Source organism: Cibotium barometz, chromosome 37, assembly GCF_041138505.1.
Source record: "Cibotium barometz isolate CiBa-2024 chromosome 37, ASM4113850v1, whole genome shotgun sequence".
Classification (NCBI taxonomy): domain Eukaryota; kingdom Viridiplantae; phylum Streptophyta; class Polypodiopsida; order Cyatheales; family Cibotiaceae; genus Cibotium; species Cibotium barometz.
The window spans coordinates 31212703-31334598 of NC_141082.1; the positions used below are offsets into that span (position 1 = coordinate 31212703).

Consider the following 121896-nt stretch of genomic DNA (forward strand, 5'->3'; position numbering starts at 1 on the left):
TAAGTTTGGGTGTTCGCAGAGTATTTTGGTTTTGTCATATCATTAAAACTTTTTGAGACGTGTCTGTTTTGGCATGAACTGGCCTCTGAGAAAATTTTAGTGGTCTCTTGGTATCCGTGAGATCAACATACACCTTTCGCTTACCCTTTTTGATGGTAATTTTGTTTCTGCCCTAGTCCTGCTTCACCTTACCATGTCTTAGCCAGGGTCTTCCTAGTAATTTTCTTTGGTGATCACCACTAGATTCACCTTGAATTCAACTTATTTGATTCTCATTGATACATTTTTTATAATTCACTTTGGCACCACTATTATGTTGTTAGCCATTCTTATGTTGAGCTAAATGGGTTCCCACTTGAGGCCTAAACACAATGCAGTTCCTTCTGTGACCACATTCACCCCAGATCCTCCATCTAGAACTGCATCATTAATGAGAACATTGTTGAGTTGAATTGTGACTTTAGCCACTTCGTCATCTCTGGATGTTGGCAGTTCTTTTGGTTGCATATTGCCACATTCTGGGGTCTCTTCCTCCACCATGTGCTTGAATTATTCTACCTCTGCTAATAAGATCTTGGCTTTGAACATTAGGCATAAGTCTAGTAGTTGCTTCAGGTAAACTTTTCTATCATCCAATAGCAAAATGACATTACATTTACATTTGATTGTTGCAACCAGTCAAGAGTCTCTCTGGTTCTCTTCCCGGCATTCCTTATTGAAGTGGTTTTTTGTATGCTTGCTTCTACTTGTTTCTAGAATATCTATAGGGATTTCTCTTGCGTTATCCTCCTTTTTCTTGCCTTGCCTTTTTTCTATTTCCTTTGTAGTTTGGATTCTCACTTTTTCATGTTGTTCCCAATCCACAACTGTCTTTTGGTGGCTTCTTGGTGATTCTTGACCATCAATCGGAGTTGTCACCACCCTAGATTCATATGCCTTAGCCCTTGTTACTTCTAGGATGTCGTGCACCTCCAATTGCTTGTCTCCTGCCTACATCATGTTGGCACTTGGCGGATTCTCCTTGACCTGCATCAGTTCTTCTTGTCTTTCTTCGTCATGCTTTTTCTTCATGGCACATTTTGCTTTGGTATATCCGGGTTGTTGGCAATAGTAGCATGTGAAGTTAGTGGTTCCTTCGGAACTTCCTTGGCTTCTTCTTGCGGAAAAACTTCCGTGACCTCTATTCCTAAACCTTCCCCTTCCAGGAGGTCATCTTTTTGCTCCTTCTATGTTATTCACCATGGGAGCTCTATTTTTTATGTTGTACCTACAATTCCATGTATTGTGGTTATACATGTTACAGATTGAACAAGTTGGAGGTACCGTGCATTCCTCTTTGAGGTGGCCTTCTTGTTTACATTGTGAGCATAACATATTTTTTCAGAAATTTGCTCCTTTACCTTTTTTCATTTCTTGTACTACCAGCTGCTTTACGTGCTACATAAATTCTTTGGAACTTGCCTATACCTTTCTAGATTTCTTCTTTTTGTCTTTCTTTTTTGCTACTGCCACTGGAGTGTCTTGTGAAGAGTCATTTGAATCATCCTCTTCGGTGGTGATGCTCTTCCTGGGCTTCCTTTTTGTTCTCCTTTCTTGACTTCTCTTTTCTGCCCTTTTGGCTAACTCCACCAATTCCTCAAATTCTTCTTCATTTTTCGCTTACTTTTTGTGTTGACCGCTGCATACTTAAGCCCTTGGACAAACCAGTTCACAACAACAATTTGCATCAAGGGTCAAGTCTGCTTTTCCACTCTCTATCGCGCAAGCTCAATAGCTTCGTTGCATAAGCTTCCACATCCATGTCTTCTTGATGAAGCTCTCTCATTTGATAGTAGAGTTGAATTCCGAATTTGATCTTGCGGAATCTTCCCAGAAAGGTAATCATGACTTCTTCATAGGTCTGGAAGTGATTGTCCTGATATCTTGACACCCACTCCATTGCTTTATCCTTGAAGGTATTCATGAAGGCATCTCTACAAATTTCACTTTGCTTTGGTTCTTCTAGATCCCGAGGTCTGGCCACTTTTTCCAGTATTTCTCAAACCTCCTCATAGCAGGTCTATATCTTTCCCTTTATCGCCTCTGAAAACATTGGAAAATTTCTGGCTAGTGACACCATGGCTCCCTTGAACCTTTTCCGGGGGTTTACTTGTGGTTGTTCTTGTTGGTTTGGTTGCTTCTCCCTTCCTGGGTTTTCCAAACCTGGTTGTGGTTGTTCTTATTGGTTTGGTTGCTTCTCCCTTTCTGGGTTTTCCAAACCTGGTTGTGGTTGTTCTTATTGGTTTGGTTGCTTCTCCCTTTCTGGGTTTTCCAAACAAGGAGTGTGTGCTGCCTCTCTTTCTTGGCACTCCTTTTCTTGGTCCAAATCGTATCTAAGTTCTGAATCTTCCTCTTGCTCATGTGGGTTAGGGGATATTTCCACACTGACTTCTTGACTATGTGAAGTACTCCCAGCTGCATGCTTCCTAGAGGGTCATTTTAGAGGCATTACTTTTCACCTCTTCTAGCTTCTTGTATATGAGAACATAATGCTTGAATGTGGCTGGGTTGATTTTCATGTTGAGTTTTCTAGAAGGTTTCCTCCATACTGTGATTTCACTTTATGTCTGCTTCAAATCCCTCTTACCCTTGCCCAATGGTGCATATTGCTACACCGAGAGGTTTGTTGTGAGTTCCCCACGGAATGCTTGAATGTGGCTGGGTTGTGCGATGAGCAGCTCTTCATGTTGAGTTTTCTAGAAGGTTCCCTCCATACTGTGATTTCACTATGTGTCTGCTTCAAAGCCCCTTTACCCTTACCCAATGGTGCATATTTCTACATTGAGAGGTTTGTTGTGAGTTCCTCAGTAGGATCGCCAGGTGTTTCTCACTAATCTCTCTATTAGCAGAATGGCAAGATAGCAGTTTAGGGTGGCAAACTAGTCAAGAAATTTTGTGGGAGACATGAGGACTCCTGCTAGAGGTTCAGGGTTCAAACACCAATTCTAAAGTGGTTGTTTGCTGGGAATGCTTTCGGACCTCTCTCTTGTGGGCAGGCTTGTGTGTAGTGCATCACTCTCTTCCTCACTTAGCTAACATGCACATATGAGCAGAACTACAACATAATCATTCACTACAGAGTAAAAGTTGACACAACAAGGATGAGTAATAAGTGTGCCCCTTGATCCATTCTAGAACTACAACATAATCATTCACTACAGAGTAAAAGTTGACACAACAAGGATGAGTAATAATAAGTGTGCCCCTTGATCCATTCTAGAAGTATTACAAGTGAGACATAAGATATTTGTAAGACTTTGACACATTACAAGCTCCATGACATGACAATCAATTAACATTGCAAGCTTACAAGGCTACACTGTAGCACATAGACCATAAGTCTACACACGACCACACCAGTATAGTATCCTCATCCATCTCTCTTTTCTGTAATAGTTGATCACTCTTTTAAGTCATGCCTTCTTGATCTTGGCATGACTCCGAGAGGTGGTTATATTTTGTCGCCTCTACACGTGTGATGTGAGATCCCTGTCCCCACCGCGTAATGAATTCAGGGATGCTAGCAGCAGCGAAAGAGCACTTCTTGCACGGGCCAGCGTCTCACACTCGGGGCCTCACTCCACATATATCTGGACAAGAGGTTAATCCATCGGTTCTTCCGAAACTGAACCCGGAAAAAACTTCCCTTGCCCGAAAAGCACAGGTGATTCCTCCAGGATAACTTTTCTGTAATGTAGTCAAAAGCCTTAACTAACTGAGCTGATCTGACCGAGCCCGTAAGTCCCATAGTCAGATCAAGAGGGAAAGATTGCACTTGAATCATAGAGACCAACGCTTTTTTCCTCATTGAGAGGCACAGCCGTTGATTCTTTTCCATAGAACAATTTTTATCTAGGATTTACTTCATCTATCGTACCAACAGAAATTTAGTCTCATTTTAGGGATCCATCAGTCCAGCCTAACCCCATCCAGTCCCATGGGTTACCCAACCACTCAACCATTGTAGTGATGGGGTCCAATTAGGAATTTGGTTAGGTTTTGTGCCGGTACCAGGGAAAAGAGTTCCCTGGCTCCCTAGCTGGATATTCATGCAAACTTAAAGCTAGTCACACTACTTACACACCCAATATGAAATTGACTTTTTCACAGAATCAGCTATCTTTCAAAACAATCATTTAATGAAACCATTGTGTCACTGATCATAATCCTCAAAATCTCCAGTTAAATCCTTTTTTCCAATCATTCCTTCATCGGTGTACCTATGGCATCATTGGCAACTAGAACGCTCACCACTTGTCCACACAGGGGCCTTTTCGATAGTTCCTAGCTCATAGTAACCGGCAATATATTCACATATCAAAATGGAATCTCCATTGAAGATCAGCAAGATCAACCAATGGATCCATATATAAGAGCCATGGACTCATCCGTTGAGGAGCAGCAAGGTCAATCAACTAGATCCATGCCCGAATTCAGAAAACAACTCTTACTCCTTGTTCCAATATCTTCCCGACGTACTTGTGGGTATCTTTGGTGACCCAGAGCCCGAGCACCGTATGGTTAGCACCCTCTAGGATCCTTTGCAGGTCACCTAGCGCTTCACTCATAGGCCACTTCCTTGGTCCCTCATCCACCGTATACCGGAAGCTCACCATTTAAATCGAACCGAGGCTGGTCAAGACCTCGGCCGACCTTGCTACGCGAGACGTCCCTCCATTGACTCTCTATCAGCTGCTGTTACAACTTTATCAGCTAGGTCTCCACGACCTCATTCACAAGATGGTCAAAATGCTTCCCTAGCATTCTTGACATAAAACAGTCATTTAAAAACAGTTCATAAATACAATTTCTATAACAAACTCTCGTCTTTCCACATCAATCTACATTACATATCCACATTAATTTCATATGCATTCCTATTCTCCTCCAATCACATTATTTTCCATCTCAACACTTCTTTCCTCAATTAACGTCATCAGATCTCATCCACTTGTATTTACCCATACATCTCACCACATCACATTCATTAACATCTATCCAGTTTACATCGCATCTTATCACATCCATTTCACATCACATCTCATTCATTCACATCCCGATTCACATCCATTCACATCCCATACCATTCATTCTCATCCCGATTCACATGCCATCACATTCATTCACATCCCGATTCACAGGCTATCACATTCATTCACATCCCTTATCATTTATTCACATCCTAATTTACATGCTATCACATTTATTCACATCCCATATCATTCATTCTCATCCCCATTCTCATGCCATCACATTCATTCACATCCCTTATCATTCATATCTATCCAATTTACATCACATCTCATCACCTTAATTCTCGTTCATATCCATCACATTCACATCCACATATATTCTTCCACATACATCCACATCCATACTTATCACATACACATCCACATCTATTCTTTCACATACATCCACATCCATCCTTTCACATACAAACATCTACATCCATTCTTTCACATACATCCACTTCCATTCTTCACATACATTCACATCCATTCTTCACATACATCCACATCCACATCCATTCTTTCACATACATCCACATCCATTTATCACATACACATCCACATCTATCCTTTCACATACATTCACATCCATCCTTTCATATACAAACATCTACATCTATTCTTTCACATACATCCACTTCCATTCTTCACATACATCCACATCCATTCTTCACATACATCCACATCCACATCCATTCTTTCACATACATCCACATCCACGTCCACATCCATTATTTCACATACATCCACATCCATTCTTCACATACATCCACATCCATCCATCCACTCATTCACATTTATCTGATTCACATCACATCTATCCATCCATTCATTCACATTTATCTGATTCACATCACATCTATCCATCCATTCATTCACATTTATCTGATTCACATCACATCTATCCATCCACTTATTCACATTTATCTGATTCACATCACATTTATCCATCCATTCATTCTTTTATAAAAATCAATTTCAGTGGAAATAACACTTTTATAAAAATCCTTTTATACATCTATTTATGCATAAATTAAATTTTAAGAAAAATAACACTTTCAAAATAAAAACAAATTCCTTTATGCATCTTTCTATGCATAAAATCAAAATTAATGAGAATAACTCTTTTGAAATAAAAACGAATTCCTTTATGCATCTTTCTATGCATAAAATGAAAATTAAAGAGAATAACTCTTTTGAAATAAAAATGAATTCCTTTATGTATCTTTCTATGCATAAAATCAAAATTAATGAGAATAACTCTTTTGAAATAAAAATGAATTCCTTTATACATCTTTCTATGCATAAAATCAAAATTAATGAGAATAACTCTTTTGAAATAAAAATGAATTCCTTTATGCATCTTTCTATGCATAAAATGAGAATAACTCTTTTGAAATAAAAACGAATTCCTTTATGCATCTTTCTATGCATAAAATCAAAATTAATGAGAATAATCTTTTGAAATAAAAATGAATTCCTTTATGCATCTTTCTATGCATAAAATGAGAATAACTCTTTTGAAATAAAAACGAATTCCTTTATGCATCTTTCTATGCATAAAATGAGAATAACTCTTTTGAAATAAAAACGAATTCCTTTATGCATCTTTCTATGCATAAAATGAGAATAACTCTTTTGAAATAAAAACGAATTCCTTTATGCATCTTTCTATGCATAAAATCAAAATTAATGAGAATAACTCTTTTGAAATAAAAATGAATTCCTTGATGCATCTTTCTATGCATAAAATCAAAATTAATGAGAATAACTCTTTTGAAATAAAAATGAATTCCTTTATGCATAAAATGAGAATAACTCTTTTGAAATAAAAATGGATTCCTTTCTATGCATAGAATTTAAATCTAATGAAAATCACACTTTTATAATAAAAAATATCCAATATGCATCTTTCTATGCATAGAATTTAAATCTAATGAAAATCACACTTTTATAATAAAAAAATATCCAATATGCATCTTTCTATGCATAGAATTTAAATCTGATGAAAATCACACTTTTATAATAAAAAATATCCAATATGCATCTTTTTGTGCATAGAATTTAAATCTAATGAAATCACACTTTTATAATAAAAATATCCAATATGCATCTTTCTATGCATAGAATTTAAATCTAATGAAAATCACACTTTTATAATAAAAAATATCCAATATGCATCTTTCTATGCATAGAATTTAAATCTAATGAAAATCACACTTTTATAATAAAAAAATATCCAATATGCATCTTTCTATGCATAGAATTTAAATCTGATGAAAATCACACTTTTATAATAAAAAATATCCAATATGCATCTTTTTGTGCATAGAATTTAAATCTAATGAAATCACACTTTTATAATAAAAATATCCAATATGCATCTTTCTATGCATATAATTTAAATCTAATGAAAATCACACTTTTATAATAAAAAATATCCAATATGCATCTTTCTATGCATAGAATTTGAATCTAATGAAAATTACACTTTTATAATAAAAAATATCCAATATGCATTTTTCTATGCATAGAATGAAAATAACACTTTTAGAATACATAAATGAAGGGGATTACTCTTTTTGAATAACATAAAGATAAAACTTATTTCTACAAAATTTAAGAAAATTTTGCCATAACCTCCTTTGTATGGCTGACCATTTTTCAATTTTTGCATTCTAATTCTACTTAGAATTCAACCCAAGATGAATTTAGCACTCTAATCTAATCAATTCTCATTTTTTTAAGAGCGAACAATACGAAAAGTTTAACTCTATTTAATTGATTACACATCTTGGATAAAGAAGGGCTGAATTCAATGAAGAGAAGGGGGAAGCCTTTCTATCAAGGCATAACATCCAATTTTAATTTAAAAGAAGCAAGAAATCATAAACCATAGAATAGAATTAGAAAAAAGTAGAATTTCTAACTTAGATGGAGTTTTGTGAGCTATCCTTTGGCTTGATAGATTGAGGGTTCTACTCTTGCTTGGATCAAGAGTGGCCACCAATTCTTTGTAGAGGAAATAGTCAAAAACAAGTGAATTATCAATGAATTCAATGTTTTTGGCTATAATAGTGCATAAAACACTATTAAACTTTTACAAAAGGAGAGGCTTCTATTTATAGGAAAAAGTGAGCCTCTAACCAAGCAAACTGATTCTAGAAATTTTCAGATCAGTTTGGTCACTTTTTGACCATTTTTAGGTTAGTTTAGCTTACTTTTTGGTTCTAGTTGAGAGAGGAGAGATGAAATATCTCATTATTTGAGAGTTTAAAACTCCACCACACATGTGAAATAGGCACCTCCTTCATGAGGGGAATTCCCCCACACTGAGGTGTCAAAAATGCATCATTTTCTCTAAATATCTCTTCTTTTTTAACTAATAACCTTGTGCTCAACTCTTCATCTTATGTGAGTATTTACTCATTTTTGGGAGAATTTTCTTTATTTCTTCAATTTATCTCCTCCCTACATTTGGATTAATCTAATTGGCCTCTTAGAACCTTAATCTAAAATTTTCAGAAAATCTGGACCCTTAGGCTAAGGCCTTTTGAACAGATTATAATTTATTTCTAATGCACCTTCTGAAATTCTTTTTGAACTTCTATTTTGGGAGAATTTATTTTAATAAGAAGAGATATTTTTCCATCCAAAAATATCTAAAAATTGAATAATCTCTCTCTAGAACATTTTCTCTCTCTAAGTCAAAATAGGTAGAAACAAGATCTGTTATTATTCTAAAAAGGGGGGTTAATTACAGGGGGAGAAATTGGACATGTTGAAGGGCTGGGGTGGGAATCTTACATGTGACATCGGGTGGTGCTCACATCATGCGTTGTGGGTCGACTGCTCTGCCAACTGCCACTAACCCTTCTGCTGGTATTGCACCGCCACAGGCGCAACATTTGGACACCCATTTTTGGACTCCCTACTATTATTTATTCTTCTACACTAGAAATATCCAAAAGTAAAAGGATGCTAGAGGCTTCTGGGATGAAAACAAACTCAAGTCAGTCTAGTTTTGAGGATGAAACCTATTAAGAGAAGAAGGGGGCATACTAATACATTTTGGAGATAAATTTTGTAATTCCCATCCTAGTATTTTGTAATAGCATAAGTTAAAGGCTTTTATCAAGAGTTTGTAATGACAATTTTTGGAGCTCATTTATAAAGGCTGTGGTTATAAAGCCAGGTTAATTTTTGGTACTTTTAAGAGGTGTATGGCCTAGAGTAAACTCATGGTGGCCAATTACTTTTGATTCATTGTATAGGAATTTTACACACAATGCAAAGAGAGAACTTGGCAAAGTCATGTGCAAGAGAGAGAGAGAGAGAGAGAGAGAGAGAGAGAGAGAGAGAGAGAGAGAGAGAGAGAGAGAGAGCACTCATCAATTATGCACATTGCAAAGTAAGAGTCCAACCTTCTCAACAAGGAGCCCATTATCAAAGCTTCTTCACCATGGAACCAAGTTCTAGATCCTCTTTGTTTGGAGGAGGAAAATGAAACATGGGGAAGGGCAAAGAGCCAATGGCAATGAGACTACCTAAATAAACCCAAGGGTTCCATAAGAATAATCACATAATGTATACTCATGACCAGCCATGCCACTGACATGGACTACCTCAAACCCAAGGGTTCCAAATGTATCCTCATATCGCCACACCACCTTGCAACCTCAAAGCCATGCAAGACAAGTGATGTTAAAAAGTACACAATCCAACCCCATCGTGCACAAGAGGGTTTTGTGCAACCATTCCCTTATGTTCCACCACCATGTGAATATGCCAAAGACATTGGTAAGGTGGTATTTGAAATGGAAAGGGGGGCTGCCATGACATAGCACCTAGAGGCTCAGAGTTGGAAAAACAAAGCCAATCCCCACATCTCAAGGATGATGACCGTATTTGATGGAACTAGAGATCCCATTCAGTACTACCTGAAGAAGTTTGATCAAGCTCATGAAGCCATGGGAAGGATTGATGATTCCACTAAGATCTATATATTTGGACTTTTCCAATGAAGGCAAAACATGCAGGTAGTTTAGGCACTAAACCCACTTGAAATGTATAGCTATGAGGTCTTGAGACACATTGGGGGATTATCACCCACCAGATCAAGATGGAGCCCCATCAAATAAATTATACAACCTTAACAAGAGGAAGAAGAGACCATGTGGTACATTACCAGAACCAAGTATCTTCATATGAATGAAACCACCATGAAAGACATTGGGGGATTCTCACCCACCAGATCAAGATGGAGATCCATCACATAAATTCTATAACCTTAACAAGAGGAAGAAGAGACCATCTGGTATGTTATTGGAACCAAGTATCTTCATATGAATAAAACCACCATGAAAGACTAGATAACTTATTGTGCTCATGGATTGGTTAATTGGTCTGAAGAGGAAGAGGCTTCATGACCATCTCTATAGGTGTACATGCTACATCTTTGATGAGTGTTGTAGTGGGACAATAGACCTAGTAGATAATCAGTAAGATAAATCTAGTAGATAATCTGTAGTAGTGAGATGATAAACCTAGTAGATAGTAGACCTAATAGACAATCTATAAGATAGGGATGTAGAAGTCGTCCACCCAAACCAAGAGACATTGGATGCATCATCCAATGTCTCAGTGGCTAAGGATTCCCACGAAGCCAGAAAGAGTCTTAGTTAAGGACATTAGCATGGACGCATTGGCAAAGAAACTACTAGACAAAATAGTCCTAGTAGCAAGCTGGACACCCACACTTATTTCCACAAAGAGATATGGTTTAGTGTGAAATCTATTACCAAAACCCTCCCAAAACCCTACAAGCATGGAGTGTCCTTTCTTGAGTCCTAGGCAGTAACAATTTTGTGAGGCCTAGACAATAATAGCTTTATGCTCATTTCTAGCACCATGGGAACCGTGATAAATCTTATTATTAGTACCAAGGAAAGCAAGGTGGACTTTAGCACCATCACAAGCAAGGTAGCTATTAGCCTTGCTAGCCCTAGGATTCACCCCTCAATAATTGACACTTGGTCCGAGTGTATGCCTACCAAAACCCCTTACCAAGAGGTATGTATAGACCCCCATAATTTCCATATTCACCTTTGGTATTATCATCTCAACTGATTCCTCCAAGAACCACTCTAGTATAATAGTACTCATAGGTGACTCTACCTATAGAAATAAAACCCAAGAACAAGAGATGTATGAGTGACTAGTATAATAGTACTCATCTCGGTGACTCTACCTATAGAAATAAAAACTCAAGAACAAGATATGTATGAGTGAATAATAAGAAAACCCACATAAGCTACAATATGATCCCTATGGGTATCGTGAACATGCTCCAACCATAGACAACCCACATGAGCATCAATATGATCCCTATGAGTATCATGAATAGGCTCTAGCCATAGACAACCCACACAAGCATCAATATGATCCTTATGGGTATCCTAACTAGGCTTCAGCTACCATCATAGACAACCCACATGAGTATCAATATAATCCCTATGGGAATCATGAACAGGATCTAGCCATAGACTATGCCTGTCTAGTTTAAAGCCATGGTGCAACAAATAGTGAGAGACTTCAGTAATATAGTTTGGAAGGCTACCAATGTTATGGGCTACCTCACCTCCCAAGAGAGAACTCTACCCATTCACAATCGGAAGAAGCAATAGACTATAACTATCATTGGGTACTTACCAATGCTTCAAGCTCACATTCCTTAAGGCTCTCCAAGCTCACTTTGGGAAGCCCCACTCCTCCAATCTCCACCTCCACACTGTCACCAACCATGGAGTCGCTCATGCCACAATGCAAGGCAATCTTCCTCTCACTCTCCAATACACATGCATAGAATAGGAACCTACATTAGAGTACATGCACACTCTCTCTCTATCACACAAGACAAAGCAAGATCTCTCATAGCACAAAGGGGGGATTGTGTTCTTACATTATGAGATATTTCCTTTTATACATCTGGCCCTTATTCACACTTGGGCGCCTAAAACTTACTAACTAAGGCCTTGGGTGGCCAATATCTCAAAATGTATAACTTTTATAGTGTGCCTTTACGTAAAAGTTATTAATGTCCTCAATTGGGGTAGCATCTTTGTTAATCCAAAATGGGATTAACATCCCCCTCTACTTGATGTAGGTTCTATCCTTAGAACCTTTTACGCTAAACTCATGTCTATAGTAGAAGTTTTGGTGGGATTGAAGCTTTTTAAGGGTTCTTCTAAATGCTGAGTGTGATGTCCATCGTACTCTGCAGCTGACAAAGACTCAATAACATGTGTATCAAAAAAAGCTTATATGTCATCTTGAGGGGGAAGACCATGTACCTCATCGAGCTGCCATGGGGGAGATAGAGTTGTTGCTGGAAACTCCTCGGGGGTGAGAGGGTTAGTGGGAATATGAACTAGGGTAGAAGAGTGGCGAGAGAAGATACAATTGGCCTCAATTTTGTTAGTAGGAGAAATACTAGGAAAGGGATTTAGTAGCTTACTGGAGATGGAAGCAAACATAGGGTAAGTAACATATGTTGAGAATCCTAGTGTTTCTTCTTGTCCTTCTCTTGAATTTGCAGTTGGGTGGGCTTGTTAGTTTTCATAAATTCTTGGAGGTCGAGGATTTCTTTGGTGGTTATATTGGGATATTCAATATGTTCTTTATCAAAATTATAAACCACAGTGGTGAGCTTTACCTCCAGGTGTTTATGGATGTTTCTATATAGTTTTATAATACCATATGGATGACATAATGTTGATTCAGAGATATTTAGATGTTGATGAGTATTATAAACTTCAATCCACCCTGGCTTACTACCTATTGGTAGCTATGTGCAACAACTTCGTAGTTGGACGGTGTGAATGGTATGTTATTTGGTAGAAACAAGTTGAGTTTATCAACACTATCATCCATGATGGTGGCCGATTGCTACAGCACCCGACACCAACTACGAAGGTTGAGCACTATTGGGGAAGAAGAAAAAGTCAGCTGGGTTAGTAAGTACTAGATCCCCTCTAAGGATTCCCATTACTAAGGTGGGATCTGTATCTCTTTTTGTATTCTGATGGATGTGTTAGGTCTCCTAAACTGAGGTCGTCAGTTAGGTTAATTTTGTATTAAAGAAAAGAGAGGGTTAGCATAGATAAAAACAAAGTGAAAGTTTGAGGAGGGGCCCGAGGAGTCACTGGCAACAAAACTATCTCCACCAAAGCTCGCTCAATGAGTTGCCGCAATTCATCGGGTTGCTGGAGTGCGAGCCTTTGTTCCAGTTCCTGTATCCTAGAGTCATTGTTTGTTAATTAGTAGTACTGAGATGGCATACGTCCCAAGCAGCTACTAGCTCTATATATCATCTTTCAGCTTCATCTTTGTCTATGCTAAGGGTTGTGGTTTGAGCTTGAGCCTCGTTAACCTACTTCAGGTGCTCTTGTGCCAAGACTTGGGGGTTGTGGAGTTGTTGGTTCACATGTTCAAGCACTTGTTGGTGGCTTACCAGCATTTGATCCATCTCTTGGGTTTTCTTGCTGATAACCTCATTGAGGTCTTTGAGCTTCTTTGCATGTGCCTTGTTCATCTATTCTCTTTCTACTTGTAGGCTAGCCCCCACCTTTTGCTGTGAGGCAACAAGTTCTTCCTTTAGCTCTTGGATATGATTGTACCCATCTTCTTTAGCCTAGAATGTGGCATGGGCTTCCCTTAACTGTTGTGTGTGTTGTACCCAATTCCCTTTGGAGTTGTTCCTTTGCTTGATCAACTTGAGCTTTAAGCTCATTGTTTTCTTTGGTTGTTCTTGACTATGGTCTAGCTCAATAGCCGATTGTGCCCTTCCAATGTTTGAAACCTTGCTTCCTATTCTTGAGGTGCCTTTAAACCCTTAATGATTACCTCCTTATGTGTGGCGTCAGTGTGGCAGCTAAATTGATCTTGAAGAGATTGCATCTATTCTATTTTGTCTCGGAGCTACTACCACAATTCTTCGTGTCTCTCATGTAGTAGATGAGTTATGAGAAGGTGACATTGCCACACTCTTTGTTACAATGACCAAATCAAGGAGCTCGAAGAGGCCGTGCCATCTGCTTCATGAAACTGGAGTTGGAGGAAACTCTCAAGACCCTCCATGGTTTCTTTGAGAAAGGTATGTGCATCCTTTTGGTATATGTAAACGATCTAGGAAGGAGCCTGTGCGTGGAGTGCCTTCGAAGTCCAATCTCCTTTGCTTGCTTGGGTTGGGGCTTTGCTCGGTCCTCTTGCATTTGTCAGCTTCTTGTTCCTCTTAAGCAGCCTTGGGATGTGCAGATGTGGTCTCTTCATTCTTGTTGCCCTCATCTGTTTGGCAATGGCTATTCCCCCTGAGCTTGTGTGGCACCTATCTCATTGTTGGAAATGGGAAGATCCTATAGTGGTGAGAGGATTTTGAACACAAGGGTGGCAGGGCTGGTAGGTGGTGTTTGTATTATTGACTCAATAACTATGGTTTCAGAGGGTAACTTTCCTGTTAAGCTCATGCTCTCCACTCTCAATTTTGTGGTTTTTACCTCTGATGTTTCTTGTTATTCCTCTGAAGAGCCTGCTCATGTAATCTCTTTGGTGATTTCTCCATGCAGGTACTTTGTCTCCTCTTCTACTTGGGGCTGCCCCTCATCTTTTTAGGCTTCCTTGTCTTCTTACCTTCTTTGACCCCCTTGGCAATGCCCTGTATAAGCTCCTTTATCTCTTTAAGGATAGCTTGTCCTTATTGCAGCTCTTCTGGTATGTTTGTTGTTGGCTCCTTTTCTCCTTTGTCTTGTGATATTTTTACTTCCTGAGTATCTTCGATATGGGGATGTTACCTGCATGGCTTAGAACTTTCATGAGGAGGTATATTTTGGACTGGTGAGACTGGAGAGATAGTTCTCCATTTCTCTGTGGATGTACCATGCCCAATCACAGGATTTCTCCTCATGTACTTTGGCAATTTTGTGGAGAGGAATGTTGTTGTACTATCACCACTGGTTTCACTTGCATGAGCATTGACATCACTCAATAGGCTCTTTCATGTGTTCCTCTCATATGTTCTCATACTCAGCCTCATTAGAATTAAAGGAGACGCTCTTGAGCATGTCCTCCCAACGGGCATTTGATCCAGTGAGTGCACATGTGACTGAACGGTTCAGTGATGAACCCGCTCTTGAGATCCATCTGGCTTTGTGATGGTCCCCCTTTTTGTATACTTGTTATAGGTCTTGATGTATTGTGCACATCATTATGGGTTGATTGTTCGGGGGAGTACCTCTGCCACCTTTCCTAGCCCCACCTTCTCCAGCTTATAGTGCACATGAGTGCCTTTGATAATCCATAGGCACTCCGAGTTGTTGTATTGGAAGATGATTGTACCTTGATTGGTCTGGATATCTGTCTAGAGCATTGTCCCTTGTAAATCATGTGTATATGACCCTAGATAAGTCAACTTTGTGCCCCTTTGCACCCACTTTCTTTTGACGGCTGGTGATCCTATTGCGCTGGCTTGGGTGACGGTCGGCGGGTTCCTTTCACACTCCGGGTTGGAGGCCTCAAAGAATGCCATCTATAACATTTGAAAAATAGCATTAGTCAATGATTACTGGTAGGAGCTCACGGCACATGTGTTGCCCCCCCCACTTTTGTGTGTGTGTGTGTGTGTGTGTGAGAGTGATTTTCTAAGTGATGGAGGATGATGGAAAGTGTGTTAGTGTGGTGAGCAATCAACAACAAGGGATGGATGGATGTTAGTGTGTTTTTCGTGAAACAACAAGGGATGTCCGTGAACCAGTAGTGCGTGAAGTGTTAGTTCGTGAAGTGGTAATGCATGAACTGGCTAAGTAGTGAGCTGTCAACACGTGAAGTAGCTTAACACATGAAGTGTTAACTCGTGAAGTGTTAGGCCATGAAATGGTAACCCGTGAAATGTTAACACATGAACTACTAACCGTGAAGGGATTAACCCGTGAAGGGCTTAACCCGTGAAGTGTTAGGCTGTGAATTGTTAGCATGTGAAGTGTTAACTCATGAAGTAGCAGTCCGTGAACTAACAGATTGGGGTTCACAGCTAGACATTTGTGATGTGTTTATTGATGTGCATAATTTTTTGAGTGGTTTATCATTAGTGGATAGAGGTAAGACATTTGTTTGTTTTTTGTGAAGTAGCAGGGGTGGATTTTACGTTATAGACCCCCAAGTTGTTTTTGTGAGAAGAGATTGGAGGAAATGATGCAATAGGAAGCTAAAAAGAAAAAAGGGAAAAGAAAAAGCAATTGATGCAAGCCCTAGGGCCAGTGATCATGTGCACATAACTACAATTGATGACCATGATTGATAAGCATGATTGAAGTAATCCATAGGCATGCTTAGAGCTCCTACCTGAGAATGGTTTGCATACAAGTAGACGACAAAGGTGGTGTGCAAGATAGATGGGGCGTCGACAATGCTTGCAAGCATTCAGGCGATGGCAAAGGAGAACTCTCAAAAAAAATAATGAAAGATGCACGAAAGAGGAAAGGTGAAGTATTTATGATCTAGTTGTTAACACCGGGAGCCATTTTGATTGGGTATGAAACATGCTGGAATGCGATACGCGGAGGCTTTTTGACCGTTTCACGGCATGAATTGGCACGAGTCAGTTCACGGCATGGACTAGCTTGAAGTGTTTCACAATGTGAAACAGCTCGGAGCGGTTCTCACATGACGTAAAACATCCCATAGTGATTCAAGATGTGAACTAGCCTCATTCCTCTTGCATGCAAATGGTGATACCCTATGGATTCCTATATGTTCAAACATTCCAAGGGCCCTCACAATGCATTCAAAAGAGTAGAACGCACACGTGAAATGTATGAACATGTTCCACAGTGTAAAATGCATACCCCTTTACCTTATACTTCTTTAGAGTTATTTCTTGGAGCTAGGTACTTCTGGTCACCCTCCTTTCTTTTATTGCCATGGAAACCAAGTTTGTACTTTGGAGCTTGTGGGTATGTGTTGTTATACCTGCTTTAGTTCTGAGTGAGAACTTTAAAGCTTTCCTTCCATCCAGTGGAGGAGTACGTCTACCGAATCTTGGTGAAGCTATTTTGTTTCATGTGCATGTGAGTGCGCATCTGCATTACCTTGTTTCGCAACCTTGGTTAGCTTGATCTATTGGGTGGGTGACATTGAAGATGTCACACTCTTTTGTTTACTTGGCTAAGCAGTTTTCTTCTTCCATACCAATTTTGGTGCTGCCTTGACAGCTGATTTAGCTGGGACTTGAGGTTTCCTTTGTTTATGGCTCTCTTCTATTCTTCTAGAGGTATACATATTGGGTTGGTTTTTGGTACCCATACCTTTGCATGATCTTGATAATAGCCCTATGCCGCTAAGTCTTTTTAGACCAACCGCTTGAATGTCAAGTGGTGTTTGGGCGTACTTGGGTTTCTGCTTCCTCTCCTTGGATTGTTTCCCTTGTCGCTTGTCTGTAGCTTTGCTTTCCTGCTTTGACACCCATGGGGTTTTTTCTTATCATAGTATCCTTGTGCTTGAAGTTGGGACTTGGGAACCCATTGTTTTCTAACCAAATACATTCACTGCCTTTGCTATGGTTCTCTTGACTGGGGATGATGTTTTGACGTGGATGCCTAACTTGTTGATTCGTCCACTTTGCTTGGCATTGGTGGCTCCATGTCGCATGTAACAACTTGTTTTCCCTTATTCAATGAACTCCATAATGGAAGGGTGATGGTTTCTTTTCCATCATTGAGTTGTAGCTCCCATTTTTCCCATCGGATGTGATAGTTGCCAGCACAAATCTAGGATCATCCAAGAATCATCTCCTCTTCCATGCTCTGCAGGCATAACAAATACCTTCCTGTGACCAAGGGTTGATTTCTAATTGAGATGTTCAAATTAAAAAATCCCATTGTTTGTGTAACAAATAGATGTTCAAATTAAAAAATCCCATTGTTTGTATAACAAATAGATGCACACTGCGAACCTATGGATTAGTTGTATCTAGGGGGGTTTGTTTTAGAGCTACCCATGTCTCATAGGAAATCAAGTTATGACTTGACCACGTATATCAATCGATGAGATGCTCGTCGTGTGACTACCCTTTGTAGAGACATTTACACTTAATTGTGCAGGTTCAATATCTAGATCATTCTTGTCAAGCAAGGTGAGTGAAGCCATGTTCACATGTAGTGTTTTCCCTTGGAGTCTTTATTTTACTTTGGCTTCTCACCTTGGCTTCCCCTTGAGCTTGTCTGATTTTTTTCTTGACTAACTCTTTCTTTTGTTTTAGAAGATTCTTTTGTGTGCGCATTTCTTGGGTCAGGGGTCCATAAATTTTTTAGTTTCCTTCCATTGATATATCCCTCTGTTTCTACCCCATCGATGGTTTGAATTCAAACTAAGCCTTGAGGGGTGATTTTAGACACTATAAAAGGACCTAACCCTCTGTATTTCAGTTTCTTTTTCTTGGTGTTCCCAACACCATACGTGAGGATGAGGTCCCCCATTTTCAATCATTTGTGTTTTCAGGTTATGGTTAAACCAATGTTTTCTCCATAGTTTTTCGACCATAAGCCCATGCGAAGAAATTATTTTCATCGAGTTTTTCTAAGTTAACCAACCTCTCGACTTAACGCATTCTTTGTAAGTCTTTCTTGTACTACAATATGTAGGTTTGGAACTAAAAATTCCATAGGCATTACTACATCAATCTAGACGAAAGGGAGTGTATCCTGTTGCTACCTTATACGATGTACGATAGGCCCATAGTGCTCCAGTCAGCTTGTGTTCCCAATCCGTGTGACTGGCTTCTAAAGTCTTAGTCAAGATAGCACACAAAATCTTATTTGTGCTCTCTGCTTGGCAATTTGTTGTGGGTTATAAGGTGATGATTTTCAATGGACTGCAAGGAATCCTATGAGTAACTGTGCAATCACCTCATTGATGAAATTTGATCCTTGGTCACTTACTAATTTCAGTGGTGGGCAGCCAAATCTAAAAATGATCTGTTCATATAAGAACTTGGTCGTAGTTTGAGCATCAGCTCTTTTAGATACTTGCGGCTCCGCCCACTTAGTGAAATAATCCATGGCCACAATCACATAACGGGCTTGTGATGGATGTGCTGCTAGACTAATAGGTCTAACAAAATCAATACCCCATTTCTCAAAGGGTTGTCTCACAAAATTACAGGGGTAAGTGGTATCATGTCCTTTTGAAAACCGCTGACATTCCTTGCATCTTTTCACAAATTCTATGGCATCTCTGAATAACATAGGCCACCATAGTCGTGCTTGAAGTACTTTTTTACGCGCTATAACTTCTCCAAGAAAATGTCCTCCGGCTATTCTTGAGTGTGCTTCTTCTAAAATCATGACGAACTCATTTTCTTGCACATATCTCCTGAGAGGATATTGTCTTTGCCTAGCTTATATAGTTCTCTCGTAAGTAATTGCTATGGTGCAGTCAGCTTAATAAGCCGACACATCTTATCTTTGTTCAAAGGTCGATCTTGTGGGAAACCATGAAGCAGGAATGCTTTATGAGAAAGGTCAAGATGACATCATGAGGAAATACATGCATGAAGATGACTTTGTTCACTGATCTTGAGCAAGGCCATTTTGTTAGGCAGAAGAGGACACTTTACCAGAGGCATGACAACCCGTAAGGTTCTCCAGGACGACGGACTATGCTGGCCTACACTCTTTGGAGACATAATTGAGTTTGTTAAACATTGCAATGAATGCTAAAGGTTCATGGTCCAAGAGAGGATCGTATGTCCCTAACCATTGTAATTTTGCAACAACCATTTGAAAAGTGGGGCTTATACTTCATGGGTCCCATTAGCCTAGGTGAACCAGTCACACTTTATAAGACCCATTTGAAAAATGGGGCTTATACTTCATGGGTCCCATTAGCCTAGTTGCACCAGTCACACTTTATCATAGTCACGCCTCCACAAAGCGGGCTTAGGACAAAGCTACATAGAAATCTAATGCAAGATCTTCCACCACATTCCTTTATAAGAATGTGATTACTTATTTTGTCTGCCCACTAGAAAAGAGATTTGGTAGTGTGCATTTTACATACAAAGTGGTGGACTTCTTTGCTGATATGCAAGGTCTACTGCCAAGTTCCTTGGTGAGAATGTGATTACTCATTTTGGCTACCCACTAGAAGAGAGTGAACATGCGACAAATTTTATAAATAAAGTGGTGGTGGACACAAGGGGTTCCCCCACATTCTCTAACAGTAGGTGATTGTGGGCCTCATTAGGCCACCCATCCCTCAAACCATTTGTAGCTACCCTTACCATGGTTTTCTCGATCCATGAGTGTCTTTAGTGTAGATGGCTAGCTAGGTCCCCTAACTTTGCCATCTCTCATCTAACCAGGTCAGTCGTGCCCCGATAGCCACCATGCCATTACCACCATCACCACATCTTATTGACTTTGACATTCCTATGCTCTCTGACTCCACCAATCCATGACATAACTATAGGTGCTCTTTGACTTCTCTAAACTCTACCCCCTCTAGTCCCATCATGTCATTCAAGAACTCTGACTTCACCGGGCCACCATCATTGCTGGTGCCCTCTGACTTCTCTAACACCTCTAGTCACACAACACCACTATCACCATTGGTGCCCTCTGACTTCTCCGACCATTGACTCCACTAATAGCCACAATATGATGGACGTTTGGTCTTTTACTGAGTATGTTGGAAGAAAGTGTAGACCGATGGTACAACTAGTCCCTTGCTAAGATTGGGCTAATGGTTCCTTGCTACCTTTCGACCAGGGAACTACTATAACCAACAGCTCAACTAACTTTCCACAAGGGGGGGAAATCAGTGATCTAATTCATCATGCATGCAAAGGTGCTTGTGGTAGCTTTATTAACCTCAAGATCTTGGGAACTACATGCTTCAATAGCGGGTCTCTCGTCGGCACAAATTGAGACCGATGGTACAACTAGTCCCTTGCTAAGATTGGGCTAATGGTTCCTTGCTACCTTTCGACCAGGGAACTACTATAACCAATAGCTCAACTAACTTTCCACAAGGGGGGGAAATCAGTGATCTAATTCATCATGCATGCAAAGGTGCTTGTGGTAGCTTTATTAACCTCAAGATCTTGGGAACTACATGCTTCAATAGCGGGTCTCTCGTCGGCACAAATTGAGAGGAAGTTGAGAGAGACCTTCCCTCTACATAACCTTGTAGGATTTTTTGGGCCGGGCCACTCAAATCTTAGCCCCCCATTATCATTCGTCCTCAACCTCGACTCCTCCCTAACCTTGATGGTAGCTTCTACATCCGCCTTCCAAGGCAAGTTTACTAAGCTCAAGAAGAAGCTAGAAGATTTCAAGAGGTCCCAACAAGAAAATGGAGACACTAAGGAAAGAGATTAAAGAGCTCAAAGCCAAAGATCCCAAGATCGGTCATCCGTAGCTCACAGCGTCATCTCCCTCCAAGAAGTATTGTTCTTTTTTCTCAAAGGGTGGCCATAAGAACAAGGATTTCTATTACTTTGGCTAATGCAATAACAACTTCACCAAGGGGCCAACCCTCTAAATCCTTTGTCGAATACTAGATGGTGGTTTCAATAGCTAGTGCACCACTTTCTATGGGGACTACTGGTCCTACTTACATAATGCCATAAAATTTGATGAGATGGCACCCTACCTGGCGCACCATCTATTAACAGTGGCGATACCTTCTACATCCCAAACCCTAGGCTTATGTTACTCTATCTACCACCTTCACCACTTATTTAGCTCCTCTATAACCCCTCACCCCTCTCCCTTGATTGCAGCTACTTATGCTCATGCTCCCCACCCTCTAGTGCACAAATGCACAAATAATGAAATACACACCACCCCCTCCAGTGCAAGTGCAATTGATGTACCAAGTTGGTACACTCCCAGCTTATCAGCAGCCATAGTTTTTGGCCATTCCAACCCCTTAATTGGCCCAAGTCTACCAAAACATATGCACCACTCCCTCTAGTGCAAGTGCACTTGATGTACCAAGCTTATTAGCCATATCTTATGGCCCCAACCCCTTAATTGGCCCAAGTCTACCAGAACATGTGAAGTTGCTAGGATAATCTTTATCTAAGAAATCATAGGGAGATGCCTCGAGTGAGTTTCTCTACCCAAATAAGAATAGCTTCTGCCTTAAATACATCTATGGTGGCCACACAATCACCTCTCTAAGGTATGCTAGATAACTCCAGGTTCCATGACATGGTCAAATACATCTATGGCTACATTGTCACCTCTCCAAGGCATGTTGGATAATACCAAGTTCCATGACATGGTCAAATACATCCATGGCCACATGGTTGCCTCTCCAAGACTTTCTAGAGATAATAGCAGGTTTTGGAAAACTTTTAGCATTATACAGTGGTTTGGTCATTGGATTCCGACAAGCCCTTGAAGGCATCACTTCCTTCTACAATACTGATGGTATCTTCGGCACCAATGCAGGTTGGTAAGTTCTCAGCCCCATGTCAAGCATCTTGTCTACTACTTTCCAATTGTTTGTGGGTTCGAAGTCATACAAAACCCTTGTCAACTCGAACGGGGGTGCCACAAAAGCTTCATGACCTTGATTCCGAACAACAAGATGAAAGGTGAATGTCAAAGGAAGCAAAATTCAGAGTTGAGAGAGCTCAAGTGTGAGAGAGAGATTGCACGACTTGAATGGTACTCATTTTGTGAGAATGAAGGACCCAAGTACATGCTTATATAGGCATGAAGGCCTTACCTTTTGACCTAGACCTAAATAAGGGGTGTTCACACCTAGAGGGTATTCACACCACAAAAGACACTAGACTAGACTCCAAAATAACTCTAAAATATCCAACAAACCCCCCTTCCAGAGTGATGGTGGAGTTGCATGCATTACCTTCAGTAGTCCCGTACACACCAACTCAAGTAAAGACATAAGATGTGTTCCCCACTTCAAACTTAGAGGCCACTAAGCATGGCTCAAAGGCCAATGAGCATGGCACAAAAGGCTCAGAGGATCAACAAGCATGGCTTAGAGGCTCAACAAGCATGGTCTTGGTGAAAGACTTAGGGTCAGGTCTTGCTTTCGGTGACAAAGACAGCCTACATCGGCATACCAAAACAACTCCCTGGCCTAAAGCAAGGGCAAAAAGGGTATGATAAACAGGGGCCTTTTATAGAAATAAGGCATTACAAAAACCAAAAGGATCCAAAAGATAATAAACTCAAATTTTGGGGGACTACCCGGGTAGAGAATGACGATGAAAATCCTTTTTTGGTGTCGTTTCCATGCTAATGAGACACCTGAGGTCCGAGCATGGTTCTTTCCAAGGTAGATGAGTTTGATGAAGAACTAATAATCGATGATGCACTTCTCATCGATGAAGAAGTTGTTGATGCAAAACACATATGCTTTGAAAGAAGCATCAAAGAAGACTTCTCAAGACCTCATGTAAGTACCACCATTAAAGAAGCATAGGATGTAGTGCCTTGGATCTCATTTGCCGTGTAGAAGGGCTCAACAGCCAGGCACATGAACACTAGCTTACGAGAGCGTAATTGTTAAAAAGAAAGAAAATACCTTCTCCACAAAATGTTGAAGCTACCCTTTTTCTATTTTATTGATGAAGATCACGTGGGGACCGCGTGGGGGCGTTTTGTTCTTCAGGAGCCCTGTGCGGGCCAGACGGCAGAGGTGGGCAAGAGCAGCCAGCAGGCGGGCGACGGTAGTGCATAAGCCCAGCCCGTGCAGCACGAGGTGGCGGCTCAGTCGGGCGGTGGCAGTGCTGCTAGAGTCTAGCCGGGGCAGCAGCGCCAAGAGGTGGCTCAACAAATGGGGGCGGACCACTGGCCACTACTGCTACCCAATCTGGTCGACAGGATGGTGGCAGCAACCCGATTGCATAGGCAGATGGCAACCGATGGCAGCAGTGCTATAAATATTGGGATAACACTAAGATCCCCTATATCATGCCTCTCTTCTCTCTCCACAATTGTATTGAAGACACTGGCCACTCAATTCACCCACACCCCAATTGTATTGAAGATTGAAGACACCAGCCACTTGATTCAGCCAGCAGACCCCAATTGTATTGAAGACAACACATGCACAAAATACTACAATATTGAAGTGATTTTAAAGGAAAATTTTTATTACAAAGACGGATTACAAAGATCCTCTATAGCATGCCTATGTGCATCCACAAGATTGAAGACACCAGCCACTTGATTCAGCCAGACCCCAATTGTATCGAAGATAGCACATGCACAGAACACTGCACATGCACAGAACACTACAATACTTGAGTGATTTTAAAGTAAAAAATTTTATTACAAAGACGGATTACGAGATCAAATTATTACAACAGAAAGGGATTCAGATAGTATCCTCCTCATCAGAGACTTCTATTTGTAAATGTCCAGTTTGGGTGATTTGCACCATATCACGTACATGCAATAAGATAAACCACTCATAGTAGTCAGTATGAAATGACAACACCACTGAGAACAAGAAACTAATACATATGACTTTTGTGATTTCAAGACCCAACACTAAGGATAAGATCATGATGCACACAAGGGAGCAAGTAGGGAATATCAATGACAACGATGATTTTGATTTGTGTACAACTTGGCGATTCTTCTTCTAGCAACACCATTGTGCACTAATTGCACAACCACTTTAGAGATCAATAAAATGAAAATCCAGTTCCTCCTTCGTACAATTTGTCACAAGCTTCAAATCTTCAAAGTATTTAAGAGTCTCTCAAAGATGAGAGAGAGAGATTCTTATCAACAACTTTGAGTTGGCCACACCCAGTAGTGCCTTCCTCACAAAAACACACACACACACACACACACACACACACACACACACACAAGAAACGTTCGCAGCCCACTAATCTGAAGCGGCCTCAAAAAAAAACACACACACACACGTGTGCCTGTGGGTGAGCACGTCGTGCCATCTCTTCTTCTCCACCCAACACTCTGCTTATTATTGCCATGCTATTGCCTCCCCTCCACTTCTTTTGACATCCTGTTATCTTTTCAATACCCACACAGTCCTAAGCCATCTTCTCCATCCCCCAACTTTCTACATGCGCTGGCTTCACCATCTGTCGGTCTCTATCTTCTTTTATCATTTGCTTTTTAAATCTTAAAGCCAAAGCTTAAAGCCTTTGAAAATAATGGCGAGTATTCACACAACCCATATAATTAGGTGCCTTAGTCCCCATCGTTAATATATGTAGAGAAAATGGTTATCAAAGGTCTGGCCATTTTGTCTTAATGATGTAAGTGCCTCTCACACGGGAGATTCTCAACACATTAGCTGCCACTAGTGTCCATTGGACTATTGCAAGCCTTTTATTACCTTGAGTATAATGATGAAGAGATCTAGAGCCATCCTGTGTTTTGCTTCATGCCCCTATTAATGCAGTCACACCATGCTATATGTACAAAGATAATGACATAAAAATGCATCCACACTAAGACCTTCACAATTGGTTGCCTATAAAAAAAACACATGACATTAACTATACTCTAAAACTATATACATTAAGTCATAGTATTATTTTATCCATTTTGGGTTCTCAAAAAATCCACTTAACATATTTTTCCCACCCCTTAGACTACGGACATTTATGTCCTGCAATCTTCAAATAGCTGATTTATTGAATCCATGGAATCATCCTCTTCTTGGTTGCCTTCACATGAATTTTCTCCACCCTTCTCCTTGTTTTCTTGACTGGTGGTGATCACCATCATCCTATCTAGAATATCATCAAAGAAAAGGCAAATGGTAATGGTTGCTTTTTGTAGCTGTATTCAATGGTTTGTAATCCACACACACTCGCCACCTTCCAACTTTCTTGGGTCTAATCACAACCGGGTTACCCCAATTTGAATTTTTAACTTGATAGATAAAGCCATCTTTTAGAAGCTTATGTACTTCTTCTTTGAGTACTTGAATCTATTCTTTTCCCAACCTTCTTAACTTTTTGGAACACTGATTTTGCACCCCCCTTCAATTCAATCTTGAGTGGTTCACCTGAAAAACCCCTTATCTCTTCATAAGAAGTGATAAAAAGATTAGGAAATTTGGCAAACATAGCAAGATACACTTTGCCTCTCCTTTGATGTAAGACTAGTACTTAGCATTTGCTCTACTAGCTCCTGTAGTTGAGGTGTGAAGGCCTTTGGTTGCATTAGGTTCTCCATGGTTTCAAACCTTTCCTCCTCTTCAGCTTCATACATGGCCATGAGTTGAACTTCTTGTGGATCTTCCTCTCCAAGTATGAAGGAAACCTGTCCATCTTCTACCTCAGAATCATCACTTCTCTTCTTCACTTTCACTTTTTGTCTCTTCCCCTTCAACACTCCCTTCCTCTTCTTCATTTAGTTCCATGTGACTAACCATGTCAAAGCTCATCCTTTTCCTAGTACCGGTATGCACAATATTACCCCCCTTCCCCAATTCTGAATAGCACCCACTTTTTGCAACCAGGGCCTCCCCAAGATGAGAGGGTAAGCTCCTAATCCTACTAGCATAACATGACAGTTGATTTTACAATTCACATTAAAAACCTCTACATCTAAGTTAGTCACAATGCCTAAACATTTCACTTTAGCATGATTTTCCAGTATGATCGTGAAACCAGATTGAGAGGCAATCTTCAAACCAAGTCTTTTCATACAAGATTGAGTAATTACACAAATTTGAGCTCCCCATCAATATAGGCTTCACCCAGGGCCCACACCTTGATGCCAAGCTTCAACAGATGGACATATATCAGGAAGTTCCTCATAGACATCACTCCCCTGAGTGGTTCTGAAGCAGCTTTTTTGTTGGGGTTCACTACCCATTTCCACTCTCTTCAATTTTGGGCACATACCCATCATTTGATCTGAACTAATATCACCTTTTCATTGAGCCAGGTCTTCCACTAGGTTGTATTCCTCCAGTTCCTTCCCCAAAGGCAGGTCTACTACCTTGAAATGTCTCCTTGGTTTCCTTGTTTTCTTCTTTTACTGTTCTGCCAGTTCTTGTTTCCCTTTCTTTGAGCTGAGTTCAGCCTCTCCATTGACAAAATCTCTGGTTCTTTTTGCTATAAGCATCACTTCTGGTTCTTCTTCCAGGCCGATAAGGTTCACTGCTTTACCCTTCTCCTTCTCATCAATAGTATCACCACTACTGCTAGGTTGAGAGGCATCTTTAATCTCTACACCAAAGTCATTTGCTCTATTATTCGGGAAACATGTCTCCTCCCATGCGGGTGAGGTTTGTCATAGTATGTACTATAATGGTCCCATTCACGACAATTAAATTAATCTTTATTCATTGGATATATTCCACGACCCCTTCCTCCTTGCCATGGAGCTTGCCCATTTTGACTAGATGGAGCTCCAACTCCTTCGCCACCAAATGGTCCCCTTCCTCGTCCTCTACCTGCACCACTAACCATATTAAGACTAATGTTTTTCATTAACTTAACAAGTTCATGTAATTCCTCTTTCAAGGAATCATCCTTCTCCTTTGACTGAGGAGGAGTTGGTTCTTCTTTGGGAATAGGATTGACTTCATTGATCATGTGCCTCTTATTTGGACTCTATTTGGATCCTCTTGGAACCCTAACTGCCCTAGTCTCTTCATTTTCCACTCCTTTTCTCGAGCAAATCCGATAGCTTCATCAAAATGAAGAGGATTCTGCAGCTCCACTTTCAGTCTGAGATCCGACCACAAACCTCTCCTTCTTGATTAACTTTGGTGGAACTTCAGGATGCAATAAAGCTCTCCAATTGTTCCACAATTAAACAAAGCAGATCAAATATTGATCTACTTCTTGATTAGGCGCTTGCTAATAGTTACAAAGCTCCCTCCAAATCCCATTGGGATCTCTTTCCATAGCATACTAAGCTAAAAAGGCAGCCTTCACCACCTTGTATTCAGGCTCACAAGGAGGAATATGAGCATTTTGAAAATTTTGAACAAATACCTGCATCCATGTCTTAGCCCAATAGGCCAAGATTTGCAACAAAACTTCTAGGGTGTCTCTGTCCTTCATTACAGCTGTAAATTCCAACTCCTCAACAAATCGGGATGCATCTTCATTTGGTAACCCAATAACTTTTGGGAAATCTTGAGCCATTTCTTGGCTACGACTTAAGTACCTTTCCCCAATCACCGGAAGCATCCTCAGTGGGGGCACCAAAATAGATGTTAAAAATTTTGGGATAACACTAAGATCCTCTATAGCATGCCTCTTCTCTCTCAAAAGTGCATCCACAAGATTGAAGACACTAGTCAATTGATTCAGCCAAACCCCAATTGTATTGAGACAACACATGCACAAAACACTCCCATTCACATGAGAAAAAGGGCCAACTCCATTTTATTAATCATTTTGTTAAATAATCTCCCAATTCATATGGAGTTTTATCCCCCCACTACAATTTCACTACAGAGCGAACATTGCAAGTTTCACTTTGTATGCATGGCCAATAAGTGGTTTTCACATGCAATTCACATGGGTCCTCTTCTTGGCTATGGCCAAAATGCAATATCGGCTTTGGTGGAAAAATCCGTGGATGTTGATCATTATTTTTTGAGACGGGTGCCCTGCCCTTGCATAGCGCAAAAAAAGGTTTGTAAAATCATCTCACCCCAGATTCATGAGGGTCCCTTGCCGAAGACCATGGGTGCTCGAAATGGATGTAACTGTGGTGTGCGTTGAGTTGTGCATGCATAAGCATCGCACTACATGGGTTGGTTCCAACCTGAACATCTATGTTCAAATTGGACTCAGTGGTTCCATTGTGAGCAAGTGGGCTCAAAAAGGACTTCGTGTCTAGGTTAGCTAGGCACATGCACACACACTTGTTGAACACTCTAATTTCGCATTGAGGGGGAGTGTTGAGAGATGCGTTGCATTTGGAAATGCTACATTGGTGTTATGGGTGATGGGTGAGTTGTGGAACACCTCGATTAAGAGGGGGTGTTGAGAGATGTAATCGCAGTGTTGTGTGTATGTGGGAGATATGCGACTGCTAATCCTCTACAATCCATCTGTGCTCTAGCAGTGCTAGCTACTTCCCACCAAACTTGGCTCTCTCCAGCTATGCCAAGTATGCTTGCCTTTGCATTCTAGACTTGCCTGCTAGTAGTAACTACTTCGACCTTATTATATGGAGTCACAGGAGATCTTTCTCAACAGCTCACCTACGATGATCTCAGAGCACTTTGTAACTCTCTCTCTCTACACCCAATTTTCTTTAAACCAAGGTTTGTTATCGCTTCTTCATATCCTTGCCAAACATGTGCTCTTGTGAGATCTTTGTCGTCTACCAACACTCTGCCATTCTGTGGATCATAGAACCTGGAAATGAGGGCAATTACTAAGCTCTTTCCTCAAGCATTGGTTTCGACCAACGCCAAGATTTGTCCTCTCCTTATCTTGTTGTTGAAGTCCTTCAAAATTTACATGTCAACTCTCGTCAGTTTTTTGGCTATAGTAAGCTTCTCATTGAGCTCAAAAAACTCCATGCTTCTCTCCCTTGCATGCACCACTCAAGGGTGCTTCTCCATTTTGATTTCTCTCAAGAAACCAAGGTGCAAACCAATGAGAAAACTCCAAAGGGTTCCACCAAAAATTTATCATCTTCCATGAGCAAAACCATGAGCATCACTCTTTCCAATGTGCTCAACCATGGACTTCTTTCAAGCCCATAACCGCTTGTCCCTTCTTAGACAAGCATTGCACCTTTTACACTCTTTGCCCAAATGCAAAGAACCATGGGAGGATTCATGATCCCATCACATAGCAACCCTTTCATAGAGCATTCTTCTATGCTCAAACACCAAAATATTGAGACAGTATAATACACAAACCAACCTTCAATGTTGCAATTGCAATTTTCACCTTCCTTGATGATGAGGCAGCTTCCAAGACTACATCTTTGCTGAAATCTCCATTTTTCGCTTCCATGGCAGCACCATAATCCTAGACTCTAGACTAACTCTAAAATATCCAACAAAGAGTTCCGAGAAATTTCAATATTGCTACTTGAAAATCCAGCCTCCTCTTAGTAAGATGGTGAAACACCTTATGGTACGATGGGCAGGCAAAACAATGTTAGCTGAAGTGGTTTAACAAGTAAAATCTCTTAACAATTTCAATACTACTACTAGAATATCCATCCTCTCAGTAAGAAAGCTATAAGAACCACCTTTTGGGAGGATCAAAGCCACTATTTCTCTCACCTTACAGTGGGACACGGATAGGCGAAACCATGTTAACTAAAGTGGTTAACAATTAGGAGGTCCTAGCAATCTCATTACTCTGCTACTAAAAATCTAGCCTCTCACTAAGCAAGCTATAAGAACCACCTTCTTGGAGGATCAAAGCCGTTATTGATCTCATCTAATGGTACTACTACATGAAAATCTGGCCTGACAATAAAATGGCGAACTAGGTGCTTATGGTGGTAGGATGGGTGAGCAAAACCACATCAACTGAATTGGTTAACAAGTAAGAGTTCCTAGCAATTAAAGTATTGCTATTGGAAAATCGAGCCTCTCGGTAAGATGAAGAAGCACCTTATGGGTGGGCAAAACCATGTTAACTGAAGTGGTTAGCATGAGGTCCTATCAATTTTAGTATTGCTATTGGAAAATCGAGCCTCTCGGTATAAGATGAAGAAACACCTTATGGGTGGGCGAAACCATGTTAACTGAAGTGGTTAGCATGAGGTCCTATCAATTTTAGTATTGCTACTAAAAAATCTAGCCTTTTAGTAAGAAAACTATAAGAAACAGCTTCCGGGAACATCAAAGCCACTATTGCTCTCATCAAATGGTATTGCTACTAGAAAATCCATCCTAAAGAACTACCTCCTGTAATGCTCCTTGCATTGTTATAAGTTTGAGGACTTGTAAGACTAGTACTTTGATTCTCCACCCAACCATATCCCAAATGGACTCTAAACTCATGGTTATATAGGCCTAAGTGATGCATGACCTTCCAACTTCAGCCCCTTGACCTCTTTCATTGTCTAACATTGCCTTTTCGTTAGTGTCTTTAGCTACCCGTAGAAGAGGGCTCCCTCTTCTGTGTCCCTTGGGCTTCCATCATGCACCATTTACTTCCCTTTTTACTTTAACTTTAATACCTATTAACCATTGCTTAGGTATTTCCTATTTGAAATCCCCTAAACCTTATTTATATGAAAACCTTTTACAAATAAATAATCTTTCCTACTCTTAACTTTTAGTGTTTCCTGTTAGTCTCATAACCTTTATTCCCCCTTGAAAGAAAAGTTGTCGTCCTAAAAAAAATTTTAGGAAAGCTTTTATTTAGTGTAGCCACTCTTTCCCAAGTTGATCCTTCTTCTGGTCTATCTTTCCACTTTACTAAACATTCTTTAAACGTAGAATGTCTAGTTTTCTTTTCTTGATAGTCGAGAATCTTTTCATACTCATGTGGAAGAATAGGTGGTTCTATAAAATCAACTATTACTTCTTTTTCAATGATGTCATTTATTCCCATCTTGTGTTTCACTCTACTAACATGAAACACAAGAGATGTACTTTAGATCTTTTAGGTAAAGCTACCTTGTAAGCTGCACTTCCAATTTTTTTCAGTATTGTATAAGGACCACAATACCTTGGACTTAACTTTGGAACTTTTCCACTTTTTAAAGTTTTTAACTTTTTAGAAACTTTTACATAAACTAAATCACCTTCCTCAAAATTAATTGGTCTTCTTTTACCTTTCTCATAACTAATAGAACGATATTGCGCTCTCTTAATGTTGCTTCTTGCAATGTTTATTAGCATGTCTTGCATGTCTTTTACAGTCTACAATTTGTCTTTTTGTAACCCAACTGCTATGGGTGCTCTAGGTTGAAATCCATACATTAGCATGAATGGACTAAAACTGGTAGCAGGATGTTTAGCACTATTATAAACAAATTCTAATAATGGAAGATACTCATCCCACCATATCCATCGCTTTGTGGACGTTCAAACGTACTCATACTAAGTTTGGTGTCCAACTTTTTGAACACTTCTTTCCAAAAAGGCCTTGTAATCTTTGTATCTTAGTCGCTTACTATATCTATTGGTAATCCATACAATCTGTATAAATGATGGATAATCATTCTAGTCAATTCTGGTGTTTTTACTTCTTTTTTTAGTTGGTATAAATTATACCAATTTGGTTAACCTATCCACTACTACCCACACTAAATCATGCCCTCTACTTATTCGAGGTAGTCTCACTATGAAATCCATAGAAATACTTTTCCACTTACTCTCAGGTATTTGTAGTGGTTGTAATATTCCACCTACTTTTGGGCGCTCAGCTTTATTGACTTGGCACTTTGGGCATTTTATAACATAATTGAACTTACCCTCATGTATTTGTAGTGGTTATAATATTCCACCTACTTTCAGGTGCTCAACTTTATTGACTTGGCACTTAAGGAATTTATAATATAATTTTGGACGTCCTTCTTTAAACCCATCCAAAAAAACTGTCTTTTAACAAGTGCACAGGTCTGAGAAATTCCTAGGTGCCCCGCACTTGGATTTTCATGACATTCTAGTAAAATATTCTCACGTATATTTTCTTCTTTAGGTTAACAAATGTGACCTTTATATAACAAATACCCATTATCGATGGAAAAAAATTTCCAACATTTTTTTTCACTCATTGACCCTTTTTAAGTGATTCCTTTGAACCAGGTGCATTTTAAGTGACACCCTTATAGCACTAGCAGGTGCATTTTAAGTGACACCCTTATAGCACTAGCAGGTGCATTTTCTTTACTCTCTATTTAAGAGTTACCTTTTTTAATCAAGTAATTCCAAACTACTTATAGCTAGGGTCATTAGCACATTTTCCTTTTAAGTGAGTGAGCAACTCACTTTCTAGTTGAGTAAAAATCAACTCATTTATCATGGGTGCACGACTTAAAGCATTTGCCACAACATTAAATTTTCCTTTTCTATATCTGATTCAAAAATCAAACTCTTGTAGGATTTCATCCCATCTAACCTTCCTACTTCTTCTGAACTCCTTTTGAGTATTTAACCATGTAAGACTTTCATGGTTAGACAATACTTCAAAATTGGCACCATACAAATAATGATGCCACTTTTTAAGAGCATGCACAATTACAAATAGTTCTTTTTCATAAGTTGAATAGTTACTTTAAGCTTTGTCTAACTTTTTACTTTCAAATGCAACTGGCCTTCCCTTCTGCAATAATACTGCTCCTATAGCAAAATTACTAGCATCCATTTCCAATACAAATGGTTCATTTAGATCTACTATTTGTAAAATAGGAGCAGTAGCTATTGCTACTTTTAATTTTTCAAAACTAGTTTGTTAATCATGAGTCCAACTAAATTGTTTTCCTTTTCCTTTAAGCTAGTTCGTTATTGAAACAGCTATCTTAGCATAATTTCTAATAAACTTTTGACAAAACCCTGTAAGTCCTACAAAGGTTTGTGGGATGGGGCCTTCTATCTCAATATAGCTTCAACGTTATTAGGATCCATACAAATCCCTTCCTCGGACACTATGTGTCCAAGATATTACGCTTCTTTTTGAAGAAGTCACATTTAGATTTTTTAGCAAATAATTTTTTTTCCTCAATAATTGAAATACTTTTCTAAGGTGATCAATATGTTCTTGTTCATTTTGACTAAAAACTAGTATATCATCAATAAAAACCACTATAATTTTTTAAGTATGAAGTATAGTGTTCATCATGGTCATAAAAGTAGCGGGAGCATTAGTTAGACCAAACAGCATAACTAAAAACTCATAGTGCCCAAAAGATATCCTAAATGTTATTTTTGACACATCATCAATTCTAATTCTTACTTGATGATATCTAGACCTTAAATCTATCTTACTAAAATATTTAGCACCTTTGAGTTGATTAAACAACTCATCTATCCTAGGAATAGAAAATTTATTTTTTATTATGATCACATTCAATCAGTGGGCGGATAATCTATACACAAGCGTATAGATCCATCTTTTTTCTTCACCAATAATATTGGTGAAGCCCAGGAAGACTTACTTGGCCTAATAAAGCCTTGTTCTAAATATTCGGCCAATTGTTTTTCTACTCCTTGTCTTTCACTCGAACTTACTCTATAAGGTGGCTTACTAATTGGCTTTAAATCCTTTAAAATTTCTATGGAATGATTTCTCTCTCTATCCAGAGGTAAACTTTTTGGCAATGTTTTTGGAAAAACATCTTTAGATTCTTCTAATAAATTATTCAAAGAAGAATTAACTACTTCATAAATACTTGAATCAAGCTTTTCACAATGGTTTTTAAATTGAGGCATTACATAACAGAAAAACATTTGTTCTATTTCATTATTTTGATGAAGCTTTTGGAACTCAATATTACATATCAAAGGATAAGATGGTACATTGTGATTTCCTTGCAATGTAATTAATTTTTCTTTATGCTCAAATGTTAGTGTATTATGTAAATACCTTCTTGAAAGTGTTTCCCCCAATGAAAAGTAATCATTCTCTCCCAAGAATTACATCTACGATCGACAAATGCATCACTTGAAAATTCAAAAAATGCTTCATACTCTTTAATCTTTATCCCAACTTGGTTTACCACAGTAACCCACTCATCTTTATCATAGCCATTGACTAATGATGCTATATACTTACGAGAACTTGGGACTTGAGGCAATCTAAGTTTCTTAACCAAGTTGTAATTCAAAAAATTATATATGGTCGTATCATCTATGAGGATTCTAACTTTTTTATCCTTAATATTTCCATGCACTTGAACCAAATCATGTGGTCCAAATGATGGTTCCCATATAGATTTTACCACCACACAACAATGCTTTTCATCAGAATAACAAACCTCAACCGATTTATATTTAGGATAATCCTTAAGTGTCAACACTTGAATAGTGTGCACTGATTTTCTTTTAGGTTTATCATTGCCATTCCCAGTAAGTTCTTATTCTTGGGACATAGGACAATGCTTTTTATCATGTCCCAACACAAGGCAAGAGAAACAAAGTTTTTCTTTAACCGCTCTCTCAAAATCTTACTAGGATTGGATTTTTACTTTTTTGAAGGTTCTTCCTTTTTAAAGAAAAAACCCTTTCTTTTTTTAGAGCCAAAATTTTCTCCATGAGATTTATATGAAAAGAAATTATATTTTTCTTTACGATTACCATTACCCATGGTATCGTCAATTTTTTTTACAAATCTTATAGCACAGTTTTTTGGCTCTTTAGAGCGAATTTCCTTCTTGTAGTCTCTTTTCACGTCTCTTATGAAGCCTCTTACTTTTTGAAAATTGTCTATGCCCTTAATTTTTAAAACAATTTCTCTATAGCAAGCTATATATTAAGTAAGATTTAAATTCTCTTGTTCCATATAAGAATTATCCCACTCCTCCTAATTTCGATCTTCTTTATTTTCAAAAAGATATTCCTTTAAGAATAATTCCTTGAATGGATCCCAAGAATCGGGTACTTGCCTAGCTTTCGCTAAACTCATCCACAACTTATAAGCTTTGTCTTGTAATAAGGATAAGCTACCTTCAATGGGACGGTTATGAGATCAAGCACATTTCTTAAAAGATGCAAATCTTGCCATTTTTATAAAAACAATATGGACCATATCTTTATTTCTCTCCTTCTCTTCTCCACTAAAAGTGCATGCCTTTAAATCTTTGAATACCATACCTTGGTCTCTAGTTTTGGGACCCCCTTCAATTATGGTTTCATTCAACCCTTTTCCTAGAGTTTTTTTCCTTCCCTCACCAATGTTACTTTTAGATATTTCTTTTACTCCCAATCCTTCCCCTCCCATCATTTTCTCAAGCTTATTTTCTATATTAGAGATTTTTCTTTCATTTCCATTTCCTCATAATCATTAAGGTCATTTCTATTTCCTCATAATCATTAAGGTCTAAATCTTGCATATCTATTTCATTTGGTTTTGTAATATCCTCTTCCATGTGGAAAGAGGACATTTGATTTCTCCCTTCTTACCATTTTCATCCTTTCCACCTTGAGAATCCGTTTACTCTAACACTAAGCAAAATGAAAAATTTCTTACAAAGCAAAAAAATGCATTACAATGACCTTACTTGGTTGGGTAATTATAAATTATCCCTAATGATGTGAAGAACAATTCCGTTGATTCTTCCTTGTTGATATTTTCTTCAATGATCCTTCAAGGTTATCTTGTACTCCACTTGCTTACAAAGCAAAAAAAATGCATCGCAATGACCTTACTTGGTTGGGTAATTATGAATTGTTCCTAATGATGTGAAGAACAACTCCGTTGATTCTTGCTTGTTGATATTTGCTTCAATGATTCTTCAACGTTATCTTATACTCCACTTACTCCATGTAAAACTCCAAAGTATGCCCAATTTATTAGACAAGAGGTATGCCTAATTTATTAAGCAAGAGGTATTCTGTATAGAGAAGAAATATAGAAATTAGCTTATGGAAATGAATAGAAAAGAGATTAAGGTAGTACTTTGATTCTCCACCCAACCATATATCCTAAATGGACCCTAAACTCATGGTTATAAAGGCCTAAGTGATGCATAACCTTCCAACTTCAGTCCCTTGACCTTTCATTGGCTAACATTGCCTTTTCATTAGCCAACTACCCCTAGAAGGGAGCGCCCTCTTCTCTTTCCCTTGGCGTTCCATTGTGAACCATTTACTTCCTTTTTTACTTTAACTTTAATGCCGATTAACCATTGCTTAAGTATTTCCTATTTGAAATCCCCTGGACCTTATTTATATACAAACCTTTTACATATAAATAATCTTTCCTAGTCTTACCTTTTAGTGTTTCTTATAACACCTCCTAGGAGGATCAAAGCCAATAATGCTCTTATCTTGATGTTACCACTCACATTTGGTGATCCTACTAGGGATTGCAAGTTACCAAGGAGGAGGAGTCAAGGGATAGTAATCATTAAATTGGGAATTACCACACCAAAATAGAAGCAACTAGTAAACAATCAAGATCACAGAAATATCCAAGAAACAGAATCCAAAAACTAAAAGAGCCAAATTGTACAGATTAAGAAACAAAGACCGGGATAGGCGAGGCTTAACCATAAATGAGGAGACTTATCTATCCTCATCGATGAGGAGGACCTATCTATCTTAGGCCAAAGGGTTTGAGACTATTCTTGAAGAAACAAAAACATAATGAAGAGGAGCAAGCTAAAGGGTTTAACACTATTCTTAAAGAAACAAAAATGTAATGAAGGGGAGCAAGCTCAAGGGAATCATAGAAACAGAGACCAAGGTGGATTTAAGTTTTTTTCTTTTAATAATTAGCCCTAAGCTGCACTGTAAAGCTTGTAATAAAGCTTTTGCAAAAGAAGCTTGTCAACCTTTATACACAGCGCTACGTGCACAGCTCAAAGAAAAAAAAATAAAATAAAATCCGATAGCTACCGTCGTCACCTATAAAGGATGTAGTGAAGGTGGATAAAATGGGCCAGCAAAATTAGGGGCAACCGGAACATAGAGAGGGAAAGAAAATACATAGAATTCAAGCTGCAATTTAGTGCTTAAGAAAACGAGAAATTTTCTCCCTCTTTTTTAATTAATTTTCTTAAAGAAATACTCTTTGACCATCCAATATAGAAAATTTGGATGATAAAGCTTCTACAAAAGTGAAATTAGAGGGATAATCTCCATCTCTTGGTGAATCAATTTATGTGGATGGATTATGAAGAGGATTAGTGAGATTAAAGGTGGTTTTTGCAAACCCACTAATGGTTTTTCACCTAGCTTTACCCTTTGGGCACAATAGATTGATGGGGATTTGTTATCCAATGGTTTAAAAAAACAAGCTTTCTTTCAACCATACATAAACATAAACATAAACATAAACATAAACATAAACATAAACGTATTCTTCTTTAAATTAAATTAAAAAACTACCAAAATCACCTGTGCCTTTGTATTCTTCTTCAAATTAAATTGAAAATTTACCAAAATCACCTGTGCCTTTGTCTCTTTCACCTCTTTGTCCACAAGTCTTTGACGGGCTTCAAAAAGCTTGAATTAATCCAAAGCTCTGATAACAATGTTATTAATAATCCTCCATAACCCTAGCTTTAAGCTTTTCAAATAAACAAGAAGAAGATAAAGATAGTAACTATACACGACAAAGAGCATGGGTTCAATGTCCCCCCATGCATGAGTGAGCACGCTTCCTCATGCATGTATTTATGTATTAGCAAAAAGCAAGTGCTCACAAATATAGCTTGATACATTCCACTTTGGGCCATTAATATCAAAAAGTAACTTGGTCCCTAAGCTAGTCTATTTATATTAAAATTGTAGCAATTTAATTAAATGAAACTATGGGCGGACAACCATTGTTGCACATCAAAAAATGACAGCCGCGCATTGGCCAAAATCCATTGCACCCACGCTACTCCGTGCACTGATTTGCTCACCAAAAACACAAGACACATTAAATCTCGCTTATCTACCCAACACTATGTGACACTGCTCCACACTCTCACGTGTAGGCAGTAACACGACCATGTGGCAAATGAGCATAACATAAATATCACATAAAATATCAATTAATTCCACAATTCTCATTTCCATAACAAAGGAAGCTAATGGAAAAGATGAATAAGAAGAAAGAATTCCCAAAGCAGAAATGTGCTCTGGATGTGGAAGAGGGATGTGGAAGAGTGGGACGTGTGTACACTTCAACAAAGCCTTACTTCATGAGGTTGGGGTGGCGGTATGCCTGGTCATCCTTCTAAAAGGGTGGTGGCAAAAAGAGCATTTCTCTGAGTAGATTGGCTATCGTGGTAGAGGCAATGGATTGCTGATTTGGGGGAAGGGGAACCTTGTGGAGTTGGAGAGGGAGGGTTTGGCTGCTAGTGGGTTCTGAAGGGCCCGCTATGTCTTGTAGGGCACTGTATGTTCCTTGAGGTCCTTCCTTTTATGGTGAATCTTCATCATCCTCTCCAGACATCCTTCGGGCCTCGTGGAGCATTGCCTCATCAACTTCCGGGTACCCCACATGCTCATCTTTGATGGAATAAACATGGTTGTTGAGAGTTGAACAGATATCTGTGTGGAGACCCTGTGGTCTATAGAGGATAAGACTTCCTTCTAGTGGTGGGTACTCTGAGCTCGTGAAGGCATCCACATGGCCATAAGTATCTTTTACCAACTTGTAGCCATAGCTTGAAAGCCATTGTAGTGCTTCATGGAGCACACTTTCCTTTCCTGGCAGATGATTAAATACAACCTGTGTGAAAATATACCCAAAAAGGGTATTTAACCCAATCCAAAAAGGACCACATTTTTATATAATATTTGTCTACTGGCCGACCGCTCATGCTGGCCGACCAGCACCTTACCCTCATATAAATATGAGGCACCTCTTAATCCTCTCCATCGACCAATGATCACTCATCGACTGGGCGTGCACTCGCATCAACGTTTCACCCCGCCTTTTCTACTGGATTGATCATCACAAACAGCACCACAGTGTGCTTCAGTGTCATGTGCACAGTGTGTATCTACCGTGTGCTACACGCACGCAAGACTAGTTTCGAGGCTTGGGGAAGCTTGGAGCTAGGCAGGCTGATTGGTGAGCTGAGTTAGGGATAGACTAACGGGCGGGCACCCAAGTATGGACGGGCAGACGCCCAAGTGTGGACGCTCGATGATCGGCCAAGAGCCTATAAAAGGGTGGCCAAGGTTGGTTATTGGGATATAGAGAGTCTCGCGAGTTTGTGAGAGCTCTATGGTCTTGGAGCCTGGATCTAGTGCAGACGTGCACTTGCTTTATGCAGCCGAGGCCGGCAGCAATCTCGAGGCTCACGAGGGTAGCTTCGTGGCGGTATGGGATGTCGCGAGGAGGAGATTGGTCGGTACATCAACCTAGTTAGCTCAGCTTGTGGCTCGGTGGGGACAGCCAAGACTGTGGGCTTGCCCATGGCTGTCATGGTTGGGAGGTGAGTCAGGCCTGCACCCCCTTGTTGTTTATTCGTTTGTTTGCAGGATTCGAGTCTCGTACCAAGAACGATCACGACGACGAGGAGATCCGTGGGGATTTGACAGTGGTATCAGAGCATACCTCGTGAACGGGCAAGTTGGTAGGTAGAGAAGATGAGGTCGAAGAAATGTATGTGTTAAAAAGCTTGCTGTTTTTTCTGTGCATACTGCTGTTTTCAGATTCAGTATGTGTTTTTCTTCATCAAAGAAACCCATGTTGATGGGAGGTGGTAGTCTAAGTAGGGTTGTTTGCTTTGCAAAGAAGAGGCATGATTCGATGTGCAGTCGCATGAACGTAGGGAGAGAAAACAGGAAAAAGCAGGTTTGCTTTTTGTGAATGAGAGAGAGAGAGCACGTTTGTGAGAAGGTGGACATGCTGGCGGGTTTGCACACTGGCAAGTGTTGGAGTCGGGCTACCGACAGCTACAGTCGGGCAGGCGCCTAGGTCTATATAGCCAGGCAGCTAGGCCTACGTAGCCTAGCACAGGTGCCCAGGCCAGGCGAGCGCCCAGGCCCACGTGGCCTTATTGCCACGCCTACACGGGCTATCGCAAGCGCGGGATGGCGAGAAGGCACCAAATGTCAGCAGACGATAGGCGAGCAAGCGTCGGCAGGAAAGCTAGCGCCGGCGGTAGCTCTTGACGTCAACAGACAGCACGCTGGCGGCTAATCCAAGAGGAAAGAAAAAAAACAAGGAAAGCACTCGTTTGTTTTTGGGCTTTCGTTTTTTTAGTTTAATTTTTTTTTAAAAGTTTAAAAACCCCTCCTCCAAGGTTTCAAGGCGTTTTAATTTTTTTAAAGAAAATAGCATATATATATATATATATATATATATATATATATAAAACACCAAATCAAAAGCTAAAGATAGCTTTTGGGGGCTTTTAGTTTTTGTGGAAACCTTTATAATCCCCTTAAGTGGGCTTCTTGCCACACATCTCTCAAGTTTTCAAGCTCTCAAGCTCTCAAGTTCACTCGTACTTTTATTGTGCAAAGATCGATTTTTCTCTCCATTTACCCTCTTCACGATGTCGACCCAAGAATCAGAGTTGGAGCCCCTTGTGGAATGCGAAGGCTTGCCGGCTACGGAAGATACCAATGCCGATCTTTTTGATGATTTTGTGTCAAAATCAGATTTCCAAGAGTTCAAAGTAGCTCTCGTAGCTTCTTCGTCAGAACGTCAGGCACAAATCGCAGCCCCGATGCAAGCTTTGCAGAACTCCATCGCTCTATTGACCACTACCCTTTCTACTCTATCGGGTATGGATACCTTTGCTTCTGCTTTAGGCCCCAACATTACTCCGGAACCGTTCGGGGGCGAACAAAAGCAGCGCACCAAGGAGATCGTGGACACGTGGCTACATAAGTGGCAAGTTCACTTTCAGTTTCATCCATATGAGATGGAAACAAGATCCAGTTAGCAGCAGGTTTCCTGTCCGGCAAAGCTTTGCTTTGGTGGAAGGAACTCAACCCTAAGCCAACAACTTGGGCACAATTCGAAGACATCTTCAAGAAAGAATTCCTCAAGAAAGAGGATGATTATGATGTTGTTGCCCGGTTTTCAGCTTTGACCCTAACCTCGCAACACCTCACTTATGAGGTCTACCTCCAGATTAGGGACTTGCAACAGCAGATGAAAGCTACAAAGATGGATCCCACTACTCTTTTGGGGTTTTTCATATAGCTGGTTTACCACAGACTCATACCGTTTACAGGTAAAAAATGACAAATGCAAAACATTGGACAAGGCCATTCATTCAGCTCGTATCTATGATGATACAATGGTTTCTTCCAAGTCGAAACCCATTATCGAGCAGGGGAACAAGCATAAAAGAAAGTTCTCCGCACCTATGGCTAACATGACAGTCTTCAGACCAACCTTTGAAGAATTAAAGTTCGACACCAGCGAGCGGAAGAAGAAACGACTCCTTAGGGCTTTAAAGCTCAAGAAGGAAGGACGTTGTTTTATCTGCGAAGAAAAAGGACACATGCGTAATGAGTGCCCAAAGCAAAAGGGTACCAAGACGAATGCAGGACCCAAGCCAAAGGCAGCTAACCAGTTGTCTTTGATAGGTACGTCAATTACTATACTTTCTCGCCCTAGTACTTGTTCTGATTGTCTGTTCAATTCTAAAGTATTTGGCTTGCATAATCTTCTCCGAGTTTATGGAGAAGTGAATGGCCATAAGATTCACATTCTTCTAGACCCTGGCAGCTCACACAACTTTGTTAAATACAAACTTGTGCAGAAATTGAGTCTTGATACGACACCCAAGCGATCATACCTATGAGGTACGCCTACCTGCGGGAAGGCAAGTTTGGGATCGAAAGGTGGAGATGCTTCCAATCCAGATTCAGGACTACAAAGATACTCTGGAATGCTATGTAATGCATCTAGAAAATGTAGACTTGTTATTAGGGATTGAGCGGTTTAAGACTCTTCAAGTCCAGATAGATTGGTCTAGTCATATTTTTTCTTTTCAGCATAGGGACACCAAGTATAGTATTTTAGGTGATTGTATTCATCCTTCTCAGGGACCTCTTGTAAATACAATTGATTTTGGAAATATAATGGATTCTTCTTTGTATACCGCTTTCCATTGTGTATTGATTCCACTTTCTTCCTTTCTCATCCCTTCCTTGGATGTAAATGAATTGTGTTTGAAAGCAAAGAATTACAGAAGATACTTGATTCGTTTCAAGACGTATTTCCTACGGAACTGCCATCGGGTTTACCACCTGAACGGGCAGTAGATCATCGTATATTGACTTGATCCCTGGTGCTCATCCTGTCAGTATTCCACCTTACAGGATGAGCCAAGCTGAGGAAGATGAGTTGGCTAAACAACTCGAAGCCTGATAAATTTGACACTTGAGAACATAATCTTCTACATACCCTTTCATCTTTGGCCAATAAAAAGTGTGTTTCACTAACGATAGCGTCCTGTGTACCCAGGGTGTCCAACAGAAGGGGCTTTTGTCGAAAGCCTTGCACAACAAGTCGGGCTTTGTATTTGTCCAAAGTACCATCGGCTTTAAATTTGGTGCGGAAGATCCATTTGGTTCCAATCACCTTTTTATGACGAGAGCGATCTCCACGAGGGACCACGTGCCATTACGGTCAATACTTTCGAGTTCTAGTTCCATGGCATGTTTCCAGGATGGAATTTTAATAGCATCTTTCCACAATGTTGGCTCATCATGTGCTACATAGTTTGTGAAAAAAACTGAGGCGAATGAGGCACGAGGAGCAAGTCTGGTGGATCGACGAGGACTGTCCAAAGGGTATCAAGGGGAAGCATGCCAGAATCATGCATGGTTTGTTGATACTAGTGAGGTAAAGGGTCCCTGGTGGGTGGTTGTCGAGAGGAGGAAGCCTCCTCAAGCGGTGAAGTTGTAGGTGACTAATGGGGTTCATTTGGCATAGTCTGAGATTCTTGTTCAGTTGGTATGGGCACGGAAGGAGAAGTAAGTCTCGCTCATCAAAGACAACGTCTCGACGAACGAAAACTTTGTTTGATTGTGGATCAAAAGCTTTGTAAGCCTTTGATTCTTCAAAAAAGTAGCCCACAAAAATGAGCAACTCACTCCTTGGCTTAAGCTTGTCCCTTGTATCATTCGGAGTGCGAGTATATGCTTGACACCCAAAGACACGGAAATGGGAAACGGTTGGCTTTTCACCAAAAAATGCCTCAAACGGAGTCCTGTGGGGAACATCAACCGTGGGGTAATGGTTCAGAAGGTACATCGCAATGTTGACCGATTCTCACCAGAGGCGTTCAGGCAACTCAGCTGCTGCAAAAAGCATGGAGCGTGCCATGTCCATGACTGTTCAGTTCTTGCGCTCAACCACTCCATTCTGTGAGAGAGAGTTGGTGGAGGTGAGTTGGCATTGAATGCCTTGATCTTGTAAGAACTGAGAAAATTGATGGGATATAAATTCACCACCATTGTCACTATGAGCAATCCCAATTGAGACGCCCATTTGATTGGTGACTAACCGAACCCATGTGGAAAACTATTGGAAAACCCATGTGGAAAACTATTGGAAAGCGTCGGGTTTATGCTTTAGGAAATATACCGACATGTACCTTGAATAATCATCAACAATCAACATGTAGTAGAGAGATCCATTCAAGGAAGGGGTTGGGGATTAGCCACTCAAGTCGAAATGAATCAACCTGAGGATTCTCGAAGCCCGATGAGTAGCATGTTGTGGGAATGGGGAGCGATGTTGTTTACCCATTTGACAGGGCTGACAGACATCCTTTGTTAGCTTGAGGCTGGGTACACCTTCAACTAACTTGTCTCGAGATAGCTCATAAAGTGTGGCATAGGGTAGATGACCATAGCAAAAGTGCCATAGTCGTTCAATGTCTGAGGGAGCTTGGGTCACATAGGCCTGAACCCGATGAAACTTTGAGCCAGCAGAAGATGGCTTAGTTAGAAAGTAGACATCTGGTACAAACCATTCTTCTAAGCTTGACCTCTGGCAACAACAAGACCATTAGTTTCATCAATTACCTCAACAACTCGTTTGTTGAAGTAAACACCACGATCGAGTTGGGTCAGTTGGGATATAGAAAGAAGGTTGAGACCTAAATTAGGGACAAGATAGACATTGTCCAAGGTAGCCTGGTTGGGGCCAGTGTTGGTGTCAAATAAGACAGTGCCAATGGATTTTATGGGCATCATTATGTTGTTGCCACATCGAACTTCTCCCTTAACGAGACGTTGAGAGATGAAAATGTTAGCATTGCGTGCCATATGGTGAGTAGCTCCACTGTAAACTACCCAAGTGACAGGATGACCACAGGGAAGAGTTGGATGGTTGCATGAGCTCCACTATAACAGTGGCATTTCTAGCTTCCCAATGGTTGATGACTTCAGGAGGTACTAGGGAAGGGTGGGGTTTTGGTTCAAATTCCTTTACTAGGTTCTAGGAATCTTGGGAAGTGAACTTGTTCCATAAGATAAGCCCAGGTTGTATAATTAGACCCGTTAAAACGAGTCTTTTTTGTGAGCATTTTTGGACATAGAAACATGAAAGGAAGATGGTGGGGGAGTCCAGGAAGGCTGGTGTCCATATCCAGAGTGTAAGTGTTGAGGAGGGAAACTAGGCAGTCCACCAGGACTAGGCATAGGTGAAGGACCTGTCGAGGGTGCTCCATAAGATGGAATAAAGTGTTGGGTACTTAGCATAGGTGGAATACCTGGTTGAGGGACAAACCTTGGAGAGGGCACATGATTGGGAAAAACACCAGTGCCAGAGATGGGTTGGTAAACCACCTGATACCCCGGAATGCTGGGTGGTACCGTAGTGCCAGAGGGCATAGTGTTGAAAGATAATTTGAATGGGTAGAACCCATACGCAGGACCCAAAGGAGGTGCAGGCAGTGATGATTGCATGCCAACACTAGTAGGAAGAGATATGGGTTGGGAGGGAGGGTTTTGTGTTTGAATTTGGGCAGTATTCCACAACACATTAGGAGTAGGAACAAAAAGTGAACCAGAGGAGAAAACAGTGTTACCTCCTTGAACACCGGAAGTCGGAGAGTGAATTATACTCCTAGACCCTCCTCTATTTGGGTTCACAAAATGCCAGGGATCGGATGGTACTGTTTGTTGAACTTGTGCTACAGAAGAAGATACCCAGGTAGAGTTAGGAACATACGTACTAAAAGGCACATACGAACCTGACACGGTCACCGACAGGGATGATGATGGATCTCCGAACGACCGAGGAGGTACGTGTCCTTCCTAAGAAAAGGTCCCATACTGAAGTCCATTTTGTCGGCTAGAATGAGAAGTAGAGCTCTCCAGTTGAGGCTGAATACCTTGGTCCAATACTGGCACATTGGCTGTGGGCATGTATCCTCCTCTGGAAGTAACAGCTAATGAGCTTTGAGAAGAAAAACCATATGCCAAGGGTGTAGAGGGTGAGTGGGTAAAAGTAGGCTGGTCGTCTCCCAATGAAATACCTTGAACAGGGCTCTCCAATGAATGAGGAGTCCCTACCTCCGTGTGATCTATATTAGAATAAGGAGAGTCAATACCTAGTATGAAAGGTTGATCCTCCGGAATCGGGGGTAGACGATCCACCATGATGTGTACTTTCGAGGTCTTCAATCCCTTTGCTCACGATCGCTCTGATACCATATGAGGGCAAAAGAGACCAAAGGACCAAATATATGAAAGATCAGAGAGCAAAACACATAGCATGCAATGGTGATATGTATATAAAAGATGAAGTCCAATACAGGAGCTCTATGTGAGACTTCGAACAAGCAGAGAAGGATGTTGTCCCAAAAACGCAGACGTCAATTCCCAAAGTAAGCCTGATGTGAGCGCCTAGAAGTAAGAACTGATGTATCTTTGAAGTAGAGCTGAGATGTAAGTGCTGATGTAAGCGCTTATGAGCTGATAGCTGCTGATGGAAGAACGCAGATGTATGCACCATGGACCACCAGCAGCATGTGAAAAACGTTGAAGAAAAAAACTGCAGAAGAACACGTTCAGTTTAGCAGCAGCATTGATTTCGACAAGACCTTTACACCCACTGCTCGAATGGCCACAATCCGTCTTTTACTCAATCTGGTTGCCCACCACAAATGGCCAGTCTTTCAAATGGATGTTAAGAGTACCTTTTTAAATGGCATTCTTAAAGAGGAGGTCTACGTTGACCAACCTCCAAGTTTCCCGCTCCCCGACCTTGAGGACAAAGTCTTTCGCTTAAATAAAGCTCTTTATAGGCTTAAGCAAGCACCCCGGGCGTGGTATCATCGCATTGACAAATTTTTTCACAGCCAAGGTTTTCGACCATCTCACTGTGACCCCAATATCTACATTTACACTGATGGTTTGCTACCTAGTACTGTATGTCGATGACCTCATTATTTCAGGTTCACATCAAGCCAAAATGGCTGATATCATGGCACAGCTCAGACAAACTTTTGAGATGACTGATCTCGGTCTTCTCTCATATTTCCTTGGCATGAAGGTGGTTCAACATCCTAATGGTATTTTCGTGTCTCAATAGAAGTACTATCTCCAACTCATTAGTTCCTACTTCCCTAATGGTGCTATCCCAGTGGCTACTCCATTGGATCCCACCGTTAAACTGTCAAAGGAAGTGGACTCACCTCCACATGAAGAGCAAGCCTATCGACAAGTGGTTGGGAAACTTATTTGGCTCACAAATTCTCGTCCTGATATCTCCTATTGCACATCCATTTTAAGTTAGCATTTCAGTAATGAGGCTTGTTTGCTATCTAGCAGGTACCTATTTGTATGGACTTCACTACAGTCGTGGGATCACCTTGCATGGTTACACGGACTCCGACTGGGCTGGTGACCTCGATTCCCGACATTCTCATGGTGGTTATTTGTTCTCCCTCAAATCTGTCTCTTTCTCTTGGTCTAGCAAAAAGCAGGACACCGTTGCAGGTTCTTCAGTAGAAGCCGAATACCGAGCCCTCTATGATGCCACCACTGAGGCTATGTATCTTCGTCAGCTTCTTTCCGACATGCGCATCCCCATCAACACCGTCTCTACCATCTTTGTCGTCGACAGTCAGAGTGCAATTGCCCTTGCTAGCTAACCCTATTTTTTCTAACCGTACCAAGCATGTGGGTGTCCATTTTCACTTTACCAGGGAACAGGTTAAGCTTGGTACCATCCGACTCCATTACATTTCCATGACAGACAACCATGCAGACATCCTTACGAAGTCCATCAACCGCCCCATTCTCGAGCGTCTTTGCAATCGGATCGGCATAAGTCCACCACCATCATCCTCCACACATTGAGAGAGGGATCTTCCTCTCCCTTCATATTTTTTATCATTTTTTATCGAGCACATGAGTCAGTGAAAACCCCATGAGGGCACGGCTCATGTGAAAACCCACTGCATTGCATTTTTTTCCCATCCTACATTCCCTATGCACAGCATTCTGTTTTTTGTGTTTGGGACGCATGTATGAATGAAAACCCAAAAATGGGCATTCATGCATGTAAAAACCGCTTGCATTGTGGCATTCTTCCAATACCTCTCAATCCCAGAAGCCTATACTCCGATCTCAAATCACATGAATCCTCGTCTTTGACAACCAAATCTATTTTTTTCCCCTCATCTTCTCTCATGATCCCTTTTTGGTCTGAGAGGGGGTGTGCAAAAATATACCCAAAAAGGGTATTTAACCCAGCCCAAAAAGGGCCACGTTTTTATATAATATTTGTCTACTGGCCGACCAACACCTTGCCCTCATATAAATATGAGGCACCTCCTAACCCTCTCCATCGACCAACGATCACTCATCGACAGGGGGTGCACTCCCATCAGCGTTTCACCCCCCCTTTTCTGCTGGATTGATCATGGACAGCACCACCACGTGCTTTAGTACCATATATTGGCGTTGGAACAGGCCGCCTACAAAGTGGCAGAAAACGTCACTGCTGCTGCTGCTGAACTGAACGTGTTCTTCTGCAGTTTTTTTCTTCAGTGTTTTTCACATGTTGCTACTGTTGGTCCATGGTGCATACATCTGCGTTTTCCCATCAGCAGCTATCAGCTCATAAGCGGTTACATCTCAGCTCTACTTCAGAGATACATCAGTGCTTACTTCTAGGCGCTCACATCAGGCTTACTTCGGGATTGACCTCAGCATTTTTGGGACAGCAGCCTTCTCTACTTGTTCGGAGTCTCACATAGAGCTCCTGTACTGGACTTCATCTTTTATATACACATCACCATTGCATGCTGTGTGTTTTGCTCTGATCTTTCATATATTTGGTCCTTTGGTCTCTTTTGCCCTCACACACCCCGGCTTCTTGAGAGTGAGGTACTCTTCCTCGTCCAAAAAGATGTGAGCACTCTCTGCACCATGACTCCAAATTAAGGATAAGAGGATGCCCTGGGAGGTGGTAGACATTTTTTGACAACCAGCTCTAGCTGGCCTTCTTGGAAATACAGCATGGTGAGTGTTGACATCATCGATCTAGCACTTTGTTGAGCATCATGGAAAGTTGAACTATCAGGAGAGGCCTATCCATAAATATATTGAACTGGAGCTGGTTGAGAGCTAAGGCCTTCTTCCTCTATGACATCAGAGCCGCCGGGCTGTATGGGGGATGTGTGTCTGGCCACCTAGGCACAGATTCCATAAGCATGTCAAGCTTATCCTATAGATATGCATGTAGATATACACTGGGCTTCTGCTGGTTCCAGCCTCTTGGTTCTTTTGTGCTCCTTCCAAAGCTCTTTGTAACCTAAGGATTTCTTCATCTTTGTCCTTGAGGACTTGGTTATGTACCGTTGTTTGAGCCTAGGTGAGCGACTGTAGGGTTCCTGTTTACAGATATGCATGGGCCTGGCCGCTTACTATCGCACATGTATGTGAGCTTCAAAGAGTTGTGCTGCCCTCCTTTGCATGAGGTCCCTTGTGTGGTTGACTTGGTTGACAAGGAGCTATGTGGCCTGTGCTTCCAAGTCAGCTGTGATCACCCCTTCTGCTTTGAGCTCGTGAAAAGTTATCTCAGCTGGCCACTTTCTTCCAAGTCTACCCCTTCTTCTGCTTGAGCTTGTAAAAAATTACCCCGGTTGGCCACCTTCCCCCAGTCTGCAGCCACCTTAAAGTTTCCAAATAGTTTGTGGCATCATGCTGGGTGAAATAGCTGCCATTTCATCGAGTAAACATTTTCCCGAGTTTCCAAGTTCCTGGGACTTTGAGGACTTGGGGGGGCTCTGCAGTGCTGGTGGCTCCATCCCCTTTGTCTTGATCAGTCTTCATGAGTGACCCTAGGGTGATGATATCACCATCCCCACCCCTTCCTGTATTCCCAGCACATCATCAATATTTTCTAGGGTTTCCCCTGCTCCTGTTAGTTGTGGTGGGCACCTGTGTTTTGGGGGGGGGGGGGGGGGGGTTAAGTATGTTATGACCACACTTGTCTTTTGCTTCTTCTGTGGGGGTCTCTCTAGTGAGCGTGTGGGGGGACTCTTAGATTTAAACAATACCTGTGATGAGGGTGGCAAGTCCATCCATCAATCCTGCAACGTGATAAGGAATCTTTGTATGTGGGTGCTTGCATTGATGGAGTAACTCCTCCCCTGAGTCCCTCCCAGTTGGTGATCTTGGCATCATTGGGCCTCCTGATGCATGGCCGTTCCACCTGGGTCTTTGCTTTTGTGGGGTTGAGGATCCCCTGTCTGTGATTGTGGGTGGTCCTGTATTTCTAAGAAGACTCTCGATGCTGTCAATAGCAGAGATGATATAAGGCCGCACATGGAGTGGGTAGGCCTCGGAGGTCTCCACCCTGGTCACGGAATCCGCTTGCCCTATTTGTGCTTGTTCCTCAGACGGTTGGAGATGTATGCCTTCCTCTTTGGCGTCTGGGTGAGAGTCTCATCAATCATGCATGGTTACTAGTAGCCTAGAGAGTGGTATATTAGGGTTAGAGTCTGGTTAATTAGAACGAGTTAGCTTAGGTTTTTTATTTTTTCAAAATATATCTTTACTTGATAGTGCATGTATCAGGAAACTAGTAGTTTGTCAGGGTAGGCAAGTTATGTTTTTGCTTGATTAAGTATGGGTGATTACATTAGTGTTTGATTAAGTATGGGCGATTACAATAGTGTTTGATTTCATTTTCTTATTTAATTAGTCAGAAATTCGACTTTTGTTGTTGCTTTAAATGGAGTAAAAGTTTAATGAGGGCATAAATTAGCATTGGATTCGCATAGTTATTCATCATTGATCAGACCCAAAATCATGGTGAATAATGCTTAATTGAGCTAGCTAATTGAGCAAGAATATGGCCTCTAATTGCTCTTTGAAATCGGCCAAAATTTGTGTGTAAATTGGTAAATAATTATGGGTTAATTAAGCATAAGACCACCGACCTTAATTATGTTGGAGACATCACCTTAAAAAGAACGTTTGAATGGATGCTTGATTATGCTTAATGAGCCACAATCTAAGGTTAAAGGTTGCCTATTAGAGCTTTAATTTTGAAAAAGTAGGGCATCCTTAATTAACCCCAAATGTTTAGTTAAATGAAGCTTCAAAGATTGATGTAGTTGAGCCTTAATTTTTGGTTTGGTAAACTCCATTTACAGCTAAATGCCCCTATTAAGCCTTGTTATAAGGCATAACCTAGTGTTAACATGACTTAGAAATTCTGTAAACTAGGATGGATTGGAGTTGGAGGCCGAATGGTAAGAGACAACTTATATAGGTTTTGTAAATTGCAAAATACAAGTGTGAGAGCTAAATGGGGTTCCAAACAATACTTCCCAGGGTTTCAAGGCCAAAATGGGGACCCATATGTATGTGGAAGGGCATGGAAGCTACATCACAACTTATAGTCTCATGTCTGGTCTAATGTTACCTTGAAATGATGGTATGATTGGTGGGGTCAATCTAGACTTTCTTGGTCAACCTATACTTAGCCCTTATATCCATGGCATAGCCCTTCATCACAATCACTCATCTACCTTCATTGGTGGGGTCAATCTAGACCTGATGATGGTCAACCTATACTTAGCCCATATATCCATGGCATAGCCCTTCATCACAATCACTCATCTACCTTCATTGTATGTGTACCCTTCCTTATATCATCTTTGCATACAACCTCTATCTCAATAAGTTCCTTGAGGCTTATAAGCTATATAGGAGCTGAGAAGTAGAATGCATAAGTAGTCTTGAGCAATAATTTTCACTATCAGTGTTTGTCCTTTTTTCTTACCATTTGAGTTTTGAATTTTCTTGTGGAAGATTCCATGTTTATAGATTGCCATTGCAATATGTAGATCTCTTACATTCTGGAAGATTCTAGGTATCGTCATTGTGTGCGCATTGCAATTTGTAGTTCTCTTACACAGTATCAAAGGTGTTGCAAGGTAAGACTCTATTGCTAGTTGCCTTCATACAACTCGAATACATGGCTCAATTTGTTACTTCTAACGTAACCATTAGTAATGTATATTAGGTTCTATAATAAACTTGAGAGAATATACATGTGACATAAGGTAAAATGCATTAGATTGAGGACTTATAAGCTTTTTCATTCAATGAAAACGTTAGGTAAAATGCATTAGGTTGAGGACTTATAAGCTTTTTCATACAATGAAAACTTTAATGATTTAGGTTCTAACGTAACCATTAGTAATGTATATTAGGTTCTATAATAAACTTGAGAGAATATACATGTGACATAAGGTAAAATGCATTAGATTGAGGACTTATAAGCTTTTTCATTCAATGAAAACGTTAGGTAAAATGCATTAGGTTGAGGACTTATAAGCTTTTTCATACAATGAAAACTTTAATGATTTCTTTAGAGCATGGATCCATAGGCCATAAAAGTATACATCCAAAACACGTGAAAGTATGAGTAATTGCTCTTATATGACTTCCTTAAAAACATACAACAAAAGCCATAAATGTGACGAATAGACCTCTAAAAATAAAGTTGGTTCCATTGGATGTCCCCCATCGAAGTTTTGTGTAGCCAATCAAAGAAGGGAATTCAACCCATCTTTCACTTTACTAACTAGGACCACAATGGTGTGGAGCAATTTTTCAGACAAGGATGGGTACCACTCCTTGAGCACTCTTCTAGCCTTAACGCACCCAACATTGTTTTTTAAATTTTATTTTTTTGGGAATATTCGTGTAATACATGGTGGTGGAGAAAACCTTAGGCTAATTAGTGAAGGTTGAAACATTAGGGGAGAGTGTAATAAGTGGGGAGAGTGGGAGAGGATCCAATGCATGGTGATGATATATGTTGCTGCCTCCTTGTTAGTGTTTGTCTACATGGTAATTGTGAGCATGGCACCTTGGTGAGTGGCCTTTGTTTGCACGGTTATGGCTAGCTAGGTAATTTGTGGCCTCTTCTCCTTTATGTTTGTCTTAATCTGGTCTCTCTCTCTCTCTCTCTCTCTCTTTGGTGTGTGGGTAAATAAACAAAAATGGGCTATCCCTTCTACCGCCCAAATGTGGTAGAAGTGGTTACTTCATGGAGTTGATATTTAGCAAGTCACTTCTCGTCGGATGGATCATTTCGGTCCCTTGGGATTGTTCATATACGACATTAAAAAGCTTCTCTTATCGGGTGTTGGGGTAAATAAACAGAAATGGGCTAACCCTTCCACTGCCCGAATACGGCGAAGTGGTTAGTTCATGGAGTTGATAGTCAACACGTCCTATGTTTGAATCTCACTTCCCGTCGGATAGGTTATTTCGGTGTCTTGGGATTGTTCCTACAACGTTTAAAGACTTCTCTCTCTCTCTCTCTCTCTCTCTCTCTCTCTCTCTCTCTCTCTCTCGTACTGGGCGGAAGGGTGATGGATGTTGCAAGTAGGGGGGCATAAGAGAGGAAGGGGGGGGGTGGTGGTGTTGGACGTGCAGAAGAGAGGAAGGCGGGGTGAGGTTATTGGATGCACAAAAGAGAGGAAGGCGGGGTGAGGTTGTTGGATGCACAAAAGAGAGGAAGGGGGGGTGGGGTTGTTGTGGACGTTCATGATCAGAAGGGGCGGTTGTTGGGTGTGCAAAAGGGGGGGGTGCGTAGAAGAGGAGTGTGAACCAATAGAATATTATATTTTTCATCGTTGAAAAATTGGATGTAAACCGACCATGACTAACCGACCATGACTAAATAATAAATAGGCCAGGAAGCTGCTTGACTAACTAAATAGAATAGAATTGAAATAGGCCTGGAATGCAAAAAAAACTTATAGAATAGCAGAATACGGGGAGTGAGCTCGCACGTGTGGGCAGGTGCCAAGTCATGAGGTGGATCCAGAGATTGAAGAGCAGCTTCGGAGCACCCTTCCTCATCCTCATCACATCCATCTACTGGACACAGGTTAGGTTTCTCTCATTAAACGCAATTTCCCCTCTTAATCCTAGAATTGCTTTGCGATCAGCATTTATACGTATTATACGTTTATACACACACAATTATACGTATTTTGTATGAGAGAATGCAGAAGCTAAAGCACACATATATGCACACACATACATGCAGACTGACACATAAATACACACATGCCATACATACAGACACGTATATGCACATGCGTATGTGTTTGTGTAAATATAGGTATACACACATCACATATACATAAGAAATACTTACATAAAGAATTAGATGGTTGTTTTTGAAGAGGTGGCAGACATCTTAGCCACCATTAAAATTTGTTTTTGTCAATATATATGTATGCTTAGATAATTATATTTTACATGTATGTGCTAATACATACATACATACATACATACATATATATATATATATATAGCATATTTGTAGCTGCATGCATGCATGTGTATAATGATTAACATACCACATATGATCCTTGAATTTGATTGAACTCCTTGAAGCTATGCCATACTTGCTGCTGGCTTTTTGATGTACTATGGTGTGCCGTTTAAAATTGGTTTTTTTTTGGGGTGGCTCCTATTGTTTCCTTGAGGCATGCACCTACACACTTTTGGTTGAGAGTGATAAATATCAGGGTTCAAACTCACCCTATGTTGATACTATAGCTACTTCTGCAAGAGCCCCTGCCGACTGCACATCTCATCCTAAAGTTTTCTTGGCAGGGTTTCCGATCTTTACCATGGATGGGGATATCCTATCAACTCAAAGATGAACTCAAACTCAGCCCTTCAGCCTCACAATTCGCTATAACGGTGGCATTTATGCCTTGGAGTGTGAAGCCACTATATGGGTAAGTCAAAGATCTGATCTATCTCATTAATCCAAATTTTGCAGCACTTAGGTTTACAAATTTTTGATTTTTTGGCAGGATCTTGTCTGATTGCATACCAATCAAAGGAAGCCGGCGAGTTTCTTATCTGATTATATCGAGTGTCCTTTCTTTTATTCCTTGGTTGCTTCTTGGGCTTTTTGAGCCTATTAGGATGTCATCGATATATATGACTGGGATTTTGACGATCCAAAACTTGGGTGCAGCCATGGCAGATGTGGTGATAGATGCCATGATTGCTGAGGCTGCAAGAAAAGAAAGGTTAGTGACCTGTGAGACCAAAATAATTACATCAAGTCCATGTGATACAATGTCTGAGTTACATAAAAAATGGAAATGCTAGGAACAAAAAATGAAAAGCTAAAGCTGGTACTAGAACTGAGAGCGTATAGCTCTCTACCCTCATTCTAATATATCCCTCATCGGGAGCTGCTGCATGGTGCTCAGGGTGGTGCAACTGAGCTGGTGAGAGAAGGTCCTCTTGTGGTGGGAGATGATGGCTGCGATCTGCCTAAAGTATCGGGGTCGTGGATGAGGGCATCGTTCTATGTAAAGCTCAGTGGCTCTATCTAATCGCCCTCCGAGAGAGAGAGAGAGAGAGAGAGAGAGAGAGAGAGAGAGAGAGAGTTGTATTAACGTCTTTGAAAGGCCAAAATGACCTATGAGACCAAAAGGTTACATCATATCCATGAGGTACATCATCTTGGGTACAAAATAGTAATAAAGAAAGATAACAAAAATCTAGAACTATAAAATCTGATCTAGGTACATGAGCAGAGAGCTCTCATATCACCCTAATACATCCCTCATGGGTCGCTGTGACATGGTGCTCAAGGTGGTAAAACTGAGTTGGCGCGAGAAGGTCCTGTGATGACGTGAGATGATGGCCCGGATCCTCCTGTGGTGGCGTGGCCGTGGGCGAGGGCCATGGGGTTTAGGGCGTCGAGCTCTGCATAACTCGGTGGCTCTGTCGAGTGTCACACCTCTCGGCGGAGCTTCTGCACTAGCCTGTGGTCCAGGTATGATGGGTGGATCGACCCTCGGAGTGCTGGTATGGAAGAGGTCGGTGAGAGCTCTCTGTGCTGGTCCTCGAGCAAGTACAACTGATCTGGATCTCACTAAGGACTCCCTGTGTCTACGGAGCTCTAGAAGAAAAAATCCAAGACATCTCTGATCCAGTAAGTCCATGATCCTGGAAAGTGGTCCGAACCCAGCTCGGAAGAGGCCGTGGGACCTCTCTTGAATCTCATAGTATACATGACATCGGCACATGTAATGATCCTTTGTCTCGGGCTCTGTGTGACAGAGCTGGCATATCCTGTCCTGTGGTGCAGCTGCCCTGGGCCCATATCTGGCAGTCTCCACTCTCAGCTGGTGGGACGAGGTGCGGATCTGGCCGATCGCACATCTCACCCCAAAGGATAGGTGTGTGTCCATGTAGCGTGGGTGGATGATGAAACCATCCTCTGTCAGGCATAGGAGGTGATCTCTGTAGAAGGCCATTTTCGTCCCCAGTGGATGACTAGGTGAACTCCATGTCCTCTGAGTATTCAGTATGACAATGTCCTTCTTGATAACCATGTTCCGCTTTGTGCGGCTGAGAGCAAATGACGGGGACACTATGCTGTATTGGAATGCGGGGAGTGCCTCCATCTGCATACCGTGCATGCCAAACCAAGTGCGTACCTGTGCATACTAGCACTCTGTATCTCCCCCAAGTGTCAGGGCAGTTGTCTGGAAGCTCCCATAGCCTGTGCCACTATTGTCAGAATACGCAGTGGAGATGATGACCAAATCTGGGAACACGAAGAAAAACGCAGGCAAAAAAACAGCACAAGAGAGAGAGAGATGTAGGCGTGTAACTCTGCTCTATATACACAAGAAGATCCCGAGGAATGATACAAATAAGGTATGGGGGCTGGGGTCCTATATATACATCCCATAGAGGGCAGTCGGCCAGCAGAAAGAATGCCCACGACTGATGAAAAGGTCCCACGACTACATAAATGCAGTCGGCCAGCATACAGATGCCCACGACTGATGAAAACCAGTCGGCCAGCAGCCCTGAAGCCCACGACTGATGAACATCCAGTCGGCCAGCACTGGGGTGCTCCTGGCATCATCTGGCAGCCCTCCCAAGCCTCAGAAAAATGAAAAAATAGGGGAAAAATGCGGAGAGTGGGGAAAAATGGGAAAACACCTCATAAGGGCGGGCACACCCACAACAAAGGCTCTGGTGTATAAATCTAGACAGGAGATGACTTCTAACACCCCCTCTCAGCTCCTGGCTGTGTAACCAACCACTGGGGGCTGGGGTGCCGCCTGAGCAAATCCTGAGAGAGCGACTTTGTGAAGAGGTCCACCGTACTGTCCTCCGTCGAACAGAACTCTAGCAAGATGTCATCAGCAACGATCTGTTCACGAACAAAGTGCCTCTGGATGACCATGGGTTCCTCCTGTGGAAGCCCAAACCTGCAATGTAACCTCCTCCTGCTCCGTAAAACTGCTCCTGGGCCATAAGTAGATCTCCTCGTGTCCGGATCTCCTCCCCAAACCGAGTCACTCCAACCGTGGAGTCGGACTCCATCAAACAATCCCCCTCCTGTGTACAAGAGTCCATGATCCTTCGCATGCCGCAGAAACCACAAGAAACACAATCCTGCCTCCCAAAGAGACATCTGCAACCATGAGCTCAACTGCCTCATCAGGAAGCTCCCGTCCAATCTGGTGTCCATCAACCAGATCAATGAACCATACAGCTTCTGAGTCACCGAGACATCACACTGCTCACAAGGATCACCACCTGTTACGGTGCACAAGCAAGTCCTGGAAACCTGACGAAACCTGTCAACCACCCCCTCTGAATCCGGAACCAAAGCCTCTTGCTCACACAAATCCCAAGACCTATCTAGAGCCTAGGGCTCTGATACCATGTCAGAATACGCAGCGGAGATGATGACCAAATCTGGGAACACAAGAGCAAAAACGCAGGCAGAAAAACAGCACAAGAGAGAGAGAGATGTAGGCGTGTAACTCTGCTCTATATACACAAGAAGATCCCGAGGAATGATACAAATAAGGTATGGGGTTTGGGGTCCTATATATACATCCCATAGAGGGCAGTCGGCCAGTAGAAAGAATGCCCACGACTGATGAAAAGGTCCCACGACTGCATAAATGCAGTCGGCCAGCATACAGATGCCCACGACTGATGAAAACCAGTCGGCCAGCAGCCCTGAAGCCCACGACTGATGAACATCCAGTCGGCCAGCACTGGGGTGCTCCTGGCATCATCTGGCAGCCCTCCCAAGCCTCAGAAAAATGAAAAAATAGGGGAAAAATGCGGAGAGTGGGGAAAAATGGGAAAACACCTCATAAGGGCGGGCACACCCACAACAAAGGCCCTGGTGTATAAATCTAGACAGGAGATGACTTCTAACAACTATGTCACTGTCTGGAATAGAGCCTTTGTCACTATCGGTGCAGCCCCCATCTCTGCCCGCACAATCTCATGTGGCACTGATGGCTTACTCCTAATCACGCGTGAGATCATCGCCACTAGGGGCCTCTCCATCGGCTTCCATCCATCATATACCTCCTCTGTATCTGTCTCGGCTGGCTCTCTCCTCTGTCTCCTCCTGTGGTATAAGCTAGGACATCATGGAATGGAAAATAAAACAGAAAGAAAACATAAACATAGCTATTTCACTGGGGTGATACAAAACTGTCCATGGAAACTCATCATGGAATACTAAGAACATAGAAACATGAGAGCAACATCAGCTTCGAGTAGATGGTATACCACTCTCCAAAATATCAAGCATGGGGCTAATGAGTATGGCCGAGATGTCTCCCTCAGCTATGTCACGTGAAAAGGTAGCTCGATGGCGGTGGAGCATGTCCTGGATCTGGAGCTGATGAGGTGATTGTGGTCGACGGGGGGAGGGGGGGGGGGTTGAGGGCGTTGGGCACGCTGGAGTGCAGAGGCTCGGTCCGAGGTAACTCCTCTCGGGTGAGGTAGGTCCAGAGCAGCTCGTGGAGGGTCCACAAGATCCACTATGTCGGTGTCCTCCACCTCTTGGGTCCGGAAGAAACTATTGATGGTTGGTTGGCGAGGGAGGGGGCGGGGTGGCTGGGGCCGAGGCTCTCTCAAGAAGGTGTCCTTGTGTCTGTGGAGCTCAAGCAGGAAGAGGCCCAGGCAACGCTGGTCGTGGAAGTCAATGATCCTGGAGAGTGGACCGAATCCCTCACGAAATAGACAGTGAACCCTCCCGCGGATCTCATAGTATACCGGGCAGTGGTATATGTAATGCTCCTTCATCTCAACCTCTGTGTGGCATAGTCGGCAGATCCTTTCCTCTCTGGGTCCCCGTATCAGCTTCCCAGCTCTGAAGATGGGCTTAGCTCTACCTGTCTCCACTCTGAGGCGGTGGGATGAAACCCGTATTTGGCCAATCGCAATCCGCATGGCATGGGACATGTGAACACTCAAGTAGCCCGGCTGCTGGATGAATCCATCCTCAGTGAGAGTGAGGAAGTGATCTCTGTAGAAGTGCATCTTCGTGGGGAGCTCCAGAGGTGTGATCCATGTGCAATGTGTGTAGAGGCTGAGAAGATCTAACTAGTTAACCCGGTTGGTATCCTCGTGAGATAGCCGGAGAAAAGGGTAGTCTAAACTGTATTGAAGGGGGGGTAGGCGGTCCATGCAGAGCCCATATACTGAGAACCAAGTGGAAACTAGTGCATCCCATACTCCAGAGTGCCCCTCAAGTGCTAGCTGTCTGGAGGACTCCAAGGCAAGCCTCGGGTACGTGTGGGGATCCATGTGATTGATGCGATGGAGGTATGTGACTGTCTGGAAGAGTGCATCCACTACCATCGGGGCTGCAGCAAACTCTGCCTAGATAATTTGGTGTGGGACTGATGGTTTGCTACGGATCATACGAGAGAACATCATGACTTGAGGCCTCTCAACTCACTGCCAATCCTCATTGGATAAATCTGCCCCCATAAGGCTGCTCCATACATCAAGGCTGGTGTGACGAGGGTGTCAAAAAGCGAGCCCTTCGTCCTAGGCTCCTAGAAATGTGCCTGGAAGCACTGCCGCTCAAGTAAGCTCAAGGCTGCATATCCCCGCATCACTCTGGCATGTGCTGCGGGGACCATGGTAAAGCGTGGGCCACTGAAAGTGACACCAAGGTAGACATAGGATGAGACAATCTCCACAGGATCCCCTCTATATGTGAAGTTAATTTGGATGTGAAGGGGCGAGAAGTATTGAAGACCATTACCTTGGTTTTACCAAGGTTAACAGAGAGGTCCCGCTCAGTGCAAAAGTCATGTAAGGCATCCAATTGTCTCTGAAGCCCTTCGGTTGAGTCTGAGAGGACGATGTCATCTGCATAAAGTAGTATGGGGATCAATATGCCTGCTAGTGTGGGACCAGCCCCGCCGCCTAATCCATCAATGAAGCTCGAGATCTCATCAATGTAGAGGCCGAAAAGAGTGGGTGATAGAGGGCAGCCCTGTTTCACCCCAATAGTGCTGGAAATCTCCTGTGATGTACCTCCTCGGGCTCTCACTCGTCCGGTGACGGACTCATAGAGGGCGATGATGCTCCAAACCATGTCAGATGGGACTCCGATCTCCTGTAGACGGTGTAGGAGGCGGGCTCGGGGTACAATATCAAAAGCTTTGCGGAAATCCACAAAGCTGCAGTAAATCCTCTGATGTCGTGCTTTACCCTCCTCGATGATGGCACGGAGGGTGAAGATGTGGTCAAGCGTAGAGTAGCTCCTCCGAAAGCCAGCTTGTCCTGAGGCTCTGCATCCCTGGCTCTCTGCAAATGAATTGAGCTCTACCTCTAGCACTGATCCATAGAGCTTGGCCAATGTGTGGCCAATCATGATCGTCCTGTAGTTATTAGGATCAAGTGGATCTCCGGCTTTGAGGATGGGGGTGATGGTGTTGGTGGACCAAGAGGGTGGAAATCCTTCACAAAGGGCTCTATTGAACATGTAGGCTAGTAGGGGCGCCAGGGTATCATCGGCATGCGAGATGTACTCGGCAGTGAATCCCTCATGATCCTGGGCTCGCCTATTGCGTAGTCTATGAATGGCCTTGAGGACCATGCCCTTTGTGAAGAAGCTGGAGGTGGTGGGGCGGGGATCAGGTGGTGGGGGTAGGGGTGGCTGATGGGGGATATGATAGAGGGAGCGTGCATAGGGGAGCGTGCATAGGAGTGCCATGTGTCCGGGCAGGTGATAGGTGTGGTGATAGGTGTGGGAGGGCGATGTTCTCGGAGTTTCCTCCAAGCCTCTTTGCAGTTCGGCCCTAAGAAAAGTCGGTATAACTCATCCTCTTTCCAAGCATAGAACTCCCGTTTCTTGCGTTGGGTGAGCTGTTGAGAAATCCGTTGCGCCTGGCGCTTCTTGATTTGCCCAATCCGTACCTCATCCTTAAGATGGGAGCGTGTGGCCTGGCATTCGTCATCATACCAACAGTTCTGGGGCATGGAACCGCAAGGTGGCTTGGCGGTAGATGTCACCATTGAGCTATCTAATGGTCCTCTTATCTTCTTGTGTGAGCTTTGGGCTCTGGATGAGCATACTCCGTAGTGGTGCTCCATCGCTAGGACTGGCACGGCGTGATTCGTAGTGCCAGGGACGGGTGGATTGCACACGGTGTATGTTTCTGGATTACCACCGCTAGGACTGGCACGGCGTGATTCGTAGTGCCAGGGACGGGTGGATTGTACACTGTGTGTGTACCTGGAATCGACTTTCCGGTGGGCCTGTTTGTGCCCGGAAATGTCAAGTATTGTGCAAGTACATGAACGGAGATTATCCTTTAACAATGTTGCATTGTGCACTCATGTTTGCCTGCCTTTGAAATGTTTTCGCGTGAACTGGTTTCGTTTGCATGCCTGACATGTGTGTCTAGCTCAGGGGTCGGGGACGCCCTCCCGTGAGCCGTGGAATGCCTTGTCTTCTGACAGGTTTTGTGGCGTGTGAACAGGTGGGAAATCCTTATTTTAATAAGAGTTTTAAGTTATAAGCCTTATAACTTACAGGTTTCATACTCCATTAAAAGTAGGTGGACACTTTATAAGTGTGGGCACCCTCTTTTGGCCTGGGCACCCTTTTATAGCATGTGGGGTGGGGGTTGGCCACCTACCCCACCTACCACACCCAATCCTTTGCATGGGAGGAAGGCGCCTCACTTCCAGCCCTCTCCCTTGCATTTTGGAGGAGAAAAACACAACTGCTTGCTGGGATTTAGAGAAAACAGGCTGTACAGCAGCTGGAGCACTCATTATTCTCATGAAACAGGTCGTACAGCTCCTATTCCAACTATTGTTTGAGGACTGAACCACACAGCAGGTACAGCAGGTATATTACCCTCATTTCTTGCTGATTCTGGTCGTACAGAAGGTACAGCAGGTACAGGAAGTACAATATCATCATTACCTGTTGATTCTGGCCGTACAGCATCCTTGGAACCCTTTTCCCATGGACTGAATGGTACAGCTTCTCTCTTTTCACTTCCACGCGTGGATTCAGGTCTGGACAGCTCTCTTTTTCTCTCACGTGTGTACTCAAAACAGTTAGCAGGAGCCCTCTTCACTCCCACGTGTGATTCAGGTCAGACCAGTGGGGTTATCCGCGTGGATTTAGGTCATACGCATTCCCTACAAGTGGCCCAGGTTGTTTCACTCTTCCTACTGGCTGTACGGTGGCTCCAGAAGATTTTCATCGCGAAGAATGAGGAATTCTCCTGCTCTCCTATGTCTGGACTCCTCTTCCATTCACCGAGACAACTCCGTGAGGGTGCCCCATCGCTAGGACTGGCACGGCGTGATCCGTAGTGCCAGGGACGGGTGGATTGCACGCGGAGTGTGACTCTGGAAGGTGCTATGGACGGGGCAGCCCTTGGTGACTGTCTGCAGACTCGGCATCAACAAACATATTTGGGTTTGATACTTTGTTTTTCATTGTGCATTGCTTATTGGAAATCTGGCCTTGGGCCCGTGTACTTGTAACAAATTCTCCCAAGTAATAATATCATTCCTTGGGGGGGGGGGGCCGGCCGTTCCGGCCTCAGTGTGGTGTCATCTATCTATGCTCAGAGTTGTTAATTACTTTTTATTGCTATTTTGTCTTGTGCTATTGTCTTTTAAGAGTGTACATTAAAGTGCTAATTGGAGAAGTGAGTCCAGGAAGGGGTGACCCCTGCTTGGGTCTCGTTTCAGTAGACCACCGCGTGCAGATGAAAGAAGCAGTGGCGGATGTGTGGAGTATGGTGGTGAGCTGTGCTGCGAGGGTGGATAGGGGGACAGTAGGTTCCACATCCTGGAGTTGGCGGTAGATGTGGTTGGAGTAAACAAGGTCAAGCTCGTGATCAAAAAGGACCTGAGTGTAATGTGAGATGGGGGGGGGTGGTGGAGGGACGAGTGGTGTGTAGGTAAGAGTGAAAGAGAGGTAGGCATGGTCAGCTTCAAAAGGGGGTGGCAGAATGGAGAAGTCGGGGAGAAGGTGTGCCAAAGCCAGAGATCCCATAAGGTAGTCCACAGTGCTAGTACCTCCTGAGTGAGGGAAGGAGGTGAGGGCGCCAGAGGAGGGCCATCGGGACATTCCGTTATAGATAACGAGACCATGTGCAGCTCCCAGCTCTAAGAAATATCTCCCACATATATATATATATATGTATGTATGTATGTATGTATGTATGTATGTATGTATATGTGTATATATATATATATGTATGTATGTATGTATGTATGTATGTATGTATGTATATATATGTGTATATATATATATATATATATATATATATATATATATATATAGAGAGAGAGAGAGAGAGAGAGAGAGAGAGAGAGAGAGAGAGAGAGAGAAAGATTTTATTAACGTCTTCCAAAAGACCGAACTCGGTCTATGAGACAAATCGGAGTACCTGTATGGGGTATCCTCTGTCATCCCAACAATATAGAGAGAGAGAGAGAGAGAGAGAGAGAGAGAGAGAGAGAGAGATTTTATTAACGTCTTCCAAAAGACCGAACTCGGCCTATGAGACAAATCGGAGTACCTGTATGGGGTATCCTCTGTCTCCCACATATATATATATATATATATATATATATATATATGTATGTATGTATGTATGTATGTATGTATGTATGTATATGTGTATATATATATGTATATGTGTATATATATATATATATATATATATATATATATATAGAGAGAGAGAGAGAGAGAGAGAGAGAGAGAGAGAGAGAGAGAGAGAGAGATTTTATTAACGTCTTCCAAAAGACCGAACTCGGCCTATGAGACAAATCGGAGTACCTGAATGGGGTATCCTCTGTCATCCCAACAAAATGAAAAAGTACTGAATAAAAAAGCTGAATCTGGGTGTGCAGGGGATGGAGCTCTATTACTAGGAGAATGCAAAGCTATATGCATGGAGCTAGCTAGGTTGCATATCATGATTGAGAGAGAGAGAGAGAGAGAGAGAGAGAGAGAGAGAGAGAGAGAAATGAAATGAAATGTTATATTAACGTCTTCAAAAGGCCAAAGTGACCTATGAGACCAAAGTTACAACCATGTGACATCTGATACATTGTTTGGAAAAGAAAAGAAAGAACTGAAGGTAAGTATCTAGCCCCACAATACATCAGTAGGGGGCATCCGGAAGCAGCAACTAGGGAGAGTGGGAAGCTAATGCTACATGAGTACATGGATACATGAATACATGAATATGGGGGAGTACAAAAGTGACAGTGAGTACAACAGTATATGGCTGGATTAATGTCTACTAGAGGCCAAACTCGACCTATGAGACAAATCAATGTACAACTGTCAATGTCTTCTGGATGTCCAGAAAAAAAAAGGACAAAATGAACATGAAATAAACTATGAAAGTACTGAGCTAGTGGGGGGGTGTGATGGATGGAGCACTACTGCTAGAGGCTCAGTATGCAACCTATATGCGTAGGGTATACAAGAATGCAATGCAGATCTGTCTAGCTCCAACCAGTACCATAATGGGGGTGTAATATGTGATACATAGGCGATGGCGAGGCAAAAATACCTTGGAGCATGATCTCCGGGTGTGAGTGTAAGTGAGCTAGCCGCTCCTGGATATGGTGCTGATGTTGAGCCCATATCTTTGTGATCTGCCTCTGATGTAGTCCGGGAGTCTGATAGCCTGGTGCTCTCGGTCTCCGTCTAGCTCGGAGGTCCGTAGCGCGCTGAAGTGGAACCCCCTCCTATGTCAGGGTAGGCACTGGGATAGATCTCTAGAAGAAATCAGTGAGTTGGAGTTGTCGCCCACCTCTCCCTGTGGTATGAGTCCGTATCAGTGTGTCTGTGGCGCTGTGTCTCTAGCAAGAACTGGCCAAATTTGCGCCGGTCTGCAGACTCCATGATCTGGCGGAGTGAGGGATGTCCACTGAAGATGGTGGTGTATCTCTCTCTAATGACACTATATGCTCTGCATCTGCATACATAATGTTCCTCACTCTCAACCTCCTCTTGGCATAGTTTGCATATCCTCTCTGCTCTGGGGATCCATGTTGCCCTACCTGCCTCAATCTCAAGCTGGTGTGATGACACTCTGAGCTGGCCAATCGCCACTCGGGCACTGTGAGGCATGTACACGTCCATGTATCCAGGTCTCTGTATGAATCCATCCGCTGAGATACGCATAAACTGATCTCTGTAGTATAGCATCTTCGGCGGTAGAGGCTGACTGGGTGTAATCCAAGTCTCTTGAGTGTATCGCTGCCATAAATCCTGCCGAAGGACTCTGTTCCTCTCACTGTGAGAGAGCTGGTTGTGTGGTGCATGTATATCATACTGGAAAGGTGGCAGGTGATCTATGTCGAGACCATGCTGAGTGAGCCATTGTATCATCTGTGAATACCATGATCTCCTATCTCCACTCTCTGTGAGCTACTTGGACGCCTCAAAAGCTCTATGTGAGAGTCGATCTGATGGCATATCTCTGATCCTCTGTATGAAGCAGATCGTTTAGAAGAGGGCCTCTACTAGCATAGGAGGTGCAGCAAACTCCGTCCGGACAATGTCATGTGGGACGGAGGGTTTGCTGCGGATCATCCGTGAGAGCATTTCTATCTGAGACCATGTGGAGGTGGCGAGCCCAGGTGCCCATACTGCTGCAACATACATCAAAGCAGGGGTGACTAGTGTGTCAAACAACCACCCCTTCGTGCGGGGATCCTGGAAGTGTGCTTGGTGACACTGTCTCTCTAGCATGGCCAGAGTTGCATACCCTCGTGTGAGTCTATCCTTGGTTGCCTGTGCTTGGTGACACTGTCTCTCTAGCATGGCCGGAGTCTATCCTTGGTTGCCTGTGCCATAGTAAATCTTCCTGGCGGAGTCGTAAATGTAATCCCCAGGTACACATATGAGTCTACCACCTCTACCTGTCCTCCTGCTAGTGTGAAGATGGCCTGTCGTCGAACCGGCCCTGAGAGAGAGAGAATTCTATCAACTTGTGGAATGCCAAAATGACATACGAGAACAAATATGTAATGAAGACCATGAAAGTTTTATGCCAAATTTGTGGTCCAGAGAAAGGAACACCAAAATCACACTACATAAACAATAAAGTTCTAGTGTTCGTCTACTATGCCACTTGGAGATGCAACATTTATAGTAGGACAAGATTGGTGAGAAAGAAAGAAAGAAAGATATATTCAGCGTCTACTAAAGACCAATGGACCTATGAGACGAAAGTGCTACAATAATGTCCATGGCATATCTCATCATGGAGTGGAAAATAAAACAGAAACAAAACATAAACATAGCTATCTCACTAGGGTGATACAAAATGGTCCATGGAAACTCATCATGGAATACTAGAAACATAGAAACATGAGAGCAGCATCAGCCCCCAGTAGATGGTATACCACTCTCCAAAATATCAAGCATGGGGCTAATGAGTATGGCCGAGAGGTCTCCCTCAGCTATGTCACGTGGAAAAGTAGCTCGATGGTGGTGGAGCATGTCGTGGGTTTGGAGCTGATGAGGAGATCGTGGCCGACGGTCGGGGGGCGGGGGTGTCGGGCACGCTGGAGTGCGGAGGCCCGGTCCGAGGTAACTCCTCGCGGGGGGGGGAGGGGGGGGGGAGAAATGAAATGATGTATTAACATCTCTAAGAGGCCATAATGGCCTATGAGACCAAAACTGAGAGTACATCTGAGATTGGTGTCTCATCAAAGAGAACAACTAAATGAGACTAAAAAGTACAATAAACTGATTGTCTTACAGTTATAAGAACAGAATTGTAAGACTCCGAGATGATACTATGTAGAAAATACTGGAAAATGTATATCAGGTAGATCCATGTATGTTGATCAGTTGAAGTGTTGCCCTCTCCTTAGATCAAATATCTCCACCATGGGGCTGTCTAGAATGGAGAGAGAGAGAGAGAGAGAGAGAGAGAGAGAGAGAGAGAGAGATTTTATTAACATCTTCCAAAAGACCGAACTCGGCCTATGAGACAAATCAGTGTACTTGTATGGGGTATCCTTTGTCATCCCAACAAAATGAAAAAGTACTAAACTAAAAAGCTGAATCTGGGTGTGCAATAAGTACAATGAGTGGTGAAGGGGATGGAGCTCTACTACTAGGAGAATGCAAAGCTATATGCATGGAGTATACAATCATGATATGCAACCTAGCTAGCTCCATCCTGTACCATACTGGGGGTATAAAATGGTATACATCAATGAAGGGGGTGTCCACAGCTCCCTGAAGAACATGCCTGGGTGTGCTCTGAAGCGAGCCGGTCGCTCCGCACCCTCTCTGTGAAACTGAGCTCTGATCTCTGTTATCTCTCTCTGGTATAGGCGTGGTGTCCGAAAGCCAGGTGTCCTCTGTCTCCTGCGGGCTCTGAGTGTCTCTGCTCTCTGGAGAGTAATTCCTTGCCGTGTAGGGGCTGGGAGTGGGATGGATCTCTGAAAAAATGTAGTAATCTGTGTCTGTCGTCCCCCCTCTAGAGCTGTCTGAGCCTGTAATGATGTCTCTCTGTGGCGCTGTATGTCTAGAATGAATCTCCCCAGTATGCGCTGGTCTGCTGCCTCAAAGATCTGGCGTAGGGAATGTGGCTCTCTGAATAAAATGGGATATCTCTCTCTGATGGCTATATATGCTCTGCATCTGCATACATAATGCTTCTCACTCTCCACCTCCTCTCTGCACAATCTACATACCCTCTCCTCTCGGGGGATCCGTGCTGCTCTGCCAGTCTCAATCTCCAATCGGTGTGATGAAACTCTAAGCTGACCAATAGCCACTCGGGAGCCGTGTGGTAAAAAGCCCTCCATGTATCTAGGCCTCTCTATAAATCCATCATCAGTGATACTCATGAAGTGATCTTTGTAGTATAGCATCTTCAGTGGAAGAGGCTGTGTAGGCGATATCCATGTCTCTCGTGTATAGAGCTGCCATAGATAGATGATCCATGTCTAGGCCATGCTGTGAGAATGAATGTGTGACCTGTGCATACCATGATCCTCTGTCTCCTGCCTCAGCTAGCTGTCTAGATGCCTCAAAAGCTCTGTATGACAATTTGTCCTGTGGCATCTCTCTGAATCTGTCTAGCAGGCATATAGTCTGGAATATGGCCTCTACCATCGTAGGGGGCGCAGCAAACTCTGCTCGGATAATGTCATGAGGTACTGACGGTTTGCTGCGTATCATGCGTGCCATCATGAGGGCCTGTGGTCTCTCTATCTGTGTCCACCAATGGGTAGCAAGGCCTGGCGCCCATACCGCTACTCCATACATCAATGCCGGTGTGACCAATGTGTCAAATAGCCACCCCTTCGTCCGAGTCTCCTGAAAATGGGCCTGGTGGCACTGTCTCTCTAGCATAGCCAATGCTGCATATCCCCGTGTCGCGAGAGAGAGAGAGAGAGAGAGAGAGAGAGAGAGAGAGAGAGAGTCAATCCGTAGATGGTGTGATAATACTCTCGGCTAGCCAATGGTGATACACACGACATGTGACATGTGTTGATAAAGGTATAATAAATCGATCATCAAAAATTCACTCTTTGTAGAACCGGAGTTTTGTGGGGACCTTGGCTGGGCTATCCATGTGTGGCTCGTGTGGAGCTCTATCAAGTCGAGTCGGATAAGGCAAGGTGGGTGCGTACTTTAGGTACAGTGCATTTGGTACATGTCTCGAAGGTGTACAAAAAGTATGCATTTGGATAAGGACGTTCACTTTTTTAAAAAAATAAAAAAAAGACAGAATAAAAATTATAAAACATAAAAAGGAAAAGTTTGAAAATTTGAGAGACATTGGGAGACTTGGGAGAAACTTGGGGGGGGGAGGGGGGGGTGTTAGAAGTCATCTCCTGTCTAGTTTTATACCCCAGGGCCTTTGTTGTGGGTGTGCCCGCCCTTATGAGGTGTTTTATCATTTTTCCCCACTCTCCGCATTTTTCCCCTATTTTTCCTATTTTTTCTGTGGCTTGGGAGGCAGCCCATGTGCTGGCCGACTGCTGGAACTGGTCCACGACTCCATGTATGAGGTGGCCGACTGCTAACAAGCTGGCCGACTGGATGTGTGTGCTGGTCGTGGAGTTTCAGGGCCAGTCGGCTGCCCTACAGAGCAGGCCGACTGCTGTTGGGGGGCCATATAAATAGACCCCCAGCCCCCTTGCCAGTTTTGTATCATACTCCGGGATCTTCTTGTGTATATAGAGCAGAGTTACACGCCTATATCTCTCTCTCTCTTGTGCTGTATTTTTTCTGCATGCGTTTTTGCTCTCGTGTTCCCAGATTTGGTCATCATCGCCGCTGCGTATTCTGACATGGTATCAGAGCCTAGGCTCTAGATAGTTCTTGGGATTTGTGTGAGCAAGAGGGGGACTGTTGTGTGGCTGATTGGTGGACCGTACGGGACTGTTTGGGAAGAGGAGAAGCAAGAGAAAGCGGACTGAATTGCTGGACTGCCACTTGCAGGTATTAGTTCTTCTTTGTTCCGACCCACCCACCCTTTTCAGAGTACATCCTCGCAATGGCAGATTTGTTTGAGATGGCCGAGAGGCATGTGAAGATCCCGACACTCCCCACGTTCCCGGTGGACCGTCAATTGGACAGGAGCAACTACGGCATATGGAAGGTTATGATGGAATCTGTTCTAGAGTCTTACGACCTCGCAGATTTTGTCGTCGTTGGTGTTCCACGGCCGGAAGTAGAGGAAGGGGAGTTACCGTCAACCCGGAAGGACCGGGAGGCTCAGACATAGATGTGGGATCGTGTCAACGCCAGGGTCCGTTCGTTTATCTTTCTCAACTGCACACCGCAGGTAATCAATCATGTAAAGCATATGACGCTGGCTAGAGGTATATGGCAGCATTTGGCCTCTCTTTACAACAGGGTATCGCCCATGAAGAGGATTTCCTTGGAAGTACAAATGTGGGTTATGAGCCCTGCAAAGTCGTCGACGATGCGGGAGCATATTAACAAGCTGCAGGCTCTTCAGCAGGAAGTTCTTCAGGTTGGGAAGGAGATATCGTCAGAGGACATGGCCATAACGTTGCTGTCACATTTGCCCTCTTCGTACTCAGCATTTTACTCATCTTTGATTACCAGTGGGTGGCAGGCTCAGCACCATCACATGGGAGGAGCTTGTGCCCATGGTCCTGGACCAGGAGGAACGATTCACGAACCCTCCTCAGGGTGGAGGTTCGGAGGTCTTAACTAGCCACCGGTCGAAAGGCCGTAACACGGGCAAAGGGAAGGCTTCGTCGGAGAAGTCTTCTGAGAAGAAGTCCGTTACTGACCGCGAGAAACTAAAGGCAGAGAGGACCTGTAATGATTGTGGCGAGAAAGGCCACTATTGGAGGCAGTGTCCCAAGCGGAAGACTGAGAAGGGTGAAGATTCCTTAGCAGCAATCATGAAGACTCCGGCTTTTGTGCACCTGGAGGTTGGTGGACACTGATGTTTCATTTTCTTCAGGCAGGGAGGAGATTGGAGGACTCTCCGCAACGGATACTCGGGAGTGGATTCTAGATAGTGGTGCTTCCAGGCACATGACTCCTTTCCGTTCCGGTTTACAGGAACTCTGCAGGCTTTCTGGTCATATTCTTACTGGGGATACATCCACTATCCCAGTTCACAGTGAGGGCAGGATGGAGATAGTTCCCGATGGCAGAGGGGGGAAGCATTCCTCCCAGGTGTTGTATGTTCCGTCACTTGGTTTTCATCTGTTGTCAGTGCATCAGGTTTGCAAGACTGGCGTACGGGTGGAGTTTGATGAGCATTTTGTTGCTCTCTGGGACAAAGCAACAGGCCAAGTGGTTTGGGAAGGCGGAGTGGAGAATGGAGTTTACAAGTACTCTCTCTCCCAGGTCCTCAGGTTTGTGATGAGTGGCAGTCTGGTAATGGCCACTTAAGTGTGGATACGCTGTAGGTGCAGGCTTTTCGGGACCAGATGGTGGATAGCTTACTAGTAGATGGCAGCAGTTGGCAGGAACTTTCCAGTACTGATGTTGGTAGTTCTTGTGTTCGTCAGTCACCAGAGGAAACTGAACAGGTCACTTATGCTCTGATGTCTCGTAGTATTCGGGACAAAGAACCTCCGGTAGATGAGGATGTTCTTTCCACGGGGACCTTTCAGAAAGCCAGGCAGGTTGCAGTTGATTACTTGCAGAAGGAGGTGGTTTCTCCAAGCTTTGTGGTTCCGGATTCAGAGGGGGTGGTTGACAGGTTTCAGAAGGCCTTGCTTGGTCTTCATCAGGTTTCCAGGACTTGTTTTTGCACCGTAACAGGTGTAGATCCTTGTGAGCAGTGTGATGCCTCTTTGACTCAGAAGCAGAATGGTTCATTGATCTGGTTGATGGACACCAAATTGGACGGGAGCTTTCTAATGAGGCAGTTGAGCTCATGGTTGCGGATGACTCTTTGGGAGGCAGGATTGCGTTTCCTGTGGTTTCTGTGGCATGCGAAGGATCATGGACTCTTGTACACAGGAGGGGGATTGTTGGATGGAGTCCGACTCCACGGTAGGAGTGACTCAGTTTGGGGAGGAGATCCGGACACGAGGAGATCTACTTCAGGCCCAGGAGCAGTTTTATGGAGCAGTAAGAAGTAGTCATCTTTTGCCTTGTCAAGCACAGAGGCAGAGTACCGGGCTGCTTGTGATGTTGCTTGTGAGGTGGTGAGGATGCAGAGGTTGCATTGTAGGTTTGGGCTTCCGCTGCAGGAACCCATGGCAGCCATTGTCAGAGCATGGAGAAGCATGAGATCTTTTTTGCGACAAAGGCTTCCTAGGTCTTTGGATGAGGCTGACCGACAACCTATTATGTGGAACGAGCTCATTAGGGATGAGGTCGGCCACTTGGTGCATCTCGTCATATGCAGTGGTCAGGATGGGGGAGAGGTGCATACACAGTTCTTGTTTGGAAGACCTTTAAGAGTCTTCCGGAGGATCGGAGAGCTGCATCCATTCAGCATCTTAGGGACTCTCGCATTCGTATTGATCAGATTGATGCAGCTATTCCGCATGAGTGGCTTTCTGGGACCTATCATCCGAGTTGGTTGGGAGTTTTTTCGAGGATTGGCATACCTGTGCAAGTCATTGCTCTCCCGGGCCAGGAGGCTACAGATTGCATCATTTACTCTATCATGCCTGGAGGGAGATTGAGGAGATGCAGTATGGAGGAGATCATCCCAGATACTAGGCTTAGTCCAGTGAGGATTGTTGGTCGTTCGGGGAAGCATTGGTTCATTGACCCTTCTCCTCAGATAGTGACTCATGGCTCTTGGTGTTTGTGGTTATATGGTGGCAGTCCTATTAGATATCTTCAGGGGGATCCGGGAGAGTGGGAGTGGATTGATGCCTTCGATCCTTTGAAAAGCCCTCCTTTTTTCAGTTTCACCGTCCGGAATGCCAGGCTTCTCCTCACTCGACGGATGCATAGGATCCCTACTCTCAGGCCTCATTGGGAGAGCTATGATATTTCTCCAGTGATACAGCGCAGATATTGGCATAGACTCTGGCACTCATACAGAAGGAGCCAGATCTCTCATTTCTTTTGATTATTCTTACATAGTGGTCTCCCCACCAATCAGTGTGCAGATCGGTTTTCAGTGTAGCACCTTCTTGTCCTAGGTCTGTGTCAAATTCTGAGACTGTACAACATTGTTTATGGGGATGCAGCACTGCACAACAGATTTGGGGTTCAGTAGCCCAACTTATGGGCAAATTGAGTGGCCGAGCCATGCATGTGACTTGGGAGACAGTTGCTTGGCTCTCCCAGTCCGGTCCACAGCTTTTTTATGAGGGCAGTGGTACAGATTCTGCTATTTTCATTCGTAGAGATATTGCCCAGCATGGTTTATTGCAGGATCCTCACTCTGATTATACACCCCCTAGACAGAGGATTGACACCAGTTGGGAGATTGTTGCCAGTATTACAGCATGGCAGATCTGGAGAACTAGATGCATGGAGGCTATTGAGGGTGTCCAGATTTTTGGGTCTCGGTGCATTAGTACTATATGGGGTGATATCATCCATACTCGTATGGCTACTTAGGCTCGCATTCAGGGGCCCTCTCGTTCTGCGCAGCCGAAGCGCATGATATTTATGCGGGAGTGGAACCATGGCATCTTCTTTTCCTCTAGTACCACAGGTCTTACATGGCATCATGATGCTCCTCAGTGGTTGAAATCACCTTACATATTGGGGTGATTCTATTCTTTTCCGGCTTATAGCTGTGATTGTTGTATGTTTTTTTCATACTTAATAGAAGTCTCTTTCTGAAAAAAAAAAAGGACACAATGGCTAGTCACACTAGTAATGATCATGTCCTAGAAAAGAGCTTTTGGAATTAATGATGCTATGACATCATAGTTAATCATGCTCAGGGAGCCCAATGGTGACATTCAGCACGAAGTTAACTGTTTTAATTCCTTAACACTCTTGTATCTGTATCAGTACAATGATAGAGGTTTGAGAGCTGAACTGTGTTTTTGCAGGGCTGAATATGCAGGAGACCTTCAGTCCATGTCATGGTTCGCCATGGCTTTGGGAGGCATGTTTGGTAGTGTTGTGGGTGGTTTTGCTCTCTCTGCATTTGATGTAAATGGAATATTTCTCCTTTTTTCCATATTTCCTTTGTTACAGCTTGTTGCTTCTGGTTTGATTGATGAAAAGGCTTTAACGGGTGGAGTGACAGAAGTTGACCATGAGAAAGAGGAGGCAGGAGAAAGAATACAGGAGAGAGAGGCTGTAGAAGGAAACCTGGTATGTGTTAAGCCCACAAGAGATGAATTACAAGGCAACAATGAAGACAATACGGATGAAGGAACAGTGCAAGCACAAGACATTTCCAAGGCGGATAGGAATGAAGGGGTGGTTCTTGAAAAGGGGATTGGAATGGGAGAGTCAAAAGACCATGAAAGAGACCTTGTTAATGAAGATGGGGATTGGGTAGAGGTTGAAGCCAATAAAGCTGAAGACGCCTCAGATAGTGGCGAGTCTAGTTCAGTCAGAAGAAATATTGAAGAAAACATTTCAGCTCTTCGAGGCACAGTGTACTCTAAGGAATCTGACCCATCATATGGAGCCCACCTCCGAAGGCGAAAGGGTGATATAGAAATATACAGAGGAAAGAAAGAAGACATCGTGGAATTGGAGTCAAAGAAGCAGGACCTGTCTTTTCTTGACAAAATAAGGGGGACATTCCGGACACTCTTCGAGACTATACGACAGCCAGCAATTCGACAGTAGGTCTCTTTCTTTTTTGTTATGATTTTTTTAAAAAGAATTTAAGAGCAGGCCGGTCGCAACCACTTAGGCTAGAGCCTGCTGGTAGTAGATGTCTTGCTTGATCTTTTTGCAGTTTCCTTTAGCATATTATTTTGGGGTCCCCACCATCTCTTTTGTTTTGGAGTTCTTGAATTGACAGTTTGATCATGTTGTACTGTCCCCCCAGGCCAATGCTTTGGTTTTTCCTGGCCCAAGTTAGTGTACCGAGCCTCTCTACAATGATGTTCTACTACCAGACAAATCATCTTCACTTGGATGCATCCTTTCTTGGAACATCAAGAGTGGTTGGTTGGGGAGCTTTGATGCTGGGAACATTCGTATACAATCAGTACTTAAAGAATGTGCGGCTGAGGAAGATTTTCTGGTCAGTTTCATTTGCACTTATTTTAAACGAGCTATGATATCAGCTTTTTGTACATGACTTGCCAGTTGTCTTTGAAACAGTTTTGATGCTTCCAATTCTCTGTGTTTGATTTTTATATTGCCAATTAGAGCAGGGGCACTAAAAGAATATAGACTAAGGATGTAGTGGAGTTTTGATGGTCTACATTCATCATAGGTGGCGAGCCCATTAAATATAAAATTTGTGAGATATTGGGTCCAGGTGTTATGTCCCAGAAAGACATAACTAGACTGGCAATGGTGACGAGGCTAGACTTGTGCTAATTAGTGGCTCAATCATAGAACACTTGGTACTAACTATGTATTAGTAAGATATTAATTAATGAGCTAGTGTGAAGTGACCTCAAGTTACGGACACTCTCACCAATCATTTTATATAAGTGAGGAGTAGGTTCATTAAGTTGACAGTAAGGGCATTTTCAAGATGGTGGAGACCTTGGGACCCTGATTAGGCCTAGGTCTACTAGCTGAAGCTCAACACTTTGGGAGAGAAGGGGAAAAGGGGGGTGTGTATGAAAAACCTCAGAATCAGTCCAAAAACATCCCAGAATCCCTGTTTACGTATAGAACATGCGACATTTGCAGCAGGCAGCAGCATATATGTTTGTATCAAGCCAAGCTGTCAATATATGTATCTAACTCTCATCCTCTAATATAAAATTATATCTTAGAAAAGGGGAAAAAAAAGGAATATGCTACATTTGCCTACATTTGTGATTTTCCATTATGAAAATGATATGTTTTGTGTTGTGAAACCTGATTCCTGATTTTTGACTCTCATTGAGAACTTGAATAGAATTGCAAGGATCTAGAGCCCAACTTCACTATTTATTGCTCTGCTAGAGTGGAGTTTCGTATGGGGAAGGTTGCTACTTGATGGCACCCCTCTTAAAAAAAGGGAAGAGTTGCAGAAAAGGTATGAAATGTATGGAAGGTTTCCGAAATGTTTCATACTTTTCCCAGGGCATGGAATGCGTTTCACTGCAACTATGCAAAAATTCTAATCCCTTGTGTACGTTTCCACCAGGATTGGGTATCTAGATGGTCAAGGCGTCCAGCAATTTGATTTAATAGTCTAGCCTCAACAGAAAGAAACTCTTTTTGGTGGGGTTCTGGTTCAGATAGGCCCCTCTTGGATGAGGGCCAGTGGTGACATGGGGTTGCTTTTGCCTGTCTAGGATTGTAAATGCCCAATGCACACAGATGATGTGAGCCAGTTAGGAGGGACCAGAACTGTGGACCCATAAGGTTTGAGTGTGCTTGAGGTTAACATTTGGATGTAAAGATACCTACCTTATTTTAGTATGTTGTTTTGAACTGTGATCTGCACTCCAAAGGCTGGAAGCTAAGGTGTGGAGATATGGCAAACGTAGAGAAGGGTGCATGAAATTGTGGGTTTAAAATCATTTAGTGACTGTGTGAGAGGTTGCATTGAGAGAAATAGAAGAGAATTTGAAGGATGCTAGGGGGTAGAAATTAGAGTGCATCATGTGAGAATGCGTTTTACCAAGGCTATATATTGTAACCTTTTTCTCGGGAAAATCTGTTGTAGTATCAAAGGTTAGATTTGAGAAAGACAATCTTCTTCTATTACATAGTGTGTGGGTGATTGAAAATAGAAGTGGTAGTTTTGCCAATCCTTTGTTCAGGTTTTTTTTGTTGTTGGTTTTATCGTCATTAATACTTACGATCCCTCGTAAAGGTCTGGCTAGGTGACTTCAGCCTAATCTCATGCTCATCTCAATAATACATGAAATAATTTTTTGTGATCTACAAGCCACTCATCAACATAAAATCTGTCAAGTCTAGACTCTAGAGAGATGGGGCCGGTGCTCCTCCTATCCGATCTCGAGAAGCAAAGGCTCCTAGGGCTACACCCAAACTCTGGAAGATGCCAAGGGTCTTGTCCCCTAACTGCAAGAATCATCTCCTCCCAGGCTGCGTACTCTGCTCTTGAAACCGTGGCCATGCCACCTCCAAGTCTGTCCTCTGCTGCCTCTATCATGTTAAAATCACCGCCCAAGCACCAAAAGTCAGCCTGAGGGAGGGCTTGCCGTAGTGAGCTCCAAAAGAGGGCTCTACCTGCACCAGTGTTTGGAGCGTAAACGTTGAGGAAGCCAACGCTATCCTCTCCAATCTACTGTGCACGCCTCGGGACAATGACTCTTGAGCCAGTCACTGTCGGTAGCAGCTGCTCACTGACAAATATACACACCCCTCCTTGCGTCCCTGAGGGGCCGAAGGATGGGGACTAGAAAATGTGACTCCTGCCTAGAAGAATCTTCCCGCATCTGCGGGTGCGCCCCTGTAAGAGATGATGCTCTTGGATGAAAAGAATGTCTATGGGTCCCCCCACTATGGCCCTTTGAAGCTCGCCTCATCTATGAAAGCATTGAGGCCCCCTAAACCCTGAATGTTCCATGAAACAATCCACATATCAATCTCGGTGTGATGCGGCACTAGCGGAACTGCCCTCCACTCGAAGAGTCTTAGGCAAGGGTTTAGACGGGGAATAATCACAATCAGTATGCATGACCTCCAAACTGGAGACTACCATCTCCCCGTCCTGGCCTCGATGGACTGAACCTCCAAGCTCCATCCTAGCCAGAGGCCAAAAATGGGTGCGAATGTCGGTGATGTGGGGATCGTGGAGATGGTGGGAGAGCTCAACCGCCATTATCTGGCGTAGAGGGACTGGAGTGGTGAAAAACCACGCAAACCCGAACAGGGGCTACTGTCTCCTCAAACATGTCGGTCCCTTCCGTCCCGGCAAACACAGGAAGAAACTGTAGTCCACAGACTATCCCAGTATCCTGGGGGCCCCACCCGGGGACTCTGGCGGGAGAGCCCTTATCGGGGAGGCGGCAATGGTCATCTCTATCGGCTCAAAAAATCGGTGAATCAAGCGACAGAGTGATCTCACTGGCTTCCTCAGCTCAGGGGCTGCTGGGGGGCAACGAGAGTGCTCTGGAGAGGCAAAAAGGGGGGGAGGAAGGGCTCGGATGATAAAGGCGGGGCGGAGTGCGCTGTGGTAGGTAAAGTTGGTGTCGAGACTTTGGGGGGGGGGTGGGGAGGTGGCGAGGGAGGACGGAGGGGCGTAGAGTCCGAGGGGTGTTGCTGTGAGGGATCCATCGGAGAGAAAAGCTGAGGGGAGGGGCCTGCCGGGGGCTCAGAGAGGTCGGCTAGCCTCTCAGAACACTGGGGGTTGCCCGCGGGGCGGGGGGGGGGGTCTCTACAAGGGATCGGCTGCCATACTGGTGAGGCCGGAGGGACCCGCTCCAAGACTGGAGAGGGCGCGTCACCGATAGGAAAATGCTGAGATGAATGCTCATAACGGTTCTTTGACAGAAGTGAATCCTCCTGAGATCTGCCAGCCTGGCACGCACGGCGGTGGCGCTCGGCGCTGGTGGTTGTCTGGCGGCCCGGGCGTGGTCCAACCGTCTGCCACTCGTCGTCCGCTGGGTCACCCGAAATCGGGGCGTGGTGCTCTATTGCTTGAGGGCCTGCCTCTCTCTCTACTCCTTGGTGAGGGTCAACACGAGAACCGAGGGGGAGGAACCACCGAAGGTGGTCTCCTGGCCTGCCGCCGAGGGCAAGCTCTAGCGAAATGATCCATCTGTCTACAAATGAAAAATTGACTTGGAAGGCCAGAATACTCCATGTGTTGCTATATGGGGTCGCCTCGGAGGCTAGGAATAGATATACAATGCAGTATAGACTCCGGCGAGGCTACACAGATGCGGAGGGATGGAATCCCTGCTACCCTTGTGAGAGCCGAGGCAGCGGTTGGGGGGGGACTGCATCACTCTCCCGATGGCACTACCAATCACCGGGAGAAGAGGAAGGTACTCCTTCCTAAGGCCTAGGAAGCAAACTGTCACTGGGAAGCCCAAAATGCCAACCAATGGGTCAGATGCTGGATCGAACGAAGTCGTGCTGCCGCCTGCACCATACGGAGTGCAAGGGGACTCAATTGCATGTCTAGGTCTGACGCCGATTGCGAGTCAAACTCCACCTGGTAGTATCCGTGTCTTTCAGAGGGTGAATATCAATGATCTTTGCAGGTTTGCCAATGACGCTGGCTTCAAAAAGATCCCTGAGTTGTCCGCGCGCAGGGCGGCTACCAACAATTTTGCAGGCCAGGGTGGAGGCCTCAAATGAGGCAACAGTCGTGGCAAGAACATGCATCACCAAGTGTAGAGGCATACAAGACATCACCGTCATCACTATTACTGCAGATAGTGTTCACCTCCTCTACCTTTGCCTTAGATTTCTCTTCCTTCTTGCTGTCATCATCAGCCTTCTCTTTACCTTTGCCTTTGTTCTTCTGCCATTTGAAGCAGTCTTTCTTCATGTGACCCTTCTTGCCACAATAGAAACACTCCACGTCTTTCCGTGCACGAGACTTGCTTCTAGACTTGCCTCTTTCACCTCTTTCACGAGATTTCCCCCTCGCACAGTAAGTGCACTGGAGCTTCTAGTACCTGCATTGTTCTTCCTGTTGACCTCTTCAGTAAGCAAGCTGCTCTCAACGTCTGCACTAGTCAAACCACCCGTAGGTGCTGAATTGCTTATGGCTGTCCTGAAAGTATCCCAACTTTCAGGTAAAGTAACAAGCAAGAACATAGCTTTGACGGAGTCCTCAAAAGCAATCTTTTGAGCTGAAAGCTGGCTGAAAATGGTGTTGAACTCATTCAAGTGACTGGACATAGGTGTCCCCCCTTCCATGCGAAGATCATGAGCTTTTTCTGCCAAAAAACCTGAGATGCAGCACTCTGCTTGTCATAGAGATCACATAGCTTCTTCCATACACCGTAAGCACCACCTTCCGTGTCCTTCACATTGAAGTACACTGACTTAGAGAGTGTCAACCTGATGGTAAAGCGTGCAAGCTCATCCAAGTCCTCCCAGTCATCCTCATCCATGTCTTCAAGCTTAACACCTTTGCGTTTGATAGGCTTAACATGCTTCTTCTGCACCAGAACATTGTAGATCTGCTCCTTCCAATAAGAGAAGTTAGTGCCATCCAACTTCTCAATGTTGAATTGTGCTTTTTCAGACGATGACGATGAAGCCATCACAGCAGCTATAAATGCAAACCAAGAAGCAATCAAATGATGCCAGCTGCACCAGCAAGAAAACCCACAATGCCAACCACAATAGCCAGTCAATGGCAATCCAAAAAAGTCACTGAGCACTGTCAATACATCCAACACAACTGCTCAATGTGTCCCAAAAGCATGTAATGGCATCCAACAGCTCATAAAAGCATCCAATGGCACCCGGCAATGAGAGCTCCTACTCCCGATGAGATCAGTGCTGGCCTACTGTCGCCCGGGGAGCCTACCAGATACCCCCGAGCCAAGCCAATCAAGAACAAAGCCTATCTACTGTCCGTCATGGACTAGATGCAATAGAAAATGTCCAACAGGACTGAAACTGCAAGAATCTGTTGAGCAATCACTGCTCCACTGCACCCAATCCAAGATGCATAGTGCTCAAGCACATAAATATGCAAAATGGCAATAATGGAATCCCGCAAAATGTCGTAAAGAACTTCTCAAATCTGCAAATACAACGCTGCAACTGACTTACAGCATCAATGGCATCCAAATGCATCAATGAGCCACTACGAATGCTCACTAGCTCTCCAAGAGTGTGAACAAGAGCTTATCTTCCAAGAACTGTCCAAACAGGAAATCTGAGAACACCAAGAATGGCAATGCTTCCAAACCAGGTCTCCTCTGTACTTGCACAGAAATGGTTGCTTGTTGATTTGGACCTCAAGATAAGCTTGAGAAAGGCCCTGGGAAGCTCTTGAAGTGAGCAATGGGCTGGAAGGAAAATGGCAGTAAGCAAAAAAAAAACGTCCTGGGAATATCCAACAATGGCGCCCAGGTCTGTAGCACAATTTCTCTCTCACGGCTCAAAAATGCTACAATGTGGGCTCCAAGAATGCAATGACAAGCTTTAGTTTTGCTCCCCAATGCTTCCTTTACCCTTTGAGCTCCTTGAAGAAGGTATTCAATTTAGGAGTTGTATGCATGACATACATATAGAGACACACTTTGAACAAAATTTTACACCGAATAGACAAAAAAACAAGAGTCATTTTGAGCAAAATGCGCTAATAAAACATCGATGGCACACTGATTATGTGATTGATAGTCTGATAGATACAAAGAGATAAGTACAATGTACATGCCTCATGGGCAGTGAGGGTTACAAAAAAGAGTGGGTACAAAATAGGGATACTAGATAGATCACAATAGATCATGGCCATTGGCAGTGGGCACAAAAAAGGTGAGATGGCTCAAGGCTCAAGAGTCAAGCCTCAAGCTCCTGAAGTGCTAGCCTGACGGGAGGCTTGGAAGTCGAAGTCGTCGATGCCATTTGAAGCCTCCTCCTCCCCCTCAGGCTGTAGCTCCTCCTCTACCTCCTCAAGATGCTCCTGAGCTGCAGGATCCTGCTGTGCCATCTCCCATTCGGTGAAGGGATCCGCCTTCCCTGTTGCTGTCGCACATAGCATGCGCAAGTTAGCGCTCACAAAAACCAAATCACTTGCCCTTTGCACTTCAAGGCGGTTCCTCTTCTTAGAGGCAATGTGACTGTAAACGCTCCAAAGTTGCTCCAAGCAACTAGAGCTCACAGCCTGGCTAAGGATGCGAATAGCCAAGCGCTGCAACTCCGGCCCATCTGATCCGTAATCCTCCCACCAAAGAGGAGACCCAATCTTGAGGCGGTCAAGCTGTGCATCTAAACATCCAAAAGATCCCTGCCGCGTCCTGTACTGAGATAGCTGGTCTCTGATCTTCCGCCTGATGGTAGGGTCGGGCTCTAAGCGCTCCAAAATGATCCGCCATCCCCTGCTTACTTCCTTGTCGGCCTCTTGCTTTCTGCCCTGGAACTCTAGATCAACCACAAAGGCAGCCGCATGAAGAGGAGAGTAGTAGGAGTTCCACCTGGACTCACATAATGAGTGGATCTCCTCAAACTCGGCCCTGTCTGGCACAAGCTGTGATGGGAGAGGGAACAGCAATTAGGGTTAGAGTTCATTCATGGGAGACATACACAGAGAAGCAAGGGAGAGAGAGAGAGAGAGTTGTGGGCATAAGTCAACTCATCAAGTATGAGTGTGTGACTCCCCTATCACACATGTATATTGCACTAGTACACATAGTGCACTTAGTACATTAAAAGTACTAAGTGTACTATGTACTATAACTTATGGGCTTGTACACACTATAAGGGTGGGCATAACGCCTTTACCCCAACAACCTCCCACTTAAAGGCAAAGTGCCCTTAAGTAAAGGAAAAGAAAAATCAGCATGTACATGATAATATACAAGGCCATATCAAGGCTGAAACTGGCCTCATCCAATGCCCATCAAGTGTCTGCAATGAGCAAACCGCTCCGGAGGCAAACTCTTTGTCAACAGATCAGCCGGGTTGTCATCCGTGTGAATCTTAACAAGCTGAATTTGCTTGTTCTCTATCACCTCTCTGATGAAGTGATACTTCACATTCACATGCTTCGTCTTTGCATGAAAGACAGGGTTCTTTGCCAACTGGATGGCACTCTGACTGTCACAATGCAACAATGGAATATCCCCTGTATAGCCCAAATCAACCACTAACCGAGATAGCCATAATGCCTCCTTGCAAGCCTCTGTGGCTGCAATATACTCGGCCTCTGTAGTAGATAAGGCTGTGCACTTCTGCATCCTGGATATCCATGACACAGCACCTCCTGTGAATGTAAATACATAACCGGTAGTAGACTTCCGGTTATCTGGATGACCGGCATAATCCGAATCCGTGTAACCATGCACTAATGCATCCTGTTTGCCAAAGCAAATGCACAAATCCTGTGTGCCCTTCAGGTATCTCATGACACCTTTCACTGCTTCCCAATGCTTCTTGCCAGGGTTGGCCATGTATCTAGAAACCACTCCCACTGCAAATGCAATGTCCGGCCTAGTAGCAACCATGGCATACATGAGACTGCCACAAGCTGAAGCATACGGAATCTTGGCCATATCAGCCCTGTCTCTATCTGACTGTGGGCTGTCCATAGCACTGAGTTTCACATATGGAGGCAAAGGAGTACTAGCCTTCTTCCCCCCGTCCATATTGAACCTCTGCAAGACTTTGCCAATGTATTCCTTCTGAGACAAATACAACACATGCTGATTTCTGTCCCGAAGTATCCGCATACCCAAGATGTGATTTGTATCACCCAAATCCTTCATATCAAAGGTTTGATGCAGCCTCTGCTTCAAGGCATCCATCTCTTTACGAGATTTCCCGGCAATCAACATATCATCAACATACAAAATGAGAATCAAGAGACTGCCATCCAAAGCTTTCTTGGTGTACAAGCAGTGATCTATGTCACTTCTCCTGAATTTTTGAGATTTCATGAATGTATCAAATTTATGATACCATTCTCTTGGTGCCTGTTTGAGCCCATAAAGACTCTTTTTCAGCTTGCATACAAGCTTCTCCTTTCCACTTACTGTATAACCCTCTGGCTGCTGCATATATATCTCCTCATGGAGATCACCGTGAAGAAAAGCAATCTTCACATCCATCTGAATCAAGTCGAGATCATCATGTGCAACCAAAGCCAACACAGCTCTAAGTGTGGTCATTTTGACCACTGGAGAGAAGATCTCATCAAAGTCCACACCATATTCCTGCTTGAAGCCCTTAGCCACTAACCTGGCTTTGTATCTTGGCTTTGCATCTGATGCAACTTTGAGCCTGTAAACCCACTTGCATGGCAAAACCTTCTTGCCTGCAGGCAAAGGCACCAACTTCCAAGTTCCATTTTTATGCAGAGAATCCATCTTTGACTTCATGGCACGCTCCCATAGAGCCTTGTGTGCCCTCTGTAAAGCCTCTTTGTAACATGAGGGCTCCCCACAGTCAGTAAGCATCAAATAGTCAACCCCTGGAACAAACCTGTCAGGGGCTCTGGAGGGTCTTGTGGACCTCCGTACCCAATGACCATCATTTGCAGGTTGCTGTCCAGCCTGCATATCACCCATTGGTGGCTCCTGTTCCATGCCATAAGGCTGAAATATCATGCCCGGTATCTCCTCCAACTGTGGTATATCCATAGGGATATCTTCTGCCATCTCTGGCTGTCCATTTGGACCATTTTCAGCACCATTTAAGGGCTGGTTTTCCTGCTGTAATGGCTGATTTACAGCCCTTTGTTGTTGTCCATGATGTCCATCATCATCAAAGATGACTCTGCCAGGCTCCTGTTGCCTTGCAGGCTCCTTATACATGCATGTTTCATCAAAAATGACATCATTGCTGCGTATGATCTTTCTATTCATGGGATCCCAAAGTCTATACCCCATTTCACCTCTGTCACCATATCCTAGGAATATGCATTTGTGAGACTTAGGATCAAGTTTGGTGCGCATTTCCCTGCGTATGTGCACGTACGCAACGCAACCAAACACTCTCAAGTGCTTGTATGACGGAGGCTTCCCTGTCCATACTTCCTCTGGCACTTTCCCACCAAGCCTCGTGTTAGGTGACCTGTTTATAAGGTGAACGGCTGTCATAACAGCTTCAGCCCAAAAACCATGAGGTAATGCAGCATGTGACAACATAGAACGGACCTTCTCCTGTATGGTCCTGTTCATCCTCTCTGCTGTTCCGTTTTGTGGAGGATCATAAGGAGTAGAGAGCTCCCTCTTGATGCCTTTAGCATCACAAAAGTCCTGAAACTGTTTGGACATATACTCTCCACCATTGTCGGAACGCAAAGCTTTCAGTGTTTTACCAGTTTGATTCTCAACATGAGCAACAAACTTCTGAAACACTGAGAATGTATCACTCTTCAAACGAAGAGGATAAACCCACACCTTGCGTGTGGCATCATCAATGAAAGACACAAAATATTTTGCCCCTCCCAAAGAAAGCTGAGGCATCTCACATACATCTGTATGCACAAGCTCTAACTGAGCATCTTTCTGTCCAAGAGCTTTCTTGTGGGGGCACTGTAGTTGCCTACCATATATACAATGCTCACAAAACTGAAAACTTGAAAACTTGAGAGAAGGCAAGTAACCCAAACGAGACAATTGCTCCATTCCCTTGACACTCATGTGTCCCAACCGGCTATGCCACATAGAAATTTCCGGCAGCTCGGTTGCATTTACATTAGCATGGTGTCACGTGCATCCCACACTTGGATGCCACATAGACATTTCTATACAGAAGGTGCAGGACCTGGGATGGTGAACTGGTCCCATGTGAGCCCAGTCCGGGACGAGTCAGCCAGGGATCCATCTCAGTCGTCCGAGGTCAGGTGTGCATTGTCCTGCACATGAGTCCAAGGTCAGGTGTGCATTGTCCTGCACATGAAGCAGTGCCAGTCCGCGCTGTGAGTCTCCCTCTGGAATGATGTCGGATGTGCTGTGTATCTGGTTTGCAACTGGATGCCAGACATCTGTAGGCATGTAGTTTGCATGAAGAGATGGGGTCAGCCCATAGGGCTACCCCAGGACAAGGGTTTGCATGTGCATACTTAGATGGGCATGGGGGAGGTGTAGAACCACCCCCAAGGGGCCAGGAGGGCCCAAGACTTTGCCCACCAGCCAAGGCAAGGGCTGGAGGGGCAGTCGGCCAGCTCCAGAGCCTCTGGACAGGCAGCCGACAGAGGGTAAAAACCCTAAGACAGCAGGCGGCCAGGTGTGGGGGGCAGTCCCACACCTATGCGCAGCCTGCCCAGCAGCCAGGGGCTGTCCCAGAGTCATGCGCAGGCTGGACAGCCATCACACAAGTGTGAAAACACTTTATTAAGTGTGTGGGAATTTTAATAAAATGACTCAGTCGTGGGCTGTCCTGAAGCCAGCCGACTGCATGAAGGGAGGGGTATAAATATCCCAGCCCATAATCCCATCATTTATCTCACAATTCACCAAGAGCCTCAAGCATTCAAGGGCCAGGACAGCCAAGGGTTTGCTAAAGCTAAGGGGTGAAGGACTGAAGGTCAAGGGCAGGTTTTCCAGCCAAGAAAAGGTCAAGTACTTTGTATTTGTTTCAGATTTACATCATTCTAATAAAGCAAATACACCATCCGTGGTGGGGGCCCTACAGAGGGTAATTGGGACCCAATACTGTGTCCTTCTCCATCTCCCCCTTCTCTCTCTATTTTCTGCACATAGTCTTTCAGTTTGTGCGTTAATTCCGTCGCGAAAAGAGTGCTGTTTTCTGAGTTTTGAAGTACCGATCCTTCTCCGAAGCTTCCGCATATTACACATGGTGACAAACACCTGCATGCATGAAGTAAAGAGTGTCCACCTTAGAGCCTCTGGCAACAACCAGTGAGCCCTTACTAATTTTCCACTTTCCACTACCAAATGTGGTAACATAATCAGCATCATCAAGCTGTCCAGTAGAAAGCAAATTCTTCTTGATCTCAGGCACATGCCTGACATCATGGAGCATAAGCTGTGAGCCATTTGAAAACACAAGCCTCACATCACCTCTGCCAAGAATTTTGCATGCATGGTTATCACCCAAATAAACCACTCCTTCACTGCCAGCAGTATACCTGACAAACAAGTCTCTGCAACCTGTGACATGAAAGGAGGCACCTGAATCAATGATCCATGAGTGCATACCATGACCACCTGTAAGAAGTGAATGGGCATCAAGTGAAGACGTAAAGAGGACCTCATCCTCACTGCCACCTGCATGTGACACATTGATTTCTTCAATTTTGACTCCACTTTTGCCCTTTGGCTTTACATCTTTGGCTTCATCTTTCTCTTTGTCTTTGCCTTTTCCCTTTTCCTTTTGATCATTTTTCCATTTGTAGCATTGTTTTTTGATGTGTCCCTTCTTGCCACAATAATGGAATTCCAAATCCTTTTTGGAGCGAGACTTGCTCCTTCCCCTTTCTTGGCTTTTCCCCCTTTGCTGGGATCTCCCACGTGCATTCATTGCATTGGACTTTCCAACAGAGTTGTTTTTCCTGTTCATCTCTTCTTGAAGAAGAGCACCCTCAACATCTGCATATGACAGCATAGCATGCGAATTGCTAGTGGCTGTCCTGAATGTGTCCCAACTCTCTGGCAAAGTGCATAACAGAAAAGTGGCTTTGAACTCATCGTCCATTGCCAACTTTTGATTGATAACTTGGCTGACAATACCATTAAACTCATTTAGATGGGCTGTCATAGACGCCCCTTCCTTCATCTGAAGACCTATGAGTTTCTTCAACCAATACACTTTGCTTGAGGCACTTTGCTGGGCATACAAGTCCTGCAATCTCTGCCACATTCCCCAAGCTGTCTTCTCTTCACGAATGCTGAAAAGTAATGAGTTTGACACAGACAACATGATAGTAGATCTTGCCAGCTCATCCATATCTTCCCACTCTTCAACAGTAAGAGAAGCGGGCATCACACCCCTTTCTTTGATAGGCTTGTGCTGCTTTTTCTGGAGCAACACATTGTAGCACGGGGTTTGCCAAATATCATAATTATGCGAGCCTTCAAGCTTCTTGATGTGAAGCAATGAAGAGCTCTCACCTGTGGTTGCCATAGCAAAATGCAACCTGTCAATGCCTGACTCCTTGCAAAATGTGCAAACACTGCACCAAAAGCACACAAAGTGCTCACAGTTTTTCTCCCAAGCTTTATCTCCCACTGCGGAAGCAAGAATGCAACTTTTCTCCCACTTTTTGTGATGAAAACACCAAAATCTGGTTGTTGCAGATTTTGGACAGCACCTTAAATGTGCTCTTTTGCCCTTCCAAAGTACTGTACAACAGTACCAAGTGCTTACAAATGATGTACCAAACCTGTACCGGCAAGTACAGCAGCTGAATTTGAACCTTTTGGTCACTCACAACAGTGTACAGCCATGCCAAAACTTGCACAAAGCTGTGCCAAATCTGTACCAGCAGGTACATTAGCAATAAATGCTCTCCTGGCTGTCCAAATGAGTGAAAATCAGACTTTTACAGTCCTGTACACTGCATACAACAGTCCCGAACAGAAATTGGGCAAAAGCCCCTTGACTGCAAGCTGATTTTTGAGGATTCAAGGCATAAAGATCTTGCCTGCTGCTTTGCCAAGCTCAACAAGCATACAAACTTGAAAAGCCCCTTGACTGCAAGCTGATTTTTGAGGATTCAAGGCATAAAGATCTTGCCTGCTGCTTTGCCAAGCTCAACAAGCATACAAACTTGAAAAGCCCCTTGATTTGAGATCAATTTCTGATCATACATGGTACATTGACGCACATGAAGGCATCCAGAGTGTTCACGATGCTTCCCCTTGGCCACATATACATCAAATACATGAAAGCCCCTTGATTTACAGGCACATTGAGTGCTTGTAAGGCATCAGCACATTATCCACAGCATCAAATGCGATCGCCTGCATGCAAATCAACTCAATCGGCACAAAAGCCCCTTGATTTGCACTGCAATTTGCTGCAATTTTACCCAAATGTGCGATTTTTCACATCATACAGCATGTATGAGTGCTTAATTGCACAATTATATCAAAAGCCCCAAATTTCGACATCCAATTTCTGCAAATTGATCCTGATTGTGACCAATTTCCTGCAAATTGACCCTGATTGTGACCAATGTCACCCGATTTTGCCAATTTTGCTCAAAAATTGAGCAATTCAGCACCTGAACCTGCTCAATTGATTGAATTGACAAGGAAAATCCAAAATTGAAGCAAAATACCTCTGATTTCTGATTTCTGTTGCAATTTGTAGGCTAAATTTTTGTTGTTGCAGGAAAAGAGGGGGGTTATGACGATGCTGCTGCAGAAAAGGAGGCGTCGATTTTCACCTCTGCTAACAGCCGCTCCTAGTATGCATAGCCTCCTCAGCAGTGCTGTCGAAAGGTTCCATAGTATCTGGAGTGCTCATTCCCGGTGAAGCACCACCCCAGACCTTGGACAGCAGCAAGCACAGGCGCAACTCTCACCATCTCCATTGCATGGCAGAACTTGATATAGTGCGCTGATGAGAAGAAACGTATCGACTGGTCTTTGCCGCTCTGTTCACAATTGTGTGGCGCCGGTGACTAACACGCTGCCGCTCGCCGGGTCGCTCCCTTCGCTAATGGCCAGGCGCTGCGTTTTCGCTCGGTAACCAGCGGTCGACTAAAGCCTTCGCCCCACGTGTGATTCACCGCTCAGCCGACGACTATGCCCAGCAGCCTTCGCTTCTACTCCAGTTGGCCAGGCGTCTAGCGTTCAACGCTCAGCCAGACAGCACACGCCTACTCCTTGCACTTCTACTCCAGGCTATCGGCTCTGCCTGCAAGCGCACATTTGCTCTGTGATTTTCTCGCGCCCAAGTCCAGCGCTGAGCATACCAATGCTCACATGTACAGGATATCGGCCTTCAGCCATGTTTGCTTGGACACACTCCTGCAAGCTACTTGCCTGCGCCAGACGAGGCTCTGATACCAGTTGATGGGAGAGGGAACAGCAATTAGGGTTAGAGTTCATTCATGGGAGACATACACAGAGAAGCAAGGGAGAGAGAGAGAGAGAGTTGTGGGGATAAGTCAACTCATCAAGTATGAGTGTGTGACTCCCCTATCACACATGTATATTGCACTAGTACACATAGTGCACTTAGTACATTAAAAGTACTAAGTGTACTATGTACTATAACTTATGGGCTTGTACACACTATAAGGGTGGGCATAACGCCTTTACCCCAACAAGCTGCTGGGGTGACTCGATCATGCGATCCATGGCCTCATAGACCTTGCCGATACATGGTTCACGGCCGTCAATGACTCGTAGAAGGTGAACAATAGGCTTGACCAAGGCATCAAGTGTCTTCACCTTCTCCCACCAAGCAGCATCATCGGCGCGATCTCGGCACGTTCTCCCTGTTGCCGATTTTGACTGCGGCATGGCAGAAAATTCATCACCAAGGAAAAGCCCTCTTAGGGCTCCGCCACATGTAGACAAGCGGCCTAGCATGAGGAAGTTGTATGCAAACCTTGTCTCAGAATACTTGAGGAGGGAAAGAGTGCTCCTTTTAGAGAACTCATGTCGCAGCCTTTGGTGGTTGAGGACAAAGGATACAAGCTGGTTAGCCTCCTCAATGGTGGGTGCAATCCATGGCAAGGCACCTATGTCTTTGAGGAGGTTGTTGAGACAATGGGCCATGCAAAAAGAAACTGTGATGGATGGATACATTGACTCAATAATGCTCCCGGCTGCCCTATTTGACGCCTCTCCATCCGCCACCATGCCGACCACAAGCTCCGGCCCAATGACCTCGATCGTGGACGCCCATTCCGCGGCAAGCACATCCACGGCCTTCCCAGTGCCACTCGCATCATGTGACTCGATGAAGTACACTTTGCCCCTTGAGTAGGCCACCACTCCATGGATGGAGCGCGTGCGCGTGTCACTCCATCCGTCTACAATGAGAGAGACTCTGTTAGTCTCCCATGTTGCCTTTGTATCCGCCGTCGCCTGCTCAACGGCCAACTTCACGTCCCCTCACCGCGTCCCCTGCCCGTCCCGCGTTTCGGGAACGCGTCCCCGGGATGCCCTCAGGCGTCCCCGTGTTGCACGGCGTCCCCTGCACGTCCCACCCGTCCCCGGCCGTCCCCGTCTCCGCGTCCCCGCGTCCCGCGTCCCTACGGCCCGTCCCCGCGTCCCCGTGTGACTCTGGTTTTTTCTGAGAGAGAAGGATTTCTGTGTTTTTTTGATACTGCTGGTTGCAGAGGAGGAGGGAGTGTTTTGGCCTTGTCTGGGGCGGCTGGAGGAGGTACAAGGCAGCCCCTACTGGCTGCGTTTTCTGCGGGTCTGGGGCGGCCAGAGGAGGTACCCTATTGGTTGCGTTTTCTGCCCTTGTGAGCAGGTGAAGGGCGGCCAGAGCAGGTACCCTATTGGCTGCGTTTTTTTCTCCACAGGAGGTGCTGGGCAGCCTGGCTGCGTTTTTCTCCAAAGGAGGTGCTGGGCAGCCTGGCTGCGTTTTTCTCCAGAGGAGGTGCTGAAGGTGCTGTGTTTTCCTCTTCCCTCTCTTCTTCTTGGTACATGTGCTGCCGGCTGGTTACAGCAGCGTTTTTTGCATTATCTCGTCTGCGTTTTTGGAGGCAGTGGAGGCAGGTGTTCTTTTCCAGGAATGGTGCCTTCCCACATGGCCTTGAGCCCTTGCTCAGCCAATCTTTGCTTTGTCAGAGTTTTCAGACTCATGGGTGCACACTTGGATTCACATCCTTGAGGTGTGTGTGGAAGACAGTTAGTCCTTTCTCGATAGTAGAGGGGGTCTATGAGTTTGTGCCAGTTCAGCATAGTTTTGATGGTGTACAGGTGTTTCCTTTAGGTTCTCAAGGTGTTCACCTTGAGAGGGGGATGTGGTTACTTGGCAAGGTGAGCCACTCCTATTCCCCAAGCAGATGGCCTTCTGGATTAATGAAGACCCTCCAGGAACAAGAGGAGAAGAAGGCAAACGAGGCAACCACATGGGCCGAGGTGATTAAGAAGACACAAAAACAAGTGGAAGAAGTGGGCAGCTGGATTGAGGTTGCCAAGAAGAAACAGAACCCCCACCATCATCCCCAAACATCATCAATGACACACTCGAAGAAGAGAAAAGAAGGAAGATTAGGGCATTGAATGTGAGAGTGGTCGGATGGAAGGACGGAGCCTTGCCGAAAGAGGACGCCATAGCACTATGCAGAAAGTTGGAAATACCTGATACCCCCTTCGTCGAGGCATGGAGACACCACCAAGGAACGCACACTCATCCTCAAGTTTGCGGGGTTGGAGGCGAGGCAAGCATTCCTTACCAAAAGATGGGCACTAAAAGGAGAAAAGACTTACCTCGAAGACGATCTCACACTAGCACAGGTGGCACACAGGAGGGAGTGCATGCCACGCATCTTGGATGCACGGAAGGCAGGGAAATGGGCAGTGTACAGAGATGGGAGGGTGATCATCACCGAGCGACGTGTCCGATGACGGTGCGAGACCTATGAGACCACGCTAGAGATTGCGGTTTGGAACTGCAATGGCACCTTGAGGACAGATGCAGGTCTGTTCGAGACATTTAGAGGGAGTACACCATCCAACCACCTTCTTTGCCCCATCACCGTCGAGATACCACTTCACCAGAGAGACCTCTTCCATCTATTCTGATCACGTCTACCGCATCCTCTCCGACCTCAACCCCCACATCCCACTTGATGAGCTTACTACACACCTCTCAGCCACCCTCCATACATCCGCTGCAGCCGCCTTCCCGCACTCCAGGGCCACCCCTACATCACCAGGAGGGACTGTCCCATAGAATAGCTAGTACGACGAGGAATGTCATGATACCCAAGCCAGTCTACATCGGGAGATGGCGCGAGGATCCACCACTCACCAGTAGGCGCGAGTGATCTTTCGACATCTCACATGGAGAAAGAAGAGAGCCTACCTAGCCAAGCTTGAGCAGGAGCTATACCAACTATTTCTTGGAAGGGACTGTAAGGAGGCCTGGAGGATCTTCCAGGATCATCGCCTTCCGACTCCGATTACTTCACCCGGCACTTGGCACACCTATGCCACCTCTCTCTACCATGCCCCCAAGCAGCCACCTCTCCCCCATCCACCCGAACCTCGTCCCCCACACTCTTCCTTCTCACCTCAGCATGGTGAGAGATGCTATTGATAGGATGCAAACTTGGAGAGCATAGGATCATGATGGACTCCTCACCGAGCATTTCTTCCATGCTAGGGACACGCTAGCCCCTTTACTAGTTCACATGTTTAACAGGGCTTTATGTGAGGGCTTCCTCGCCATCTGGTCATCGAATACTATTGTACCCATAGTTGCTAGGCGTTGCATGAAACGTGTTTCATAAACGTTTCATTCATTTTCCAAAAGTTTCCAAAACGTTTCATACAAAAAGGGGAGGTACAGGCCTCAAAATTTATATACAGGTTTATAATATGCTAAAAATATGTTGCCTTCCCTGCAAAACAATATTAAACATGCATCATTTACACATTAAAACATGTTTACAAGCTAAAACTAAAGAATCTGGGTGACCCAGTTACAGTGGGCACCCAACTGAGTCACTGACCAATTGGCATAAATAAATTGGCAGCATCAAGAATCAAGATTTGGATTTCATCATCAATAATGGCAACTACTCGATAACGGCACTCAAAGTGATCACAAAAAGTTTGAATCTTGAGCTGATACAAAAAAAGTAAACTGAAGTCTGAAATACACAAAGTAAAGCTTGTTGAAGCCTGAAAGATGCAATCATGCAAATAGTAAACTAGAGGAGCTTGATAGCCCCAAAGACTAGAGTCCTCAATATGGAGTGTGGGCAGTGCCAACTGGGCACTCAATCCTCAACATCCTCAATGTCCTCATCAGTACTCTCCTCGGTAGACTCAATGTCACTCTCAGAAGAGGATAATGCTGGCTTAGTTGCGACACTCATCTTAGCTACTGCACTAGTACTAGCACCTCCTGATAATGCTACTGTAGATGCTCGTGTGCCATGAGCAAGTGCCATCAACTCCTCATACAACATGGCATATATGTCGTGCTCCTCGTGAGGAATCTCTGGGACATCTTTCATCTTCTCAATGTCGATTTTATCGACATTGACCTGACAAGGCTCTATCAGATTGCCCGATTGCTCAATCAGGCGGAGATTGCAATGGCAATACACCAACCGCTCCAACTGAGCAGTAGACAATGTGTTCCTCTTCTTTGTATGGAAGAGGGCCCATGTGCTCCAGTTCCTCTCAGCAGGACCCGAACTGCAATCCTGTGAGAGGACTCGAATGGCGAGTCGTTTTTGCCATTAAAATACAGAAACTTTGTAGTGCAGGGTACTAAAGTCTAAGTATAATCATCATTGATCAATGTATTATGTAAATAACAGACTTGTCTTTTAGAGTTGTATTCACCAAGTGAGGGCTATTGATCCCATACTTCTCCCACCATGAGACTGGCTGAAGCTGTGTCTCTCGCATGCATGCAGTCTGTCTACCAAATGCGTGGTTGGCATTCCGATATACTAGCCGCTCATCCTCCAAGCGTGTCATGAGCTCCACGTCTCCTCTTGTCCATTTCTGAATGTAATCTTGCCATCCATCTTCCAACTCTTCATTAATATATTGGGCCTCACTACGCCAGAGGGTGCAATATGTGGGCAACCGGGTGGATTGGTCTATGGAACCAATCCCATCGGTCATTCCAAACCCGTCGAATGTTCTCAACCCTGAAAAATAGCCATGAATGATCAAAGCTATTAGCTCACTCCTATAGGCTACGATAGATCATAATACGATACAACTTACAAGTTACAACAAGAAGGCAACTAGTTGGAAGTTCAGTACCTCTCATATGTTAAGAGAGTGCATCGGTTAAGAGCCTCTCCAATCCGGTCCATGAACTCGTACAGGAGTCCAAGAGTGCTGCCCTCCATGTCAGTGATGCGAAGAACAGTGTAGATTGGTTGAAGAGCTCTCACTAAAGCCTCTGCCTCCTTCCACCAATCTTCTTGCATCACTCTGCATGCAAAAGCAACTGCCTTCGGGTGCTCATGGTCCTCCCAACTCATCCACTCTCGACTAACCACTGTGCACATGAGTCCCTGTTGGACTCTCACTACTCTCTCAACCACAATGAACATATATGCAAACCTAGTTTGTTAGGGCTTCAAAAGCACAAGGTCACTATTGGCACGAAACATTGCCAAGACCTTGGGCCTCTTGGTAACAAACTTCACCAAGCTACGCGCAGTGTCAAAGATGTCAGCAATCCACGTAATCTTGGCAAGATCTTCAATGAGCAAGTCTAGGCTATGGGATGCACATGGAGTCCATACAATCTGTGGGAACTCATCCTCTAGCATCCGTTCCCATAGAGACACAGTTGCTACCATTATCAGTGACCACTTGCACTATGTTTTGTGGGCCTATCTCCATGATAGCCTCACGGAGGTGTGACCATATAAATGCTCCTGTCACCACTGTCCCAGGCATAGATGCATCAATTGCATGCCAAAACATAGTGCCCTTGCAAGAGGACACCAAAATATTTTACACATTCCTCTTGCGTATATCTAACCACCCGTCCAATAACAATGTGCAAGCAACCATACTTGCTCCAAGTGGCTTTTAATGGCTCCATCTCCACTTCCACTGCTTGTTGCTCTCTTCTGAGCTCTTTAGTGCGCAAGGTCTCATAGGAGGGTCCCTCCCACTCACATCCAATGCGGCTGATTGCCCTCATGGCCTTTTTCCATCGTGGTGTGCGCACAATGTGAAAAGACAGCACATTGGATGAAAAGCCTACTAAGTTCCCTAGTTGCATCTTTAATTGTCTGCTTTTGCATACTTGCTTGAATGCTTGCTCTCTTTAGAGAGGCTTTGGGTGCTGTGAGCAAAGGGGTTCGTGTTGCCGTGGGAGTGGAACTACCAGCACCCCCAAATCCTGCGTGGCTCTGTGCATCTTCCTCTGAACCCAACCATGTTCTCTTTGAGGCCTCACATGTATCCTCACTAACCCCAATATCCTCAAGCACAGGTCCACAACCGTGTCCTACCAGTTGTTGTCTTTTCCATTCTTGTAGCTCGGCTTTGATGTTTGCAGGCACAAGTTTGCATGCACCAATGCCTTCCCCGATTAAACTTGTGAAATGGGCCTTAACACGGATTATGGACCCTCCCGAGCAAACCCCGCAAAAATTGCATTTCCACTTTTGTGTGCTTGAACCACCGTATTTAGATACGGGAGTGACATGGGCCCACATGGCATCCTTAGTGCGAGGCATCTTGACAAAAGGAGGGCTGGATTGGCACCCTGGCATGAAAACCCTGAAATTTTCAAATCTGTGTTTTTTTTATAAAATCGAAGAAAAAAAGCACAAATCAGCACAACCAACCTGAGCCAACCTGAGAGTTGGTGGGCACTTGATTCACCAGAGGGGCTGTAGAGGCATTTGGATGCATTGCGGGCCTTCTGCAAGGACCGGGACCTCAGTGTGAACCTTGGAAAGACCAAGGTCATGATCTTTAACCCCTCTTCACAGTGGATAAGTAGATCTGCAGTATAGTTTACATACAGTGGAGAACCTGTGGAGTATGTTACCTCATATGTATACCTTGGGATCACTTTTGTTGGACCTCATTTCTTGATGCGGAAGGTGGCCGAAGCTAGATTGATGAGGAGGGGATATGCAGCCCTTGGATCGCTAGAGAGGCAATGCTCACAGATACAGTTTCAGGAGCCGAGGACGAAGCTTTGGCTATTTGATACTCTAGTTACACCTGCACTACCGTATGGTGCCCCCATCTGGGGTCCTAGCTTATACCATAGGAGGAGACAGAGGAGAGAGCCGGCAGAGACAGATACAAAGGAGGTATATGATGGGTGGAAGCCGCTGGAGAGGCCCCTAATGGCGATGATCTCATGCATGATTAGGAGTAAACCATCAGTGCCACATGAGATTGTGCGGGTAGAGATGGGGGCTGTACCGATAGTGATAGAGGCTCTATTCCAGACAGACATACTGGCACAGGCTATGGGAGCTTCCACTTGATAGATACCCCGGCTAGCCCCGGAGTCCTCGAGACAAGTGACACTTGAGGGAGATATAGAGTACTGGTATGCACTGGTAGGCACTTGGTTTGGCATGCACGATATGCAGATGGAGGCACTCCCCCCGTTCCAGTACAGCATAGAGGCCCGGTCATTTGCTCTCAGCCGCACAGAGTGGAACAGGGTTATCAAGAAGGACATAGTCAGACTGGATACTCAAAGGACGTGGAGTTCACCTAGTCGTCCACTGGGGACGAAGATGGCCTTCTACAGAGATCACCTCCTATGCCTGACAGAGGATGGTTTCATCATCCGCCCACGCTACATGGACACACACCTATCCTTTGGGGTGAGATGTGCGATCCGCTAGATCCACACCTCGTCCCACCAGCTCAGAGTGGAGACTGCCAGATATGGGCCCTGGGCGGCTGCACCATGGGACAGGATATGCCAGCTTTGTCACACAGAGCCCGAGACAGAGGATCATTACATATGCCAATGCCTGTATACTATGAGATTCGGGGGAGGTTCCACTGTCTCTTCCGAGATGGGTTTGGACCACTTTCCAAGATCATGGGCTTCCCAGATCAGAGATGTCTGGGACTTTTTCTTCTAGAGCTCCGTAGACACAAGGAGTCCTTAGTGAGATCCGGATCAGTTGTACTTACTCGAGGACCAGCACAGAGAGCTCTCACCGACTTCTTCCATACTAGCACTCCGAGGGCCGATCCACCCATCGTACCCGGACCACAGGCTAGTGTAGGAGCTCGGCCGAGAGGTGTGACACTTGACAGAGCCACTGAGTTATGCAGAGCTCGACACCCCAGACCCCATGTCCCTCGTCCACGGCCACACCACCACAGGAGGATCTGGGCCATCATCTCCCATCATCGCAGTACCTTCTCGTGCTAGCTCAGTTTTACCACCTTGAGCACCATGTCACAGCAGCCCATGAGGGATGTATTAGGGTGATATGAGAGCTCTCTGCTCATGTACCTAGATCAGATTTTATAGTTCTAGATTTTTGTTATCTTTCTTTATTACTATTTTGTACCTAGGATGATGTACCTCATGGATATGATGTAACCTTTTGGTCTCATAGGTCATTTTGGCCTTTTGAAGACGTTAATACAACTTTCTTTCTTCTTTCATTTTGTTGGGATGACAGAGGATACCCCACACAGGTACACTGATTTGTCTTATAGGCCGAGTTCGGTCTTTTGGAAGACGTTAATAAAATCTTTCTTTCTTTCTTTCTTTCTCTGTCCCCCGAGAGCGGATCCACCCACTACACTCAACCTCCAAGTTAATGTAGGAGCCCGGCCAAGAGGAGTGACACTAGACAAAGCCATCAAGCTATGCAAAGCCCGACACTCCCAATCCCGTGGCCCCCACCCACGCGCGCGTCACCGCAGGAGGATCAAAGCCATCATGTCCCACCACCACAAGACTTTCTCCCGCTGGCTCAGCTTTACTGCATTGGGTACCATGATGCTGTTAGACATCATCTCCTTGTTGCGGGCTTCTTGTTTGATGTCCTATTTTAGCCTTTAGGGTTGACCATGTTACCTAGAGGGGCTGGTAACCCCTCACACCATTTATCCCCTATTCTCCTCATTTTATGAAATCTTGGACATTTTATCCCGGTCGTGGAGAGTTGGTCGGCTGCCTCTACATGGGCATATATATAGCTGGTCCCTCCCTCACTCTTTTTCCTTGCTTAGCATTGTTTGCTGTAGTCCCTCACATACGAGGTCTTCTCCCCTCTTGCTCGGGACATGTATTCTTGGTTGATGATATTGACAGCAGGTCTATACTTGTGTTTCCTCTCCATCTCTCTCTCTCTCACTCTCTCTTCTATGTTTCCACTTTCCCTTCTTCCACTGTGCATTCTATCATGGTATGAGAGCGCCGGTGAAGATTAGTGTTGGATGCTCCCTCCTCTCCCTCCTCAGGTGGTCAGATCTGCGTTTTTTTTTCTCAGGTTGCTGCTGGTCATCTCCCTCTTCCTGGTCATCCTCTACTGTTTTTTTTTGACCCCTGAGATACCCCCCCCACACCTGTCGGTTGCACTGTTTTCAGGGTAGCAGCACCTAGTGTGCTGCGTTTTTTCTACAGGTGGTTTTCTACAGCAGATTTTCTGCAGTTTTCAGCATCTACCCCCCTTGTAGTGTGAGCTGCCTGTTCTGTGCAAGACAGCAGCAGCATCTTTGCTGCGTTTTTTTCTCCTACAGGTTTGCTTGTTCTGTTTGCTGCTCTGAGGCTTGGGTGTAATCTTGTCACCGTGCACTACAGAGTGCAGAGTGCATGTGACAGTTTGCTGTAGCCCCGATGGTAGTGGATGCACTCTTCCAGACAGTCACATACCTTCATCGCATCAATCGCATGGATCCCCACAGGTACCCGAGGCTTGCCTTGGAGTCCTCAAGATAGCTAGCACTTGAGGGCCTTTCTGGAGTATGGTATGCACTAGTTTCCACTTGGTTCTGAATATATGGGCTCCACATGGACCGCCTACCCCCCCTTCAGTACAGTTTGGACTCCCCTTTTCTCCAGCTCTCTCACGAGGATACCAACCAGGTTATCCGGTTAGATCTTCTCATCCTCTACGCCCCTTGCACATGGATCACACCTCCGGAGCTCCCCACAAAGATGCACTTCTATAGAGATCACTTCCTCACACTCATTAAGGATGGATTCATCCAGCAGTCGGGCTACTTGAGTGTCTGCATGTCCCATGCCATGCGGATTGCGATTTGCCAGATACGGGTTTCATGCCACCGCCTTAGAGTGGAGACAGGTAGAGCTGAGCGCATCTTCAGAGCTGAGAAGCTCATACGGAGACCCAGAGAGGAGAGGATCTGCCCATTATGCCACACAGAGGTTGAGACGGAGGAGTATTACATACATATGCCGCTGCCCAGTATACTATGAGATCCGCGGGAGGTTTCACTGTCTATTTCATGAGGGATTTGGTCCACTCTCCAGGATCATTGACTGCCAGGACCAAGGACCAGTGTTGCCTAGGCCTCTTCTTGCTTGAGCTCCGCAGACACAGGGACACCTCCTTGAGAGAGCTTCGGCCCCAGCCACCCCGCCCCCTCCCTTGCCACACCAATTTCTTCTGGACCCAGGATATGGAGGACACTGATATAGTGGATCTCGTGGACCCTCCATGAGCTGCTCCGGACCTACCTCGCCCGAGAGGAGTTACCACGGACCGAACCTCTGCACTCCAGCGTGCCGGACGCTCCCAATCCCCCGGCCGTCGGCCACGATCACCTCATCAGCTCTAGATCTAGGACATGCTCCATCGCCGTCGAGCTACCTTTCCACGTGACACAGCTGAGGGAGACCTCTCGGCCATACTCATTAGCCCTATGCTTGATATTTTGGAGAGTGGAAGCATTACCACGATCATTTCTTACAGCTCACAGAGGATGGGTTTGTGCAAAGACAGAGGTACATGGATGTATATATGTCTCATGCCATGCGCACTACTATTGGGCAGCTTCGGGTATCTTCACACACTCTAGAGATAGAGGCAGGGAGAGCTACAAGAGCCCGAGAGTAAGCTTTAGCCCCTGCCTCGAAGGAAGTTTGCAGGCGCAGACCATGGTTCGATGGTGAGCTTGCCTGGCTGTTTGTACTAATCTTATGGAGAATCTTACAGTTAGCATCAGCAAACCTAAACACCAAGCAAAGAAGCAAGGGTTGCATGTCTCACGCATGGTTGCAAGTATGTCAAGAATCCCAGGTATTTTTCTTGTGGTATTTGCTAGGGTTTGAAGGTAGGAGAGAGAGAGAGAAGGTGCGTGAGAGAGGGTGTATACAAACAATGTGAGATTTCATAGTCATTTTTGCATGTAGAAATTTGCAAATTGTGTCACATAGAGGTGGAGACAGAGGAGCATTATGTTTGCCATTGCCCAGTATACTCTGAGATTCGCTGGAGATACCACTGTCTCTTCAGGGAGGGATTTGGTCCACTCAGCAGAGTTATGCAGTTTCATGATCAGAGATGCTTGGGGGGATTTTTGATGGAGTTACGACGTCATAGAGAGCGGCTATTACTGCAGCTTCCACAGCAGAGGGATACTACATCTCATACACGGATCACTACCTTCTTCCAACCACTCAGTGGTGGGACATCCTCCACAGCTCCTTCAGTCCAAACCCGGGTCACTCGGAGACGCACTCTCTCTACATCTACTAGGAGAGGAGTGACATCAGCACGAGCGAGAGAGCTACGATCCAGGAGACGCCCCCATCCACCTGGCCCTCGCCCCCCAAGTCTCCACCAGACACAGATTGATGAGATCTTGAGGAGACATAGTAGAGAGGACAGACCCCAGATTGATCTAGCACAGATTGGGAGATATCTTGCCCCTAACCCGATGTATGACATCCTATACCCAGTCATTGGCACCGGTTGCAGCTAGTTGCTTTATTGGGTGTATTTACCCCCCCTCCCTCCCACCTACCCCACAGTAGTTAACCAAAGCCTTGTATGTGATTTATCTCCACATTATAGAGTACTTTGTACTTTTTTTTCTTTTGTATCCATTTGATGTCCATTGAGACATGATGATGATGTACACAGGTTTTGTCTCATAGGCCGTTTTTTTGCCTTTAGAAGACGTTAAAAAAATCTTTCTTTATTTCTCTCCCCCCATGATACTCAGGACATAGACTTGTTAATATATCTTTTCTCTCTCTCTCTCTCTCTCTCTCTCTCTCTCTCTCTCTTCAGGAAGCTGTGGACACCCCCTTCATTGATGTATACCATTCTATACCCCCAGTATGGTACAGGATGGAGCTAGCTAGGTTGCATATCATGATTGTATACACCATGCATATAGCTTTGCATTCTCCTAGTAGTAGAGCTCCATCACCTCCCCCACTCATTGTACTTATTGCACACCCAGATTCAGCTTTTTTAGTTCAGTACTTTTTCATTTTGTTGGGATGACAGAGGATACCCCACACAGGTACACTGATTTGTCTCATAGGCCGAGTTCGGTCTTTTGGAAGACGTTAATAAAATCTTTCTTTCAGGAGAGGCTAGCTCGCTTTCATTCAGACTCAGGGTACATGTTCACGCCATTCACAGCCTCAGCATCGGCGATGTATGATATCTTATATCCCTCTTATGGCACTGGATGGAACATAGATCTGCATAGCATGCTTGTACTACCCCTTCAGCATATAGAGATGCATCTTGCCTTAGCACTCCATCCACATCCCCACCCCCCCTTATATTGTTTCCTCGCTCCTCCCCTAGCCCCCCCGCGTGCCTTCGCTGCTGCGCCCTGCATTGCCCGCCGCCTATCCACTAGCCCCTCCCGCCTGCATTCGCTGCTGCGCCCTGCATTGCCCGCCGCCTATCCACTAGCCCCTCCCGCCTGCATTCGCTGCTGCGCCCCCTCCCGCCTGCATTCGCTGCTGCGCCCCCTCCCGCCTGCTTTCGCTGCCGCCGCCCTGCTCTGCTCGCCGCCCTTCCTCACCTTCGTGCCCCCCCCCCCTTTCTTCGCGCCCTCCTCCCCTCTGCAGCGCCCCGTCCCCCCCCTCCGCCAGCTCGTTTTCCTCACCTCCCTCTTGCGTGCAGCTCCCGCCCTCCCCCCCTTAGGGTTTCTCCTTCGCCTTCCCCCCCCCCCCTCCTTTTTCTTACTTCCGTCCCCTGGGGGTTTTGTTTCCCTTTTGCTCCGTCTTCTGTCTCTCTGTGTGCAACTCGGTTCTAGCAGGATCCCGCCTTCGCCTCGCCTTCGCCGCGCAGCTTCAGACTCTGATGGAGGCTCCTCCCGCCCCGCCTCAGAGGGACTCATTCGCAGCCCCCTCGCCCGCCCCTGAGGACACCCCCATCAGGCTTTCTCTTTCGTCGCCAGAAGAGGAAGCGAGCCTCACCGCAGAGGTGGAACGCCTCCAGGCTCACTCCACCATCCGCCGTATAGTCGGCACTCGCCCCAGCAGAGGGGAGATCAGGGATCTTCTTCAGGCCCGCCTTCTTGCAGATGTGGGCAAGATCCTGGACGTACAGCTACTGGGCCGTGGACATTACCAGATCGAGTTCGAGGCCGCCCAGAGCGTTGCCGAGGTCCTTGCCATGAGCCCCCTTGACATCAGGGGTGCTCGGGCTTTCTTCAGACCTTGGCAGCATGGATTTGACCCAGCAGCGGCGGCGGAGCAGGGAGAGCGCCTTTTTCATGTTACAGTTTGCTTCCCTGGACACCGCCGGGAGTATCTTCCGCTCCTCTCCAGGCTCGGAGCATTGGTGGGCTCGGTACTAGAGACTGGCCCCTCACCAGCTTCAGTGGTGGCCAAAGCAGCTGGGCTACCTTCGGTCAGAGTGTTGGTGTCTGACATCTCCTCCCTTCCTAAGGTCATTTAGCTACCTAGGATGGGGGGGATGGATAGATCAGAGAGTGGAGTTCTCGGGGCTCCCGAATCAGTGTTTCATTTGCAGGCAGGTCGGCCATCTGGCCAAGGCCTGCCCTCGCAAGAGACCCCGACCCTCACCACAGCAGCAGGCTACTGATGGCCCGCCCACAGATTCGGCTCTGCAGGCTGCCTTCGGGACACCTGCTCAGGCCACAGAGACCTCGGAGTGGCAGCCTGGACAGGGGCGCCACCGAGGGAGACAGCCACAGCAGCACGCCCAGAGACCGCTGCAGCAACAGCCACAGTCTCAGCCTCACTGGGTTCCCGTGAGGAACAGCTTTTCTCCCCTCCAGAAGGAGACCCCCGCGGCGACGACTGAGGACCAGGAGATGCCAGCACCCCCTCCTTCACCCCCCCCCCACCCCCGTCCCCTCCCACCGCCTCGCTTCCACCATCGCCTCCTCCCGTCTCCGCTCCGGTTTCGGCAGCGGCTCCCTCTCCACCCCCCTCGCCCCCCCCCCCCCCCCTCCTCCCCCTCCGCCCGCCTCACCTTCCCGGGAGGCCCTGGCAGTTCCCTGGCGTTCACCTGCAGTCCGGAGAGCGCTGAGCACTGACCTCGCTCGAGCATCACAGAGGAGACCTACTATGCCGATTAGGGCTTCACGGATTTCATCTATCCGCAGTCGGCTGAGTCGCCTTGGCATTAGACAGCGCTCGGAGGCTTTTGATTATACCTTCACACGGCTTTTTGGAGCAGAGGGCATCCATGAGCCAGCACCCATCCGAGTTCATGTAGTGATACCTCCGGCCCACGGGGAGGAGGCACTAGACTCAGCGGTGGCCTTCTCGTTCTCTCTATGTGGCCCTTGCGACCGGGAGTGGACTCTAGAGCTCGCTCTCAGCACTTTGAAGACTCAGGCAGTTGAGTTTTCTCATCACATGAGCGATCTGGAGGTGACAGATGTGATAGGCCGACTTTGGGAGTTGGCTCATTTTTTCTTGGATCCCGGGAGTGTGGATACCTCAGGGATTCGGCATTTGGTCGTTCGCATAGTGGTGGACTTAGCACGCGACCCTGGATATGTGTGTATACACGAGGTTGCTTTGTCAGAGCGGGAGGCAGTCGCCATGGGCCACAGCCACCACTGGCGCCTGATCCGGGATTCTTGCAGCACCCTGGGTGGGCAGATTCGTAGCCGCTCGGATGGGGACTACTCTCCATCCAAGCCGCTTGCGAAGGCCCGCCGTACGGCTGAGACAGCATCCACCTCAGCAGGGCATCCATGAGGATCATCTCATGGAATGTACAGGGCCTTGGCGGAGCACATTTTATACGCTATCGTGGTTGCTTGAGGCAGGAGCTTCAGAGATGCCTGGTTGGTGGCAGCATTGATATTTTGATGATGCAGGAGCACCACTTGGGTGAGAGCAGGATCCGGAGATATGGTTCGGTGATGCCTGGTAGATGGGACACTTTTTGGTTTGCAGGGTTTGGTCCTTTGGGTGGACAGGGAGGAGTATGCATGGTCATTGCAGATGTATGGCGGCAGGCCATTGTGGATCGAGGGATCATTGTGCCTGGTAGAGCACAGCATGTCATTCTGAGGATGCATGATGAGCTATCGGGCGTGCTCAATGTCTATGCGCCCAATCATGCTAGTGCCAGAGCAGAGTTCTGGACCCAGGTTACGGATGCATTGCCAGAGGCCGCACATTGGTGTGTCGGGGGAGACTTCAACATGCTTGAGGACCCGGCAAATAGGGTGGGAGGCAGTCATGTTACAGTGCACGGCACGGAGCTTGCAGCTTGGGACCGGTTTTGCATGTCACTGAGGATCACTGATGCATGGCAGCATGGGGCTTTCTCACAGTCTCAGGACAGTCTTAGTTTCTCTCGGTCGGATCGCCGGCAGGGAGGGACTAATCTATCATGGATTGATCGCTTTTATGTGGGCGACTGGTTAGGGGAGCGAGGGGGCTCCGTCGGCATTCTCGCTGGCACCTCATTTTCAGATCATGCGCCAGTTATCTTGACATTGGAGGAGAGGACACTGGAGCCCAGCTTGCAGTTGAGGATCCCAGAGAGGGTACTTACAGATCCCAGTCTCGCTGAGGACATTGAGAGGATCTGGCATGATAGTCAGTGCTCTGACCAGGATGCAGCGGGCCAGTGTGCCCTGGGACTCATCGATCTTAGCTCTTTTCTGCAGGCTGCAGCTTTGACACGGCTGGGAGAGATTCGCGAGTGGGAGCATCGGCTCAGACGCAGCCTTGCTTCGCTACAACGCCTTCAGGAGCAGCAGCCTGCATGTGAGTGGGTGGCGTCCCAGCTGAGCCAGGCACGCCAGGAGGTTTGAGAGGTAGAGGAGCAGAGACATGAGTTTTACTATCGTCGTCAGGCCTCTCAGTGGACGCAGCTTGGTGATAGAGTGACTGGAGAGTTTTTTGAGATCACTGGACCCCGTCATTGGCGAGCAGGAGTCCGCCAGCTTGGTAGACCGGATGGATCGGTAGCTACTGAGCTCGGGGAGATCAGAGCCATTGCCACTGCATTCTATAGAGACCTGCTTTCAGCGGAGCCAGCCACTGAGGATCGAGATGTTTGCATACAGACTGTGTGGGCCCATGTGCAGAGGAGGGTCACAGACCGTATGCGTACAGTTCTAGGTGTGCCTTTGTCAGAGATTGAGCTTGCCGAGGCCTTGAGGGTCCTGCCGCGACATAGTTGCCCAGGGGAGGACGGACTGACGCCGGCCTTTTTTATGCGCTATTGGGACCTTTTGGGGCCAGGCCTCCGCAGGGGCTTTCAGCATGTTTTGGACACTGGGGTGATGCCGCAAAGCTTTTCAGAGGGCTTGATCTATCTTATCCCCAAGGGGGAGGGAGTATCAGATGATATTCGGCATTGGAGGCCTATTACGATCCTCAATACTGTCTACAAGGTCTTAGCAAAGGCCTTGAGTTTGAGGATCCAGCCTTTCCTGGGGGAGTTGATTCATGCTACTCAGACAGGATTTGTCAAGGAGCGCAGTATCCTTGACAGCATCTTTACTTTCTGGGAGGCGACGGCCCCAGCTAGATTTCTTGGCGAGGACTTGGTCGTGATGCTTCTCGATTTTGAGAAGGCATACGATAGAGTTGATTGGGGTTTCTTAGAGGGCACTATGCTTCGCCTGGGCTTTGAGCCAGGATGGATCAGAGGGGTGGCGGCTCTGTATTCCACAGCTCAGCCAGGTGTTGATTGCAGGAGGACGGGGGCCGAGTTTTGAGCTGATCAGATCAGTCCGTCAGGGGTGTCCCCTCGCCCCTTTTCTTTTTCTCTTCTTTGCGGAGGCTATGAGCATGTATTTGACGGCAGAGGAGGTTGGTTTGAGAGGACTTTAGCTCCCAGTCCGGGGGGAAGACCTGCTTGATGCTGAGTTTGCAGACGACACGGGCTTATTTTTGCATGGCCAAGAGGCCAATCTTCGGGCAGAGCAGTCGCTCCAGGTTTTTAGTGCAGCTTCGGGAGCATTGATCAATTGGCGCAAGACAGTGGCCTTTTGGATCAGTAGTGCTCCCACTCCGGCATGGAGCCCGGACCCCGGTTTTAGATGGATTCCTCCAGGCACAGCAGTGCGGTATTTGGGATGCCAGATTGGCCTAGATTTGTCACCTGAGCAGCAGATTGCCCCGCTTCTTTTGAGCATTCGGAAGAAGCTTTTGTATTGGAGTACAACTCGACTATCCTTGGCTGGGAGGGTGGTGGTGGCAAATCAGGTGCTGTTAGCGACCATGTGGTACATTACGTCTTGCTAGATCTTCTCGAGCTCTTGCATCAGCTAGGTACAGAGGCTGATCAGGAACTTTCTGTGGTCTGGGCGGGACGGTCAGCCAGCTCGGGCAAAGGTTGCATGGGCATTTATTACACTTCCGCTGGCTCAGGGAGATTTGGGCATTATAGATCCAGTCGATCAGAGTAGAGCCTTATTGGGGAAGCTTATCGTTCGAGGGTTGCTTCTAGGCGCTGAGCCTTGGAAAGAGCTCCTCTTGCAGCGGCTGCAGGCTCGGGCGGCCCCAGCAGGGGGCACTTGGGCACCAGAGATTCGCTGGATCTTCATAGAGATGAGGAGGACAGGCCTCAGTAGAGGATGGGAGGACAGATTTGCTTTGAGTATCCTGAGAGCTTGGGAGCTGCTGAGACCGGGGCTCTCTCAGCGACCTCCTTCTTGTGTTGAGGAGCGGGCCAGATAGCCACTCATCTGGAGCCCAGCGGTTCGCACAAAGCAGGGTCATATGCTGGGTTCTTGGCCTCGTTTAGCCTGGGGGCCTTTAGCGGCAGGCCTAGCTCGTAGTTTTGGAGACTGGCAGGCCTTCTGCAGTCTACCAGAGGAGATCCAGGTGGAGAGGCTGAGTCACTTCAGAGGGGGGTTGATTATGAGGGATGATATTCAGGAGGCACTCACAGAGGAGTGGTTCACGCCTCTCGAGCCAGTGGCCCCACGGTGGATGGGAGCCTTTACACAGTTGGAGATCCTGATTGCTGTCAGAGCTTGCACTGAGGATGGCAGTTGCCTCTACTATGAGATTCAGGATGAGGGCAGACTCCAGAGAGTGGAGGTGGAGTCGCCTTTGGTTGCAGAGTGCACCTTTCAGAGGATTCGGATAGTGGCCGCCGCTTCTCGGAAGTGGCATATTGACCCCGACCCTGCTGATGTGCTCCCGGATTGGCGCATATGGGCATATGCAGCGCGCCCCTTGGCCCGGCTACAGTGGGACCGTGGGGAGTACGAGTGGCATGATCCTTATGCATCCCTTGAGGCCACAGAGATTACCTTTTTCCAGTATACTGTTCGACTGGGGCGGCATATTTTGACGGCGAGGAGGACGGTCTCTCCTGTGGCGGCAGCGGGGCATTGGCGGCTACAGGGACTCTCACAGGAGTTCCTGGAGGATTTTTGGGCGCGGCTCTGGGCTAGTCGACAGGCCCGGAGGATCTCGACTTTTCAGTGGCTGGTCGCCCACAGGGGCTCAGCAGTTGGCACTTGGCTTGTTTATAGCGGTCTTCCGGTGGCCTGCGTCCGATGCGGCCACCCTATGGAGACACAGAGACATTGCCTTTGGGATTGCCCTCAGGCGCAGCAGGTTTGGCTACGGATGCTGCGTATTCTGGCCCCCCTCTCTCCAGAGGGTATGTTTACGTGGGGTGCCGTTGCTTGGTCGACTTCGTCGGGGCCTGCTATGGGCTATGAGATGGAGCAGGGCAGTCAGGCCATTAGATTTATTAGGGGCCAGCCTCGCCTGGTTCCGGCACCGGATTTCTCGTCCGCCAGCTGGACACAGGAGAGGGATTTACGATGGGAGCTCCTCAGCAGCCTCACCATCTGGTTCACTTGGAGGGCCCGGTGCTTTACGGCCTTTGAGGGGAGATTGGAGCCACCGGCAGAGACTGTACGGGGGATTTGGCAGGAGTTGATCCACACCCTGCGAGGATAGTACGACCGCATCCGGGGAGACTCCGGATGAGGCGATCTTACGGCGCCATGCCTTTCACACCACTTGGCGCTGTGGCCCCTTCTACACCTTACACACGGTATCCCCCCGTTGGCACTACAGGCCACCTGTTTGGCTCTTCCCCCCCCCTATTGTATGATTTAGCCTCTCAGTCCTTTGTACTGATGCTTGTATTTTGCAGCACCTAGGGAGAGTCTCCCGGGCTGCCATGCTGTATTCACTGCTCTGTCTCTCTTATGAGCAGGAGAGATCTTTTGTAGCCCTACGGGCGTTTTTTATATAACTAATGAAAGGATCTTTTCTCGAAAAAAAAAAAACACAATGAACCTACAGGAGCTGGAGGCATACATCAAGACAGTGGAGGACAACACCAAGAAATTACTGGGCGAACAAAAGAAGGTGCTGGACAGGGTTCTGAACCAACATGAAAAACAGTTGGAAGGCCTCCGCAAGGAGATACAAGGAAAGAACAACAGGATTGAAGAACTGACAGCCCAAGTGAACCATCACGAAACATGAAAAACAGTTGGAAGGCCTCCGCAAGGAGATACAAGGAAAGAACAACAGGATTGAAGAACTGACAGCCCAAGTGAACCATCACCAAGAGGTGACTTAGATGTTGAAAGAGACCCAGCTGCAACAAAGAGGAATGCCAGAAGCTGCCCCAATGATAGGGGAACTCCGGGCAGAAATGGAAGCCCTAAAGGCTACGGTCAAGGACCACACAATGGAGGAAGGGGAACTGAATATTCAGGAGGGTTTAAGGGCTGACTTGGAGCAGTTGAAAGCTGCGAGTGATAAGCTGCGGGAAGAACTGCAGACCACGAAGAAAGATTGGGTGGAGGTGGTGAAGAAGCACAAACCTCCGCATAGCATCATACATGAGACTCTCGAGGAGGAGAAACACAGGAAGGATAGGGCCCTCCATGTGCGAGTACGGGGGCTGCAGGCGGGGGCTTCCCCAAAGGGGGATGCCATGACACTTTGCCAGACGCTAGGAGTGGACGGAATCGCCCCCCCCCCCCCCCCCCTTTGCAGACACATGGAGGGAAAGAAAGGATATGACACGAGAGCGACCCCTCATCATTAGATTCCCTGATGCCACCAGCAGATAGGCCTTCTTAGACAGACGGGCTGCCCTCAAGGGCACACAAATGTACATGGGAGATGATCTCACTCCACCATAGGTGGCACACCGGTGTGAGGCAATGGTGACTGTTCATGAGGCCCGCAGCGCAGGCAAGTGGGCTATCTACAGGGATGGTAGAGTCATTATCACTGAGCGCCGTCCCAAATATGAGACCAAACACCTGGGGTTGGCAGTATGGAACTACAATGGCATGCTGTGGTCGAATCCAGGAGGCTTGAGCGAGATTCTCACAGGCAGGGATGTCATTTTTTTTTACAGAGACTCATCAGAGCCCTGAGAGGGGCTTACCATACATAGCGGGGTATGAGAGTGGGAGTCAGCTTTTCGAGGCGAGACCTGTACATCGGGAGGAGTACGTGGCTCTGGGGGGGTAGCTGTCCTTTTTAAATCCCATCTCCGACAGATTCTCAGCATCGTCCGGAAGGACGAGGATGCACGATATCTTTGGGTGTGGCTACAGCTTAGCAGTGATAGAGTCATCCACATTGCTATGTGTTATTTTGCACCACGCCACTCCCCTTACACCGCACAGCATGGCCAATCACCGTACTTACTATTATTTGAGGATATCATGGAGTTCTCACAGCTAGGGGAAGTCGTCCTACTCCTGGATTTCAACGCTAGGACGGGAAGTCAGCAAGTCCCACTACTTGATCTAGACGACCCTATCAGACTACAGGAGGTGGACATCACTGACATAGGGCTACAGCGATCATCACAGGACCGTGAGGAGGTCACAGTGTCCGGGAGATATTTCTTAGAGCTGGGAGCTGCACATGGTCTTGTTATCTATAACGGGATGTCCCGATGGCCCTCCTCTGGCACCCTCACCTCCTTCCCTCGCTCAGGAGGTACTAGCACTGTGGACTACCTTATGGGATGTCCGGCTTTGGCACACCTTACCCCGACTTCTCCATTCCGCCACCCCCTTTTGAAGCTGACCATGCCTACTCTCTTTCACTCTTACCTGCACACCACCCGTCCGTCCACCACCTCCCCCCATCTCACATTACACTTTGATCACGAGCTTGACCTTGTTTACTCCAACCACATCTACCACCAACTCCAGGATGTGGAACCTATTGTGCTCCTACCCACCCTCACAACACAACTCACCACCATACTCCACACATCCGCCACAGCTTCTTTCATATGCACGCGGCGGTCTACCGCCAAGCCACCTTGCGGTTCCATGCCCCAGAACTGTTGGTATGATGACGAATGTCGGGCCACACGCTCCCGTCTTAAGCATGAGGTACGGATTGGGCAAATCTCGAAGCGCCAGGCGCAACGGATTTCTCAACGGCTCACCCGACGCAAGAAACAGGAGTTCTATGCTCGGAAAGAGGATGAGTTATACCAACTTTTCTTAGGGCCAACTTGCAAAGAGGCATGGAGGAAACTCCGATAACATCGCCCTCCCACACCTATCACCTGCCCAGACACATGGCACTCCTATGCATGCTCCCTCTATCATATACCCCATTAGCCACCCCTACCCCCACCACCAGACCCCCGCCCCACCACCTCCACCTTCTTCACAAAGGGCATGGTCCTCAAGGCCATTCGTAGACTACGCAATGGGCGAGCCCAAGATCATGAGGGACTCACTGCCGAATACATCTTGCATGCCCATGATACCCTAGCGCCCCTACTAGCCTACATGTTCAATAGAGCCCTTTGTGAAGGATTTCCACCCTCTTGGTCCACCAACACCATCACCCCCATCCTCAAAGCCGGAGATCCACTTGATCCTAATAACTACAGGACGATCATGATTGGCCACACATTGGCCAAGCTCTATGGATCAGTGCTAGAGGCGGAGCTCAGTTCATTTGCAGAGAGCCAAGGATGCAGAGCCTCAGGACAGGCTGGCTTTCAGAGGAGCTACTCTACCCTTGACCACAGCTTCACCCTCTGTGCCATCATCGAGGAGGGTAGAGCACGACACCAGAGGATTTACTGCTGCTTTGTGGATTTCCGCAAAGCTTTTGATATTGTACCCTGAGCCCGCCTCTTACACCATCTACAGGAGATCAGAGTCCCATCTGACATGGTTTGGAGCATCATCGCCCTCTATGAGTCCGTCACCGGACGAGTGAGAGCCCCAGGAGGTACATCTTAGGAGATTTCCAGCACCATTGGGATGAAATAGGGCTGCCCTCTATCACCCACTCTTTTCGGCCTCTACATTGATGAGATCTCGAGCTTCATTGATGGATTAGGCGGGGCTGGTCCCACAGTGGCAAGCATATTGATCCCCATACTACTATATTCAGATGACATCGTCCTCCTCTCAGACTCAGCCGAAGGGCTTCAGAGACAGTTGGATACCTTACATGACTTTTGCACTCAGCGAGACCTCTGTGTTAACCTTGGTAAAACCAAGGTAATGGTCTTCAATACCTCTCGCCCCGTCACGTCCAGATTGAGCTTCACATATAGAGGGGATCCTGTGGAGATTGTCTCATCCTATGTCTACGTTGGTGTCACTTTCAGTGGCCCACGCTTTACCATGCTTCCCGCAGCACATGCCAGAGTGACGCGGGGATATGCAGCCTTAAGCTTACTTGAGCGGCAGTGCTTCCAGGCACATTTCCAAGAGCCCAGGACAAAGGGCTGGCTTTTTGACACCCTCATCACACGAGCCTTGATGTATGGAGCAGCTTTCTGGGGCCAGATTTATCCGATGAGGATTGGCAACGAGTTGAGAGGCCCCAGGTCATGATGCTCTCCCGTATGATCCGCAGCAAACCATCAGTCCCACACCAGATTATCCAGGCAGAGTTTGCTGTAGCCCCGACGGTAGTGGAGGCAAGTCACGTACCTTCATCGCATCAGTCACATGGATCCCCACAGGTACCCAAGGCTTGCCCTGGAGTCCTCCAGACAGCTAGCACTTGAGGGGCACTCTGGAGTATGGTATGCACTGGTTTCCACTTGGTTATCAGTATACGGGGCTCTGCATGGACCGCCTACACCCACTTCAGTACAGTTTGGACTCCCCTTTTTTCTGGCTGTCTCACTAGGATACCAACCGGGTTATCCGGTCAGATCTTCTTAGCCTCTACACACATTGCACATGGATCACACCCTCGCAGCTCCCCACGAAGATGCACTTTTACAGAGACCACTTCCTCACACTCACTGAGGATGGATTCATCCAGCAGCCAGGCTACTTGAGTGTTCACATGTCCCATGCCATGCAGATTGCGATTTGCCAGATATACAGGTTTCTTCCCACTGCCTCAGAGTGGAGACACGTAGAGCTGAGCGCATCTTCAGAGCCGGGAAGCTCATACGAACACCTAGAGAGGAGAGGATCTGCCGACTATGCCACACAGAGGTTGAGACGGAGGAGCAGTACATATGCCGCTGCCCAGTATACTATGAGATCCGCAGGAGGTTTCACTGTCTATTTCCGTGAGGGATTCGGTCCACTCTCCAGGATCATTGACTTCCGAGACCGGCGTTGCCTGGGCCTCTTCCTGCTTGAGCTCTGCAAACACAGGGACACCTTCTTGAGACACAAGCCCCAACCACCCCGCCCCCTCCCTCGGCAGCCAACCGTCACCAGTTTCTTCCGGACCCAGGAGGTGGAGGACATCGACATAGTGGATCTTGTGGACCCTCCACGAGCTACTCTGGACCTACCTCGCCCGAGAGGAGTTACCTCGGACCGAGAGCCTCTGCACTCTAGCGTGCCCGACGCCCTCGACCCCCCCGTCGGCCACGATCACCTCATCAGCTCCAGATCCAGGACATGCTCCACCACCATCGAGCTACCTTTCCACGTGACATAGCTGAGGGAGACCTCTCGGCCATACTCGTCAACCCCATGCTTGACATTTTGGAGAGTGGTTTACCATCTACTCGGAGCTGATGTTGTTCCCATGTTTTTATGTTCTTAGTATTCCATGACGAGTTTCCATGGACAGTTTTGTATCACCCTAGTGAGATAGCTATATTTATGTTTTCATTCTGTTTTATTTTCCATTCCATGATGAGATATGCCATGGACATTATTGTACCACTTTGGTCTCATAGGCCCATTGGGTCTTTAGTAGATGCTTAATATATCTTTCTTTAGTAGATGCTTAATATATCTTTCTTTCTTTCTTTAGTAGATGCTTAATATATCTTTCTTTCTTTCTTTCTTTCTCTCTCTCATTTCATTTTCATTTCTCTCTCTTCATAATAGAAGATATATTACCAAAAATTACTTAAAACTTTACAAATGGCCACATGGCCGCTAGGTGATTGTTGGAAACATGGATCCTCCCACTTCCCGGGAGGTCACCCATCCCAGTTGTGTTCCTACGCAAGCGCACTTAACTGAGGTGTTCCACAAATTGTTCTAGCCATCCAAACCCCTAAACCTTAAGGTGTTAGGTGACCTCCAATTATCCAATTTGTAGAAACCACAACTTGCCAAGATTCAAACCCAGTCTCACCACATGAGCTAGTTCTCTCTAGAAGTGTGGATTGCATCTCCAACACCCCCCCTCAAGCTACACTTTAGTTTAGGTCTTAGCTTCCAACATCACAACCTGGGCTCTGATACCATGTTGGAAACATGGATCCTCCCACTTCTCGGGAGGTCACCCATCCCAGTTGTGTTCCTACGCAAGCGCGCTTAACTGATGTGTTCCACAAATTGGTCTTACTTTTCCTCACTAATTACTCCAAACCACAAGTGTAGCTCGGAGTACCCTCATCCAATATATAGCTGTGTCATTCTCCACCAAATGAGCTGATCGCAAGGAAGAGACTTGTCACAATAGTAGCCCTTTTATATGACCTATGTGAGCTGTAATACCAACTTTTGCATCAAATATGAAGGCATTCCTAGTTAACCAGATATGCCACAAACCTATTCACCTGAAAAAATGAAAGAAAACTAAATGTTGTAGGTTATCCGGCCCATTCGGAATCTTGTCAAAAATCCAATCTTTAACCTTTACGAGCCTATCTGTCAACGGAATCCATACGCGAGAAAGGAAATCCAACACTTTACGAGCCTATCTGTCAACGGAATCCATACGCGAGAAAGGAAATCCAACACTTTCTTTACCACCGGACATGAAATGAAAAGATGCGGGCAGAAGCAATCCGTCGCTTTCGCAACTGGTTTCCCAATGGTAGGCCTCCAACTAGCATGCGCCATAGGAACACCTTCCCTTGATAGGGAATCCAGCCCTGTAAGATTACTTCCTTCCACCAAGCCCTACTTTTCTTGATGTTCCATACCCTATTAGCCTTCTCAGTGATCCAGTGCTTATCTTCCATCACAGTGGCCTGACATTCACTCTACCATCAGATCGGTTTTGGCCGAGGCAGGTATCGTCATTAGCTGATCTCACTCTACACAAGATCATCTATTGATCACATGTACTGTCAGATGTTTTTATTTTACTTTTTCTTTCAGTTTTCCATGGCTCAGTATATCCATGGTACCATTGTATTGCTTTTGGTCTCATAGACCCTTGGGGTATTCCGTAGACCCCCCGTCGGCCACGATCACCTCATCAACTCTAGATCTAGGACATGCTCCACCGCCATTGAGCTACCTTTCCACGTGACATAGCTGAGGGAGACCTCTCGGCCATACTCATTAGCCTTATGCTTGATATTTTGGAGAGTGGTATACCATCTACTCGAAATTGATAGTGCTCTCATGTTTCTATGTTCTTAGTATTCCATGATGAGTTTCCATGGACAGTTTTGTATCACCCCAGTGAGATAGCTATGTTTATGTTTTCTTTCTATTTTATTTTCCATTCCATGATGAGATATGCCATGGACATTATTGTATCACTCTAGTCTCATAGGCCCATTGGGTCTTTAGTAGACGTTTAATATTTCTTTCTTTCTTTCTTTCTCTGTGTGTTTTGGTATGATGATAAATGCTGAGCCACATGCTCCCATCTTAAGCATGAGATACGGATGCCAAGTGCAACAAATTTCTCATTGCCTCACCCAACGCGAGGAACAGGAGTTCTACGCTCAAAAAGAGGATGAGTTATACCGAGTCCCGACTCTTCTTAGGGCAGAACTGCAAAGAGGCTTGGAGGAAACTCCTAGAACATCGCCCCCCCGCACACTCTCTCTATCATATCCCCCATCCGCCACCTCTACCCTCACCACCAAATCCCCGCTCCACTACCTCCACCTTCTTCACAAAGGGCATTGTCCTCAAGGCCATCCAAGACTACGTAATGGGCAAGCCCAAGATCACGAGGGACTCACTGTTGAGTATATCTCACATGCCAACAATACCTTGGCACCCCTACTATCCTACATGTTCAATAGAGCCCTTTGTGAAGAATTTCCGCCCTCTTGGTCCGCTAACACCATTGCAGGGCACTCTTGGCAAGCTCATTCTATTGCCTCCAATGCTCGAGGTGGTATGTTGAGACTCCTCTTCGCAAGCTCAACACCTCCTTCAAGAAAAAATTTGCAGCCAGCCTTCTCCGAGTATGGGTCACTCTGCAACAAGCGGCTCCATATCATCCCCCCACCCTTGCATTGTAAGGAAGCGCGCCTACAGTAACCTTTGGTCAGAAATGCCCTAACTCGACTCTCCACCAGACACGTACTTGGTTTCCGCACCCACATTCCCTATGTGGAATCTAGACTAGCACAATTTATAGCATCTTGATTCTAGTTCACTTAGCATTCCCCCTAACCCAAACCCCCACCAAAAAGAACTCTCCTGGGTCACGGGTGGTGATCTTCTCCTGCCATGGCATCTCCCATGAGGATAGATCCTATACTACCTTGAGTGGGGAGGGGTCAAATGTACCACACCCGCCCAAAAAAGCCTACACCCCAGACCCGTTGGGAGGGGCTCCTCGGAGGGGGTGCGTGTGGGCTAAAGGCAACCATACTGTCTGACATCGAAATCCGACAGGAGGCCCTTCGGAGAAATGGTGGAGTGACATGAGACAACCTTCAATAGCCACGGTGATTTGGGCTCAACATTACACTCTAATGCTCCATCTAAGACATGTTCCCTCCTACATACTCAGAGGCTTGTAAGCGTGGTTTAGAGGCTAGTGAGCTCGGCACAAAGGGCTCAGAGACTCACTTTCAAAAAATCAACCCCCCTGGACCTAAACAAGGATAAATTGAAATATTGGAGCCTTTTATAACACAAAGCGGTACAAACACATAAAACTGACATACATGACGAACACTTATTTACAAATGTATTTCGGGGGACAACCCGGGCAAAGGACCCATGACACTCACACACATAAACATAGAAAAATAATATTTATGGAAGTTTAAAAACTTCCGAAGCTGAAGCTGGTGAAGTGTCGATGAAGATGCCATTTTTGATGGTGTCGCCAAGCAATTGATGCTTGGCTAGTCATTTTAGGCCTAAGGGCCAGCATAGACGTCTTCAATGTGTCGAAGGAGGCTTCAATTTGGAAAAGCGCCAAAGTTTCGATGATGCAGGGGCTCCAATTTAATGGAGTTTACGTGATTTTGGAAGAACCCTTTAATTTTATTTATTCAGGAGCTTCTATTTGGGTGATTTGCTTGATCTTTGCGAAACCCTCAAATTTTATGTCGGTAGGCAAGCTTTAATTTGAGCTAATTGCTGGTGATTTTACCATGTACAGTAGTCGTTGAAGCTCTCATTCGACAGTAGCACACACAGGTAGTTGGCTGGAATCAGAGAGGCTGAATGGCGCTGCAAGTCATCGACATCATCATCAGTAGCAGTGGCGGCAGATGGCAGCAACAACAGCGAGGAGCAGCAGGTCGTCGACTGTCAGCTACTAGTGATGGGTGACAGCACCAGTACTAAAGCACTCACAGCAGCATCAATAGGTGAAGGTGGTGGGCGAGTCAGCAGTCGGAGAGATGGTGGCCAACAGCAGCAGGCGTGCTTGGTGGGCCAGGAAGAGTGGCACACAAGTGGCTCACGACAACGCTGGCGGTGTACAGCAGCAGTAGACAGGCGGCACCTGTAGATGATGACGCACAGCAGAAAGGAATGGGCAGCTTCAAATGATGGCAGTAGCAAGGGTTGGACAGCAAGTCGTTGGCAGCACAGATGCTGCATGTTCTTGTTGGCGAGCAGACGAACATCAACGGGCTGCTGGCATAAACCCTAACCCTAACTGGCTGGATTCTAGCTCTGATACCATGTTATAAATCAAGACATCCTAGGAGAGCCAAGAGCTATGTGGGATGGAAGATCTCCATGGTGTGTGCAGAGTGCAGCATGCAATAGGTTGATCGTTGTAACGCGCAACAAAGCCTTCTTTATACCCATGAGCCTTTGCAATTCCACTTTGAGAGAGAAGAGAAGAGAGAGAAAGAAGATAGTAGTCGACATAGTATTGGGTCCCAATTTACCCACTAACCCCAACCCCCCCCCCCCCCCCCCCATCAGTAGCAGTGGCGGCAGATGGCAGCAACAACAGCGAGGAGCAGCAGGTCGTCGACTGTCAGCTACTAGTGATGGGTGACAGCACCAGTACTAAAGCACTCACAGCAGCATCAATAGGTGAAGGTGGTGGGCGAGTCAGCAGTCGGAGAGATGGTGGCCAACAGCAGCAGGCGTGCTTGGTGGGCCAGGAAGAGTGGCACACAAGTGGCTCACGACAACGCTGGCGGTGTACAGCAGCAGTAGACAGGCGGCACCTGTAGATGATGACGCACAGCAGAAAGGAATGGGCAGCTTCAAATGATGGCAGTAGCAAGGGTTGGACAGCAAGTCGTTGGCAGCACAGATGCTGCATGTTCTTGTTGGCGAGCAGACGAACATCAACGGGCTGCTGGCATAAACCCTAACCCTAACTGGCTGGATTCTAGCTCTGATACCATGTTATAAATCAAGACATCCTAGGAGAGCCAAGAGCTATGTGGGATGGAAGATCTCCATGGTGTGTGCAGAGTGCAGCATGCAATAGGTTGATCGTTGTAACGCGCAACAAAGCCTTCTTTATACCCATGAGCCTTTGCAATTCCACTTTGAGAGAGAAGAGAAGAGAGAGAAAGAAGATAGTAGTCGACATAGTATTGGGTCCCAATTTACCCACTAAACCCAACCCCCCCCCCCCCCCCCCCCCCCCCCCCCCCCCCCCCCCCGCGGCAAGCAGGAGTATTTGCTTATATTTCTTTGGAGAACTTTTACAATGAATATGAATGACAACTGAGGACTGCCAAATGCAAGGACGAAGTAGACCAAACGCAAGTTGATCTAGATGCTGTCCAAGAATTGCTCTTCTATGACCACTATGCAATCCCAAAATTGAGGGATGCACATATGCTGGCTAAATGCTGAAGATGTTTGCACAAGGGAGCCGGTGGCTGTAGGCACACTTGCACTCCTTGTATTTGCTGTAGGACTGATTTTCTGAATGGATGATTATTGCTGGATGTAAAGCGTTGCTTATATATGGTGTATGGATGCTGGTTGGTCCAATCAAGTGCTGTCAGCCAGCAGACATTGGACAGAAAATGCCATTTTTGTGGCATTAAATCCATATGCTGCCCTTGAGGCCTGGCCAACTCAGACGCTGGTGGTTTTTGATGATGGCCGACTGATGCCCTTTGGCATCCAGTGCTGGCCGACTATAGGTGTAGGCTGCGAACTGGCTGCCTTTGCCTCAAATGGATTTTGATGATGCCCTTATGGGCTGTCCTTTGGCTGGCCCATAGGCTTGTCTACCATGCAACTACTACAAATCTACTGCTAAGGTTTGACTTCTACATGCCCTATCTAATGAATTCTCCAAGTGGGTACGAGGACTAACACATGCAGACTCTCTATGGCTGTGGAGACTAACCTACAAAGCTCGTGCCTGACATGTCCCGGATTGGGGCTCATAATGGGGTCACGGCATACGACAAATATTCCTAAAAAGGTAAAATCCTATTGATGAATGTTGCACTGGTGTAGAGCCAGTGTGTCACGTAGCACTCGAGTGCAGGGTGCATGTGACAGAGAGAGAGAGAACAAGGTTCTTAGAGAGTATTTGCAGAACTCAATGATAGTTTGATTAGATGTGTTGAGCTTACACTTGGCTATAAGCCTTATCTTTTGACTCAAAGGAATCGCACACATACTAGACAAGTGACACATGGCACACTTATCTTATCCACACCCAAGGGTAGGTTCACACACACTAACACACTTAGCCCATTTAGGGGTTATTCACACACAAATACAAGTGGGTGTACAAACAGGGGTACGCGTACACGATGGGTATAACACAGAGACTCTGAAATACCCAACAGCTTATATCGTTGAATTATGCAAAGTAGGAGAGAGAGAGAGAGAGAGAGAGAGAGTTATATTAACGTATGCAGAAGGCTGAAATGACCCATGAGATCCAATACATAACATAAAGACCATACTGGTCTTGAGCTAAATCTGTGATATAGGAAAAGAAAACATCCCACAGGAGATCTGTGATGCCAAGCATCTAGTACAAATAACCAGTCATCTGGGTTTGCTTTTTGTTCTGGGTTTTGGTTTGTACTTACAGAAATCCTCAATGAAAGCTCCACCCTCACAATAGACTGCCCACTTACCTTCTTCCCAAGCTGCTCTGTCTTTAGCTACTTCTGCATTCTTCTGCGAGAGAGAGAAAGAAAGAAGAAAGAAAGATATATTAATGTCTGCGAAAGGCCAAAGATGAGACCAAAACATAGTACACAGCTGATAGTGTCTCATCAAAAGTAAGACAAACATGAGAGAGAGAGAGAGAGAGAGAGAGAGAGAGAGAGAGAGAGTAATATTATGTGTTTATAGGTGGACACACATTGCTTTGGCTTTCATTACTCTTTCTGACATTGTACTTGTAAGCGGCCTCAATGCACGGCTTGGTATTCCCAACAAAGTGTTTATAGTAGGAGCGTCAGCATTGGGAGATGCAGTGAATCAGTTCAAGTGCGTATCTTCTATCCTTCTGTCTAATTTAGGAGTCACAGTGGTTATTGGTAAAGATTTTACCCCCTGTTTCCAAACAAGTGTTGCTAATCTGCTTAGAAAGTGGTAAGATATGTGTGCATACATGCACGCTCACTTGTGTGTGTGTGTGTGTGCGCGCGCGCACGCACATGCTCATATGCATGTGCATTTGTACGTGTGCATGTGTGGACATGCATGCATGCTTGTATGCGTGTGCACGTGTAGGCATGCATGGGGCTTTGATTTTCATGAATGAGCTTTGTGTGCGTGTGCGCATGCGTCCCTGTGCGGGCACGCACAGGGCTTCAATTTTCATGAATGCTGTTGCTAGTTCTCTATTAACGTTAGCCTCTGATATGACCTTTATATTATTTGACTCATTGTAAGTATTTTTTTCTTTTGAAGATTTATGCCCTTCTTGGTACTTTCTGGACGATTATGTGAACCGGGCATCGAGGGGACACTCTTTGCGCTTTTCATGTCTTTAAATAATCTTGGTACAACCTTAAGCTCATTCTTTGGAGCGGGACTTGCTTCCATGCTCCATATTTCATCGGATCAATTTGAAAACTTTGGTATGGGTATTTGCATCCAATCTCTGTGCACCATTATACCTATACTTTTTCTCCATTTGATACCTGAAGGGACTGGTGTGTCGGTCAATAAATCCAATTAGAGAATTTTTAAAAGAGTGTTTTATTAATGAAACAATCACCCCTAGCTTTCTCTGACACTTATGGGGACAATGACGTGCCATAAGACTGTTATGGGCTATGTTAAATTGTCATTGTGAAGGCTCAAGGCTCTTTCAAGTGACCTCTTTATTCTTTTGGCTGCATGGAAGAAGCTATGAGCATCCTCCATTTCTACACACTTGTCATGTATATAACGTGTTTGTGATTCTTCTCTTCCACTTATTGTGGTAAGAGAGGTAAAAGGTTATTGAATATTGGAGGTGGAGTAGTAATGTTTCCCGTGCATAGGAGTTAGTGTTTTGTGTTGGTTGCTTCACTTAATGTTTCCTGTGCATAGTAGTTGGTGTTTTGTGTTGGAAACTTCACATTGTCTCATAGATGTTATATTATGTGTAGTTCTCAAGAAAGCAATGACTATGTTAGAATCTTACACGAGACAATGATAGTACAATAAGGTCATTGGTCCTATTGTGGGAAGTCTCATATGGTTGATTTATATGAACAAA

The 121896-nt window shown here is 45.3% G+C and overlaps 1 protein-coding gene across 2 annotated transcripts; it reads left to right on the forward strand.

The window, feature by feature from the left end:
- Window positions 1-53866: 53866 nt before the first annotated feature.
- Window positions 53867-121674, forward strand: LOC147617167 (Major facilitator superfamily protein). Of its 2 annotated transcripts, XM_086776772.1 has the most exons (8): window positions 53910-54033; window positions 54771-54898; window positions 54977-55012; window positions 55144-55198; window positions 73962-74711; window positions 74921-75118; window positions 120537-120674; window positions 121101-121674. In XM_086776772.1, exons 2-8 carry the CDS (start codon window positions 54895-54897, stop codon window positions 121369-121371), a joined length of 1452 nt encoding a protein of 483 aa, XP_086632898.1. In that variant the 5' UTR covers window positions 53910-54033; window positions 54771-54894; the 3' UTR covers window positions 121372-121674. The 2 variants fall into 2 exon arrangements, with proteins under 2 accessions (XP_086632897.1, XP_086632898.1); XM_086776771.1 differs by having other exon boundaries at window positions 53867-54033; window positions 54977-55198.
- The last annotated feature ends 222 nt before the right edge of the window (window positions 121675-121896 follow it).

Bases quoted from the DNA above. Each gene is read 5' to 3' on its own strand.
- LOC147617167 (XM_086776771.1), top strand. From the start codon at position 53,956: ATGAGGTGGATCCAGAGATTGAAGAGCAGCTTCGGAGCACCCTTCCTC. The intron at 54,034-54,770 runs GTTAGGTTTCTC...TTTTCTTGGCAG, and splicing joins CATCCATCTACTGGACACAG to GGTTTCCGATCTTTACCATG. The intron at 74,712-74,920 runs GTAGGTCTCTTT...CTGTCCCCCCAG, and splicing joins CGACAGCCAGCAATTCGACA to GCCAATGCTTTGGTTTTTCC.